This window comes from Trichoplusia ni, chromosome 8 (assembly GCF_003590095.1).
Source record: "Trichoplusia ni isolate ovarian cell line Hi5 chromosome 8, tn1, whole genome shotgun sequence".
Lineage (NCBI taxonomy): Eukaryota > Metazoa > Arthropoda > Insecta > Lepidoptera > Noctuidae > Trichoplusia > Trichoplusia ni.
Genome location: NC_039485.1, coordinates 12,938,773 through 13,060,668, shown reverse-complemented (window position 1 = coordinate 13,060,668; position 121,896 = coordinate 12,938,773). Strand labels below are relative to the sequence as shown.

The 121,896-nt window shown below is 35.9% G+C and overlaps 12 protein-coding genes across 18 annotated transcripts; 8 read left to right on the top strand and 4 right to left on the bottom strand.

The window, feature by feature from the left end:
• Positions 1-3,705: 3,705 nt before the first annotated feature.
• Positions 3,706-7,029, top strand: LOC113496612 (rab11 family-interacting protein 2-like). Its single transcript, XM_026875888.1, has one exon. It carries the CDS (start codon positions 3,840-3,842, stop codon positions 5,265-5,267), a length of 1,428 nt encoding a protein of 475 aa, XP_026731689.1. The 5' UTR covers positions 3,706-3,839; the 3' UTR covers positions 5,268-7,029.
• Positions 7,030-7,082: 53 nt separating this feature from the next.
• On the bottom strand, positions 7,083-9,118 carry LOC113496615 (protein KRTCAP2 homolog). Its single transcript, XM_026875891.1, has 4 exons — positions 8,953-9,118; positions 8,715-8,869; positions 7,913-8,040; positions 7,083-7,255 (listed from the first exon to the last, which is right to left on the bottom strand). The coding sequence occupies exons 1-4, from the start codon at positions 9,077-9,079 to the stop codon at positions 7,147-7,149; spliced, it is 519 nt and encodes a 172-aa protein (XP_026731692.1). The 5' UTR covers positions 9,080-9,118; the 3' UTR covers positions 7,083-7,146.
• A 189-nt stretch (positions 9,119-9,307) lies between these two features.
• On the top strand, positions 9,308-14,569 carry LOC113496614 (hydroxymethylglutaryl-CoA lyase, mitochondrial-like). The gene is made up of 6 exons (XM_026875890.1): positions 9,308-9,504; positions 10,039-10,184; positions 11,338-11,461; positions 11,989-12,201; positions 12,987-13,175; positions 14,141-14,569. The coding sequence occupies exons 1-6, from the start codon at positions 9,442-9,444 to the stop codon at positions 14,411-14,413; spliced, it is 1,008 nt and encodes a 335-aa protein (XP_026731691.1). The 5' UTR covers positions 9,308-9,441; the 3' UTR covers positions 14,414-14,569.
• A 111-nt stretch (positions 14,570-14,680) lies between these two features.
• LOC113496613 (sialic acid synthase-like) lies at positions 14,681-19,784 on the top strand. The gene is made up of 5 exons (XM_026875889.1): positions 14,681-15,015; positions 15,580-15,795; positions 16,272-16,619; positions 17,671-17,821; positions 19,164-19,784. Exons 1-5 carry the CDS (start codon positions 14,887-14,889, stop codon positions 19,367-19,369), a joined length of 1,050 nt encoding a protein of 349 aa, XP_026731690.1. The 5' UTR covers positions 14,681-14,886; the 3' UTR covers positions 19,370-19,784.
• A 78-nt stretch (positions 19,785-19,862) lies between these two features.
• LOC113496610 (myosin-2 heavy chain) lies at positions 19,863-43,211 on the top strand. 3 transcript variants are annotated; one of them, XM_026875886.1, is made up of 41 exons: positions 19,863-21,006; positions 24,583-24,692; positions 27,075-27,230; positions 27,494-27,600; positions 28,439-28,627; positions 28,973-29,125; positions 29,617-29,871; positions 30,045-30,208; positions 31,021-31,174; positions 31,740-31,922; positions 32,327-32,455; positions 33,864-33,954; positions 34,414-34,535; positions 34,623-34,799; positions 34,868-34,992; positions 35,073-35,214; positions 35,294-35,536; positions 35,641-35,794; positions 35,872-36,195; positions 36,418-36,578; positions 36,663-36,788; positions 36,868-37,092; positions 37,373-37,690; positions 37,772-37,943; positions 38,050-38,176; positions 38,253-38,367; positions 38,447-38,605; positions 38,719-38,940; positions 39,031-39,162; positions 39,397-39,561; positions 39,789-39,944; positions 40,058-40,156; positions 40,275-40,427; positions 40,502-40,639; positions 41,129-41,280; positions 41,607-41,724; positions 41,808-41,917; positions 42,029-42,197; positions 42,281-42,381; positions 42,542-42,662; positions 42,748-43,211. In XM_026875886.1, the coding sequence occupies exons 1-41, from the start codon at positions 20,816-20,818 to the stop codon at positions 42,802-42,804; spliced, it is 6,465 nt and encodes a 2,154-aa protein (XP_026731687.1). In that variant the 5' UTR covers positions 19,863-20,815; the 3' UTR covers positions 42,805-43,211. The 3 variants fall into 3 exon arrangements, with proteins under 3 accessions (XP_026731687.1, XP_026731684.1, XP_026731685.1); XM_026875883.1 differs by lacking the exon at positions 33,864-33,954 and adding an exon at positions 32,977-33,724; XM_026875884.1 differs by lacking the exons at positions 33,864-33,954; positions 36,868-37,092 and adding an exon at positions 32,977-33,724.
• LOC113496611 (cullin-associated NEDD8-dissociated protein 1) lies at positions 42,820-51,811 on the bottom strand. Its single transcript, XM_026875887.1, has 24 exons — positions 51,570-51,811; positions 51,319-51,488; positions 51,011-51,224; positions 50,597-50,731; positions 50,143-50,300; positions 49,775-49,937; positions 49,364-49,537; positions 49,137-49,245; positions 48,922-49,055; positions 48,540-48,700; positions 48,053-48,258; positions 47,718-47,908; positions 47,508-47,636; positions 47,306-47,437; positions 46,887-47,058; positions 46,485-46,633; positions 45,966-46,126; positions 45,455-45,653; positions 45,219-45,338; positions 44,975-45,112; positions 44,501-44,689; positions 44,119-44,362; positions 43,673-43,819; positions 42,820-43,566 (listed from the first exon to the last, which is right to left on the bottom strand). The coding sequence occupies exons 1-24, from the start codon at positions 51,609-51,611 to the stop codon at positions 43,433-43,435; spliced, it is 3,771 nt and encodes a 1,256-aa protein (XP_026731688.1). The 5' UTR covers positions 51,612-51,811; the 3' UTR covers positions 42,820-43,432.
• Positions 51,812-52,302: 491 nt separating this feature from the next.
• On the top strand, positions 52,303-54,859 carry LOC113496661 (probable ATP-dependent RNA helicase Dbp73D). Its single transcript, XM_026875948.1, has 7 exons — positions 52,303-52,454; positions 52,532-52,850; positions 52,923-53,204; positions 53,349-53,526; positions 53,608-54,262; positions 54,358-54,538; positions 54,624-54,859. Exons 1-7 carry the CDS (start codon positions 52,432-52,434, stop codon positions 54,828-54,830), a joined length of 1,845 nt encoding a protein of 614 aa, XP_026731749.1. The 5' UTR covers positions 52,303-52,431; the 3' UTR covers positions 54,831-54,859.
• A 415-nt stretch (positions 54,860-55,274) lies between these two features.
• LOC113496305 lies at positions 55,275-61,859 on the top strand. Its single transcript, XM_026875457.1, has 2 exons — positions 55,275-56,329; positions 56,743-61,859. The coding sequence occupies exons 1-2, from the start codon at positions 55,424-55,426 to the stop codon at positions 61,447-61,449; spliced, it is 5,613 nt and encodes a 1,870-aa protein (XP_026731258.1). The 5' UTR covers positions 55,275-55,423; the 3' UTR covers positions 61,450-61,859.
• A 191-nt stretch (positions 61,860-62,050) lies between these two features.
• LOC113496304 (ankyrin repeat domain-containing protein 49) lies at positions 62,051-63,772 on the bottom strand. Of its 3 annotated transcripts, none has more exons than XM_026875455.1 (4): positions 63,662-63,772; positions 63,284-63,442; positions 62,678-62,983; positions 62,051-62,328 (listed from the first exon to the last, which is right to left on the bottom strand). In XM_026875455.1, exons 2-4 carry the CDS (start codon positions 63,438-63,440, stop codon positions 62,069-62,071), a joined length of 723 nt encoding a protein of 240 aa, XP_026731256.1. In that variant the 5' UTR covers positions 63,441-63,442; positions 63,662-63,772; the 3' UTR covers positions 62,051-62,068. The 3 variants fall into 3 exon arrangements, with proteins under 3 accessions (XP_026731256.1, XP_026731255.1, XP_026731257.1); XM_026875454.1 differs by lacking the exon at positions 63,662-63,772 and adding an exon at positions 63,563-63,653; XM_026875456.1 differs by lacking the exon at positions 63,662-63,772 and adding an exon at positions 63,631-63,649.
• Positions 63,773-64,313: 541 nt separating this feature from the next.
• On the top strand, positions 64,314-81,711 carry LOC113496303 (histone-lysine N-methyltransferase, H3 lysine-79 specific). Of its 3 annotated transcripts, XM_026875453.1 has the most exons (15): positions 64,315-64,526; positions 65,936-65,976; positions 67,933-68,071; positions 74,750-74,890; positions 75,261-75,446; positions 75,532-75,960; positions 76,889-77,052; positions 77,433-77,602; positions 77,753-77,910; positions 78,226-78,456; positions 78,590-78,796; positions 79,351-80,349; positions 80,426-80,624; positions 81,136-81,300; positions 81,373-81,711. In XM_026875453.1, exons 1-15 carry the CDS (start codon positions 64,443-64,445, stop codon positions 81,678-81,680), a joined length of 3,621 nt encoding a protein of 1,206 aa, XP_026731254.1. In that variant the 5' UTR covers positions 64,315-64,442; the 3' UTR covers positions 81,681-81,711. The 3 variants fall into 3 exon arrangements, with proteins under 3 accessions (XP_026731253.1, XP_026731252.1, XP_026731254.1); XM_026875452.1 differs by having other exon boundaries at positions 64,314-64,526; positions 75,532-75,948; positions 81,136-81,711; XM_026875451.1 differs by having other exon boundaries at positions 64,314-64,526; positions 81,136-81,711.
• Positions 81,712-86,337: 4,626 nt separating this feature from the next.
• LOC113497023 (sesquipedalian-1-like) lies at positions 86,338-90,143 on the top strand. The gene is made up of 4 exons (XM_026876455.1): positions 86,338-86,764; positions 87,181-87,352; positions 87,599-87,746; positions 88,532-90,143. The coding sequence occupies exons 1-4, from the start codon at positions 86,656-86,658 to the stop codon at positions 89,135-89,137; spliced, it is 1,035 nt and encodes a 344-aa protein (XP_026732256.1). The 5' UTR covers positions 86,338-86,655; the 3' UTR covers positions 89,138-90,143.
• Positions 90,144-90,295: 152 nt separating this feature from the next.
• Positions 90,296-107,067, bottom strand: LOC113497024 (carbonic anhydrase 1). Its single transcript, XM_026876456.1, has 5 exons — positions 106,781-107,067; positions 96,539-96,730; positions 94,633-94,850; positions 92,308-92,529; positions 90,296-91,813 (listed from the first exon to the last, which is right to left on the bottom strand). The coding sequence occupies exons 1-5, from the start codon at positions 106,815-106,817 to the stop codon at positions 91,682-91,684; spliced, it is 801 nt and encodes a 266-aa protein (XP_026732257.1). The 5' UTR covers positions 106,818-107,067; the 3' UTR covers positions 90,296-91,681.
• Between the last annotated feature and the right edge of the window lie 14,829 nt (positions 107,068-121,896).

Below are 121,896 nucleotides of genomic sequence, written 5' to 3'. Positions count from 1 at the left end.
GAAGTTACGTAACACGGAATTTAAACTTACTTTATAACCTATTGTTTACGCGACAAAAAAAAAGGTTTTAATCCCTCTTTTTTGGAAATCTTTCTGATGGACAAATTAATATTCATCAGGGTGAAATACCCAATTCTTAACGGCCTATCACTTACTGCCTAATTGTAGACGTTCGCGCTTTCCAGCCCTTAGTTTAAATGGCCTTAGTCTTTATTTCTATAGTCTACTAAAACTACTAGGATTAAATTTGTTTACGTATACCTACAGATACTCAATGGGCACTAAGAATACTATTTAAAGTCTATTCTATCAGGTCTTTGAAAAAGATTAACAATCTTGTAAGTGTTTTGTGTTTGTGTAACAGTTGAAAAAGAAAACGCGGCTGTGTTTTGTTTTTCAACAGTTTTTTTTTCTGACAAAAAACCACTAAAAAAGTAAATATATATTATTTCTTCTTTATTTGATTTTATCGACTGACTTTCTTATTAGTTCCACATCTAGATACTTCTGCTTCTCTGCACCATCTCTTGGTTGGCTGGTAGAAAATGCTTCTGGCATAAAGACGGCCATTAAACATTTTTCAAGTACTAAACTAACCCAAGCTAATGTATAGTATATCTAACTACTAGTTTTATTCAACCTTACCTACTAAATATGTTATTTAAATTTGATAAGTCTATTTTAGGTTAACTTTTGTTGCGAAAGGAAATAATTTGTAGAGTGACTTTATTTCCAACTTGCGAGGGACACGGGCTTATCACTCAAAGGATTATAATATGAATACTAAAACAGGATTAAAACTCAAATAGAGACTTCATCCTGTGTTTTCATTGTTATTTTACGATACATTTTGCTACGACCGTTTTTGTAAATAGGTAATATATTCTGCATATTGAATAGATTTCTCGAAGCTTTATTGTGACATATACAAGAAGTAAACTTTATCAAGAATTAGCGTAAATAGTTACAGATATAATAAATAGTCGTTACTTAGCGATATGGTTGATGTTCTTTAATGTTCAACAATGAGCTGGTGAATTGATGATGAAACGGACATAAGTAACTGTCCTTCTTTCTTCTTCCAAAAATTAATCCTGTTCCTTTTTTTTTTTTGTAAAATTTAAAGATTTTTAATTTTCCTAAAGGTTTGTAGCTGTTAACAAACTTAGCCAATATTGCAGATTGCAGAAGCACTGTACGTACTATAAACGTTTTATGAAGAACTGCAAATAATAATTTATATATTTTTTATATTGATTGAACACTCCTAGAATGTTATAGGAAGAGTTGTCCTATTGTAAAATAGGGCAATAAGGACTTCACAATAACATTCAAATACCGATTAAATTCAAGATTCCCAAAGGTTTTGTTATAGAAGAACACCACAAAATATTAAAAAAAGGGTAAATAATGCGAAAGCAAACAATTCATCCGACCATGTTACGAGCTAATAAAACAAGAAGTTACTATCATAAATATAAGAACGCTGACTAAACTTAACACAACTTACTTAAAAGTTCTGCCGTTTTTCTGCGAACCGCAATTTAAACTCAGCTTTGTTAGTTAAGTATGAAATTAATTGCTACCAACTATGAAATGGACCTTAAAGTTGGTTGTAGCTCAAAATTCCATGTAATGATTAATTTTAATGTTCGTTTAAATCCATAAAATGCAGGTAGATGGAACAGACCCTTCTTTCCCAAGCCACGGTATTTTTAACAATCACCAAATAAAATATTATCTTTTCTGACAAGGAAAATTGTTGCTGAAAAATGAGTTATTGCGGTGTCTTAACACATTGGGCTCGTAATCCTTCACATAAACATAATAATAACATTGTTGAAACCTCCTTGCTATTTTCCTCCATATTAGGTTCGTATAATATACGTACATACATACTTAATTACATTTGCGACCATATCCTTCTCACAATAGCCATTAAGTAGTTATTTCGTTACTTGCTAAAAGGAAACTTAATGGTACCAATCTCCAAAATAGTATCTAGGTAGGTAACTATGCATACCGTGCACTAAAACAGTGAAAGTTTAGGTACCTTATCTACACTTTCCTTTTAGGTAACCACTTTAATAAAAACTGTGAATAGATTATTTGAACGTGACCAGAGTTTAAAGAGCTATTTCTGGACGTAGATCAGCTACAGTAGTGACATAGACAAGAGGCACAAATAATTAGATCGAGAGTAGTATAATAAATCGGAAGAGAATTTTATTTGCTTAACTCAAGTATTCCCGCTAATGTTGTGCCGGGATAACCGCTAGATAGCCAAGAACGGTTTAAAGTATCTACGGAGCGTAACACCTAGTAGGTAATAAGTGCAGCTAGTAAAGTCTGAAACGTCTATCTAATTTTAACCAAAAAAGGATCAAAACATTCTTTCGCTAAACCTAAATAAATTCAAACAACATTATTTTTCGTCAAACGAAACGTTTTGTATTCCACCAAAAATACAGCAAACTCAGGTTTAACTACCTTTCAAAAATTTAATTGGAAAAGGGTAAATAAGCGTAATGGGACCCCTTACATAACAAATTGTTAATTGTTAATTTGTAGCATAGCCCTTTATCCAGTTCCATGGATATATAATTACAACATAGATACGAATATACCAAATCTGTTGAAAACTCTTGTTCAGTACTTAGGTCTAGATGCCTACATGTGCATACGGTCTATGAAGAGAGAATTAATGATATAATAAATATATGTTCAATTGTACCTACCATATCCGTACCGGGAAACTCGATATTTAAAAAACAGCTAACACTCAACTGAAGATGCAAAAATAAAAATAAAACTCAAGTGTCTACTTTCATTTTAGTATGTAGGTAAATTTTAGTTACAATTTAAATAACTATTTAGCCGCTGAATCCTTGAAGGTTCTTGTAGGACTCGGAAGAATAATTTAGTAAAGAAATCTTCCGTGCTCACCTATTATTCTTTTCCAACGGATGCATTGTTGATGAAATGTAAAATAGGAAGTTCCGCTTTTGTCTGAAACCTTGAAACGTCTTCCTATTAGGCTAAGTTAGTACTTGTTTAACTTTACTGTTAGAAAAAAAACATAAACAGGGTATTTTACAATATTATATTATTTACAAAGTGGTTACAATCGATGAAACTAAAACCCATCAGAGAACAACTTTCGTCATTTTTATAAGTAACAGATTATTTAAATAAAATTAAATAATTGTGCTACTATACCTTCTGTTTTTAAGCATTTTTTTTATTGTTTCTATCATAATAAATAATATTACTACTGAAAATCAAAAGTTTTAAACCTACTACGTAATTGGTAACATGCGATATAGATGGCGCTTGTGTATGGCAAAACACGGAAGTCTAAAATTTGTTAGGGTACTTATTTATATACTAGTGCCAAGTCAGTACCCTGAGTGTACCACTAATTATTTAAAATTTAAATTAATACCTATTCCATAGCTTTTTCTAAAGTTACTTTGTAGCAGCTGTGCTTCCACATCCGATGAAGTTGCCAGATTAAAACAAACATTTAGGAAGTGAAAAATAATGCTTCAAAACTGAATTAATCAAGTCAACAAAAATATTTGCAAAATATATATACTACACATAATATATACTTATTTTTGTCATGTTCCGGAATCTCATTCCAATAAGATCTGTGAGCTGTATAAAATAATACGCTTGCCTCATCACTCAGCACGAACTAAACGTCGCGTAAATTAAAAAGTAACAAGCTAGCTAAAGTGATGGTCGACAGCTCATCGTTACGTTGTTTTCGATGATATTTACATAGTTTATATCTTTAACAATAGTAGTGTAGTGATCTAATTTAACACGCCACGATGTGGGATCCAACTCATGTTCAAGTTACTATTCAAAGAGCTCGAGGTCTTTTGATTAAAGGTAAAAACGGTACGAATAACTGTTTTGTTACGATCGCTCTCGGCAAAGATAAATTCCAAACTTCCGTCAAACACAAAGCGACCCAGAATGTCGAATGGACTGAGGAATGTGAGCTACGAATACCGACACAGGGAAATACAGCTGAGATTGTACTAAAAGTCTACGATGAAGACTTATTAAAGGACCATTTATTAGGTCAAGTATCGATTCCGTTAAAAGACCTCGAAGTTTATAAGGGGCCCAGAAGCCGTTGGTACACCCTACAGGGTAAATCAGGTAAAGAAAATGATAAACCGAGAGGGGAATTGGAGGTCATTATCTCCTTTACTGTAAAAGAAGGAAGTTTGACTGACTTAAGCAAAAAAGATAAACACAGGTCATCTTTGTCCAGTATTGCCCAGAATGTCGGGGGCAGTCTTATGAGCATTGGCAGTATTGAGAAACGTAAAAGTATTAAAAAGTTTGCCAAGAATCTTGGCTCTAAGATGAACTTAAACAAGAAAGATAAGAAAAGTGACTCATCCTCTCTGAGTGGCAGTATTGGTAATCTCAAGACGTCAACATTCTCCACTCCTGAACATTCAACACCCAAAAGATTGGCTGGAGAAGCTGATCCTGGTGTCATTAGTGAAGATGATGATGAGTTTGCATTTGATGATTTATCTCATAAAAGCTCTGGAAGCTCCCTCAATGTTCAAACTCTACCAAGAGGTCACAAATACACTCCCTCTCCAGTTAATGCCTCACTAGAGAACTTAGGAGGTGGGGAGTTTTTGAGGAGATCTACAAGTAGTAACTTAGCCATCCCAGAGAAGTTGGCTCCACAAAAACCAGTGCGCTTGAGTCTTGATACTTTTGTTCCACCTCAACTACCAGAGCAAGTTATTGATAAGAATGATGAGTGGTCCCAAAAACTTTATTCCAAACGAAAGTCTACCAGTCAATTAGCTATTGATAGAGAAAAATCCTCCAGTCTAGAGAGAAACAAGAAACTTGACAGTCCAAGTTCTTTAAAAGAAAAACCAAGTCCAAAATTCTTTAAAAAGTTTGGTAATAACAATAAACAAAAGAAGTTGTTGGAAGAACGCATTATTGTAGGTGAAGAGAATATTGCCGAAGAAGATTCTATTAACCTAGCATTTAATAACATTCCTAAATCAGTTCAAAAAGACTTTGATGGCAAATCTAAAGAGGACCTCATTGTTATGGTCTACAATTTGCAAAAGGATGTTGAGTATGAGAAGAAGAAAAATAAGGACTTGGAGAACTATCTTGATGAACTGCTGCTCAGAGTAATGGAAACCACACCGAGAATCTTACAGAACCCATATGTCCGAAATAACAGCATGCATATCAGGAACAAATAACTTTTATGTGATTGCCTAAATAAGTCCAGTTAATTATCAATTGCATGATTGCATAAGATTAATGTGGCATGCCTCATTATATTCAATGTTTGTGAAATACTGATATAATTATTTGAAAAAAAACTTCACTAATTCTTTATGTTGTGCACTAATATGATTTAGAAAACTTAATTAGTGGAAACATGATATGTAATTGAGATTCTAGCTATGTTGTTAAGTATTATAGATAATCAGTTTTGTACTCAGTGTCACATCTAGATTAGTTGAGAGAGTAGTTTGTATGTATTAAGAAAGTATTTTAAACATGTCAACTTTCACTCATTACATATGTCTATTCACATACAAATATAGTGCCTTATGTATTTTAATAAGTCTGTGATAGATATTTGATTTATTTGGTTTTTTTCATAGAAAAATTGCTTATATAAAATTTATCTTATCAACATAAATATATAATTTGATAAATTAAGATGGTAATCATAAAATTGATTGCAAGTAAGGTACTATCTAGCTACTGTTATTGTAATATTTGTGTAAGGTCAAATTGAAATATTTTTGTTAGTTTCGAATAGTCTACAAGTTTGATGAGTAATGTTAAAAGAATTTGCAACAATCAACCACTGCCACAAGTTTTTGTAGCAATTTTATAAATTTCTGTTTTGTACAAAATTGGGTAAATCTAAAGTTAGTGCCAAACTTTTGAAACAAATATCCTTTCTATAAAAGTTTTTACAATTTAGTGTATAACAATTTTGAACATTTTTTTTAACATTCTATTAAGATGCTAGCTAGTTGCAATACTACATTATTTTAGACTTATAAATGCTTGATTACTAAATGTTAGTGCTTGCTTATTGCTTATCAAACAACAAACGGCTGATCTGTCTTACAATCAACATGACACATTTGGCATGTATGATTCATGTGTGTATAATAATAAGAATGACTAAGGCATTGAATGTCTTCATTGATAAGTCAACAATTCCTATAATGCCTTAACAAGTGACTTTAAACATAAGTACCTAAATAATCCATCCAAATCCAATTAATGAGGTTGATAATTATTTATTTGTTAGAGATAAAATAGCTTTTTCATTTAGTTTTAGTGGCATTAACTCATATATCAAGTATTTTTTTAGTGCAAATCATATAAACTTTCATGTAATTAAATCATACTTATTAAATAAGAAATGCCTTTGTGCAATAAATGAAACTTAGAGGGTAGTTTTGTTTTTGTTGATTGATATCTATACATTTTTGTGTTTAACTATATTATAGATGATTTATTACTTATTAACATAAACATTTATAGATATTTATAACAATAAGTATGTTAAAATTGATATATGGGATCTGAGGATTGCTTAACATAATTATATAATTTTACAGTGTCATAGACTTATCTATGTAAAGTAGGTAGGTTATTTAGAGTAAAGGTGATTAATAATGTTATTATCCTTCCTTGTGATATTTGTTCAAAAGACAAACGGAACAAATTAACAGTAGAATTAAATTGGTTAGTGTGGTTAATAATTAAAACGAAAACGCCTAGTATGAAATTTAATATTTTATCAAACTATGTAACTAGGTGATTATTTATTCAATAATACCAAATAGATTATTTATTTTTCTATTTAGATAAACTGCTCACTCTTAAGGTATTTTATCTAAAGAGTTAAGAGGAAAGTATGTTTATTTCACCACATCAAAGTGTCTACTTTTATCCCAGAAACTATTTTTTTCAATAAACATTTTTCTCCTATTTGTTTTTTCATTTCAAGTTATATAAATTCCTTTGTTAAAATAAAACAAGAATGTTTGTAAAATGATTTAATTGCATATTATAAAAAAATCACAAGTGTTTACTAATATCACCATTTCATTTGTGACGTCTGCTTTTCACTGGAGCTGCAACAGGGGCGGCAGCTACATAAGTCTTCTGGGACAACTTATTCATGTAGTAGATGGTGACTAAGGAGAATATCAAACTGAAATAAAATAAAGAATGTATTAGAAATATGTGTATCTAGCCATAGTTGGGTTAAAATGGAAGGAGGGAATTTGAGAACCTTTAATCTTCTGTGGAGCAATAATATATAATAAAAAAATAATACAAATATGTACCTAAACAAATGGAGTTTACACAAAAATATAATATGAGATTCATATTTTTGCAGTCGTGAAAGAGACTACGCCGCGTAGTGCGCTGTCTCGCTTCCAAATATATATATATTGATGCCTATTGCCTGTTGCTACAAATAGGATCTTAATTGAACCAAAATTATTAACCTTCTCAGAAAAATAACGCATAATAATTATAATATTTCTGCTGCTATTGTACTTATCATAATAGGCAAATATGAACCTCTCTCCTAACATTATTATCAGAGGCAGATTTCCCTATAATCCAAGTAGGATTGAGCTTAGGGCAGTATGATTTAGGGGGCAGTAATATGTGACGATACATCTAAAAAATATAATTTATGATGATTACTAGAAGTTTGGCTATGTTCTCTATGCCATTTAATTTTATATGCTGTGCTGAGCATTGAGGGGTGACGATCTTCCATAAGCTGTGGGCAGCTGCGGTAGTCAATCTGGTTATTCTTCATGCATATTTAGACTTTAAATTATGGACAGCTTACCATGTAGTAAAGCAGATCCTGTGCACCATACCGGCAGCGATCAATGATATAGCCATGGACAGGACTATTTCTGGTAACTTCAATTGGAAGTTTTTACCAAACAATGTTGATTCCAAATTACCGATAGCCTGTCATCATGTTAAGGAAAATAAAAGTTATATATTATTAGTAAGAATCAAAAAATTTATACCTTATTTTAAATTAATTTATGTACTGAACTCTTTGTTATCTATTTATTGTTGTATATTATGTATGAATTCTACAGACAATATATTGAGTATGGCAATGTTTCATAATTGTACACTTAAGCATGTTTTAAATAAAAACATTTTGTTTTTATTATCAAACAATTATGTTTTTGTTATTATAGTTTTGTAAACTTATAAGTAAATCTATTTGTAATGCTAGTTATCTTACATAAGTTAAGCTTCAGATTTGAGATTAACTTAATTCCAATATTCTCACCAAGAAGGATAGTTTTCAGGTTTCATCTCTATAATCAAATTAACTCAAGGCCTGACTGAATGTACTAGGTATTATTACACTGTAATTATCATCTTATAACATCGCCTTAGTGTATTAAACTCCAATTAGAATTTGTTTGTGGTCATGAATGAGTAGTTTATGTTTAATACAACTTTCTACTTGAAAGCATATTTATGACAGTTAACATAAATCGTCAACCATCATAGGTTTTGTAGTAATGCCTATTATAAAATACTTTCAAGTAATAAGAAGACAAACATAGTTACAATTATGTATGTGGAGGTTACCGACAACGATAGAAGTGTCAAAAGGATACAGTAACGAAGAACATGAACATCAGAGATCCAAGGTAGCCCCCAAATATAATAGTTATAGGTGACTTTATCAGAAGCGGTTTGTACATCTGCATTCCCGAAAATATCAACAGGGACAGGATCGATGATAACACGAAAGACGTGGCACTGTTAACCGCTGAAATAAGGAATTGTTAAATTAAAACACACGATAATTTTGCTGTATACTAATTTTATAGTTTTGCTTCAAATATACTCAACCCATTATGAAATTATTATATAAATTAGCGTTTTCCAAATGGATTTTGTCTACAACAAAGTGCCGCAAACAACGTTGAATTGTTTGACAGTTAATAGACAGCAAGTTATTTGACTGCCAAGTTTTCATCTTTGATAAATTGGTGTCTAGTCTTTTGAGACATCCATTGTGACCGACCTAGTTTTCATGGGCTATAGTTTCAGTAGTGATTTTCGTCCATGTTCACTGGTTGATGCTTGCTAAAAGTAATATGAAATATTTTAGAACTTAAATTGCTTTTATTACTAAGTCAAATCTTATCACCGGTTTGTCAATGTGACATTTCTTCGTTTTGATAACAGAAACCAAAACAAATTAATACCCTTGTATCATGACGTTCCAGCTTAATGATAATGGAAATTAGATAAAGCAAAAATTTTGATGACAATCTGTAATTGGACTCCGCTCGTTTCTAATATAAAATTAGCGAATGTTACGTAAAAGTTACAATAATGAGCCACTTAACTAAGCCAATTAAGTTTAGAGTAGCAAAGAGTTTGTATCAACGGTGTCTTGTAAGTAAATTAAAAATATTATGACTGGCACAAAAATACAGCTCTCACGAGTTTCCTTAAAAAAATATATAAAAAGTTTTGAATGGACTTCAATATTTTAGTATATTTTCTAAGTGATGAAAAAATTAATAAGAAAGTTTAAAAATAGTGCATGTTTATTAATATCAATTATTTTTGTTTTATTATTAACTAGGTGTTGCCCGCGACTTCGTCCCCGTAGGTAGAAGATATAAGTTATGATTTATACCTGCCCTGTTTTTTTCACATTTTCCATTGTATCTTCGCTCCTATTAGTCGCAGCGTGATGGCTTATAGCCTAAAACCTTCCTCGATGAAAGGTCTATTCAACACAAAAAGAATTTTTCTATTTGGACCAGTAGTTCCTGAGATTAGCGCATTCAAACAAACAAACAAACTCTTCAGCTTTATATATTAGTATAGATTACAGACAAGTGCATTCAAAGCGGTTCCTTTACCTGAATGCTATGATTTAAAATGAAATCTTTAAATATTAAAACATAATCTTGCTTTTAGAGTACAGCGGCACCTCAAGTTCGGATTTATGAAGTTGGACCTAGAGATGGCCTCCAAAATGAAGCTAAATTTGTACCAACTGAAGTTAAAATAGAACTCATAAATAAAATAGCTGCAGCTGGAATTAAAAATATTGAGTCGGCTAGGTATGTATCATACTATCTCAGCACTTTATAGTTTTTGTAAATTTTATGATTAAGCCATTATGAAGCAATTCATAAATTTTGTTTATGGCACTGGTTCTCTTGGTACTAGACATGAAAGCAGTGCCATAGTCTCACACAGTTTGTGGTAAACTAACAGCATTCAAACTAGTTGGAGCTTGTTGAAACAAACGAGCAAACAATTATTTAAAACCTCATGAGCATTTCAAGCAAATAATATTCAAATCTGTCTTTAATGAATAGGATATTTTAACTTGATCTTATATTTTTAGATATTGCATAATCATGGAATGGGCTAAAGAATTCTTTGTTATTTCTATAAGTATGTTTAATTAATATGCCTATACCTATAATAGTACCTAACTGTATTTTTATTTTACTTTAGCACTTATCTATCTTGACCAACTGTATAAAATGTAGCAATAGTGTAGTACACTAGCACCCTTATTATAATGATGGGCTCTTTAATGGGCTACCTATCAATGCATACTTTATTCAATTCTTGTAGAACTGTTTACAAATGGCGTAAATTATAATTACTAATGTTATTGCGCATAAAGTTAGAATAAATGTAAATCGATGGTAGTTGGTACTCTATCAAACCACTACTATATTAATTATGTATTCAATACAATAGGTATAATCCAATCCGATTCGTTTTAAACTTCCAGTACTTTTGTCGGGGTAGATCGCATGCACTACGGTTGAGTGCTTTGTTTTAACCGCCTTAAAAAAAGATGATGTTCTCAATGCGGGTGGCATTTATTTATTTACGCAGATTATTCCAAGATTTCTGGTCCGATTTACGTGATTATTTTTTGATTAATATAGAATAGCAGCTATTTGGTGAAATAAATATTACATAGTGTTTCAAGCAGTCGATTTGTTTTGTTCTGAACTACCAGTGTCGCGGGTTCGACTCGCACTACACAGGTTAATAGTCATAATTTAGATACATAAATCAAATATATTATTTAAGTCGTGTTTCTATGTAATTAAGAATTATACTAAGGCTTTTATCCTACGGAAAACAAAGTAACTATTTTTAGCCCGACCCGGGATTTGAAACCAGACTCGCGGCTTGCATGTGAAAAAGCGAAATTACTCATGACTACAATCATTTTATTTGTATCAGCTTTGTTAGTCCAAAATGGGTGAAACAAATGAGCGATGGAGTGGAAGTAATGAAAAATCTACCGAGAGCTCCTGGAGTTAACTACCCCGTGCTTATACCGAACCTAAAGGGGTATGATACCGCTGTACGTATTCGTTTTTGATTATAGAGCCAGTTTTATCCTCCTAGACTCAGTATCTATATTGATGGTCCCTTTTTTTTCCATTAGTAACGCTTAAGGCCTACCAACACCTGTTAAGGTAAAACTTGCAGTTTAAGAAGCATGACAGCGCATTCAAGGTGGAGAACGCGATCCCAGATGGCCGATAAAAAATAAATTCTAAATGGCTAATGTGTTTTCAATTCGTATTTTTTTACTTTCCTCTTTGCCACTTTAGAATAGAATAGAATGGAATAGAATATTCTTTATCGAGGAACACATATTGACAGAATCTGACAAAAAATATAGTCTTAGTTCTCTTTAAACTTATCAATCCTCGCCAATATTCGTGGACGGTCGTACGCAGGTTTACCTCGGAAAAAAGAGCAAGAAAAATCCCGGCCTAAGTAAAACTTCGACATGGACTCTGTGTATCCAAACAAATTATAAGCATATCAGTGCGGCCCTATATTACACAGAAATAAATAACAAAATGAACATTTCTTTAACAGAAACAATGTAATATCGAAGAAGTGGCCATCTTTCCCGCTGGGTCCGAAGGTTTCTCTCAAAAGAACCTCAACTGTTCTGTAGAGGAAGGTCTGAGGAGGTTTAAACTGGTGGCTGATCAGGCAATCAAGGATGGACTTCGTGTTAGAGGCTATGTGTCCTGCGTAGTAGGTTGTCCATATGATGGACCTATACGACCAAAAGGAATCGCTAAGGTAAATCTCCAGAGAGACTCGATAGTTACTAACTCGTAAAATAGCGTATCTACATGATAGACTAAGTTCTTTTTTCCTACTTAATTACAACTGTCCTCCCGCCATTCATTCTAAAAATTACCTAATTGTAAATTGTAACTATGACATAATATTTACTTTTCCGTTATCATGCACATGACGATTCTACAGATCTATCTGCCGAGATTTTTTATGTGAGGTAAATAAATAAATCATAATATGTATATTATAAATTCAATAAGTTTTTATTTTGCCGCACGTTTCTTTCCGATGTTGGTCTGATTTTAGATCGAAAGTTAATCATAAATTGACGGGCTCCGATTATGAAGCATATTTCAGTAACCTTAATTGGGTACCTACATAGAAATCCAACAGTGGATCGATTGGAACTGGGACCAGTTTCGTTAAAGTATTTTTTATTTATCGAAATAAACACAATTTCCAGTCACATGACAATAATTTACACAAAGCAATTTGCTGCAGTGCGCTTAACTAGTAAAATGCACTTGCTAACTAGTTTATTACCTAATATAAAGTTTATCGCAATCTATTCAGCACTCATAGAGCTACTTCTTGTTTTGGATTATTGCTTTGGATTTTTGCGGACTTAGGACTTAAGAAGCGGTGAACGAAAGTCAATAAGAGACTTTCTAAGTAAAAAGTGAATTTCCTCTCCTCCTCAAAGTTATTGCAGAAACATTCACAATAATATAGATATCCATAGCACTAAATAATCTTGTTGCTATAACCTATTTCTTTAACAACAGATAACAGAGCAACTACTAGAGATGGGATGCTATGAGATCTCTCTGGGGGACACAATTGGCGTAGGAACCGCGGGCTCCGTCCGCCGGTTGATGCGAGAAGTACTAACTGTTGCTAAGCCGGATCAACTGGCACTTCACTTCCACGACACATACGGGCAAGCGCTGTCAAACTTACTGGCTGGTTTAGAGGTAAGATACAATGAAGGGTTTTTGGGTAATTTTCTGCGGTGCGGAATGCTTTACCATAAACTGCAAGCCTACCACCTCCTCTAAGTAAAACTGTTGCAGATATTAATGTGATTAGTGCACTGATTAGCTTTCACAACACGAAACTTTTTTTCACATCAGTTTTCACCCTTTATTTCTGTTTCTTTAAGTAAAATATTAATTTATATACTTCTTATTAAAGGTCATTACTGTTTCAATAGTATCATTGTCTACATGTCTACATCACTAGAGATAGTTCACATTTCTAACATATTATTGAAAATAAGTAGGTAGTAGAGCTAAAAAATGAGGTTCAGGCGACAATAAAAAAGTTTTGGTCGCGACAGAAAATTTTATCAGCGCTCCAAAAATGTATGACGAAATTAGGACAAGTCGCTATGATTGCTACGATCTACATATTGAGTGGTAATTGCCCCACATACTATGCTCTGATGACAACCTACTATAGTGTAAAATTATTACTCTTTCGATTACGTTATTTAGGGTCCAGTAACAGCCGGTCTTTTCTAGTATCATATTGTTTATTTAACCCAAGAGATCAAATTGTTTACTTCCTTGAATACTTGTTTTCTGATACACACCGCTCTCTGCATAGATTAGCGACGTACCCACCTACTGAGTTTATGCAGAATAAATTATATTATGCATTAAGTAGATTGTCGAGGTCTCAATGCGTCTTGCATAAATAATAAGAATTCTAGAATCTTTTTATATGACTTGCCACCACTGGGCTTGTTGTCATAACTCACAAGATACCATTGCCGCTGATAACTTGTATCAGTTGTTATCTCAAACAGCTGGATATGTTGTAAAAGTAAATAAAAAGAATACAAGAGTTTATTATGCCATCTGTTTCTCTACACCACACATTCGCAATCTAGTTACGTCATCGGACAAGCTTCTTTACACAACTTGTTTTTTTGCAGTTCGGAATAAAAACTGTGGACTCGTCTATCTCGGGACTGGGCGGGTGTCCGTACGCGCACGGGGCGAGCGGTAACCTCGCCACAGAGGACCTAGTCTACTTCCTATACGGCCTCGGAGCCAACACAGATGTCGACCTAGTCAAACTCATAGAGGCGGGCCGATACATCTCGAACTATCTCGGCAAACCCACTGACTCCAAAGTCAACCGAGCAATAGGTGATAGGTTCAAAACCCACAATGATATCGCTAAAATTGCCTCATGCGATATTTGACCATGAATAATTACAATCAGTGAATGTAAACACTCGCCGATAGAAAACAAAGACTCGACAGCTCATGTACATAATAATTTATATTTTGTTTATATGCTTGTATTCCCAGAAATGTTCGTCATTCTTACACGATAAATAAATGTTATTTTTGAGAGATTGTTTGTTGCATTCTTTCCTCACCACTGTGTCCTGATGGTCTTGATCGTTGTATATACCTACAGGTTTTTATCAATTATCATGCGAAGTGGGTGCGGGTCGCGGCGCGCCGGCCGGGCCAGCGAGTCACTCGTGCGACCGCCGCGCAACGAGCTGCTCGCTTTATATTGAATTGACCTTATTCATCCGATTTGATCTTGAGCGGGAGGTCGATAAACCTTCGCTGCTGTGTCAGTGTATACCCTACGCAACGCGCACTCGGAACCGAGAGCCGGTTTCGCTTTGTTTGTTTTTATGGAACGAGCGTGACAGTCAACATGGTAGAAGTTAAGATAAACGACGACGTCAAAGTTGGCGGCACCAACCAGTGCTTCATCATTGCGGAAGTCGGACAGAACCACCAAGGCGACATCGAAATAGCAAAAAAGTTAATAAAAGCCGCTAAGGTAAGATGCCTTTCAGTCTGCGCAAACTGATTTGCCAGGAAAACATTTGTTCACTTTGTTTACGATTCGAAACAAAACAAAGAAAACGGATGTTCTCGGCGATAGACTTTATACTTGTACAGCTGTGCAACATCTCATAATAACAATCAAGACCAAACCTTGATCGTTATTTATCCACTAATTTCATTGTTTGTAATCATATTAAAGTTGGTGTTAACTTGTTAAGTAACTTCCATTAGTATCTGTCCGGGTGGTTTGATAACCAATGATTTCTTAATTAGAATCTATTACATATTGCGCAGCTAACCTTAACTGATTTATGTTTACGAGTGAGTTAATATACTATTATAAAATTTTCCTCTAATCCTAGAAACATAGATGCCAAAGATGATGTCATCAAAACAACGCTATAAGCTGGATTTAACGCCATTTAGTATACTATTAGCACAACAAACATGAAATTATATTATTTATCTACATTAAACTTTGTAGCAGGCATAACGTAATGTTAATGTAGTAGGTACAGTACACACAATTACACACAATTTATATTTAACGTTACAGGATGCAGGTGCCAACTGTGTCAAGTTTCAAAAGACATGTCTCAAAGAGAAATTCACAAAGAAATACTTAGAACGACCGTATGACAATCCCAATTCTTGGGGTAAAACGTATGGCGATCATAAGAGACATTTGGAGTTCTCTGAGAGTCAATATAGGGAGTTGTTCAAATATGCGCACGAGGTCGGAATCCTGTGCACGGCTTCGGCTATGGACATGGTAAGTTATGTTTATGTACCTACGTTTCATCAGTCATGCGCTGGCTTATTAAGGCAATATCCTATAGTTCATTGACCACTAATAAACGCCTTAAGTTACAAAGAGACACTTCTTCATAGATAGTGACAACATTATTTATGACACCTCCGATATTGAATGAAATGTGGAATCGGATTTGAGCAGTTTATATTATAATTTTATGGACTTTTCCAAACTGTGCTGGCATAACATGCGCTGCTCGAAACATTTTCACGCTTCATGGTCCCTAATCCATTATTTAGCAGTAGATTACATTTCCACAAGGTTTGAAATGTAAACGTCAAAGGTGGGATTCCCTTATTCGGATACTAAAAGTGATGATTTGATACATTGCTGCGAATTAACAGTAAATTAACAGATATTCATTTTCTCTCATTAATACTGCAAATAAATAATTTCATGATTTTTTTATCCTCAATTTCTTCTAATCTTTCCAGGTTTCTTTCGACTTCTTAGTAAACATGAAAGCACCATTCATCAAAATTGGATCAGGAGACTCCAATAACTTGCTCTTCTTGAAATACGCTGCATCGAAGAAGGTTCCTCTCATCATCTCTACAGGGATGGTCGACAAGACAGCTGTTAAAACAATTTACGATATAATATCAGCTCAGCATAAGAACTTCTGTTTATTGCACTGCATATCAGCTTACCCTGTGCCTTACGAGGACTGCAATCTGACTGTGATCCAGGACTATATGAACACGTTCGACATCCCTATTGGATACTCCGGGCAGGAGCAGGGCACTGCCGTTGCGTTAGGTGCCGTCGCTTTGGGAGCTAAGGTATTTTTTTTCTATTAAATTTATGATCATTCTTATTATGTTTAAGTGGGACTGGCAGCTACTAGTATAAACACACTTTTAAATAAGTATTTGACGTAACAATTGCTTAGATTATGTTCTATCTAGCCTGGTGTGTACACCCCAGCAGGTCCACTCAGGTTTTTGAGCCATTTGTTGTTCATGTTCGACATATAAGTAATAGCAATACCCTTTTACAATGGGTGTAGGTATCTACACCTAACAAGCACATGACTGAAAACAAAACACAGACTAATCTACACAAAGAGTATAAAGCCATATGTTCTAGTTGTTTATTGTTATAATGTAGATAGTATATAACTGTACAGATAATGGTCCGGTTTATCAAAAAGACGAATATATACACCGGTAGATAGTATATTTTGATACTTAAGATAAAGCAAAAGCGATATATTGATTTTGTTACTGAGTGGATACGATCGCTGCTCTAGGTGTTGGAAATACCGGTGAGCGCGCATGTGACGAATGTGTGTCGCTACACTCGCTACATTAGTAAATGATTTGACGGGCTCGAGTTGCAGCCGCTCCGATAACACGTTGATACCTAAGTACCTTGACTACCGTGCATTGTACCCGAGACGGAACATATTAAATCTTCTATCTTTCAGACTACTATACTTGGAATACCTAGGTTACCCAAAATGGGAAGGAAAGAGGAAGGATTTAAATTTTACAAAAAGGCTAGGCAGATTTTGATCTAATCTTACGATAAACATCGATTTCATCAAAATTATGACAGGTTAAGATTTCATATGAATCGTTTGGATGGATTTCCATCTCGAATATAATTGCCTTCAAAGGCATAAAATAACTGCAAGTGATTAATATAACCAGGTTCCACTAAAATATCCTTTTAAAAAACCCTTCCCATGAGCTCTTCACAAGAGGTCTTTTCCTTGATCAATGATGCGCAACAGATCAATCTCTATCTATAGACGAAACTGATCAATGCTCGTTACATAACTGCATTGTGTAACAGTATTTGTAAATTTTCTTTATTATTTTCATCCAGGTGTTAGAAAAGCACATAACTTTGGAGAAGACGATGAAAGGTACAGACCACGTGTGCTCGCTCACCCCGACAGAGTTCCAGCAGTTAGTGCGTGATGTACGCGTCATAGAGAACGCGCTCGGCACGCCCATCAAGAAGGTCGTCACTTCAGGTGTGTACTCTATGATTTAAGTGGATAATTGTACAAGTACCACTTGGAAAAAGTCACTTATGTCATTCAATGGCCTAGCTTTTCACAACTACGTTGGGGTCGGCTTCTAGTCTAACAAGGAGCGACTGCCTCTCTGACCTCCTCATCCCAGTTACAAAACTCACTTATGTATCGTTTGAAAATGGTTGATAGAAATTGTCATAAAAGTCCAGAGCAGAATTAAAAACGATACTATGGATATTCTCTAGATTTCAACAATGTCGTCTTAGTCTAAAATGAGAATTTAAAGAGCAAGTTTATGTGAAGATTAGGTGATATAGATATACATATCTTCCGTTAGTTAAGCTTGTTTTTACATCGATTTGATTTTAATAAGTAGGTTAGGTTTGTATTGTTTAATTATTTAAAAGAAATAAGAGGAGTATCGTAATATTTAAGAACTAACTACAAAACACGGTTAATACCCGAAGTGTACAAGTAGGTAAGGCATTGCTCGAAAGTAGGCATATTATTTTAAATGTTAGTTCCTGCAAAACACGCTCGCTCGCTGCTGTTATGAAACGCATTAGGCAATTATGTTACCTACTATTAGTAAATACGTTACCTTTACCAAGGCTTACCTTTCGCCATACAGCGCTTAGCAACAAATGTACGAGTATAAATGTTTATATGGTCTCGGTAAATAAGTGGGAATTGTATGAAGACTGTCGATAACGAAATAAGTACAAAGTACTTAACTACCTAATGTGATCAACAGCTGATATGACAGAATACATGTTTGTTTTGTGAAATCTTGTTTGTCAGTCGTATTTTATTTGATAAAATTTTAATGTTAAATAACACAATACAAACTACAAAACCATTCATATTGTTATGATGACCAAAGAAAAAATACGGTATTAACGTTTAGTATTTGTAAGTGTGTCTACTGGTCTCAAAAATAATTATCCCGTTCGGAAAACTAATCGGAAACCCATCGTGCACTGTATCGCGAGCCAAGTAGGTCTTCAATATGTCAACAACACAGATAAATAAGAACATAATAGATATACTATGATGTCTTTGTTGTTATTTATATATAACGTACTTTTTGCTCGTGGAAAGGTTTATCTATACCCTGGATCATTTGATGTTTTGGGTAGGTCAACATTTGACATTACGTCAATTAACAACCTGAATAATCGTAGTTACCGAATAAATAACGAGTTGTGTTGGTAGATACTTTATATGTCTTAAACTATATTATAGACGTAGGTTGAAGTATGTAGTTTGTAGTATGTTTGATAATCACCGTTAACTGTCATTTTTCTATGGACCTAAAACATCAAATTTAAAATTTCAGAGATCCCTTGCATCGACAAGCTCCAAAAATCCCTTGTGATGGGCTGCACTAAGAACAAGGGTGAGATCCTGTACCCCGGCGACGTGAAGATTAAAGTAGCTGAGCCCAAGGGATTGAACGCGCTTCACTTCGAGGAGGTCATCTACAAGACGCTAGTGTACGACAAGAAGGAGGACGAACCACTTAACAGCGGAGACTTCTGCTAACAGATGCTCAAAGTACATTACAACACAAATATGACCAACAAATCTAACATAACATATCACTATATTTTAGATAAGTACTTATATTTCTGTACTACTTTGATCACATCTAAGCAACAAATGTATCTATAAGCATAATGTATCTATTACTTTTAAGAAAAACACAAATATACCAGAAATCCATCATGTCACCGCTGTGTTCAGTTATTTTTGTATTGTTTAAAAAACGATAGTTTTGCAAGCACAATGACAGCATAATGATTCGAATTATTGTTACGTCTCAAATTGTAAAAATGTGAATACAAAATAGAGTTAAGTCTAGCTAAAGATATTTGTAAAAATGAAGGCCCTAAACAGTTTAGACATTCAACAATTACTTTTCTTTACATATAAAAATTGTATTAAAAGTTTACTATGATTTACTTCGTTTCATTTACGTGAACAGATTTAGAGATGCATGGATAAGTATAAACCTACCTACGCATTGAAAAAATACTCGAATGACGTCAACGCCCATTCATAAAGTTATTATTGAATCGCAGAGCGATATGTAACGCATATTATATCTGCTTAAAACTCATAGTTTTGCGCACTGAGTTGTCATTGAATAGATCCAAGACAGTGTCCGACATGCGCCAGTTGAAATAGCCGCCACTTGTTGAAGACGTGCACTGAGCGGGGCTGCTGCGCCGGCGCACGCCGTGCAGCGCGGGCCGGCAGCGCGCGGGTCCGGCTGCGGGGCGACGAGATACTCCCCGACGCGTTTTATTAGCAAGCCGTGTTTTATTTTTATAGACGGTCAGAAGGCGAACAGTGGTTCAGCGGTGTGTGGTGTAATAGAGCATAAGTGGCGCAGCGGGCGCGCTAAGCGTTGGCGTCGTGCCCGAGCGCGCGCCAGTCCCCGGAGCGCCGGCTCCACCGCCGCCTGCCCGCCGCCGCCCGCCGCACCCGCCCTAGTGCGTGCTACCCGCCCGGAGCTGCGCGACCTACTGCAGCCGCGATCCTCCACAGACCAGCCTGCATTCAGAGCTTTCGACGCGACACAGAATATACTAATACTGATAAAAGCGAGTTAGTGTTTACGCGCCTAGAAAGTCTGAGAATTAGTAGCGAGTTCAGAGGAGCCGATTTAGGTCGCCCGGTTCAGTGCTAGCAGCGAGATATTTTTATTGCCACTGTTGGGTGCAGACGTACGAGCGCCTGAACACGTTGCTGGTTAAATAATTTATTATTTATAGAGTAAAATCGTAAAGTTCATTCCATAAACATTTGCGTGTGTATGTGGTTATTCCTAGTTCCCTTTATTTCGGGTGCAATCTTGTGTTCCGAGACGTGGCATTGACTGCGTATGAGAGGAGGAATGTGACGAACTGTTTAGCTGATAAAACGGCATTTAGGTGAAATCTTTGACATTTGTTAAGTGCATTTGAGTGTGGTGTTAGTGTGAGAATGCATCACTTGTATCCTCTGGCGAAGGGCGACCCGCTGTGCCCGCTCGGCTTCCACCCGCAAGTGCGGTGGCCGACGCGCTGCAAGCGCTGCTTCCGCGACTACAAGGAGCACGGCGGGGTGCGCAAGAAGGAAGATGACTTCACAGTATCTACACCAGCCCTCTCCACTTGGAACACACCGTCGTCACGGTCAGTAGCATTTACTTTCCCCGTCGATCTTCCCCTAGATACTCAAGGTTCTACCTTACATTATATAAGGATAAACTGAGATGAGATATCCAGGGGCCAAAGCTAGCCAGAGGTTTTTATACATCTCTATGGTTTGTACAAATGTCTTCTTCTCATTTCCCAAAGGAATTAATAGATAAACTGGGGTAGTGGGACTATCGCTCTTAATTATTGGTAACAGGCCCATTTTCACATTATTGTCATGGTGTAGGTAATTACAAGGGCCTGTTGGTCTTGCGGTTAGTGACCCTGACTGCTATACCGGAGGTCGTGGGTTCGATTCCCGCCCAGGACAAATGTTGTGTGATGAGCATGATCATTTGTTCTGGTGTCTGGGTGTAATTTATCTATAATATATATAAGTAAGCTTATTTGATCCCAAGCTAAGTGTGTGAGTTGTCCCAGGATATATATATATATATAGGCTAGTAGGTAATTATGTAAATAGCGTTAGTTCTGTTATTCTAGTCTGATTCAGAGACAAACAGCCCTATACGAATGTAAGTCCAGTTTCGGTTAAAATAAATATTTGCTCCTTAAAATAATAACTAATAAATATCTACTTTTTGGACTTGGAAACAACCTGGCAAACTATCATAGGTGTCTATATCTACTAAATAATACAATAGTTTCACGGCTTTTAAGTCTTAATACTGTTACCCAATGATACTAAAACTTACCATTTACTTGTCAAACATTACCGTTCAGTAGGAGATTATGTTATTTAAAAAATGATGTTACCATTTTATTGTCAGCAGTTCGATTTCTGTTTTGCAAGGTTACTGGAATACAATGCAAATTGTAGGTCATTAAGCCAATGTCAGATCTACATCCTGTCTCTGCTATAGGTTGTACCGAGTCTATTAGTTTCGCTTGCTACGTACATATGATGGCTGGAAAAACAAATTAGGTCTATGTTTCTTAGAATAGACCTATCATATCCTGATAAATTGAGGAGCATCCCTTCAATAAATGCTAAAACATTTTCGTATATGAGCTTTAATAACTACCTTCCGATAATTATATTGATGTTTCATTAGGTTCTCGTTACTCAGTTTATAATAAAGCCTTGATGTGGTAAGTAAACAAAAAACAATGGCTATTATTTTCTCAACATGCTTAGAGTTAAGTAGAATTGCATTAGTTACCAACTGTTAGATTTATGACGTTGACATTTTATCTCTGTGTTGATGGTAGTTATGAAGTACATAGTAGTAAGGCTATTTAACTATCCTATGTTTATTCCTCTCTATACCACTTAATAATAATAGTTGCTTTTATTAATAGTTGTCCAGTTCTCAAGACAAAATTCTTTTCCTAGGAGGTAATCACAGATTAAAAGGTTACATTTTTCCAACCCAAAATCAGCTAAATTTGTAGAGCCATAAACTTTACATTTATTTCCTATGACTTATGGGCCATATTGAACAAATTGCTGTAACGCAATCAACCAGGAGCCATAAAATTAGTATGTTAGTATGCTATAAAATAACACAGCGGAGATTATGAGTGTGCATTCATCCGTGCTTACATAACCTCTAAATAATCCGATCCATAAATGTATCACGTAGGGTAATTATGGACTATATAAGCACAGCACTATTACAAAGTAACCATGACCTATAAGTATTTTCAGTTTTGACCGTTCTAATTTACTACCTGTCCCTAATTATTTGAAATTTTTAAACAAAAAATCATGGCACATTTCCAAATTCCAGAGCCATTTTGTGGATTGTTTGTTCTGCGCCCGGTTGGTGTAGTTTGACGCAAGCCGCCTCCGTGTGTACGTGCACCCGGTCATTATAGATAGTACGTGCACAGTTTATGAACAAATCAGAGTAATGCGTGGTAACATATTCACAAATCATTTGGAATTAATCGTACCTTCGGTTGCAAAGTGCAACGGAAAACATGATATGACTCAACCGTCTGTGAATTGGATACTACCCATAAAGCTTTTATTTTAAACTTAAATAGGTGCTATCTCTCACTGTTACTCCATGACTATCATGATACAAGTTTTAAGAATTTACAAATTATTTCACGAAAATAAACATTGTGCAGATTATACAGGCAAAATGCCTGCCTACTATCTCAGTGTCTGCGCGCATGCTTACGTTTGCTCTAAATTCAGTGCTCACTTTGTCAACATTTACAAACAAAATACGATTTGTTTATTAAATAAACATCTCTTTAATAACCCTGTATAAGATAATTATGATTTGGCTCGACTTTATGTGATCAAACACATGTAACACCATCTTTCATAAACGTTACATTTGCATCATGTAAGCAGCGGAAATTTGACAAATAAATGAATGCACTTTACGTCAGCGCAGATACACAGCCAGAATATTAAATTTGAAGATGTTATAATAAAATTAATGATATTTTAAATACGAATCCTTTCCTACTTAATCAAACGCTTAAAAAAAAAGAAAAAAGTTGTAACAGTTATGTATAATTCAGTACATTGCATTTGTACTAAAATCAACGTTTGTAAACATTAATCTAATGTCCATTAGACTGAAGTAGCTATAGATTCGACAGCTTGACTTGGGTACTTCGGTTGCATTAAAGGCAGCTGGACATCAAATGCATCACAGTAAATAGGATGTACCTAAAAATAAAACAACCTACTAGCGACTGCGTTCACTGATCCAATTGCCAAGCGTAACATATCATTTGGTTAAATCCACCGCGACCATTTACCATTTATAATTTATTATGGCTTGCACTCTTAGACAGAATACTAGGAAGCGTTATTTTTAAACTTCAGAGAAGTAAGATGTTATGAATGCATTCCTTGATTAGTCGAACCTAGACGAAGTTCGATGTTGGGTGTGGGTACATATTTTTTAAATAGCTGTCTTATTTCCTTGTCAAAATATTTTGGAACTTTAAAATAAAGGTGTAGAGTTAACTGACTCGTAAATCTCGAAATTCTTATAGCTCTCCGTTCCTTAATCGCTTTTAAAACTTTCACTTTTACCAAACTGCCATCAACGCCAAGCAAGTTTTCCCTATTTGTAAAGTTGAGGCTAACTTTTATTTTCTTCTTTAGGAAGACGTTTCTAAAACCAGTGAGTGAACTGGTGCTGACATGTAACAAGTGCCTTTCACACACGTGCAGAGGCTATTATTGCTTTTGTTGGAGAGTAAAGCAATAGCTTTTTAGTTTCAAGTAATAAGAACAGATTACTTTTACCGTGTCGCGAGGGATGACAGAAAGAGTTCATCTATGTGTCTATCAGTGAGTGTCTTGGGGAAATCCTGACTTCCTTCGCTCTAGGGAAGACCGTTATCCGACTAAAATGTTAGTCTGTTCTGTATCATCGAGGACCAGCAGGCGTATTCTTGAAACTGTGGTTTTAAAGAAATTTCCTTAATCATTAAAAAGACGATGTTTGTTCGTACGTAAATAATGTAGATGTCGATAGGTAGGTAGGTATTGACTGGTTTGATATTCTTCAAAAGTAACGATGTTTTATTCAAATGAGACTCAAACACATAATTTTTCCTAAATTTTCTTCACAGGAGTCGTGATGAGGATAATGGCGTGGAAGTGGAGAAGGTGGGGCGAGGCTGGGCGTCCAGTACGAACCTCAGCTCCATTGACCCTCCCAAGAAAGACGCCTTCTCCACGGGTAAGTTATCTTTGATAAATATTTATTCTGTCTGCTTGGAAGGACTAGACAATGTTGCAGTGCAATATGAAGTAATGTTTATCATGTTTCAATTTGTGCTTTGCAAACAACATTAGCCAAAGCAGTAAAATTTACAAAACTGAGCAAAAAATTACAAATACCAGTTTATAAGTATTGATCAACGGTGCACTAGCGCATGTAATAAATAACATGATGTTGCTTTTAAATTCATACTGTAATAGCGTTGTTATTATTGTTTCTGCCAGTCACCTAAGAAGATTGTCCATCAGAGTAAATGGGATTTCACGACACTATATTATTAACTATACTCAATTTCCCCTTAGCTCTGTTTATGCTTCACGTAAGAGTTGTTACGACATAGCTCGTTAGTTATCCATTATAGGGTAAATGCCGGTCTATGGCTAAAAGAAACCAGTTTTATTCGAAAGTATTGACTTCGTCTTGAAATGCCCTGAGCCTGCCAAGAGCTTTCCCTTTGTGGTTATCCACCCGGTTTCGATAGCTCCCCCTTTTTAATCTTTACTTTCGTGTAAATTATCAGATAAAAAGTCAACAATAGGATAGGATTAACACCAATTTAAAAAGCTCACACAACAGCGTTCTCTTGCCAGTCGCCCTCTTTGCTAATAAAACAAGAGACCATTACCCCTCGAATGTATGCCGAATGTGAGCCAAGATCATAATGATACGTTACCTGTATGACTCATATCGCCGATCCTAATTTAAACGTCTTACTCCCACACGCGAGCATTTTAATAGTCTCTATCTAATTTAATCGTTTATCATTTACATTTCTGCCGTAAGTAGTTTTATTTAAAGATCCTAATTGCTTCGCAATGGTAAAATGTTGTGCTGAGTAGGCGACAAGAAAGCTCAAAATAATTGTACTGTTCATTTAAAATACTCACAGGGAACACATACTTTTTTAAGGATACTTATCGACGCCTTTTGTGAAGCCTAAAGGTACAAGTTGGCAGCCGACCGCAGGCGACAACTGCAGACGACATGTCGCAACGACACTACTGGTTTCTATGTATTTAGGTACAAGTTGGCAGCCGACCGCAGGCGACAACTGCAGACGACATGTCGCAACGACACTACTGGTTTCTATGTATTTCTATGAAATTCCCTCCGTAGTTAGCGACATGAAGCTAGCGACGCGTCGCCGAGCGTCAGATGTCAGTGTCGCCCGACCGCAAATCAGTAGTGTCGCTGACGCCGGAGCAACAACACGTCGAGCGTGTTTTTCATTTAAACGACAATACTCTCTGAATTCTTTCATATCGCTTTTCAAATGGTTTTTGATCAGTATTGAATAAGTTCCCTCACTTGCTCTGCGTTTAATCATAGGACATGTGGCTTGTCGTCTATTTCTGTATAATAAAAGCAAGTTTTCATCATCATCTTCCTCTTCTAATAAAAGACGTAAAAAATTGCGATCACTATTCTCAAACACGTCAGACATCTTATTTCACGGACCGCTCGGAATCAACTGGATGCCATCTGCAGTTGTCGTCTGCAGTCGGGATCGAAATCATGACTGCAGCGACAGGACGCAACGACGTGTCGCGACGACATGAAGCGACGACATGTCGTCTGCAGTTGTCGCCTGCGGTCGGCTGCCAACTTGTACCTTTTCTATGAAATTCCCTCCGTAGTTAGCGACATGAAGCTAGCGACGCGTCGCCGAGCGTCAGATGTCAGTGTCGCCCGACCGCAAATCAGTAGTGTCGCTGACGCCGGAGCAACAACACGTCGAGCGTGTTTTTCATTTAAACGACAATACTCTCTGAATTCTTTCATATCGCTTTTCAAATGGTTTTTGATCAGTATTGAATAAGTTCCCTCACTTGCTCTGCGTTTAATCATAGGACATGTGGCTTGTCGTCTATTTCTGTATAATAAAAGCAAGTTTTCATCATCATCTTCCTCTTCTAATAAAAGACGTAAAAAATTGCGATCACTATTCTCAAACACGTCAGACATCTTATTTCACGGACCGCTCGGAATCAACTGGATGCCATCTGCAGTTGTCGTCTGCAGTCGGGATCGAAATCATGACTGCAGCGACAGGACGCAACGACGTGTCGCGACGACATGAAGCGACGACATGTCGTCTGCAGTTGTCGCCTGCGGTCGGCTGCCAACTTGTACCTTAATCCATCATTACGATGTTAATCCCAAAAGTTTGGAAACTTTCAAGCCCTCACGTATCAATTCAATCACGTATTTTTAACATTTTTAAAGTAGCAAACTGAAGAGAATTAAAGCAAATATCGGCTATGGCATAAGGATAAAAATCAAAAACAAAAGCTTTATTTTTCAAGAAGCTTAATTTTATTCACTTTTGCTATTGTCTAGGGTTCAATAGAACCAGTGCATCGTGGACGTCGACGCCGGACCTGGGGACCAACGAGACCGAGAGCACGAACGCGGTCACCGTCAGCCTGAAATTGCCCAAGAGGAAGCTCACAGGACCAATACCTTCCTTGGATACGGGGCAGAATAATACTGCTGGTACAGTATAAGAATTTTGTAATTTAATTGACCTGTTACACTTGGAATAACGGAATTCTTTTACATTCAGTCTTCTCTTTTTTTTACTGGAAATTTAGAATTTTACACAATAGAGCAGATTTTTTTTTTACTATCCAAAATTGCTAACTTTTTGCTATATCATTGTTATAACAGTCAATTGATTGATGTTCCTACCAAATGTCTACTACAAAATGTATAGTGTAACAGATTCATATTTACGACTTGTTGATGTACCTTCTCAGACACGGTGACACTGCGACGACCGTCGCCGTCTCCTCCGCCGTCGACCGCGGCGCAGACACAAATTACTATAAACAAAAACGACTCGCTAGCTGAACGCGTGCGAAAGGTAAACAGCATTGCAAAATATTATATCTGACTCAATCAGCACTTATCATGGTTTCTCACATTTTTTAATCGAAGAGCCTTTTGGGATCTATCACAATGTAGATAACCCAATTTTTTTAATTTACTAAACTTTGTCCTTGTCTAGGATAACTAAAAAAAAGAAATTTATACTACTATTATGTTTAACCTGTGTAAACGATAAAAATGAAGGAATTTTGTCCAAAAAAACCTAGGTCGTGTAGGAAATTTAAATTTTAATAGTCGTTTAGGAGTATGTTGGCGAAAATCCTATAAGAAAATACTGTCGGAATTTGTATATCCTCCATATTCTGATAATTTACCTGGATTTATTACGTAACATACATCACCCGTACCTATTGTCTTCACCTTGGATACATGCATGTAGTGGAAGTGTAAGTGGGTCAAAGCGATAGAACCGTCTGCCGCTGATAGCTCTCAACCTGAACAGTTCGCGATGCGTTGCTCGAAATAGACACAAAAGGTCACCATGAAAGTTAGTACTTGGCAATGCTCAAGCTTTATAATTAATTGAGGAAATGACCTATTATCACTTTTCGTCACTTCAAAATATGGCTTTCTAAATTAAGACTATCACAAATCATTTAGCATGTTTTGTAACAAACCGTACAAATATTTATCCAAATCACCGATTTTAAATCGATTGTACAATCATTTATCGAGACGCGAAGTTTATTTGTTTTATTGAATTGTATACGTAATCTGAAAAACTACTGGACCGTCCGAAAATATATTTCTCCGTAGTATTGATGCTTTAAAAACACAAAACGGTAAAAATATACACTGGCAATTCGTTACAGATGCAGTTAATCAAGTCTCAAAATAGTTTTGAAAAGGAATCAAGTATAGAAAAAGAGAGAGAAAGGAGAAGTTTGTCTAGAAGTAAAGAAGTATATCAGGAAGAAAAGCCTGCGAAGCCAAAAGAGACCAAGAGAGAAGTTAAAGAAGACAAAGTTTCGACGAGGGATGATGTTAATTTTATGATGCAGGTGCGACTACACTTCCTAACTTAACTTAAACCATAATCCAACCCTAATTTTCTACTCTAAACAAAGATTTATTGACGTATTTTCCAAAACAACTACATCATTCTGTGTTCAGATACGTTTACGATCATCCCATAAATCATAAATCTTTAACTTTCGTCAGAATGCGTATACCTATTGTTAGGATATTTAATAATATAGACGTAAAAACCAGTCAGCTAAAAATATCAATTTAGATGTGCAAATGGTACTAGGAAGGCAAAAATCACAGCTTCAGTATATTATGTTGAGAATATTTACTATTAACTGAGTAGATTTTTGAATTTTCAACCAACTACTTGCTTCTAGGTAAAGAGTTCTCGCAACTCATCAACGAGTTCAAAACCTCCTGTGCGAGGCGGGCCCTCGCGAGATAAGGAGGAGTCGGATGACGACACTAGCACGGCTGGTACTGTCACCACCGAGACCACACTTATCGATGTCAACGTTAAGGAATATCAGGTAAGAAAAAAACTCACAATCCCCTTTTCCATAAGCATGGGAAGACGCCCCGTTCCACCAGAGGTACAGTCAATGGCTGGTATTATTCTATAAAAAAGGTAGGACTGCAAAAGAGCTGTCCTTTGGATGAATGTTTCTTCATGACTCAAAGGATTTAAGAGGGCAAATGTTTTCTCGATACTAACATCTGGATTCGTTTTAAATAGTTGCTCAATTTATTGTTGATACATTCACGCAGATGCACTCGACATCACCGCCGCTCTGCTAATACTAAGGAAATATTTTAAGACTATTTACTGAAGAACACCATATTGCTCCACATTGAGTGCTTCGTACAATATACACTAACCTGAAATATTGTTTACATTGTTAAAACAGGTGTAAACATTACAGCCATATGTCTTACATACACTCATAATTACATTAAAATTTCAAGGTCCTATCCCACATTTACTGCCCTTTACAATTTAATAACCAATGACCTATTTTAGGAGCAAATAGAGAGCTTGAAACAAGAAATGGATACTTTAAGGAAGCGATGCGAGAGAGTTGAAAAGGAAAAGAGCGACATTTTGTTGCGTAGACTAGCGAATATAGACTCTGTGAACAAGTACAGTAGTGGCCGGTCATCCGAAGTGCTAAAACTGCAGCAAAAGGTCAATGAGCTCACAGGGCAGAACGAGGACCTGAGAGACGAGAAGAAACACCTCTCGCTTAAGATCAGAGAGATTGAAAGTGAACTTGAGGTAAGCATTATTGTGGGTAATCTATTCTGTAAGGCTAGTGACAAAATTGAAGAAAAAGTTAAGTTGAACGAACGTTTTACGTTCACATTCACGTTTTTCGGCCAGATCCCTCTGCACGTTCATTGCTTTACTTTAAATGGCATAATTTATCATTTTTGTCTTTATGATTTTAGTCTCGACCATCAGTAGAAGCCCAAACCCGTCAGATAGAACAGCTTCGTGCCAAGCTAGTGGCTGCGGAGACCTTGTGCGAGGAGCTGATGGACGAGAACGAGGACATGAAGAAGGAACTGCGAGACCTCGAGGAGGAAATCGAGGAGATGCAGGATAACTTCAGGTATGTGGAGATGACGACGTAGACAGTCGATATAGTGCTCGGTTTACCCGGTTCGGCGACCCCGTAAATCAGTACGAACTACAGCGCCTTTTAAAGTTACCCACTCGTGAAGGTCTCGACGAACCAGCAGGACCATTTGCTTCATCTCGGGTAATAAACAACGATCCTATATTATAGTGCTGGAACTTGATTGGAATGGTTCATACCTATTAAAATTCCAAGCAAATTAATGAGCAGAATAGTAAAAAACAGACGTCAAGTAGCAATAAAGATCAGACGAACAACCAAAATATTAAAATTTAAAATCTGAAATGCATAAATTATAGTAATTGACATGTATTATGGCAGTTAAGTAAGTAAAAATTCGACGGTCTCGTTAGAACTCACTTTTTATATTTAGGTCATGACAGTTAGCATGCTGTTATAAAAAAATTGCTCATTTATTTAATTAGAAATATAATTAACATCCAAAACAACACACTGTCTCTCGGTATCCCTCCTGACCTACTTTTTGCTTCGCACCGCCTTACAAATGTCATGAGACTATGATGGAAATAAAATACGATTTCTGTCTGTTCCATATTTATATTCTACAAACCTACTTAACTATGCGCATTGCTATTACACGTGACGATTACGTTGAAAAACGTGAGTTCATTGGACCATTGTAAATGAGTCGCAGCCAAAAATGTTTGTCGATGCTATGCACATTACTCAGAGATTTAACAATATCTATAACTAGGTACTTGTCGACTATTTTGATCCATTTAGATAGTAGTACCTAACCTATGTAACTGCAATTTTTTTTCCAGGGAAGATCAAGCAGACGAGTACTCGTCACTCAGAAGAGAGTTGGAGCAGACCATAAAGAATTGTAGAGTTTTATCATTTAAGTTAAAAAAGACTGAACGGAAAGCTGAGCAGCTGGAACAGGAGAAAGCTGAACACGAGAAGAAACTTTTAGAGGTATTCAAAATTAATTATAAATTTCAAAAAGATTGCATTTTTTAACTCTAGGAAGTATGACTTTCAACGTAGGGAAATGTTTTTGTTTACGGTCTACAGTAATTAATCATTCGCATAATATTGTCGCCACTCGACTACACATTATATTTTAGAGACGCGTAATTATATAAATATAATTAGGTATGGCAGAGACATAAATCTTTATTAAGACAGCGATAAATTTATCACAGTAAATATGTATTTCAAATAATAAATCTTTTAGCTGAGTTACTCCTCATACCTGGAAACTGTCAGAATAAATGAGAAGTAAATTTCCATTCGTTTTGAAGGCTATGACAATTCTATGTTGGGTTATTGGACTGACTTAAAGAGCAAAGCTTACTAAAGCAAGCGGAGAACTTATCAATTGAAGGAAGGTTCAAGGATAGATGGAGATTTAAAACAATAACTGCGCGGTTATCTATGGAGTCCTTTCACTCAGTCACTAATATTTTTTCAGGACTAAACCTAGTCCCTTAGACTTTCTACTAGGTAACAAAAACACCTTTACATTCTTCTCATTCAGATAGTAGGCGGTCAAGAGGGTTTGAAACGAGAGAATCGTATCAAGGAACTGGAGCAAGACGTAGCGCGGTCTACCGAGGTGGCCTTGAGGCTGCAGCGAGAGCTGGCCGAGGCCAACACCAAGCTAGCGGCCGCGTCCGGCGCGCCACCAGCTAACCTGAAGAAGAGCCAACTTACTGATGGGGTAAATGGAAACCAATGCGTATTTATTTGGAATGATGATTATTTTTCCATTTCTGAGTTTTTAAACAAAGTTAGATAAATGAACATTAATATTTTTAAATAAAATAACTTTCATTTACAACTTTGTTAATTAAATACAAACATAAAAATATCGGTCGTCAATAATCGATCTAATGTGAAGTAATTTTAATATCTTTTTTAATTTATTTTCTTTAAAAAAATGTGGTGTCAATGTGCAGGCAAATCACAACATAAGTCATAGACCCGAAAGAATATTTTTCAAAATTTGTCTCAATAAAAAGAATATAAAAATGTATGTGTTCAAAGTAACTACCATTTTTACCAAACTGTACGATGCTCAACAAAAAGCTATGTTTTTAATTAAGTTAATCTTTGTACGTTTAGAAAGTTTCTCGATCTTCGTTGACCCGCGGTGGAAGCCAGGAGGACCCGGCACAACTACTGCGGGACCTTCAAGACTCCCTGGAGCGCGAGGCTGACCTTCGAGAACAGTTGCGTAACGCTGAGGAAGAGGTATTTACCGAGCATTTTATGACACGTTCAAATACACATGTGCACCATGCTCTTCCAATTCAAACATCAATGAAACATTGGTAGTTCGAGTCAGCCTGTCGAACTGAGTCTGTTTGTTTATGCGATCACATTAGGTACACCGCAAATAACTCGGTAATCTCCACACATGGCAGCCTCACCAATATACCTATGCTTTGCCCGAGTTCACAGCCGAGCTTGGAATGCAGTAAACAAATGCATAAATAGTTACACTTTTGCGATAACTCATCTCTTGTTAACAGTTAAATGCCATTACAACCACTTATTTCTCCGATCATTTAGTTCCACTAGAAAAACAACGCATTCATTAGGGCATTAGCTCTCGATCGACGGATGCCAGCTGGCATGATGCCAACACATGTGTCTGACTCAACACCGCGACACTAATATGTATTATTGTATACCACATTGTTGTCTTTTGTAAGCAAAATGTAGTTTATAACTTAAAACTAAGGAAATCAAGAAATGTTATGTTCAAACAGGCCAGTCGATATCGGCATCGAGAGGCCGGCAGAAGAATCCGTCCACAACTAATCCCGCAGTCTCCTCGATCAGATCCCAGATCGCCTCCCACAGCAGTTCCTGATTGCGAAATATTAGAGCCAAAAACTATTCAAAGAATCCTTGAAATGCAACTAGCTTTAGAGAAAAGTTTATCGTGTCTCGACAGTACTCCATCATCCATTGGTGTCAATCAAAAAACCCAGTCACCACAAGATCTTATCACTAGTTATTCAGAAGGTTGCCAAACCGACACAGTTTTAGTGCACGATGTAATGACTGATACTAGGAAGATAACCCTAGACTCAATCGTACAAAGCACTATTGATATTTTAGAAATGTATACCCAAACCGAAGTTGTATTTATGAAAAATAAGTATATGCAGACCGAATTTATGGGAATAAATAATTTTGTGCAAACTGAAAGACAGAAATTAAGGAATGCTAGTATACAGACAGCAGCGAAGCTTTACAGTGATAAAAGCCTTCAAGCTGTTAATACCAGTAGAGAATTTGTTGACGCTAGTACAGAAACTGATATTGATAACGATGATAACATATCTGAGAAATATCTGCAAATGGATACATTAGAAGTCCATAGAGACTTTGAAAAAGACAAATCTGAAAGCCCTCCCCTCACTCCAGATAAAACTCCTGAATCTCGATCTCCTTTCACTTCACCTTTCATATCATTGTTTAGTCCGTTGGCTGTAAGAATCCCAAACATAGGTACTTATTACCAGTTTGCCCAATTTAAATGTTGTTTTATCCATTCTGTATATTGTCCGTAACAGAATTTTGTTCAGTTTTGGTTTATTAGTAATACTAGTTTAGATATTCAATAATTATAACTAACGACTATTTACAGGCAAATAACTTACGTAAAACTGCGTCACGCGTCGAGGACGACAATGAGTCCTTGCTTCTACAGCTGAAGAAAATGGCTACCAAAGCCAGAAGTACGTCAAACTACTTATATTGTGGAAAATCGTGTTTTCTAACTCAACACCCTTCCCAAGAACCACCGTACAACAGAGCCCGGTTGTGATTCATCAGTTTCATTGTGTACTTGAATACTTACATAACCACATATTAATAACACATAACAATTCGTTCCTTGATGTTTACTAACACGCTTGCTAGTGTATTAAAATTACGGCGTATCAATGGTAGCCATTTTCTCCAGTCAGAATTAGACCTTGTTGAATCTTAAACAATGTTTGGGTTTTTTAAATTTATCCTCTACATTGTTGTACCAACGTCCGCTTCCGGAAATTATGACTCAGTTCCATTAAATTGTACTAATTTTTCATCAAAATTTTCCTTTGCATAATACACTAAAATTGATTTACAAAGCTTTGTAATTTTGACACAAACCACATATTCGTTTTAAATAACATATAAGAAATTATTTGTAGGTCGTAAGCTGTCGCCAACACCTCCATCAAATAAACTTAGTATCGATATTAATGAAAAAGACGGCAAAACTGATGATGAAGATCCAACTGAACTACGACTGTTACTTGAACTTAATGAACAGGTGCTTATACATAAATACTCAGAATACTAATATTAAATAGCCTAAAAACGAATCCTAATAATTTCACACACACTTACCACATTTTAGGAAGCAGCCGTTTTGCGACGTAAAGTTGAAGAAGTCGAACAGGAAAAAGAAACTTTGAAAAAGCAAGTCAAAGAGCTTACGGATAAAATAGCTAGCCAGCCTAAAACTAATTCGACTGTCACACTTCGTCGAGCGACTAACGCGAAGAGTAACAATTTGGCAGAGGAAAAAGTTAAAGTATGTAGAAATAGTTTAAATATTTACAGATAACTTCGGATAAAATTAATAATTACATGGCATTGTAGGTGTTAGAAGATGAGATAGATGAGGTCAGAAAAAAACTGATTGAAAAAGAACGGGACTGCGAAAGGTTACACGCTGAACTCAGTCTAGCACAGAAGAAGCCAAAAGTTTCCCTTATAAAGAGCAAGTAAGATTTTTTCACAATACTGACTTACAATTATATGAAGGGAAAACATACGATGCAATAAAAGCTTTGGTAAATTTCAGATCACTCGACGGTGAGCAACAAAATGTCGACTTGAAAAGACAGCTTCAAGTAATTGAACAAGAAGCCAATGTCCTTCGAACTAAAACGCAAAGTTTGGAAGCTGACAACGAAAAGCTTCAAGCAGAAAACAAGAAATTGCAGGTACGATTATTATAATATTAATAGATGCTGGCATAACCACAGGTATAAATGCAAGTAGTAACAATATTTCTTTTTGCAGTTATTGAAAAATGCCAAGACTTTAAAATCGGACAAGTCCATCGAACAGAGTGCAACCAAAATAACCCAATTAGAAAATGAATTGAAGGAAGCCTTAGCTAAACTAAAAGAATTAGAGAACAATAACAATGATAAGACCGAGAAGAAAGTTCGATTTGGCGGAGAAATCAATAACAAGAAGGATGCCGATGCCTTGAAAACAAAACAGGAAGAACTAGATAAATTAAAATTAAACTTTAATAAGGTAAAGTCTTTATACATTGCTGATACATGTTACATTTAAATAATGACTTCGTCTTAAATAAATAACCATAATATGTATTAAACTTGAAAATCTTATTTTTACAGCTCGAAAAAGAAAAGGTCCAGTTGCAAGTAGCATTGAAATCATTAAAAGAAGATGCTATCAAAACGTTTAAACCAAGAATCCCTAAGAAAATCACAGATTTAACAACGAAACTCCAAATGAAACGAATGGTCGAGGATCTGGAAAACGAAATTGGTAAAGCAATTTAAAATACTCTTTTAACGTAATACAATTAATTGTACATATTAATGTAAATAATAATTCGTTTACAGGTGAAATGTATGTAATCATGAAGAACGCTGGACTGTCAGGAACAGAAATTAACACCAGAACTCAAATGGAAAAAGATATAGAAGACATAAGATCGAAATTATCCAGAACAGACTCTGAGTTCACAAATGAGAAAAACAAATTACAAACTGAAATTGCTAAATTAAAAGACCTTAACAAAAAGTTAGAAACTGATAAAACAGATATAAATAACAAACTAAAAACACTAGAAAAAGACAATAGTAGTATATCTAACCAGTACAAAACACTTCAAGAAGATAAAAAGAATTTGGAAAGTCAAATAAGTAAACTTAATTCTGAAATTAGTAAGTACAATATCAGTATTTTTATAATAACTATCGTGAGACTGAATCATTATTAAATGATGTAACCGGAGTTAAGGACTCCGGTTGGGTCCGAAACTAGTCGGGCACCCCCGATAAATCCGCGTGCGTAAACCATTACATCATTTAATAATATCAGTCTTATATCCATGTATTTTACTGTCCATATTAAAAGTACTAAGCGTTACGTTTTTTTTGTTACAGAAAATTCTTCGACATTACAGACAACTATGTCTGACTGTATGAAGAAAATCGAGGAACTCAAGCAGGAAATGGATGTTAAAGATAAAGAAATAGAAAAATTAAAGAAGCAAGTTGAAATTGTAAATAAACTAGAACAAGACAAACAAAAATTGCTCAAGGAAGTAAGACTTTTTGATAATAATAAAACGTTAGACAGAATGAATAAAATATTTGATGTTCCTAACTTTGTTATACGTAAATTTTAGATTGGAGATAAGGCTAAAAAAATAGGTGAGTTAGAAAAGAAGCTTAAAGAAGCCGATGACAAATGCAGACGGCTCGAAAAGCAGCTCGCCACTCGTAAAGACAAAGTTACTAAATTAGAAAAAGAGGTAAGGCTTACTATTGAACTAGTATAATCTAACCATTAAAATGACTTTCATTACTAATGTTATGTTCAATTCAAAATAGCTTTCACAAGAGAAAGAGCAAGCAGAAGCCTTAGCCAACAACCACCGACGTATATCAATAGATTTCACTAGTGAGAAAGACCAAATGCAATCGCAGCTCATTAAATCTGAAAGCAAACTGATCACATTAGAAACAGACCTCAGAGAAATGAAATCTGATTACGAAAGTAAAATAACAAACTTGGAATCAACGATAGCTGCCAAAGATATTCATATTAAGCAACTGGTATTTACGAAACGTTTTATAGGCAGTGACCAACGCATGTCCCCTGGTTTACCTGGCTGGCTACCCCTTGATTCCGCAGAACATGAAAAGAAAAGCTTCTATAAAGAAATACGTCAACCTGTTTATAATGTAGCCTTTATGCGTGTTTTGCCTTACCCCAATGCCTAGTAGTTTATGTCCTTGATTTCGTATCGATTGTATTCCTTAGTGCACAAACGCTGACCCCTATGCATTCAAAGTAAATATAAATGTACTAACTACATATTGTGTGTGATTGTAGGAAGATGCTCTACGAGATACATCGAACCAGAAATACGATGAAGCCATATCGTCTGTTGAAATGGCACAAATTCAAGATAAGCTAGAAAGAACAACGAAAGAGCTTGAAGAAAAGCAGAAGGAATTAGCTGACGCTAAATCTGAACTGAATAAGACTGAAAATGAGTTATCAACTGTAAATTCAGAAATTACGCAATTGAAATCGAGCATATCAAAGTTGGAAATAGATAAAAAAGAACTGGAGAACAAATTGCAAACAGAAAAGAAAGAATCTAGTTACTGGGAGAGTAAGGCTTCGGAATTGGAAACCGATCTACAGGTAATCACATGTTCCCTCTATTTTTTTCAATCCTAACGATTTGTTAATTTGTTCTTAAACTTAATCGTTCTTAATTTCCAGGCTGAACGCAAGAAACTGGAGCGTATGCGTACAGCTCACGACAGAGACACTAAGAACAAAGAAGCAGAGCTAGCTACTCTGAAGGGTAAACTGAAACTGCTGGAACAATCGTCCGGAGCCGGCATTAAAAAGATTTCAGATCTCAAACAGGAGTACGAAGAAACTATCAAAAGTAAGTTGAAGGTTATTATTCGGGACCATTATCATTTGGGCCTGGGTCCCATATAAATATATTTTTTATTACTTCCATCCTTTGCAAACATGGTTGATATTTTCAGAACTGGAACACTCACTGGCAGTCGAAAAGGCAGAGTATGAGGAGTTGACGGGTAAATACGAAATATTAGAAGAGGAACATGTAGTAACTAAAGCAAGGCTGACAGTGGAAAAGGAGCAAGCGCAGGGGTAATATATTGTTTCTATTAATATTTAAAGTTTTAGCTATTACAACAAATTACATCGTTTATTAAATGTTCTACAGTGAACTAATACACGTGCAGAAGGAATTAAGCGCAGCATTGGGTGAAATAAAAACTATCCAAGATAATTTCGAGACACAATCTTCGGCATGGAACAAGGAAAAGACTGAACTTCAGGTAATATTGCATATAACCATTAGTAATCTTAGTTTAGTTACATGAGTAGCTGAAAAAAAAAGGTTCTTTTCTTGTTTAGAATTCAATATCATCTCTACAAGACCGATTGTGTGGCGGCGGTTGGGAAGTGGAGCGCGCGCGTCTTAACGCTAAACTTGAACAACGGGAGCGTGAACTGCGCACTGCACACGACCAGCGAGACGTTCTACAACATCATCATGACATGACGAAGAAAGAAGTAAGGCAATGCATACATTAAATTGGTAGAATAATGTAGGAAACACAGTTTGGACTCCTGCTTGAAAATAATATAATTAAATATTTAAGTAAAACATCTTTTCTCCCTTTCAGTTGGAGGAAGCTAGAAAGAAATTCGAAGACTACGAGAGGGTATCAAAGGTCCAGAGGACATTGACGACTGAAAATGCAGAATTAGAACGGGAATTGTCTTCTCTGAACACAAGGCTTGAACAGGCTGATGTATCGAGGAAGAATGAATTGGCTGAAATGAAGCTTCGGTACGAAGGACAAATGAGCTCTATGAGAGATGAACTCAAATCATTGCATAACCAGGTAAAGATAAAGGCCGATTTCACTTGTAAGCAAAAGAAGCTCTTATGTCTTATGTAATAATGATAAAATCTAACGAATAAATATTTCTAGGTATCAAGGTTCAGAAGAGAGAGGGATAACTACAAGCAAATGCTAGACGCTGCTCAAAAGACTATGGCTGAAATTAAAAACGGTGACAAGAATACCAGAACACCTAGACACTCCATATCTAGCACCGATGAAGTAAGTTTTACTGTAGCTTACCCATTCTTACTAAGAAAATAATTTCAACGAATTATGTTTTCATTAAGATAAAACAAATTAATAAAGTGTGAGGTTTCGCACCGTTTGTAACGCAACTCAGGTGAAATTTAGTTTAAGGAAATAAAGTCTAGAGTCAAGCTGATAGTGTTTTTTTAACCAAGAAGAAAATGAAGAAGAAAATCATTGAAAGACATTTATTTTATGTATTTACAGGAAGAGTACCGCAATAAAGTGGCGACTCTGGAACAACAGACAGCCTGCCTAGAGGATGAGTTGTGTGAAGCGCGACTCCTAGCCTCCAAGCTTAACACAGAGCTTGTCAGCGAACGATCGGCCGCTGAAGTACGACTTGCCGAAATGCAGTCTAGACTTAACGAGGTATATACAATTATACATTTATACACCAAGATAAGTGTTAGTGTACCGACAATTTATAGCAATTTGGGCCACTGTGCCATACCGCTAAAATTTTTGAATGGTTTCACAGTACCGTTGGGAAATAAGTTTTGTTAGTATTGTTTTATTTTCTTATAAATTACCTTCCTATCATTGGTCGTCGCAGTGATGATGTGTTAGCACAATCATAAAATGTTATTTCACCACAGTATGAGGAAGAACGGTTGCTGACATCAGGTAGAGCTCGTGTAGCTGGGCTGGCCACTCGTATGGAGCTGGCCTGGCACAAGGAGCGCGATGAACAACAACGGTTACTGCAGGAAACATCTACGCTAGCCAGGGACCTCAGACAAACACTCTTCGAGGTAAGCTACTCAGCTTTCTTATTTATAAAGGCCGTTTTGTAAAAATTCGTATGTAAGTGAAAAAAAGTGCTGAATACACCAAGCTACTAATTCTTCTGTATGAACTGTTACAGATTGAACGAGAAAGAGAAAAGGAGAGGTTAGATATGAAGAGAAGAATAGATCAACTAAAAAGAACAACGGAGGAGGAGACTGAAGAAGCTAAGAAAAAGGTAAAAATATGCAGCTTTTAGTTTTTCTACATCTCTAAACCTAGTTTTTTTAATATTACTATTGTATATTTGTAGTAAGCAGTTTTTTCCATTTCTAATGCTTTTAAATTTTTATCAGGTCACGGAACTACAATGCGACCTGTTGGAGTTACGCGATGCACACGCTAAGCTGCGCACGGCGAACGAAAAGTTACGTCGCGATAAAGATAGGCACGACCGAGACCGCGACCAGAACAAACTCCTTGTTGGATCTCTAAAACGTGCACAGCAGGTACCCAAGAAAAAATTACGTATATAGAACAAATATACGTGTAGAAGGGAGTACTAATGATAGTTATGTTTTAGGAGGATGACAGGATAATCACACAGCTGCTGGAAACTATAGACGACTTAATGAAGCAGAGCCCTGACCTATTCCGCAACGAAACACCTGTGAAACCCGAAAAGAATTTGGTGACACCTACGCCACCGCGAAGGAATAGGGTATGAAACATCCATAATAACGTAATCATTAACAATCACAGTCTTTCCATCATTCTGATAATCCGTTTCAAGTTTCCACATATTATGGCTATGCCATAATGTCTGAAGACGGATGGTTAAGTTGACCATTTATAATTTTAAAATCTCTATTAAAACATTAGGCACAACAATTAATCTATTAATAGCCCTAAGAACTCTCCTTATTGGTATTTTCAAATTCAACTTTTCACATGTATTTTTATCGCTATTGGTATGGGTCTCCAGTATGGTTTCCAATGGCTTTGCAAGTTTTTTTTATGACGAATATGTGTACGAAAAATATGTTTTTCATACACATATTAGAAAGCTATGTCTATGTTTCAAAGTCAAATTCTTTATTTCAACTAGACCAGCATATGACACGTTTACAGTACGAATAACGAGATAGTTTGCATGGGGTTCTACAATGTCGATGATGATAAGTGATAGAGTATGTTTGAACACATGTAGTCGTCCAAGTCCCGGTCCCGCTCGGCCACGCCGGAGGGCGGCGGCGGCGCGGAGGCGGCGGGCACGGCGGCGCGCCTGCGACGCCTCACCGACGAGCTGCGCGCCTCGCGCATCGCCGAGCGGCAGCGGCGCCATCAGGCCACGGCCCGCCGGTGAGGGATACACTAACTACCCAAGATATCACGCTAAAAATACTTACTCAAGCTCTTAAAATACTTGCAAGTCTTCTTATGCGTATTTCAGTTTTACTTTCAAGTCTTTCCATGATTATAAACGCGATAGTTTTAAAGTCTTCGTCTAACCAAAGATCTATGTTTAAGTGTAATTCGGCAAAAGGCATTTATTTGAAAATTGCAAGAGAAAAACAAGCAGCTACTGTAAAAGTATTCAATGCTGATGTTGTCGCTTACATTATGAGTTTGCGAATGAAGAAAAATGTAAGGTGTTAAATATGTAAAATTAATGTTTATTTATTCAGAGCGATGTCAACGGAGCCCCGCGACACGCTGTCTGTCTCCCCAGCAACCAGAACGCCTTCTCGTGCACCATCACTCAAAAAACGGTCTATATCACTAGAGCAGACTACTAAAGACCAGGTCAGTTTACAAAAAATAATCCACCAAAAGTATATTTAAAATAAAGGTTCTGGATTTAATGAAATGCTTGTTTTAATTTGCAGAGCTTGATATGGAAGTCTGTAGACGAAAGCAGCGTATCTTCAATGCAGTCATTAGACGGCGACGCAGACAACCGACTATTTACCATGCAACGTGACGCTAGTCTTGACAGGTATTCAATTAATTAACTTTACTTTTAAATAAACTTTTTACAATTACATCTGAACTAAGCCGAGCAGACCATTCTTTGCATAAGTTCATACTAATGGTACAAATCTTGCAGTCGATTGTCCGGTGGATCAGCCCAAAGCGAAGTGCTGCCTACAGAAAAGAAGAAAAAGAAGAGCATCTTCGGCAAATTCAAGAAACTGACCAAATCCCGATCCATCGACGATCAAGTACACGACAGTACAGAACATGTTGAGTTCAGACCTATTGGTACAGTTTCTCAGGTAAGCTGTCTTATTAATAAGCGAACGTTCACTATTGTTTCAAAAAGCTCTTTGATGTTAATTAAACATTAAATTGTTACCAGGGTTCAGATTCAGATATGAGCGCAGCGGGAAGTAAACGGGACTTACGCGGCCGTCTCTCGGACATGTTTAGCCGAAGAGGACAAATGTCTCGAGGCAACAGGTACGATCAAACTAATTTATTTTATTACTTTACAGAGAGAATTGCATCTTTATTGCTACCTAGAATGTCATTTGTAACAGAATATACTATTAACTAAACGAATCGTTTACAACATAATATGTATGTTAAATTAACAACCGCGATTCTATAAACCCTTTAGCAAGGAGTTAAGCCCGGAGCGGCCGGCGAGTGCGATGGGCAACATGGTGAGCGCGTCATCTCGGCCGCCGCTACGAAACGCAAGCAGTTCTACTCTGACTCGGGCATCGCCAGCTAAACCGGTACGACTCAACATTTCTGTATACGTATTTCACTCACATGTTCCAGTTAATATTTTTTATCTTATTTTACGGTATATTTTCACAGAACGAAATACCAAGGCCGGCGAGTGCAACGCCTGCGGCAAAGAGGAAAGGGAAATAACTGATACTATAAAGATTTCGCTTCATTATAGTGTATTTATCCATTTTCCTATGATTTTTCCACATAGCTTGTAATATCACAATACATATCAATAAAATAAATTATGCTGTATAACTATCGATATGAGACACCGACCAGTCGGCGAGGGTAGCTGTATATTTAAGTACTTCCAGAAGCATTGGAGAACTCAGCCTGGCTATCGATAGTTATGCAAGTCAAGATTTCCGCCGTCACAGTATAGTAATGCGAACCGTGACGTAACCCTTATTCCTTACGTCCTTAGTTCCCTGGTAAGCATCACGTTAGTCGCTTCCTGACGCGTGCTACTTGACGTCAAGAAAACGATTAGCATTGCTAATGTTTTAGTTATGTACTTTGTAACTTTATAATAAAGCTGTTGAATCAAACATACTCGTTTGTAATTTCGACCTCAATAAAAAGCGAAATTAAAATATCGTATTTAACTAAACTTCTATTCAATTTCAATCATTTTTACATTTGACATGAATCAAAATAATATGCATTCTTACAAAAACGAAACAACAAAATAGACCAAAATAAAATAGAACCTCGAGGTGTTGGTCGCAATGTGGGAGAATAAATGCGAAGAACAGGAGTCTTAGGGCGGCTAGCTTTGGTCCATGAGGTTGGAGTCCACGCCGCTGCCGCCTGTCGAGTCCTTTAAGATCGACTCGAAGATGGGCTGCAAGTCGGGGAACGACTTGATTTGAGTCACGAAGTCCATTAAATGTGGATTCTTTTCTATAAGCAACAATAAACAATATTAATGTTTAAAACATTCTTATCCAACAATTCTACCTGTCTAACAGTAATGGTGTAGTATGATCACAGTCACATATCAATTTACCTGCTTCCGGAATCTGTAAGAGCGCGGCGGCGGCTCTGAGCGCGGACCTCTTTAGTTCGTCTTGCTTCTCGTACTCTTGCTTCACTGAGTTCGCCTTTACCTTCATCGTGCACGTAGCTCTGAGTGGCTCAACTAGACTTTCTAACCCTGAAAAAGGCGAAACAATGTTGGTTTAGTAACAATTAATGTACAGCACAAAAGTAAGCATTATAAAGATTTGGTAGATAATAAATAGGTGTTTATATTCAGCAGGAAGGGTATATGTTCGACCTTTATGACAGTGTCGCTTAGTCTAAGGAACTGGTGAATGATAGGGTGGGAAGAATATATGGACAGAAAAATTCTATAATTTTCGGAATGGTCTTCTCATAAGTAAAATTTGATTAATTCCCAGTAACCTATGCACTTAGTAGTTAAAATATTGGACAGAGAGCAGTGCGACTTACTCTGCAACACCACAGTAGGGCAGAGCTGCGCGAGTCGCGCACACATGAGGTAGGTGAGCATCTTGATGTCGTAGTGGTCGCGCAGCCCGTCCTCCACGTGGCGCAGGAACTCGAACACGTCCAGCCGGTCCAGGCACGTGCCCAGCAGCGTGTACATGCACTCGAACGCCGCCTTCCGTAGGTCCAGCCCGTCGTCCACTGAGTGCTTGAATGGACCCATCTCCACTTCACGAATTAGTTCTTTCTGTGAACATAAAGAACAATAGCTAAAATCTAAGAATATATCCTTCAACTCAATTGGCAACAGCAGCCAAGAAGCTGCCCAAAGTGCTGTTAGTTCCATTCTATGGCTTCCGGTGGGCATGATGTTACGAGTGTGTACCTTGACTTTGGTCTCGCTGTAGATGGTGGGCAGTACTTGCGGCAGCAGGTCCCTGACGAGCGAGGGCTTGTTGTGCGCGGCGGAGTTGAAGGCGACGAGCGCCACGCGCCGCACGCCCAGCTCGGGGTCGCGCAGCGGCACCAGCAGCTCCGACATGCAGCCGCGCAGCAGCGGGTCGATGGCTTGCGGCTGCATACACACACACCAATTAAATAACCCTACTACGTTCATTTTATATCCTAAGTATCGTGTAATGCCATGTCATTGTAAGTAGAATTACAACTGCAGTTTACTTGCAATTGCTATAAAACAATATGCTATTACAAAATCGCTGTTAAAATGATTAAGTTTTAGGTTCGCACATTAGGTTCGTCAAAATTTTGGAAGGTGTACTTTATCGTTAACATGGCAGCTAAAACTTTAGAAAACCTTTAAAATGTAAAGTTATTAAATTTATTTATATCTATAGCTTACCTGATCTGATATAGTGAATTTAACAGCAGTGACAGCAGTTGTCCTTGTGAGTGGCTCTGGAGATTTGAGGAATTCTTTGAGGTGTGGTAACAAGTCTTGTGGCTCCAATAAGCATAGTTTTCCTAAGCATTCTGCAACCTGAAAACAAAACATTCTAAAATATCTACAAGAAGTTCTTTTTATATGTGAAAATATTACTTTCAATTAGATGAATTAACACGTAGATACATTGCTGTATACTTACAACATTACGGGAACCTTCCTCCGCACACTGGCAGTGTTTTGACAGCTGAACCCAGATTTCTGGTATGAATGGCCTAAGAGCTTCTATTCCTTCTGGAGTGCAAGATTCACATGAGATTATCTGCAAACAAAGGAAAGGTAATTATATCAAAATATATAGTATTGTTTAAAGAATTTTTGCCAAAGAATTTTTGCCAACGTCTATATTAAAAGGCTTTAATTAACACATCGCCTTACCTCTCGTAGCGAGTGCAGCAACAAATACTGTCGCTTAGGCTGTGCCTCGATCTCACCCAGGATGAAGGGCAGGAACTCGGGCAGGTTGCCCACCGCCACCGAGCCCAGCGCGTAGCTTGCGGCTGACTTCACTTCCTCAGATGACGGTGCGAAAGAACTTAGAAGTACTTCCTTCAAGTTCGGAATGGAGCTTAAATCTCTGAAAATAAGGTTTTGAATTACTCATCAATAAACTGATCAAATTACTATTTTTTTTACTTTTTTTATTACTCGTATCATTAAGACGTTGTGGTAGTGTAATTATATTACAGGTACAGAGAATACAGGTGGTCTTTTGTTTACTTTTTTCATTAACATCATTAATTAAATGTTAGAATGTTGTAATGTCAAACACATTAATAGGGGTTATCATTGTTGGCGTTCATTCTCACGTAAAATCATAACTTTGCGCACGCTGAACCCAGAATGATGTGGTATATTGATCGGTCCCAGCAGAAGTGTGTATACTAACAGGTGTCGTCCGATCTCCGCGAGCGCGAGCAGCGCGAACATGTGATGCGCGTCGGTGGCGGGCTGCGCCGCGTCCCGCAGGAAGCCGCGCGTCACGTCCAGCGCGTCCGACCCGCCCGACACCACCACCGCCGCCACGCACTTCGCCAGCGAGTGGAATGCCTGCACACCACGATATGTGTGTATTATATACAGAAATATAAGTATCGATCACCTTGATGCTATAAAACTCAAAGTGTAAGGATCAAATCACACAGTTGTCCATTTTTCAAAAAAAACAATATACCGTATCAAGGAATTTAATCATTCTTGTGTCGCGAGGGGTTTACAAACATGTACGTGACGCACGACACTCGCACAAAAGACACCCAAGCTCAGGACAAAAATTCGTAAAATACACAAATGCTTGTCGTAATTATTTATGTTAAAAGGACCGTTTTTTTATGGATTTGGTGTCTCTTTAAAATAATGTCTGTAAAATCATTGTTTCTAAATATGTTTCTTATATGCAACAATATACCTGTTTGATGTGATGTGCCGAAGCGTTGTGCTCGTGTAGGCGATGAACAGGTGCCACCAGCAGCGCCAACAACTCACGCCGTGAACAACCCGCTACATCAGCGGCTACCAGCGCGCTCAGTACGCCCAGCATTGCTTTTAGGGCGCCACCTGAGATAATGACATGTTTGTGCATGAGAAAAATTAAAGATTCGAAACATGGCCATAATTTCATAGTAAACATGATAATGTCATAATTTAGAGCCTTTTTTTAAATACCAATAATAAAGGTAGTTGTAGAAAATAAGTGCCACAGAGCGTGCGTGAGAGCTCTCGTGATGTTCTAGTCTCAGTTTAGGCAGTGTACGGGGAGTTATTAATCGAAGCGAGTCCGATATCGTTGAGCTGGTTATTGTTAGTGTACCCTGCAGCAGCGGCGACTTGGCGAGCGCGAGTATGTTGGGCGTGAGCGCGTGGCGCGCGTCGGGCGTGAGCGCGGCGGGGCAGCGCAGGCACGCGCCGCGCACCAGCGTCAGCGCCGTCTGCGCGCAGTGCAGGTCCGCCTCGCACACCAGCGCCGGGACCTCCATCAACACCTGCACACCACGCAAACCTTCAACCGACTCGTTCGTGCTCGAACTTCCGCTAACATCCGCGATAGATATTATGCGAGCCGATCGCGTTCGAGCGTTGTAACTAGCTAACACACGACTATAGTTGCGAGCAATGTAATTAACTTCCGAGGAAATATTAAAGTTAACAATTCTTCGAAATAATTTAAGAGATATGTGGTTCTCTTTAGCAAACAAACAGTAGTTAGAGTTAAATATACACTTGACATACCTTGCTTAGCAATTCTATGCTAATAGCATTGCTATAATTCTGTACTAGCGTGTCCAAAAGCACTAATGTGGACAACTTTAACGCTCTTTGATTTTTCCTCAGGAACGATCCAAGTATTGGCACGGCATCCGCCTAAAATGGAAGACGTTGTTAGGACACAACTTAAACTGTATAAAACTAAAATATATAAGTAGATACGTACCAAAATTGGTGTGAGATCGATTCTTAAAGGAGATGATGCCACCTTAGTCAAGGCTTTCACTGTAGTCAAACGTGTTATTTCGTTTCGAAGTCTTTCTAAGAAGATCGGGAGGCAGACGAGGAGTTCATGCTGAAAACAAATACATATTTAACCCAAAATACTAAACTAGAAGTTAAGCGTTCGCTAACCTTCATAAAATGTTACGCATACTTGTAAGTAGTCGCCAAAGTGGCACAGCAGCTGTCCGCAGGCGGCGATGGCCCTTTCCTTGACCTCCTGATCCATATCCGTAGCTCGCAGTCGTACTAACGTGCACTCGTACATCGCGGGGATGAACTGCTGCAGTTCCTCCGGAGGAGGCTCCACATGCACTGTGCCCTCTGGTTCATTGGTCACTTGGTCTGGAAAAATTATTATCATGTATCATATTTGAGAGATTGCGTGCAATAAAAATGTGCATGTGTGTGTGTGTGTGAAGAGAAATACAATATAGATTTCCAATCTAAAGATAAAGTTTTAGGTCTCAAAATAAAGCTAGTGCTTACCCAAAGGTCGCATGACCTTGACGAGGGTCTGCAGCACGCGCAGCGCCTCGGCCGTGACCTTGTAGAAGGGGTCGTGCACGCAGCCCAGCACGGCGGGCAGCAGCGCGGCCACGTGCGCGCGCATGGTGGCCGCCTTGTGGCCGCGCACCAGGCACACCACGAACACCAGCGTCTCGATCTTCATGGACGACGCCGTGCTCTTGTCGCTGGACACCATATAGCAAAACTCTCATTAACAATGCTGTTTAGCGAGCTGCTAATCGGTGATAGTCTAATACATTTTTTTTTGTATTGTAGAAACAGTTTACCCGTCAGTAATGATATCGAAAACGTTTCGCGTTAAGAAATATTTTCCGAAAAACATTCTGAAGAAAGTTCCCATAGGCACAACATAAAAAGCAACAATAGATAAGAATAATCGTAAAGAGTACCTCCTATTTCTTAATCAACAACAAGAAAAGCACAGTAATCAGTAAATGCAACTCACGTGAGCGCGGGTGTGAGCGCGCGGATGACCCTGGCGGCGTGGTCGGCGAGGCAGCCGGGCGCGGCGGCCAGCAGCTCGCGCAGCAGCGCCAGCGCGCAGCCGCGGGCGCGGACACTGCGCCCGCGGATCACGCGCAGCGCGCCGCGGACCACACCCGTCACCTACATACACCACACTCATTTATACACTTTTTGTACAAACATGAAGAGAAACCTATGGAATATAGTTTCTGGCCAATTCTTACCCATAACAATTTGTTTATTTTGAAAAAATGGCGAAATGATGAACAATTTTGATTTGAAAAAAAAAACTGAATTTTGAGACTTCATTAATTCTATAGCGAATAGTTATAGTTTGCTAAAACATGACATAAATATCTTACCCTTTGCAGTAGTAAAGCCTGTGGTGAATTATCAGCAGGTGCCATAGTCAGCTGTAGAGAGGGAGGGGGACGTGTGGCCCTCAACAAGGCGGTATAAGCGCTCAAGATATCGCACTTCACATTCTCCTCGCGTTCTAAACAGAAGAAATAAAAGGTAAAAATCACAACACAACACAACTTAGTACTAGGTTAACTTTAGACGATGATTATAATACCTTTAAATCGCGCAATTAAAGCTGGCGATACAGTTTGGTACATCTCAGCCAGCAGTTCGTGACGAGTCGCGATAACTGACTCCAAGCACTTAGCTGCTGCACGCCTTACCTACAAATATTTCAAATCTCTTACAGTGTGTGGCAGGTCACACAAGTATTACAAAATTCAATTCTTCAAGACCTATATACTAAACTATGTATATACAAATCTTTCATTTTGTTCATACCTTCCAAGACATGTCATCGTCGTCAGAGTACTCCTCGGAGTCGGACTCCGGATCCGCGTCGGGCGTGAATGACTCGTCCTCCATCTCTTCGTCCTCGCCGCCGCCATCTTCCTCTTCATCTTCGTAATTGTAGTTGGGATCGTATGTTATCATTTTCAGGCAGAGGTCGATTATCTGTTGTTGATCAATAGCTCAGTTATTTATAGTATGAAAATAGGTCCAACAGACAACCAACAGATAGTTACATTCTTTCTAATTCTTTATTTTATTCAACAAAATATTTGTCTTCAACACCAAAATATGACTTGCAAAAATTCAGAATGTTTTTGTGTATGAGTCAACATGTTTTTGTTACAATCACAAATATATGTGCCAAATATTTACATAATAATCATTGTTACGAGAACTTACAGTGGGGATATGGGGTTGCACTTCCTTAGGGCATTTAAGTACGAAAGCTTCCAGAGCCTGAAGACAATGCTCGCGCAGCTCTTCATCAGCGTCGGTAGAGTATTCTAAGACTTGCGGCGCAACTCGCCACAGTTGCTCGCCGAACCTATGTCCTGCCTGGCGGCTAAAAACAAATTTATTTTGATTATAATGCAAAAGAGAATAATTTGGTGCTCATATTGTTAATATATTCACCACTTGCTGCTGCTAACCAGTAACCAAATAAACAAAATGTTCAGCTATACAATATTAGTATAGATATGGTTTAAAAATACTTATTTGTCATTCACAAATTAGGGTTTTAATAAACAAAGGGAACAAAGTCTTACCATATAGAAGCGATACACTGTATATGGGTGCGGCTAACACTTGAAGATGTGGAAGAACTGAGGCCCTCCAGCAGGTGATCAATGAGTTTATTGTAGAGAGACGCATTGCAAGACATGACCAAGTGTGACAGTGCAACTATGGTGCGTTTGCGGACGGCCTGCACAAATGGTTTTGTTATATGAGAACTAAAAGGAGTATGTATGTACATTGGTTAGTCATTGCAGGTTCTGTAACTAACTCTAAAAAGGAAGGGACAAACTTTAGTACAGAATATTATAATTTAAAGTTGTTAAACATATTTAAACTTTACATAATATGTATTTGCATTTCATTGGCATGTTAGCTTATCAGAAATAATGATGAAATACTTACTAAATATAAACTAACAATCAGTCTTTATCTTTACAAATATATTCACATAAATATAGAACATGTTGTTGGCATTGTAAATACCTGGCGTGGAGAGGCTAACTGCGGCAGTAGGGAGTTTAAGAGCATAGGGTGAAAAGATATCAGCAGACCTCCAAATCTGCTTAACAGATCAGCCAGTATGTCAAGAGCCTCAAGCTGTACGGAAACATCTTCTTGCTAAAAGGAAACATAACAATTAAAAAATACTAACATACAGTGTATAGTTTTATCCTATATTCCATCAAATAACATAAAATAAATTATAGATCAAGACAAAGCAATAATAATAAACTTTCTAAGTACAGTATGTAACTTTATTTAACTTAATTATTTTAAAATTGTTAACATAAACGAAATACTAAAGTCCCACATGAACAAAATAGGTAGACACAAAAAAAATTGTGAGTATCAACACTTCCAAAAACAATATAGCTATCTAATATATCACTCAGTTACCTTTTCAATAGCGCTGCTCAGTTTGCCTGTTATTTTCTTACAGACATTAGCAGCCAAAGTATTGGAGCCTAAAGGGAGTTCAGAAATAACTGTCTTCAATCCAATGCTGCTGATATCTCTTAGTTGTTCTGTATCTGAGAGCATGTTTGCACACAGTGTGTCTACAATGCCCTCCACTTGATATTCTTTAACTTTGTTCACGAGTGGACCAAGACTGCAAAATATTTATATATCACTCAGTAGGTATACATCATGATTGTTACACAGATATCATTTACATCATTTGAAATTTTCAGTTAATCACATACCATTTTACTGCTAAATTTTGCACTTCACCGTTCTTGTCTTCCAACAGACGGAGGAGCATCTTCACGACTTTTCTCTCAGAATCATCGTCAAGCTTTATACTGTCTTTTTGTAACTCAGTCATCAAATCATTAGTAGCCATAAATCTGAAGTCTTTATCGTTGGACGTCATCTGAAGACATTTTCAATAACAGAAATAAAGACACAATTACAAAGCAAATCCATTCTTGTTGTTATGCGTACGCCGGCTTACCTTCTCGAGAAGATTTGCAATTTGATAGGATACACTAGCCATTTTGTAATGTGTTCAGTCTCTGCAATCACAATAGAAAACTACAAATGCCAAATAAAGATTCTGTTATCAATTTATCATGTGTAATTGGTGAAGAAAAAACATTTGAATGATTATTCGGGAAATAAAAGCGACGAATCGAAAACTTGCTTCGTGGTGCTTCGCTAAAATTGTACCTATAGACAAAATTGGATATGGGGAGGATTGACTTGTCAAATGGTTATCGATGCCCCATCCTAGAGAGTAGAGATTATAATCGTTTTCACGGTATGATAATGTTGACGGAACAGCACGAGCAGTTATTAAACTTTCAACAGAAATCTGGTAAGATGGTAAGCTTATTAAAAGCATAGGGTTTGTCGATATTCATCAAAGTTATAAAGTGATAATATCCTGATAAGGATTTGTTTTTTAAGACATTTATGAATTATATTAATCATTGATCTAATTAAATGTTAAAAATTAATCTAAAATCTAAAATCTAGGCCTGTGATTAAATGCTTTAATCACAGGCCTAGAATATTGACGAAACCGATTTTTTTTCTTGTACTTCTTAGATAAAGAATTTGTAATCTACTCAGACGGAGCCAACCATAGAGTTAGTCTGTGTCTCGTCAGACGTGCGAGTGGAATAAACTTACTAATTCTATTATCTGTTGAATTTTAGTATTTTTTTTCAGACTCTATATTAGACACTAAGTGACAACTGACAGATTAGATTTGAGGTTATATGAGTGATAAGAAACGAAGTAAAATCTATTATTTTATTAAGTAAATTTCCTCGCCTGTCAGGATTTGTGTATTTTAAATACTAAATTACAAAATGGATCTTTTTGTAATAAACAGGTATGTTAGAATTTCGTTCCATTAAAAGATTTTCCGAATAAATTCCAAGTATTCCACATGTCTTTGCTTATTTACAGATATAGAGATAAAGATGAAGAAATAGATTTAGCTGAGCAAGAAGCTAAACATTTAGAGAGGTTGAAGAAACGTATTGCTGAAAGGAAAACAGCATACTCAGTCAAGAAAACATTGAATGAGATAACTCTTAAACCGCAGAAACCAGCTGAAGAACCCAAATCAGAACCTATTCTAAATCAGGAGGAATCAGTTGAAAGAAAGCAAGAGCCTTTAGTAGACAAAACCGATAATAATATTCAGAAACAAACCAGTAAAAAGGCTAAACCTTCTCATGAATTCAAAGTGCTAGGAGTTAATGACTTTGAGAAAAAAACAAAGGTAATTTTATAATTCATATAAAATTTTACTCATGGAAACAAACATAATCTTACCTTACAATCTCTGTTTTAGGTATCTAGAGTTTTACCTTACTGGCTTTCACATCCAATTAATGTGCCAAAAAGTTTAAAGACTGCATCATGTCCAGTAGAAAAACAAGACTGGTTGCACAGCACTCTAAAAGCAACATTAATGAGTGAAGGAGTCACAAATCTATTTCCAGTACAAGAAAAAGTAGTGCCTTTTATTTTGAATGAACATAAATCAACATACCCATTCTGGCCTCATGATATTTGTGTATCAGCACCTACCGGTAGTGGGAAAACTTTGTCATTTGTTCTGCCGATAGTACAGGTAAATATATTATTGAGTTTAGCTTAAAGTTTTATCTTTATCCTAATAATATTGTGCTTAGTGTATAAAATGAAGGATAAAACTAATAGGAACATTTTATTGTCTGCTTTAAACTTTGATTTAATAAAACATTAAATTTTTCAGATACTTATGAATGATATTGGTTGCCATATCAGAGCTCTAGTTGTTTTACCAGTCCAAGAGCTGGCAGCACAAGTGGCCAAAGTATTTAAAAAGTACTGTATGAAGACAAGATTAAAAGTTGCCTTATTAGGTGGCTCAATACCAATGCAACAAGAACAGCAAAACATTGTTAGATACAGTATGTATGATACATTAAGTTGACATAAAATATTATAAAAAAATGTTTGAAGAAATTTATTAACAATAACTTTGATTTCAGCTGAAACACTAGGATGGGTTAGTGAAGCAGACATAGTTGTATGCACAGCTGGACGGCTAGTGGAACACTTACAAACCACAGAAGGATTTACTTTAAGTCACTTAAAGTTCTTAGTTATTGATGAAGCAGATAGGATCATGGATCACATACAGAATGATTGGCTGTATCATGTAGATAAGCATATAAAGCTGGAGAATGAGTTGATGACTGGAAGACACTCCAATGTAACATGGAATAGTCTTGTAGAACAGAAACCTCCGCCACATAAACTTCTTTTCTCAGCCACATTGTCACAAGACCCTGAAAAGTTAGAGCAGTGGGGATTATTCCAACCAAAGTTGTTCTCTGCATCAAAGTCTAATAACTATGAAGATGAAGAACAAATAAGGTTGTATGCCACACCAGAAGAGCTAACTGAGGAGTATGTTACTTGTGAAGCTGAACACAAACCACTCATCCTGTACAATTTCTTAGTCAATCAGAAATGGGACAAAGTGTTGTGCTTCACGAATGCATCAGAGGCTGCACATAGGTTAGCTGTACTTCTTAACACTTGGGGTAGAGGGCAATTTAAAGTGGCTGAACTATCATCAGCTTTAGACAAAGCAACAAGAGAAAGTGTGCTGAAAAAATTCACACAATCTGAGATTAATGTGTAAGTAAACTTTTATCTTCAAAATCTAATTTATTGTATAGGTGTTATGTTTCTTTTGTAGGATATGTAATAAAATGCCATGTACATTATTTCAGGTTAATTGGAACAGATGCTCTAGCGAGAGGAATTGACATCCCAGACTGTAACTATGTTGTGTCATATGACCCTCCAAGGAATATAAAAACCTATATCCATAGAGTGGGTCGTACTGGGCGTGCGGGACGATTAGGCCATGCTGTTACCATTTTGTTACAAAATCAGGTTAATCAATTCAAGGTAATAGTTGTTATGCTTGCTTAAAATAACAGTTTAGACTTGGTCATTCCCAGTTCAATATTTATTTGGACCTTTTATTTTTCAGGAAATCATTCAGTCTGGTGGAAAAGCTGAAATACCACAGTGTGAAGTAGAAGCTAATGTTTTAGAAAACTTGTCAGAGAGCTACCAACAAGCAATGAGAGAAACTAAGAATCAAATTCACGCCGAGATTGACTCAAAAGTACAAAAATCTCTAGGAATTAAAAGGAGATTAAAGTCAAAACCACAGAAGAGGAAATTTGAGAAATAATTAAAATTAAATGCATATTTTATAACGGAGTCCTTGTTTTTCTTATTTTCCTAAACATTATAGATATTAAAGTTCAAATGGCTTTCGAAGAGATCCTAATTTTTTTATATCAATACTAGCTGACCCAGCAAATTATAGTTTTGCCTAATAAATTATTTCTAGTTGTATGTATTTTTAATGTCACATTATTAAAAAAAAATAAAAATAAAAACTCGTCCAATAAATAAAATATTTTTTTTTAGTGTGACCAATCCTTAACACTTAGGTGTATAAAAAATAGATGTTATATTCTCAGACCTACCCAATATGTATACAAAATTTCATAAAAATCGCTCGAACCGTTTCGGAGGTGTAAAGTAACTAACGTCGTGACACGGGAATTTTATATATTAGATGTAAAAAATACTTTTAAACCAACTATATAAAAACTGTTTAAAACAAAAGATTTTTTTTTTCCGTGGTGTATACATTTTTAAGAATCGTTTTGAAACCAAATTATGTGGAAAAGTCTGAAGAAACTTAAAAAAAGAACACAATTCGAAATGGTTTTAGGCTTTTTAGTCGATTTTGAATAATGTAGCCACTACAAAAATATGGTAAACGTACACAAGCTGTCAAATATCTATCGTTACGAATTTACAAAATACGAAGTTCAAATTTCACATAACGTCGAGGGAAAACTTTTTGTTTTCTCACATGTTTATAATTTCGTAAGTGGTGATAATTTAATCATGACTGTTACACTGTCGCAACTGAAAACAATAAAAACTGTTAATACTGCCTCTAACATCGAGGGGCGAATATTTTATCCAAAGTTAATACTTTTTGAAAATAACACCTGTGTTCGTATCGTGGATCTAATTGCAAACAATGAAGATATTCAAGACGAAAGTAATGCCTATCATTTTAGTCAAGATATTGCAGATAAACTTCTGCTGGAAAACTTTATGTGGATAGTGTTAAAGTCTGGTGATATAATGGCAATAGATGTTTTAAAAGGTCTACAACTTAAAATCACTAACGACACCAATACCTGTCTCAAACTTCGTCAAATTGCAAGATATAAGGATCGTTTGTATTTTACTAGTGAAAGTGGAGACTCCTTTGAGATACCTATTCATACTAATGAATTAAAAGACTTATTGGGTAAGAGTACAGATCAAGTTTCTGTCCCTTTCAAGAAGACACACAAGTCTCAATATATTTTTAAAGAAAAAGATAATATTTCTGCATGTGGAATGAAAATTTACATAGAAGATAGATTTTTAAAGGTGAAATGTCCAGTATCTGGCTTGACTGAAGTCATATCAGCTGAAAGCCATTTTAAAAATATTGAATCATTGAGGGAACTAGTGATTCTTTCTAATGATACTAATATGTGGATTGTTGATTTGAAGGAATCTGAAATAGTTCATGAATTTGAGTCAACAGAAGCAAAATATTATCCAGTTTTGACCTACAATGACTTGTTCTATTACTTACTGTGGAATAAAGAAGAGGTAAGTTAATGGGACTCTAGTAATAATTATTTTGAACATATATAGTTGTTAAACAATGCTGGAATCTTAAGTTCAGCAAAATTTACCTAAAAGAAAATGATGCAGGTAAATAATACTAAATTCTCCCTAATATTTGAAAACAATTTGCTCCTATCTCAAGGATCATAAAAACCACTTTTCGGTTAAAACTTACTGAAGCAAATTCAAAGTAAATAAAACTGGGAGCAGGATCCTGCATGTAATATTTTGGTTTTAGTCTTTCTTAATTATTTAATATAAACTGACACCAAGATAAGTAGAATTTTCTATTTTGTCTCCAGTACACATGTATTGATAATAATTAGTGCTTCCCAAAACTTTGAAAAATATTGCTTTGTTCTTTAAAAAAATGCAAATTACCTATATCATTTCAGGTGCAGATCTTCTGTGCTGGATTTTCACAATCATCAATTAAACAATCAGGTAATGATCATTCTTCAAGTTTTGATCAAACTCTGACACCTCAAGACACCCTTAAAACACAATTGAAGGCTATCATTGATGCAGTATCAGCTACTTCTAAACCTGGGAGTGTTTTACCACAGATACAACCATTGTTTGAATCCATTGATGATTTCAAGTTTCTTATTGAATTTATACAAATACTTTGCCAATATAGCATCAACTATAAAACATTGTTATATCCACTTCAAAAAAGAATATCTTTAACCAATGATAATGACCTTATCAACATGGTCAGTGATTTGTCAATTAAAATAGATTTGATTGAGTATATCCATTTCACTGGTAATAATTCATATGAAAATGTAAATTTATTTGAGCAGAACTTCAAAGACCTATGCATTACATTCATACAAAAGCTTGACTTTGATATAGCATCCATTTGTTGGTTAAAGTATTCTCAACTGAAGCTGGTAGTTAGTTCTGATGATGTAGTGAATATACTGAATGCTATAAGCAGCAGCACAAAATTGGCTTCAATAATAATTTGGCTGAAAAACTTTACACCTTCTCTGTTAGAACAGAATCCATTTTACATTGATTTATTTGTTAGGTGGGCCAGTGAAAGGGTTTTTATGTTAGAGCAGTCTGCTTTTTGGCCAAAAATAGGTTTAAAGTTTGCAGAAGAAATCATAGTAATCTTGGAAACTTCACTGAAGTCAATTTCTTTGAGACCCTTGTCATTAGATGATCTTGATTTGCTTAAAACTAGAATAACATATATAATGGAACTGAAAGACAATTATAAAATTAATATGTTACTAAGTGAATTAAGCTCTCTGGGTTCTAATGAAGTTGCTTTGATTATGTTACGCCGCTGTTACACCGAAGATCTACAAGGATTTTTGCAGAACTACCTGCCATCTTATGCTATGCAGCATATGTTTGATTTGGATGAAATTCTAAGTTCCTACATTGAAAGTGAAGCAGCCAGTAGCGGGGGAGGCATAGATGGGATCCGCTTGGCAATGCTGCTAAAATCTTTTCATTCTTACAACTGTAAGCTTGAATGTTTACTTCAAGTTTTGAAAGTTTTAGATGTTCCTTGGAACCCATCTGTACTTGAATTAGCTATTGCCACTGTCGCGGACACTACGAAAAATTTTACTATTTCTGATTCTGAGAGACTGCTTTCTACTGAAATACAAAAGGAAATCAATTACGCTAATGTTAAAGTAGTACTAAAAAAATACAATTTCCCAATGAACTGTACTGATTACATGTTAGTACTACATAAAATAATCGGCGCACCTGTTATTGAATTGAATGATTTAAAAATAATTACTAGTGTTATGCCTATTTATACAAATTATGGAAATGCCTTATACATAGAAAGATGCCTCAAAGACAGTGAAACAAGAACAGCTTTGAATTATTTCAACAATTTGTCATTTAAGGAAAAATCACTATTGCTGAAGGCAGTAGTAGCAAAGTATGACCAAATAATTTGTGAACCCACAAGTAACTTGGTCATTGAAAGAAATTACATTGATTTCATAAAAGGAACACAGCTTGTCCATGAAATTGAAATGAATAATTTAATAACGAGGTATAATTACAAGAACTCCTACAATTTATTACTAAGCATGAATGATATGTATAATGAAAATGCGTGCGAAAATGCAGTTAACACTTGGATATCAGAAGCTGGTGCTTCTGCGAGTTCTGGACGTGGAGGAAGTGTTATTCAACTCAAGCATGCATGTAAGTCCCAACATTCAGTACTCATGTCTCTATTACGAAGCACATCTACATGTCACCAGGTACGCAAACTTGTTGAATGTCTCATAAGATCCTTCTGTACCAAAGATGTATCAGTTGATGATTTCATTGCAGTTCTATTACAATTTCAATTTGGCGAAAATTGCAGTCTATTATTGAATTCTTATGATGTTCTCATAGAACTAGCCGCTAATTGCAGTGAAGAATATCTTCATAGTTTACTGAAACAACTATCCCTATTGAACAGCCTTATAAACGCCAGTATAATTGTTAAGAATTTGTCAATAGCTTGGAAGTTTCATTACATATTTTTACCGATTGCATCAAGTACTGCTGTTAATGATATCATACAGTTCTACAAAATTCTCGAATATCCAAGAAAAATTGACAGTAATTTGACGAACATTCACAGTAAATGCGATTTTACAGCCCTAAGAATGATCTCGAACTTCTTAGTTGATTCTGAATACAATAAACCGACTTTTCAAGAAGATATGTCTGAGATAGCAAGAAGGCTATTAGCAAAAGTTGTTGCTAATCAAGAACTGGATGAAGTATTGATGACAAATCTACTGCTTATAATGAGAATTTATGAAGAAGATAACATTTGCGTTCTCGAAGCGCTAAGAGGACAAAATGAATGTTTATCTCCTAATATACTCGGCTATCTCTCATTACCGCCAATTCGAAGAACATTTGTTTTCGATAACGACTCTTTAAGTAAAGAAATAGGAAATTCTGTGTCTTATCCTCCCCAGTATATACTCAAATCCAAATTCAACATCAACTTGGCAGATGTTGCATTACCTGAGAATAGTGAAGAAACTTGGGACGTTAAGGTTATTTTGTTCTTTGTGTTGTTACAATATCCAGATACTTGTTTCGAACGGCTTGCAGAACTATGTAGAGTCTTAAATATTTCGACTAACGACGGCTTATCGCTTCAATTAATTGCTTTGCTATCGACGTGGGAATTGAAATATAAAATATATACTGATGAATTGGGTCACCGGCAAATTATTTTTGATAATGACGAAAAATGTCTAAACAAATGTTTTATAATATGGGATAGTATAGAAAACCGAGAGTTTTTAAAAGATATTTTAAACGATTTTTGGAAAAATGGTGAAGTATCCTTACATGGTCGTACAGTGTCCATTAATCCCTATTACTACGAAGTCTTTCTATGTGTATACCGTTTAATTTTTGGTACAACTATTGAAGTCAGAAATACAAAAGAATACTTCTTGTTACATTTTCTTAAAGAATACAAACGTAAAAGCACTCCCAAACAATATGAATACGAACTATTTTCCGTAAAGGGAATGTTTCCTGAAATTGGACATTTCAGATTACCTTTTCATCTGTTTATGAGGGAAGATATGTGGTCAAACTTAAAGTCGGAAATAACTCTAGAGACTTATGAACGTTGGATTCCTGCTGTTGCTTTACTTGCTTTGGATTCAGATTCGCAAACCGCAAGAGATATGATCTGCAGTAACGCAGTAAAACAAACAATGACCTCACGAAAGCGCAATGATGATGCTGATTCGGATACCAAAAATGAGCCATGGCGCCTAACAAGTCAAGAAGAACCTCTCCTTCGCGCTGCACATAGATGTGTCAGACATATTGCTAATATGGAATGGGCTGGAGCGTGTTTATTTTATGTGCTCCAAGGATGCGCCCGTGGTGCAGACCAAGTAGCTGCAGCTCATTTGTGCTACCAATTTGCCCAACGCTGGGCGGCGCTTCAACCAGGTAATCGGGCAGTACGGCAAATGGAACGTCTGCATGCAACATTATCTACACGTCACGCTTTATACAAAATTGATTGGGCTTGCGAAGAACTCGTCCGACTTTCTACAGAGCCAGCTCAACTAATTCGATCAATGTACTTACATCCAGACTTTGTATCTAAAATGAATAGACATGATGTAAATCGCGCTGTGAATGAAATAGCAGATAAGAATGGAATAAATGTCAGTTCAATAAGAATTCAAATATTAGAAAGTATCCTCGATAAATCAAAAGCAGACAACAGAAATATTACTGTTTTGAATATTAAAGAATTAATGACAGCAAAGTATATTTTAAAAGCAACTTGTCCGAAGATGGGAGCCATATATTTATCGCGCATTGCATTTGATGATGAAAGTGACAACAATAAGTCTAAAAAGTTAAGAGCTCTCCAATGTTTGATGAGCATAGTCGACACAGATACCGCAATAAAGGTCGCTAACCGCGAAAGAGATGCTTTGTGGTTATCCCTCTTGGAACTGCTCAGCGTGGTTAACTTGGAGAGTATAGACATGCCATGGATTGCAGCCACATTTATGCATGACAAAATTCGTGGTCTAGAACAGCTTTTGCAAGCGACTGAAGGAAATGCAGATGGTTTGAAGACAGCCACAGAACTTGCATGCAAATTTGGGTCACCGCATATAATCCGCAGTCTTATCCCACTTCTATTACGCGCTGGATTGTATGAAGATATGATTCCATTATTATTGAAACTAACATCACAGCTTGATACCGTGATAATCACTGCATGGCGAGCTGTTATATTATCACCATTCCAACGTGCAGACTATCCAATAACAGAACGCCAGAGAATAAAATGTTTAAATGCTATTAATCTTTTGCCTATTTGTCCTATCATAAAAGATGAAGATTTAGTTGAAATTTGGAAAAACTGCGTAAGATGTAAAGTTCTCGGTCTTGGCTGCTTAGTTCTACCCTACATGACCACTCAAACAAGGCAATCACTTAAAGAATTACAAAAAATTGATAGAAGAAATCTTATAGCTAGTTTGAAAAATTTGCATGCTGACACATACCTCGTATCTGGTGCAATGCATGTTATCGAAAGAATGGCATCAAGAGGATACCGATGAAATTAAGAATAAAATAGTTCCAAGTTACATTTTGGTTGCGAATACATGTCGCCCCTAACAAAATTCACTCTTATTATATTTATTAACGCTTATTTAAACTAAAAGGTTGTGCTGAATAAGACTTGGAAATCATTTTATTGTTCCTTTATTAAAGGCTCATCCAAAGATGTTATACTGATGCATACACATAATGCATCTAACAATAGATATTAACAATATTGCACATCCAACTAGTAAACATACATACACACATCAATTATTTGAAGAAGTAAATGACTTTCTTAAATCTTCAACTAAACCTTTACACTTTTCATGATGTAACCTATATGTAACATTGAGTTTTAAATAAAAATCTATTTAGGTTGTTTTTTGTTTACAGAACCTTATTTTTAGGTATTTTATTTTAATACTTTTTGACAACAGGTGTTTCAAAGTAAAAAATCACAGTTTCCCTTATTTCTAAATAAATAATGTATCAATAATTATTAATTAAAAAGAGCTAAAACAAATAGTAATAAGATAAGATCATGTTAAAACTGTTTACAATTATTTAAGTGTAAATATTTTCAGATAACCTGCTAAACAAACTAATAAAAATGTATACAAATGATTATATTTTTTATTTGTTTTCCAAGCTTACAGGTTTTTGCCTCACATAGGGATTAGTGGTAAATGCTAGGGAACGGATATATGATACTTCTGGACAAACCATCTCAAATAAGGGAGCGTAAATGCCATGACCAAGGGCTAGCTTTTCAGGAGTCTCATCTGAATTATTCTTTTTTGATGCTACTTCTACAATGTCGTCTTTTAGGAATAAAATTAATAATGTGGCCTTACAATGACTTATTGAAGCTGTTATATGCAATGGTGATTGACCTGCAACAAAAAAGTAATGTTTGATTCTGCCTAATTAAAAAAAAAAGTTAATTCTTTGCCTATTGTTATCTTTTATTATTATTCTGTGACAAGGGATAAATTATAGCTTGCTAGCCCATTTTTTAATGACTCCCGCTGTAGGTAGGCAATATAATCCAAGTGGTACGGAGGTTTTACAAGTATACAAATCACTTTTTTAGTTTATAAAATTTTAGCTGTACTGGTTGTTTTTAAAACACATTAACTTGGTTATAAGGTGTAAATATTTATAGAGCAATGTTTATTCTAAATGGTTAGAATTCTATATCTTTAAAGTGTAATTTATGTTATAAGGAGCAAAAATCCATACCTCCATCTGAAAGAACCTTTACGTCAGCACCAGCAGCAAGAAGTCTTGCAGCAGCCATATAGTTATTCCATTTACAAGCAGAGTGTAATGGTGTCCATCCAAGCTGTGTTTTCATGTTGACATTGGCATTCATACTTAACAGGTAAGATATCACATCAATATGGTTACTGTATGCTGCTCGATGGAGGGGTGTATACCCATCGGAGTCTTGTGCATGCACCAGACTAGGCTGCTTAGATAACAGCTCTTTCAAAACATCAATTTCCCCATGTTCCGCTGCCCACAGAACATGGTCCAGGCAATTAGCTGTAATCAAATTTGTAAACATTAGTGAATGACTAGTTTTATACTAGAGTGGGCCTACCTAGGACTGGATTACCTAGTACTTTTTTACCTACTTAAACATGTAATCATTTTATTATTAGCTAAATTAGCCATTCATGCTGCTATGACAATTGAGATCATGTCAAGAAAGGGCAATAAATCTTTTGATACTCTTGTTAACAGTATAAAATTTACTAGAACCTATCAACATCAAGTATTTACTTTATATTAAAGAATTGAAAAGATTCATTGAGTGGCATATTATTTATTATAGATACAAACCTTTGGGATTCTTCACGATATCGACATCTTGATCAGCGTCATCCCAACCAGACACAAACATTCCAGAAGTCTCTGGATTCTTCTTGAATGCTTCAATTTCTTTATGCACTTCGGCAAAGCTTTTGATATGCTTTTCTTCGTCTTCCGAATCAGACATTTCTACAGAAGAAGGATTAATAAAGTACAAAACGTGTATGAATTAAATAATCGATTGGGTATGCACTTGTGTATATTAAGGGGTTTGTGTTTAAAACAGGATCAATTAGTCCTATTATTTACCTCAAGATAAGTTTAAATTAATGTTAACTCTGATAGCAATTCAATTACTCAATAAAAATGCGTTTTACCACTTTCAGACACTTTCACAGTTTCACAGACCTCTAAAAATTACAGATGTTTATCCTTAATCCTCGTACCAAAGACTAGAAAGTAGAAGGGTAGGGAATATCAGTAAGGTAGTTTAACTTTTTTTTAAGTTCTTTCCCTTCTTGATCGTATTCATTATAAATATATCAAAGAACTAGTCCTAGTCTTATTTAAGATACAGAGGTTAAATGTTTTAAAATGAATTCTTAGATTTGAAGTACATAAAAGGAAAAAAGCGTTTCAATGATACGCATCCCTTGTGAATAGTGGAATTGAGTATAATAAGCATGCACGTATTGATACTATCTTTTAAGTCGTTTATCTATCAATATAGTTCACACGTTGATACCTCCCGGTATAACATAATTACTTTATTTTCAAACCAAAGACTTAACTGTATCGCGAAGTAAATTCAGTCATATGGGAATTCTACTTTTAGATCTATCTATCTATTAAATATTATCAAAATAATAAGCTCTGTGCTTAGACTGTGACTTTAGTCAACAATTTTAAAGAATGATAACGTGCTGAAAAAAAACAATTGTTAATTGAATTATAATTTATTATTTTCTTGTGATTTTCTCTATGTAAATACTTTTATTTGATTTTTGAATGAAGCAACACTGTTTGTCCGCCATGATTGGAATTTAGAAATAATTTCAACATGGCGCCCGGTTGTTCAGAGTGTGTGTGTGTGAAAGTGCAGTGAAATTATGTTATTATCTAGAATTTTTAGTGATTATTTTAGTGTTTAAGTGAAAAGTGTGTGCTTTAATGCAGTGGTTTTCTTATCATGGCTTTGGATTTACGCCTGCATTCTCCTGCAGGCGCGGAACCTGTTGTTTATACATGGCCCCTCACTTCAGGTCATGGCTCGGTAAGGAAATCGTATATTTTATTGTCATATAGTTAGTTACTGCGACTCTACTATAAGCTGTAGGATCCTATTTCCTATTTCACTACAGGCTTGCATATAGGCAGTGGTGATGTAACTAAATTGTTTAGGGAGGCTCTATTGTACAACAAGTGACTATCCGTACTAGGTACTTGCTCGTGTTTAGTTAAAATTATGGAATGACCGTTTAAATTATACAACTATATCAATGAAGGTGTCCGAGTGTATCCATATTGATTTGGCCATTATCGTGGTATTTATCAATCATCTAGACATAGGTAAGCTCTTCTTCACGTCACATGGGTATTGCAGTAGAGTGTATTGACCTCGTGTTTTGTCAAGGTGTCGGCTTTTTTTAGATATGTACACACTGTTGCGTAGTTTTCATTCGTCATTTATTTACATTTATCACGATAATAGCTATGCCAGTTTCAGAACTTGTTAACAAAGAATTGAAATGTTGATTGAATAGCTTTTAGTTTAGAAGCCGATTTATTTATGGTTCCCAAGTACTTGAAACTAAATAAGTACCACAGCTATGAAATACTTTGCCTCCCTAATACATGTATTGCTTGGGACCATGCCATTTAAACTATTTTATTGCTTGGTTAATTATGTTTGTAAATTGCTGTAATTTTAAATAATTAAGTCATGAATTATTACATTTTTATGCTTCATTACTATTAATATCAAGTAATAACTCATATTATACCAAAATAACTTCTGACTCTAATATTCAATTTTATGTACCAACAGTTTGTTCTTAATCACAGTTCATAAACAGCTTTATTTTGTGTATCTATTTTTTATAATTTAGCTAGATAAGAAGTACATGCTTAGAGTCTTGTTATTTATTGATAAGATTTGTTATCAAACACTTGATATTTTATTCACAGCCTGACATTATGTACATATAAGATTATATAACATTAAAAGTGAAAAATCATGTTATTTTATTATTGTATCTTGTTACTATGCTGTGCTATGGTTAATGAAAAAAACACTATACTTTAATATCACTTTATTTCTGTACTTTTGCACACATTTAAACAAAAATAGTGGAAAAATACTAAATAAACAAAGGTACAAAATTAAACTTTTTGTTTTTTGTCTCTAAATAGGTAGGCAGATACTACAAAATGTTACATTATAAAACTTTTCTTCTAACTAAACTTAACTTTATGGTATTCTTAAATGTTATCTGTCTCCATTACAACTGTAAATTAAGAGAAATAGCATAAAACCTCAAGCTTAATGTATTTAGGTGTTTAATGAACTTTCATTTTATGACTGATGTTTGATTTTTCTTGTATGTGCCTCATATATTTTTACTTAAACTAAAACATAATATTCTTAGTGATAAATATTAAAATCTTTTTTTGTTGTTGCAGGACAAGCACGATGGGGCCTTGGAGATAGTAGAAACGATAAGGTAATAACATTTTTCATGAAATTAAATTAGTGCATCTAATAATATTATTACATTGATAAACTTAAATTGCAAAAATGAAGACCAGATAGGTCATAATAGTAAAGTTTACACCTTATTTTTTTAGAACTTAAAAAACTTAATGATTGACTTAGTTTTTTTTTTATATAATATAAATGATTGGTTTTGTGCAAGAATTAAAAATATGAATAAATTATTTTGCTGTACCTAATACTTAGCACTGTCGTAGCGCCCACGTGTTATTTATCTGTACATTAGCTATTTTAAACACAATATGGTATACAAAAACTGTTTAAAAAATTAGCTATAATAAAACGCCGAAAGAAAGTATTACGTGAAAGCCGGTAGGATGCACGTGTTGTTTTGATATCGCAGATAGGTATCAACACCTGTCCTCCTGGACGCCACACGACCCACTAACGACGCACGCATACATTGTTGACGATTCAATAATGATTCACTCCATTACGGATTTTACTTACCTCACAAGGAAGTACTAACATTGAAGGCCATTAATGTAACGCGGAAATTATCAGTAGCATATTATTTTTGTATTGACAATAGTTACGATGCGAAACTTGGACCACAAATTTGCGTTCGATCTCTGATCTCCTTAATGTAGAATGCTTTAACTATAACAAATGACTGCGACGGGTTTTCATATAAAACGTGAATTAATATACAATATTAATTACGTAGGGGCTTTTTTTTTGTATTAGACCATATAAAAAGTAAAAATTTAAATTTTTCAAAGTTCGTTATAAATTCACGTCATTTACAGAATTAGCCTACTTGGTTTATCTTAAATTCGGTTTGAAACGAGAACGAGTCTCGCAGGTCGATCCAGGCTCGGTCGGCGGGACCGCGAGAACCTTCACTATGACCTCTTTTTGTCCGGACGCGCTCATTCACCCGTTCGTAACCTTGAAATCGATCCCTATTATTTTTGATGTAAAGGGCGCGCCCTTACTAAAGCTTTTAATATTTCTCGGGTTTTATAACATCTAAATGCAAATTTTATGATAACTTACTTTAGTTATTCGCTTTATTAATACGAAATATATTTTTTAAGTTCGTGTGGTAGCCAAGTCACGATTAGATAAGTGTCAAAATGTTGTGTGTTTTGTATTCGGCATGATTCCATTAAAACACGAGTTTGTTGATAAGAGTGATTAAATCCCTAGATGACCTCATTTTATTAAGGTCATAGGCGTTCGTTAAACCTAGTTGTAATAGATTAGACGCGCAAAATATGAAGCGGCCTGCTAAAACGTGTTTTGTTTTTAAATCATCAGTTTTTTATTTACTGATAAATTACTAAATATTGGGTTCATTGTTGATAAAATGCGATAGAAAATAAGTGTCACCTACATTCTTTTCTCAATTGTTTTTATTACTTGTTTTTATCACAATAGTCACTAGCTTTATTATTGAAAGTAACATTGTTCTTGTTAGCTATTTGCTTTACCCTACATGGCACTAAGCCACTAAGTATGATTGCAAATTTTGTTCTTGTTTGAATGCCAAATTCTTTGCTTTACCTACCAATACTTGACCTAGTTTTATCTAGCTTTGTTAGAAATATTACTGTTAAATTCTGTTGCAATTATCATTTTATTAATGAAATCCATCTGTACCAAAAAAATGAAAAGATTTATCTCTATTATCATAACTAGTTTTAATAGGGAAGTCAAAGCCCTCTTGAATTACTACTTTTATTTTGCTACTTACATTACCCAGTGTTGCCAGTGTGTATTAATTTAATAGCCAAAGTTTAAATTAACTAAATACAATTACTAAATACAAATCTCAGATCACCTAAATAAATTTTAGCTGTTTCCAATTCTAGGCTACAGGCCAGTCAAGCCCATGTAATAAACATTTCAATCGTACATGTATTTACAGTGACACCTTGCTGAACTAGAGGCTTTGTTTTAGGTGGGTGTGCGACGACCTGCCGGAGATGAAGGCGGCACTGGAAAACAACATCTTGTGCGATTACGACACCCACTCGTACGAGAGTATGAGAGCCCTGTGCGACCGTTTCAACCGCGCCATAGACTCCGTCGTCGCTCTGGTGAGATATAATCTTGTGCTATCCAACAGTCATATGCAAGAACGACACATAACAAAGTGACGTAGTAAAATGGCTTATATGTCGTTTGACAGTGTTTTGAAAGCATACACCAGTACCTAAGGGCGTCATTTTGCTGTGCGCTGTTCCTGCAAACGGCTGTCTTAATCTTTACAGATTTAAAGAAACAGACATTGTTATCATACCGATAATAATAAATCTTCTCGATATAATTATACTTCTTAAAATGAGTTATGGCTTTATCTGCGAATAAACCCCGTCCAAACTGAGATGTGTTCTCTTCAACTGTAATTATTTGATTGTGGTGGTTTCGTACTAGAATGGTCTGTTCGATTTGATTCTTTAGAGTAATTTTGAAATAGTAGAAAAATATCCTTAATTCTATAGGCGAGTTATTATCAAGCGTAGCCTGTTTTAATCTCTAAAACATTATAGCAGACGAAGAATAAAGTATTTTTATGCAAAAACAGTTTATCGGTGAATAAAGAGTCATAGAAAAATAATAACTGATACATTATTTTTGATCTTGACCGCCTTCAGAGTGCTACGGTCCTACGCGGTACTATTGAATGAACACTCGTGAGGGCAATGACACAAACATTGCCTCAATCACCAGCAGCACTACGTTTAACATATGGTTTGGTGATTGTAAACAATGTGTAACATTCAGGTTCTTCCTCACACTTACGTTGTACGATTTACTGCGGAAGAAGCGTATATGTATATTAAACAACTTGTTGGTTTGTCAAAGTTCTTGGAAACATATGAGTCGTAAAAGTCCATCCTATTCTATTCGGAACATTGTAAAGGCAACAACCAAGCCCAATAAACGTCATTAATTACAGTTCACATCGTTTACTGTGGGACATAGCATCACGACATCGAATTGCAACTAACAGGCATACGTTATAGCAACGGACGTAACTGGCACAAACGATGTAGGGACTGAACATTGCTATCATGTGCATAATTACAATACTAAACGGCGATATGAACTCGTCCTATCATGTATGCGTTAGATACTAAGGCATACGGCATACACGCATTTACGGACTTGGACTACTAGCCAACAAACGTTAAATAGAGTAAATAAGATCTATTTGTCAATTATTTATTTATCACCAAGAAAATTTCATATTTCATTCAGTTTCTTTTTGATAACTGTCACGATAAAGTACGCAGTGTTACGAAATACGAATAATCAATATCATTCAGGTAGAACAAGTTACCTACAGAGATAAAAATAAACAATCTGTGTCGAATAAATAGCTCCCTTGACATTGAACTTAAACTCGGAGCAATTTTTATAAATTTTGTAAGTCTTTATTTCTTATGCAATACAAGCACAAGGCTACTTTTGTTGTTGTAAAAATAAATTGTGTTCAATGTTTTCTCATAATTGTCAGGACATTGTGTAACGAGGAACTTCAAATTACGGTAGATTGTATGTATAGTAATTGCTGCCTTTTTCCTTAGAAACTGTTAAATTGGTTATAAAAATAGCCCTTGTTTATGGCGACGAATCCTTGGAAAGAGCTTACTATTGTTAACCTTGAATGAGTTTCAAAATGGCTATGAGTTCTCTCGCTCTTTTGTTTCTCGAGGTAGTATAGTAATCAAGATTTAATAAAAATGTAAATGGCAACTTTAAGAACACATCGAACGATATTGCTCTTTCTTGTGCCCTTGAGTTGTCGTACGACTTATATTTGTTTACTTACGTAACTGATACCACACAAAGTTTACTTGCAACAGATATTAAATGAACAATGTGATAGTACAGTAACAGAACTTCAAATTGTATACTTGCCATCAATTTCTATTGCGGAAACATCGTCAATGTCACCTTATCCTATTTTTAGACTAATGGGCTTCGTCTACCGCATTTGTTTTACGTCGTTCTGTCGTTCTGTAAAGTTAATTATTTTCTATATTACAATAGGTTCACATACATTCTATTTTAATTAAATGCTTTAAGATTTAAAAGTACCAATATTTTTTAAATTACTTACGTCGTGTCATTTATTTTAAATTTCTCGTTTTTCACAATGCTAATAAAATATTTTATAGCAAGCATCTATATTAAATTGTGTAATTCTGTTCAAGTAATTAAAGTCTGTATTTATATTAACAGTTATGTTAAGTTCGTTTCTTGACCTTGTTCAATTACTTTACGAAACTAGACGACAGAGAATGTCAAACATCAATAAACTTTTGTTAGCAGGCACGAGCTTATCGGACACCCTAGGTAATGAATGTCGCAGCTGCGACCGCAGAATTAGTGCCAAACCTGTGTTCCCTATGTGCAAAGTCTTCCGGATCCAATTTATTCTGAGAAACAATTACTATACCTGAAAAAAGCACGCACATAAAAAGTCCATCCTTTTAATTATCGATATTTAAGTATAAAATATTTAGTTAAATATAAACTCACATCTTTTAATCAATTTTTAGTTTAGGATATTAGAATAATATCTAATAGTATCTATATTTAGATACTTTCGATATTATTACAAGTGTATTGTCTTATAAAATGTATATTATTTTTACAACGATTTCATTTTCTTAAATAGAAATATCACGGATACACTTTCTAATTTGAATTGAAAAATAAACACGGAAATGTTGATGCTGGAAGGTGTTTATTTTTGTTGAGCTGCAAATTCTCAGCCCAAATGTTGAGTCAGCTAGCTAGAAACAGCGGACATACCGCGTAGTGTAGCATGTGCGAAACGGTGCGGTGAATGTGGGGCAGTGAGGGGCAATACAGGCGAGTGGGGCGCGGGCTGCAGGAGGGAGACACGAGGGCCAAGATGGCGGCGAGGACGCAACGATCGATGTCCGCAGACGCCGCGCGAGGCTAACTCTATTTATACACGTTGCATACCATTTTCTCTATGACACGAAGAATCGCCTTCTTGGATTATCTTTCAAAATAATGTCAGTATGGCGCTACAATATTATTAAAGAAAAATGTGATACTAGCTAAATAAATATTTAATAGGATTATAATAACATGTTATAACGAAAATTAAAATAAACACGATAGTTTGTATAATTGAAAAAAAATGAGGAGTTATTAGGAATATCAAAATGTGATCTTATAAAACTTTCAAATAACTTTAGTAAATTACTAATCATTACAATAACGTTGCTGTTATCAAATCGCCACCTTTCGCTACTTTTAATAATAATATTCCATGTTTTTTAATAAATGAAAATAAACCATTTATCAAAAGACCTTCCGCTCGACTCGCTGCTTCTAGTCGTTCGTTTACGCAACGCTAGTATAATAATATACATAGTTTCTTCTTTTTAACTGAAAATAAAATTTCTAGTACAGCATTCAATATATTTTGACTGGTCTGCAAATTATCTGCTATGTGGTCAAAATGAATATGAAAATATTCTCACTCTAAATATTAACATAATGTAATCAATATCCGAGGAAAACTCTATGGGAATACAAGTATGACGCTTACTACTAATAAATCAAGAGCCTTCGTGCTGTAATAATAAATTTATCCTTTGTGTAATAGCGGTGATGTCATTCGTGTTACTTGGTTAGAGGACCAGCGCGTATTATGTATAGAGAGGTTTCACCTTACAATACAACGATTCCACCATAATGCTTCGGTGAATATAACACTAGCACGAAAATTAAAACTACAGCTATATTGCAGGAATAATTATATTCTTAATACACAATATTAAGTGAATTATGTAAAAAATAACCTTTTAGATTATTTTTTACATTGTTTTAGTACCTAGATATAATAAACATTATTTCTATTAGCCTACCAGTTATTACAAATAACATGCAACAGATATATTTGTATATATCCTACAAACACGTATTCAGTATCGTGACTCTTGACATATTGTGGTGTAGGTCATTTTAAATATGAATGAACTCTAGCAGTGTGCATTGCATAGACACCTTTTAAGTTCAGTGTAGTGACCTTGGATACGTTTATTTTTAACTCCATTATTTTAAAAATAAGCTGTATTATTAGGATTGGAATAAATGCGGTTGTTATCGATTATAAGAAATGAAAATTTATGATCAGATTTTGGGATCTTCTTACTCCAAGAGTGTGTCTAAACGATTTCGGAAATAAAGTGTGGTACATGGTCCAATACTTCCTTAGTCACTTTACATATATTCGGTTAACAATGGACTGCCAATCACATTGTTATGTTATAGTGAGTGGCTCTGTGCGGGCCACTTGCGGGGGCGTTGACCGCAATATTGAGCGAACGCGAATGTCTCGCATAGTGTTAATGACCTTTTTTTTTCGGCTGCGCCAGCGTCTATATTCTGGCTAGGAGTACCATTAGCATGAGATTTAAGAAAGTTTTATTTAAACATTTAACCGGATCGAACAGTTTCTGGAAGTGGGTACATTATTTCATTGATTATTAATCATTAGGTGTCAGTTACATGTAAGAGGATAAAGGGAAAATTAAAACAAATATACATCTATTGTTATATTTTCCCTCATTATATACAATATGATTAGTAAATCGTTGAATCGAATTAGTAAATCGAACGGCAATGAATAACATGTGTCAGAATTGTTGCACATAGTCTTTTCAACAGTTAGAAAGATATTACCTTTTATCATATATCTTTAATTAACTTGAGCAAAATAAGTTTTCTTCTTTACGTGGGTTGAACATATTTTATTTCGCGGTTTTATATTTTATACTATTAAGTTATTAACATTTCTAAGAATTATTTAAAGAACACGACTTCCTAACTGTAGAATGATTGGTCAATTTTGAAGTATTGTTATTGTTCATCGTCAGTATGAATAAACTCTCGCATTAGACCTCAGTCTCAGAATAATAATATATGTAAAATTATTTTAAATGGTTAGTATACGGTATGTTACTGCATGTACAAAGCTGAATTAACGTGAGGCCGCTTTCTAATTTTCACCGAGTAAGTAGATAGTGAGTGACGCAATGCTTTAGCGCCGTATGGAGTGTTTGGGCAGCGGACGCGCTTGTGAGAACTGATTGCATCACCGTAGTTGTAACGTTTTTCTAACATCTTCGAAAGCCATGGTAAATTGTCTTGAATAGAACATTATGTATGTAAGTAGTAAAGTGTCTCGTAAAAATAACAGTGAAAGATGAAAATATTCTGTTCAGTATTATTTATATTTGCTGTACACGGCAACGTAACACGCGTATAACTCAATGTCTTGCCTACGTAATACTACGTAATAAATACTCTGAAGTAACATCAAGTCACCACAAACGGATGTAAAAACATTGTTTACATTTAGAGCTGGTATTGATTTCCCGAACACGCCTGCCTCCCCTGACCCCATTACCTTCTTCAATTTAACGGGAGCAAATTGTATAGGGACGCACGCCATTACTTTCGCTCATTATTTATACCAGCTACATTGAAGTATTTATATGTACAAACTGTTATAATAGTATAAGTACAGCGTTAAATCTATATGCAAAACAGTATTCAGTACATTGTAGCGAGATAACATTGCAACTAAACAAACAACCTACGCAATATGACCCCACTCTGCCTATTTAAGCAACTAGGTAGGTAGGTGCACTGAATAATTACATCGGACCATTTTGCCGCAATACATCACGAGATATGTTTCATAGTTCCTGCAACATTTATGTAATTGTATTAAAGAAAAGCTATTTTAATACATTGATTTTATTTTATGAATGAATGCAACGGAACGTAAACAAATACATTATGAAAGATTCGACAACAAGGTCATGCTCGCACTCAGCATCTCCTTATAAATAAATATGTAAAGCAGCTTCGACTAAAATGGAAAATGCAGCGTAAACAAACCGCAAAGGAGGAAACATAACTTAAGCTCACAAATTTATCTTATGCAACTTAAAAAAAATACTCAGTTCATTGCTGTGATAAAATTAGACATTACTCACTACCTGGTAAGATATTGATTTTTTTGCCCCTCGCCGTTTGTGTGTAGTCAATGCCACATAATTTATTTTAAATACGAAAAGTTATTGACCTCTGCTTTAAGTTCGAATTGGCAGGTACTCTTATGCTGCTACATTTATGAAACCTTGAACCGTAAATCGGACTCAAGGCCATCGACATTGCTCTTAAATGACGCATTTGGTTGTATCGATCGATAATTTTGCCCTGCTTGCAATGTCAAGGCTTGAACAACTTTAATTAAATTTGTGCTACTAATAAGATAATTTTAAAGGGTTACAGTTTCACCGTATAGCCATAAGTCATAACTGTCTGAGTACTTAACTTGGAGTGATCGAATTCAGATCTTCGCCTGGACCTCATTATCCCGATATTATGAGACTAATAAAAAGCCGTAACCCTAATTACCTTTTGATGGTCGCATACCATCATTAAGTGACTATTTTCATTCTTTATCATTTTATTTTATTTTATTGATGATGATTTTATCTTGTACTTTGTTTTGTATCTTCCTTATTAGTAATTTCGTCTCCGTTGCCATTTTTAGGTATATTTTGAATCATTATCTTTTGTGACAACTTACAACTTTCACAGTCGTAACGTTGCTTAAAAGATACGAATAATCATAAATTTGAAATGACCGATAACAATTCGACGTTTATCGATTACATGTAAGTAACGTGTTATTTTTTTATTCATTTCAGGAAAAAGGCACATCGTTACCCACTCAACGGTTAAACAAATATCCGTCGAGAGGTTTGCTAAAACACATATTACAGCAAACATACAACCAAGCAGTGTCTGACCCGGATAAACTCAACCAATATGAACCCTTCTCACCCGAGGTTAGTGCTAACAGTTATATATTGTGTAATCCGTATTGTTCATAGCGACCAGTTATGGTATCGTGCTGAAGATTGACCTCTTTGCTATAATATTGTACCCGATTCATACAAGTACAAATAAGTTGTTAGTAAACAGTTTTTTTCAATGGTTTGCGGTATGCTTTACAAGAAGCTCTACGAAAAATATTGAATAAAAGCGGTTTTTGTTAAATATCAGCCCCTTAGTGTTGTAAGAGTTGAGAAACTATATAATACTATTCTATTATTTACGAAATTAAATTACTTAATTCATGTCTGCTTAATATGCATATTATTTATTTTCTATGGAATTTTATTACATTATGACGTCAATCTGTGTATATGTTGTCAGGTGTACGGCGAAACATCTTACGAGTTGGTGTGTCAGATGATAGATCAAATAGATATAACCGCCGAAGATGTGTTCGTGGACTTGGGATCGGGCGTTGGGCAGGTGGTTTTACAAATGGCGGCCGCCACACCATGCCGCGTCTGCCTCGGAGTCGAAAAGGCGGAAGTTCCTAGCAAATATGCTGAGGTAAATAGTACTATCGGGCAATGTCTAGTTATTTTAAAACTTTTTTAGATAAAACCGTTCTATAAATAATACATTTATGTTTCAGAGTATGGACGTTAACTTTAGAACGTGGATGAGATGGTATGGGAAAAAATACGGAGAGTATAAATTAATAAAAGGCGACTTTTTACTGGATGAGCACAGAGAAAAGATAAATGCAGCTACGATAGTTTTCGTAAACAACTTTGCATTTGGCCCACACGTAGATCATCAGCTAAAAGAAAGATTCGCTGATTTGAAAGATGGTGCTAAGATTGTGTCATCAAAGAGTTTTTGTCCATTGAACTTCAGGATAACGGATAGAAACCTGAGCGACATCGGGACCATCATGCACGTGAGCGAGATGTCTCCGCTAAAAGGATCAGTTTCGTGGACGGGGAAGCCAGTCTCTTACTATTTACACATTATAGATAGGACCAAATTGGAGAGATATTTTCAAAGACTGAAAAATCCGAAACTCAAGGTCAGCAAAAGGGTCTGTTCCAATCACTACAACTTTTTATAAGATTATTTAAGGAAAAAAATAGTTTTATTTAGTACATGATGATTTGACTGTGGAAATAATTGGTAACCTAAATATATTGAAATAAAAAAGAAACTAGATAATAGTTCAATAAGTTCAATAAATTTAAACATAGAAAATGATATACCAACACTGCCAAAGGATTATAGTGTTATTTATTTATACAACCAATTGTCATGTTTGTATTGTATGCCTTTGCTGATAAAATAAGTAAAAAAGAAAGTAGGTTTGCTCAGTAAAAATATATTAGAAAAAAATATGTGACATATCTATTACAGACCAGATTTCGATTATCTGCTCACCGCTTGGAAGCGAATAGATTGTTGATGGGTTTTTACGTTTAAATAGTTAATACAACGGCGTGGTACCAAACTTTTATTCTGATTCTATTCAGATTTTACAGGTATCTTTACTGAAATCGTCGATATTTAAAACGTAAGCCTTATTATTCTCATATATTTCTACGCGAACCACTCAGTGTGCTACAATGCTTTGTCATTGCTTGTAGTTTGCAACTTCATATATTATTTTATTACGTCAACGTCCTTAGTATATTTAAAAGATTTTCTTTATGCATGCATGCATAACCTGATTTCAATAAATGTTATTATGAATATTAGAATAATAATATGGTATATTTTTTTCCATAGTTAATATTATTTATTAGTTGATAATTAAATATTAGTACATTATATTTTATAACTTTATGATAAGTACTTGTTGCAAACATAAAATGCCAACGTTTAACAGGGGACACAGCTTATTGGATAACAGGGTCGACTAGGTTAACAGTTATCTTATATTTCAGTAAATTAGATTTTATACATGTTTGTAAACACGAGTATTTAGACGATTATTTTATTATTATTATCATTGCTAGGGCTCGCATAATGGATGTGATGAGGGTGAGGGGAGTGGTAAGCGGCATCTGAGCGCACCACCCACGCGGCAGCCGACGCCCGACTTGCTGAATGGCAACAGCAACCACAGTACCGCCTCACTACCAGAGCGACGAAGAAAGGTGGCGCGGCCTAGAGCTGTCAGGTAAATGTTGTCTTGATTTAATTTTGTAGTAAGATAGACTACTGATATTCGGTTCAAAGATCATTACGAACTTTTAGTTTAAAAACTTAGTTCAATAATAAAATACTACTAAAAACTTATGTAAAGTAACAAGAAAGATTTCAATCAAATATACCACTTCAATATAACAGTCCTTTGTGTGAAAAGTTACACTTATAGATTATTTACCATTTTAAATAGGTAAACATATGAAGTGGACTTGGTCACACTACTATTAATAAATTGTATTCAAGCTAGACAAAAATGACTTGATGATTTTGATGACATTATATTCAAACTGGTGTTATAGGAGTAGTAAATATGTAGTTAAAAAACAAAAATAACGTTTTTCAAATATGCAGGGGTGAGAACGGGCGGACCCGAGCACGCGCGGCCGTGGCCAAGCGTCGCGTGGTGCGGCGCTCCAGCGACGAGAGCGACGAGGAGTCCAGCGGGACCGACGACGCGCCGCCCGGGCCCGAGCCCGCGCCCAGGGAGTGGGGCGCGCCCTGGGCCTCCTCCTCCGACTCAAGTATGTACCGCGCGGAAAATGACTGAATCATCTTGATGCAATTATGCCCGTCAAATAAACCGTGTTACTTACTGTCGGATCGGATCCTGTCGCTAGCTTAGCTAGATGATTTGTACAAGTAAGTGCATTGTGAATGTTCGTTGCCCGCAGACCGCAGCCGGCGGCCGGCCAGCAAACGCAGCGCGAGTGCGGGCGGGGCCCGGCGGCGGGCCGCTCGCGCCAAGCGCCGGCGCGCCGCCCCCGCCGCCATCGCCGGCCTCGACCTGCTGCACTCCACTACGCTCGCCTCCACGCTGCACAACGGTTCCGTGAGTACACTTACGATAACGGTACCGTATGTGAACAACGCCGATACTTACTCTTATTTATCATTTAATGAAAAACAGATTTGTCTCGAATTACGATATGTCTGTTTTTCGTTTAGTTTATTATTTCGGCACGCGATTATTATTTTACGAAAATCCCAAATTTATTTTAATTTCTTTTTATAATATGTTTTTTGCTTTTGTGGGCTAACTCCACGCACATCCTCATGGACTGAGTAGCAAACTTTGAGTATTGAATGGTGAGCACGTGCGTGGGGTCCCCGGGCGGCTGCTGACGGTGCGCTGTGCGCTGCGCAGGTGACGGCGCCGCCGCCGGGCTGCGTGGAGCAGCGGCTGTCGGCGCTGGGCGTGGCGCTGCAGCCGGCCGAGCGCCTGCACTCCGAGCTGGACATCCCGCGCTCGCCGCACACGCCCTACAGCCTGCAGCTGCTGCTCGACATGTTCCGCGACCAGTACCTCGCCTTCATCACGCGCATGAACACGCCCGACTATGCCGACGAGATACGACACCAAATCGACAAAGAAAAGGTACGCTACCACAAATATTCATGGTTTTTATAATATTTTTCATCAGTCTGTCTGTTCCCAAGTAGAGCTCTAATTTTTATTAAAAAAGTTTGCGACGGAGGGACACCAAATTAAATCCTAGTATTAAATACAGGAGAGAAACCAGAAACTGAAGTCGCGTGCGTCTCAGTTAGATAAACAGATCAACGTGCTCATCAGCGACAGTGTTGCTCTGTTAAAGGCGCGAATGAGTGAGCTGGGTATACACGCAAACAATACGGTGGATCTGTTGGCGAAAGCAAAGGAAATCGTAGGCAGACATAAAGAGTTGCAGAGCAAAGCTAGCAAATTGCAAGCCCAGGTATATTTTATTTTTTTAATTTGTTTTGTGTCATAGTATCGTGCATTGAAAACAAATAGCATGTATTGTACAGTAAAAGATTATAGTGACCGGATACCACCCTGCTTCTGTCCCTAGGTACTTTCGCTCTTATAGCTCTCTATCTCTCGGTCACGCACCAGATAGATAGTATGGTCTTGGTATCGCGAGGACTTAAAACTCATTTTTGAAGAGTACGTACGTCACTACGATTGATAAAACGGTACTCCTCATTTAATTATTATATTCAGTTTTTTGTTTCGTATTATTTGTCCTTTATTTTTATCGGATACCTACTATACGTATTATATCTTACCACTTACCTGGTAATTTAAAATTTTATTATTTAAATTATATATAAATTGATGTTTTTAGCTAATTGTTTTATTGAATGTCATTTTAATTTTCTATGTACGATATTATGTCAATGGTTTTTTATTTTAAAGTATAAGTTATGGTATATAATGTAATATATTAATTAAACAGTAGTTGGTTCGAAAATGGTTGTCTCTTCATTTTAATTTTGTTATTTTTAGGTGAATAATATTGAAGCTGAACAAGCAATGCTCGTTAAGCAAAGAACGTTTGAGATAACGGAAAAGTACCGTCAGCTAGGTCACATACCGCCGGATGCGGAGATCACCCAAAACATTGCTCATGATTGTATATTGAAAGAAATATCAGCCACATTGGCGCACAGGAAGAGGTTACATGCACAGGTAGGCCATCTTCAAAGCGAAATAATTCAAATGGAAAGGGCTAGTGAACAAAAAGTTGTTCCGCCGACAGTACCTGTCGCCACTGTAAAACCCCATACCGTTAACTCAAAACCTAGAAAATCTAGAGAGCATAGATCTCGATCCCAAGAGTGGCCAGACGTCCCTGATGTTGGGAAAATTGAGGAACAGAATCCAGAAATCCTCGCTCAAAAGATTCTAGAAACGGGGCGGCAGATTGAGGCCGGCAAGATTACTAAGCCGAACGTAATAGTTAACGGGTATGTGCGAGATTCCGAAAGGCATGATCATCATCGACACCCCAAAGCTGCCACTCCCATTCACAGAACGCAACCGCAGCGTCCGGGCCAGCCGCCGCCCCCCAATCTCTCGCACAGGCAATCGCCCGTTAAACCACAGAAACCTCTCAACGTAGTTGCCAAGGTGCAAGAATCGCCAAAGGTGATAAATTTTGAGGACAGACTCAAGAGTATAATAACATCGGTGTTGAACGAGGACCAGGAGCAGCGCAAGTCGTCGCGGCCGGTGCAGAGCCACGGCGCGCACGCGGCGCATGCGGGCCACGCCGCGCACGCCGGCCACGCGCCACACGCCGGCCACGCGCCACACGCCGGCCACGCCTACAGCAACGGCTACGTGCGCGCGGGCGCGGCGCACGGGTTCCGCGCCGGCGCGCCCGCCGCCGCCGCCTTCCCGCGCGCCTCGCGCGACCTGCGCCGCGAGCGCTACCCCTACGAGCGCCGCGACGCGCCGCGCCTGCCCGCGCACCTGCAGGCGCCGCAGCCCGACTACACGCAGGTGAGCCGCGCGGCCCCGCGCCCGCCCCGCCCGCCCCGCCCGCCCCCCGCCACTAACCGCCTTGCCGTGCCTGCAGGTGTCGCCGGCCAAGCTGGCGCTGCGCCGACACCTGTCGCAGGAGCGCCTCGCCGCGCCCGGAGCGAGGACCATCGGTGACCTCGTCAACGGGGAGATCGAGCGCACGCTCGAGATCTCCAATCAGAGCATAATCAACGCAGCAGTCAATATGAGTGCACGCTACCAAGAGCCCGCTGCTAACCATCAACCTCTCGAAGGTCAGTTTCTTAACTATCGCTAATATTAATTTATTGAACTAAATACTCCCTACAGATTTCTGAACACATAAGGTATGATGTATTGATTACTTCGGTTATGTTGCCTGCCAATAAGTGTTTAAAAAAGTTATTGTTTTAAATGTCTAGTAGTTATTGTGCATGATAGAATATTTTGATTAATATTTCATTGGGTACGGCACACAAAAAGGTAAACAATCTTAGTGTGTCTTTTTGTCTAAAAACTCAGTTTGAAAACGTAAGAAGACGAGAGAAATTTATGTGAAACAACAATCAAGGTTATGTACTGAAATATACCAATCATAAAATTTAATAAGTGATTAATAAGTTTTATAAATGACACACCCAGATTGCTTCCCTGTTTTATGTACTTACCTAAACCAATTGTGTGTTGTATGGAGTAAGTAAAATTTAAGTAATTGTAGAAATACTAAATTTTGTGAAAACTATTAATATTTTTTTCAACTATTGTAACATTTGAAATGGTAAACAGGTCTAGCAGCATGCCTACAAGCGCGCGTGCTGGCGTCCGAGTACTGGCGCGGACGGAACGGCGCCGGAGCGGGCACCGCGGCGGGCGAGGCAGACGCTGCAGACCCGCACTCCAACACCTCCACGCCGCTGGTGGACGAACTGCCGGACGGCGCGCGCCTGCCAGGTAATGGCCGCGCCCAGCCCGAGCCCGGCGCGCCCGCGCGGCCCGACGCACTCACCGCCCGCTCCGTTACAGAGGGCGAGGGCGGCGAGGAGGTCGACGAGAGCAAGTGGCAGGACCGGATAGCCTTCCGCTTCGACCAGATCATATCGTTCGCGTCTACGGCCATGGAGGACAAGCGGAGGCGCTCTGACGAGGCGTGCAACACGTCGCCCGACTCGGGCATCGGGCACGGCGAGGCGGGCGCGGCGGCGGCAGCGGGAGCAGCGCGCGCGGGCTCTCCGCCCGCCGCGCACTTCAAGAAGCGCTTCTTCCGGCGCGAGCGCTGGGGCGCGTGGGGCGGCGCCGCGCCCGCCGTGGACTGGGAGCGCCCGCCCATGTGACGCCGACGGCCCTAGCGGCCCGCTCCCGCCGCGCGGCCCTGCCCGCCCGCGCGGCCCTGCCCGCCCGCGCGGCCCGGGCCCGCCGCGAGGCCCGCGCGGCCCGCGCCCGTCGCGAGGCCCCCGCCCGTAGCTCGGCCAGCACGCACTGCGCGACACCCACGCCGCGCGCGCACTGCCCGATACTGACTGTCGATTTTTGTTATTTTTTTCGAATATATAATGTAATTATGTATATTATTGAGTTTATTTTACGTTTAAGATGTGTAATTATTTAATGGTAGTTTTATGTCGCCGTTCCGTTCGGTGTTGTCGAGACGTTTGCGCCGTGGCGGATTGTATTTCATGTGTTCATTTAGGTCTTAGTCTGAAATACATGATTCGGTGACGATGCAGCGGATCATTCTTACGCCGGTCGTTTGATGGATGTTTGTTGTTTTATGTGTTTTGTTTGTCGATGTTACGAAAGCTCTTGTCTGAATAATGTTAATCATTTCTTTGGGAAATCTTAAATTTTAATAGTGTACTTACTTATGTGTCGAGTTTGTATAGAATAGATCACTGAATTTTCTTACGTATCGATCGGAAAAGTATTGCATTAGAAACTTATTGTAAATTATAGCGCAATTATCATTATAATAATGTAATGAGGAATATCTCAAAGCGACATTTTCGAAGCAATGAGGTCGTCGATCGTCCTGTGATACACAAAGCACCATTATTGTTATCTTTTCAGTATCTGTGAGATTACAATAACTTAAATAATTCTTATATTTAGGGACTATACCTACTAAGTTGGCAATGGCCATATTAAGTAGGTAGTTCATTAGGTTGTAAAGAAAAACAATTTTAATGCTAGAAAAGCCAGTTACTGAGATGTTATAGTATACTAAATGCTTAAATTTTTGTAAAATAGGACATAATTCATTTCCCAAAGTTTTCCCAGAGAAACACTGATGGTGCAGGATTACACTAGATATTGCATAGTATAAATAGACACGCTATTTTTATACGGGATTATTTTAGATAAGGTTATGCCCCATTACCAACTCAAGAGTTATTATCGTTATGAAATTTGTGAGTGCGCTTGTGTGTATGTGTGCGTGTGTGTGTGCTTCCATCCATATTTTGAAGCGTGTGGGAGTATACGTGCACAAAATAATTTGAGAAGTCGTGTCTTTTTATAAAATCAATCTCTATAAATTATTATCACTTATTGGATTTAACTACCCCAATTTAAGTCCCCAATTACCAAAATATTGCTTTTTAAGCAATCGTGCTGACTGTCAGAGGTCCCTTCCCAATATTTTTTCTAATTTTATCAGAATTTCGCATTTTTGAAAAATCTGCTCCACAAGTTCTATACTGTTTTCTGCTTTATAACCTGAAAATGAATTATAGATAATTTGTCCTCTTCACAATCACGTGACGTTCTTTTATAACCTTCATTCTCTGTGGAAAAAAATAACACAAACTCGATACTGTAATAAAACTTCACGAAAATATAATTCTGGTTGATCTCTAAAACGACAGTATTCAAAATTGTACCTATTCATTACTAATATTGATATAGAGAGCTCTACAACAACTTTTTTTAATCTTCGACTAAATATGCGCATAAGATGTAGATATATTTCTTTAGACACGTTATAGCTATAATCATAGAACCAAAGAGTTTCTGGCAACGTGCCTAATTGTATACATTTTTTTGACATGACCAATCATCAATATTTTAATTTATTTGTATGTTGACACTGCCATTTTGGCCTGATTTATGACATGGATATTATGTTAATGTTTTCAAAACTGATGTTGACTGATACCTATGGCGGTTGTCGACCCCTTAAAACTCTAGTGACAATAGATAAATGTAGATTAGTAAAATATCATGGATTGATTTTTACTTTAAAGTTAGCCACAGTAAATTATTTTTTTCATGTATTTTCAATCTCGTGAATACTATTTTCCACATTTAATTTAGACGACTGCCACAGGTGTCTATTATAAATATTTGTTTCATGAATATAGAGAACTGCAAAGCGCACGAACATTGATTCATTATAATAATATATTTTATACACTTGTATGTTGTCCATCAACTCAGTCAATTGTGATTTCAAATTCATTGTAATGATGTCAGAAAACACCAATGTTTATTTTTACTTTACAAAAGAAGAGATAGTGGCCACTGTGCTAAGTGTTATGATACAATGAAATATAAGATTTCTGGAATAAAATGAATTTACATTTGTACACATATATTTATTATTTAAAATAGATTTTATTTATCGCTGACCACTCGTCTCTTCTTTGTATTTGCAAGCCTTACATTCACAAACATATCTGCGTTCCTTTGGGGTTTATAAAACAGTTACTTAAAATGCATCGGTTTAAGTGAGGAGCCACAAGTAACTTAGGAATAAACTTTTTTTCGCTCATGACGATTATCCGCCTCTTAGGAATAAGATTTAACAAAAATAAGCAATTTGTTACGTAATGAAGTTTCTGAAGTCATTGTTGATATTCGAAAAATAGTGGTTACGGTTTTTTACTTGCAATCAATAAAGCACTTATTGTAATAATGTGTGTGAAATACGAAACTGTTGAAATGTGATTGTATCATTAAAATATAAGAACCGACTTGTTTCCTAACTGATCTTATGAGCGATGCTATTTAAAATAAACATGAATGCCATAAAACCACTTGCAAGTGTTCCTAGAAAACATTCATTATGATAGGTTAATATACAAGTTTTGTAAATTAGGTGTAAATATAAATATAATGACGCATTTATTGTTTGCGTTAGTTAACGTTGTAATAATATTGTGCATTGGAACGATTGGCATAGTTGCTAAGTATACAGTAAAAGGCAAGATTCTATTTCCACAGTAAAATATTTTGTGTACATAGATTAGTATAAAGTATCGGAAAATATGACGATGGTGAGAAAACTACCAAAAAATGTGAAAGTTTAAAAGACGGTATTTTTTATACACAGAAAAATAGCATCGCTCTATAGGTTAGCTGCATTGCCTTATATTTTTAAAGTTAGATTACGTCTAGAAGTCAGGATGCGTAACGTTAAATAAAGGAAAAATTAGAAATTAATTTCATTTGGGAATTATTATAGGGAACTAGTTCGTATTTTAACGAAATAAGCATAAGACTTTTGTTGATTACTTATGTAGATATGCGTATTGTTACGTGCACTGACGTAAGCTAAAGAAAGCTAGAAAATTGGAACTTCAGTCTAAAATGGACAAAATCATAAACATGAATAAATCAAGAATTTTAAATGATGATTGTTCATAAAACAATCCTCACACTTTTTATATTGTTTGTTTTGTTCAATATTTTGGCCATGACCAACAAGAAAGACGTCAATGAAGGTCGGTTCTATTTTTTTTATTACTTCTGTACAGTATATTTACTTACTGTGCATGGTGTACTGTTTTAATATTAGATAAGATTTTTTCAAAAACGAGAAATAATGTAAAACATGAGCAATTTGAATAATTTGAGATCGATTAATGTGACATTCTGTAAATGCGAATTTCAAGATATGTTTTTAATACATATACGACTCTGAAATTATAAAATCATCTTAAATCATGCCAATATAAAAAAAAATGTAATGTGTTTTAAAGAGTGTCGTTCCATGTATTTTAAACATTGGGGTGCACTGGTTTGATTGTGCCTGAAAAACTCATCAATGCCGCTCCAAACCTCAAAATTATGTATTTGTATATTTAATAAGTAAGCTTAAAAAAATAATCTGGAGTACCTAGGTACCAATAGTAATAGTGTAATGTCGGCAATAAAACATCTATTTTGGTCGGATTAACTCGAAGAGTGATTACATTATTCAGTTATAATTAATTTTTATTTTTTGATGGGGAATAATGAGCTAATATGTGTGACGTTATAGTGTCTAAAATAGTACAAATGAGAAGACTTATCGTCGTAAGCCTCGGACTATTCAACATGCAAATGCTAGGTTTGAGATGTATCCCTGTGTACTAGTTTTATTTTGTACTAAAAGTTAAAAATAAACGAATAATTATATTTCACTTTTTTATTTAATAACATGTCATTTTTCTCTAGTTAATAATACCTACATCCACAGCCTGATTGAGGAACGCCCTCAAGTAGAGGGTTAACATGGTCTAGGGTCATTCAAACAATCAGTTGATTACAATATCTGGGTAAGTTACCAAGTAATGAGCAAAACACTGACATCCTTTTCAGAAATAAGTTAAATGCAAAAAAAATGCAACCGTGACTGAAGAGTTACGATTGGGAAGTGTAAATGCAACCCAAATATAGGCATGTAAACGGAGACGAGCCATGTTAGGAACTTGCTTCGCAAACGCATGCCAGCCTCTAATCTGTAATCGCTTTTATACAACGATCAGTTGGAGTTAAGCACGACGACGCCCCGCGTCACCGTCAATGTTGCATAACAACAGCTCGTGTACACTCTTCCGCCATGCCGCAATAACCATTACGCAATCATATCCCTTTGCTGTGTTAATTCGCGACCTAACTTTTGATTAGCATACTGTTCATGCCATCTTATGAAGATCTAGACTAGGCTAAACACTAAGATCGAACCAAAGACAATATATAGAAAACTAAAACGTAGTGATCATAACTTCTATTTGGGCTGGTCAAAAAATTATATTATCTGTTTAATAATGGTATGACATTGCCTGTCACCCTATCAAGTGACAGAAGGCATTCTAGCAAGATGTCAGTCAATATACGAGTGACAATAATTAATTTCTATTTCTAATTCATTGGCAATTTGACAACAATATCTACGTATTCCTTTTTTGGTTCGAAATTGGTGTTATTATTAATTAGCCCGAAAATATTTGCAAAAATATTGTTCGGTTTCTTAAGTAAAACTACTTTGTGAGTCATTGTGTTATATTTATGTTCCTTCTGTGGTTGTAAACACTTTTATATTTACAAATGAAATGCAATATTCGTGAACTTGCTCAACTGAGCGACCAGCCCTGTGTGATAGAAGGAAGATTAAATTATAAAAAGATTTCGAATGGCAGTTACCGCAATCAGTCAGGTTGGTATACAATACGGTTTGTTGGACATCATATTTTGCCAACTCTAAATAAGATTGTGATAAACAATGTTTCCTTAAAACATTTTGTAACAAATGTCTGAATGAGCACATTTGCATTCACTTATTTACTTCTGGTTTACCATGGGCAGTCAACCATAGCACCTGTCTTGATGATTGGCCAATGCCCAAAGCACAGCTCAGCTTTATGTCACTTTTAGTATTTACGTATTTATATATAATTGGTATGCCAACACACAGATGTGGTTGAGTTAATTTCACTTCTTTCCATCTTACCTTAAGGTTTGAATAGGCTCGCTTATATGTAAAGGAGTATGTTTTGTAATAGTTTTTATTTTATTTTTAGTTAGTTATTTATTTTTTTTAGTTAATTAGAAGTTACAATTGTCTTTTTTCAGTTTTTAAGGAGAGGTGGTTTCGGCTGATAAATAATTATTTATTTTATTTTAAAATAAGTGAGATGGGTAAATTTGACACAAAAAATCCAGCTGGATTATTTGTTTTGGAGAATTCTTCAATACAGATGGAACATGGGCAGAGTATACCATTCTCATTTTCAATATCATTTATGTAAGTATTTAATCTTTATCCAGTATATTATTAGCACTCTATAACATAGTAGGTTGGTTCTTATTAGGCTCTTACTAAGTTGATCGTCTTTTAAAAGACCTGTGTTCATAGCAACAAGCACATTGCTAATCTAATAATAAAATTATCACATAACTCAATTAACCTTGATATAGGCCTTGGACACAAAGTCATGATAAGAAAAAAATGCTAGTTTCAATTGGATTATTATCTTTTGACTGTTTTCAGAGATGAACCCGAAAAACGCCATGTGTTTGCTGCCCGAGCTGAGGATAATGTGGTACAGTGGGTCATGAAGTTGAGGGAGAGCTCATATGAATACTTACGTAATAGACTTCATGCTCTGCAGTCTAGAATTTATGCTATAACAGGAAAGGTAAAACATGATTATTAATATATCAGTTACTATGGCATTGTATGATAAATGCTATCATATTTTATTCACAAATTGATTATTTAATTATTTGAATATCTATAGTAGTTGAAATTGTAAAGACATACTAAAATTATGCATTTGAGAAGAGCCTATATCCAGCTCTAGGAAAATTATATGTGCTATTACTACTACTACTTCATAAATGATTAATCATTCAACCTAGATAATTCATCCATCATAATATGAAAAGCATTAATTGGGTTGCTCCTGCACATACTAATAATAGGCATTTTAACCTTTTCCTGGAGTGTTTGACAACACTATGATGTTGTTTTTCCTTATCGACATAAATTCAGTTGTTTGGCGCTAAATATATATCCATATCCATCATAAATAAATGGTTAGCTGATATGAAATGATAAGATACCTGAATGATAAGATATTTTTGTAATTTGATTCCGTAATAAGGAGTTTACCCCTTGTGCCGTGAGATTTTATAAAAATTCAAGTATCATGCACAAAGACTCTGAATAAGCATTTGTGAATCGGGTCTCCCATAGTATGTTTGGTATACTGAACAATACTACTAGGCTATCTTTTATTTTATTAAACAATAAAACGACTTCTGCAGTAAGGAATTTAGTCGTCGTGTCGCGGGAGGTTTCAGAAACATTTAAGTCACATGCACTCACTACCTAGATAAGCACACAAATATTTGCCCCACGTGGGGATCGAACCCGCAACTATAAGTTGATACATTTTAATATTGTATTTTAAATTTGCAGGATCCTTTGCTGCTGGTACCAAGAAATGAAGGAGCGTGTCTGTGGGCACCGGCAGTACCATTCTCCACAGCCCCAGCATGCACCGTGAACACCAGCTCATTCAGTTGTCATTTACATACAAATGGTGCATTCACACTTGAACGAAGTAAATCAGATGTTCAAGCTCATAGACATTTCCGCGCTGAGTATTCCAAAAAGGCTACATTCTATACAGACGACCACAAATCAAGTTCCGGTAGTAAAGAGGGCTCCTCTAGTGAAGCTTTTTCTCTCGAAAGAAGTAAAACGTCAGCTGTTTTACCTGGCAGTATGAATCCAATAGACACATCTATATTTGACAATCGACCTCCTTATTCTCGGGCAGCGCCAAGTCCTCCAGTACGAACGAAGCTCTCCCCTAGCAGTCGCCGAGTTGAAGTGAATCAAGAAGTTCGATACTTTACCGAACAAGGCCGGCATTTAGGCACGACAGGCATTTTAGATGAAGCCCCAGTACCTCCTAGGAGAAAAGTTTCCCCCAAAAACGTGGACGTACAAAACCCTACTATTGAGATTACTGAAAATCATTTCAGCCGTGAAGAACCTGATGATCTGATAAAATTTTAATAAGTAGATATTTTATAAAGTTTGGAAAAAACGATGTCGAACCCACCTATTATTTAAAATATTTAATTATTTAGGTACTTGCCAATAATTATAGAAATTATATGATTGATAGAAATCTATTAATCATGTATAAAATTTTGTAAAATGTGCTAATAGAGTGTTCAGAACCAATACTGATCAAAACGAACACCTAACCTGCGCGAGGATTAGGTACATTTGTACAAAATATTCAGCGATCATATTTGCTTTACTTTTTCTTTGCAACGTCTCGAGCTATGCTTTAATTTCACTAATTTGATCATATTAGTACCTATATTACTCATTATTATAGTAACTGATAAGAATTCCGATTTCAAATCTTTATTCTGATAGTCAGACGAAGTATAGAGTAACAATAATGTTGTAAGAAAAACATCGAAACATTTGCTTTTAAATAGATGTTATTTTTATTTATTTTAGAAAGTTTTAAGAAAGAAATAATTGTTTCGCGAAACCCAGTTTGTATAAAGAATTGTCGTCAGTACTGTGATCACAACTAGGATTTAATTTGTTTTAAAATGTTTGAAATTTAATAACCGTATTTAAGAACATCCCACAGCAAAATGGCGCCCTTATGTTTTGGCTGTCAAGTGCTGTTCTTGAATACGGCCGTTTATTTCAAAAATCTTGATGATGTGTTGATTTTTTATATTCGATGGTTTGAAATATTGCTTCATTGACGTATTGATTTCAATTTTATTATTTCTGCTGATATTGATATGTATTATAAAATCAATGAAACCAAATATCCTCCTAGTTTTTTAGTCAGTGTAGCATTTTTAGAAGTCATTGTAATTTTAAGGATTTTTTACTTTTTGAATGTCTTGTTTCATATAAAAATGTTTCTATTTTTAGAAGACTATGCAATAGTATGAAATAGAAGTGAACGAAAATAATATTTTAATAAACAAATTTAATGATGTGGTGCTCATTGCTTTTAAGCGTCAATAAAAACAATTTTATAATATAGCACGTTTTATTTGAATGGCTTTTATTCGAAATAGCCCCATAACACTAACACTCTGGGGAAATTCAGAGGAGTGCTAAGTATTTGTCGCATATTTATGTGTATGTAATCAAAAACCACTGTAAGGAATCAAAAAAACAAAACAAAAGAACTTATCTAAAATTATGTTTATTGTGTACATTGCTTTAAGCTTCATCAACCTTACCTTAACATAAATTACATTAAAATTTATCGTATGCCGTCCCAGTTAACATAACTATGACGTGGGCATACATTTGAGGCACTCTTGTTTTAAGGTACATACAATACTTAACTTATTACGTATTATGTAAGTTGTTCAGTCAAGACACTGGTTTGACTTCAGTCGACTATAATAAAACTGAGATGTTTCAAGTGACGTTATCCCAGCACGATCTCACTGAACACCCTGATGCTGCCATAGTCAAAAGATAGAGATCAGTGATCTAACATAAATTGTAATGTTGCTTAGACCGTTAGTACCTACAAGCTATAACAAAAACAATTGGTATTTCTTTACAATCATAGATGTTATTGTACTGGGTTATTTTATGATTTCAGAAAACATAAGTCGGTTATTTTATAATAGTAGCCAAATGTTTTCTCTTAAGAATATTAAGTACAGAACTAATTGTTATTTAGAGTCATCGCCTTCCTCAATCCAAATACAATGTGTTAAATGATTAATGTATCTAATAAATTGTTCATCAAAGGTACAATTGCTTTTGTTTATTCGAGTAACAATAGTCTGTGAGTAGGTATACGATCAGGCATAGCCGCGGGATATTATTGTATGTAAATTATAACCATACAAAACTTATTATGTACATACTTTATAATAATAATGTATAATTATTCGTATGAATTTCATACATAGTAAAATATATTCGTTAGAGGGCTTGCATTATATGGCCCGTGAAAATTAGATTTAAATGTTTCATATCTAATTTAATATAAACTTCAATACAAATAACATTTAATTTGCAGAAGTAGAGGCACTTGATTGTTTTCTCTACATAAGCTACGACCACATAAACATGAACATTCATCTCCAGTCCCATATGTTTATCTACTTACTATACCTTGATTAACATGATAAATGCAAATATGTTTAAATGTTTAACCAAGTATGACGAACGACGCAACAAATCTCTCTGATGATTGAAACACTAGTCTAGCAATTTATGTTTATATTCAAACGAGACTACGAAACCTACGTATTTGGGATATATATATCTTTAGAACTATAACTAGGCACTTCATACTTAAGTATGACGAGATTCGTTTTATACGGAACATAGGTAGGTAGGTACTACAATGTTTAGGCACCATTTATACGGATTACGTAGGCTTGGCCCACGTGCCACCCGTTAGGTTAGCTAGCCGGAATGCGAACAGAACCGCTGGTGCGCTACTTGGAAGAGTGACTGCGCAATCCGCACCTCAGTGTCTGGTTGTGTCTGATACCGCCTGTGGTAGCACATCACTTGTGATGCAGGAGAGGCCGCGTGTCGCCGCTGTTAGTTGCCGTGGCTGTAGTCGCGCAGCTCGCGGTTGCCGAGCGGTAGCGTCGGCCTGTAGTTGTGGAGGACCTCCATGGCCTCCACTCCGCATGACGCCTCACCGCACTTTAGTTTCCGCATCGAAGCCAGCTGAAATCCAATCATTGTTATTATTAGTTTCAGTTTTTATAACAGCCTGAGTATAAAGTGGATCGAATGGCAGTTCATTTTTATAAAGATAATTAAAAGTAACCTAAAGAGTTCGATGTTCTGAATAACTGTCGACGTCTGCTTATAGCAATCGAATGTTGTAAGTCACGTCTTAAAAAAACACTTGACGAGTATTTGGAAAGTGGCAAGTGGTAACTGCTAAAGTAGGTCGCGAACGGACGTCTGCTATTATTTAGTCCGTGGATACTTGAATGTTGAGTGCATCGGAAACCGGTACACATAATTTTGTAGTTAGGAACAGTTGCATCATCATACTATTTGTAATCCTTTTGTAAGATATCAAAACACCGTTATAAATCGAATAATGACATTACGATCTTTAGTATCGTCGTAAACACACTTGACATGAGTATTTAGATTACTTCTAGCTCTAACTGTAATATTTTAATTTGCTTGATTGAACTGGAACTTACTTGATCAGCGGAAACTTGTACAGGTTCCTTGAAGAGGATCCATGTGACGGACTCTGTGCAGGGCGGGGTGGTGAGCGAGCCCGGGTACGTCCAGTACGCGTTGTGTGGCGGCAGCAGCTTCACCGGGTCCAGCGAGTCTGACAACGTCACCTTGTCGTTCTTGTGCTGAATGAACGGTAGCAACCGAATGACTTTATCCAGCTCATCATGTTTCTTACCGCACTGCAACAAAGCAAATAATATTTTAAATCACCTAGTAAGACCGCAAATTCGCCTACGTAGATGTCGATTATAGCTGCAAAAAGTAATCACTGAACGCTGTTTGTTAATCCAGGGTACCAGCTATGAGCTATCTCTGCATCAAATTACATCAAAATCAGTCCAATCGTTTAAACGTGGAGATGTAACAATCAAACACACACTTTCGACTTTGTGATATCATTAATCTTATTAAGTAGCATATTACTAGCTCTACAAATGACTTCATAACCTGATCTATTTATTCAATATATCTGGAATGGGATACAAGACCTATTGTTAGTCTTAATTTGCTACACCTATAGTGGCATTGTCGAAGAACTTGTTTATGAAGTGAAATTCAAATGAGGCGTATTGTATTCAGATCGCGACCTAATACAACGTTCTACAATAAAACAATTTAGATAAAATATAAGGTATAGATATAATATAGACAATATTTGTTATTGGTTTTACTTAACTTTAAAACACTTTTTGAGTTGCACTTAGGTATGTTTTACTGTAAACATGCGTGTAAGACTCTCATTGTCATATGCACAACGCTACGCAGTGCAGTTAAAAGGATTTTGTTGTAAGGCTTCTGTAACATTATCGCCTTTGCACAAAGTGCAAAATTAGCTTAGCAAAGCACTCTTCTGCAAATAGATCCTTATTAGATAAATAAAAATAGACACGCGTGCGTACGCAGATTATACGGTATGCCTAAGTACCTTGTAGTAGACAACTAGATATTTATATATCTATTCATGAAAATACAGATACTCTTAGAGTGAAATGAAGCGAGAATTGCCTTAAATTGCATATGATTAATATATTAGAATAAATCTACACATGTTTCTTACAAATCCATTTTAGGACGCGTTTACAATGCATCCAAGTATTTACAAACAACAAGTTTAATGTAAACAGTTTGTTTAAAATACTTTGTAGGTGTAGTTATTTTAAAATTGTGGTGAAGCGTAATCGTTGAGTCAGTTCGATACGCAGTAAAAAGATTGAATTTTCTCGATTAAATAAGTTACGCCGAAGTTTGTTCTACGTGTGAATCGAATAACGACGTGCGTAACATCATCTATCAACAATCATCTGGATAGTTTCTTAAACTCTACAATAACGTAACTCATTAGTCCACGAAAGAACGAGTTTTAAAAGAAATATTTCATTGTTGTATTGTCATAGTTGTACTGCTGAACGTATTGCTAAGAGAAAGTCACGAAAGAGCTGCTTTTTATCGCGCTCATCTCCGTCTCATCGTTAATAAGATAGTAAATCCATCTGATATGTATCTACCACTTATTAATAACTAATAATTATGTGCTCTTCAAAGGAATTGTATTATAGAAAACGCAAAAGAAAGGTTTTTAATTTATATATTTTGACGCGTCTTAGACTGTTTGAGCGTGTGTTACTTTCGCTGCAGTGAATGTGATTAACATCTTATTCAAACTTCGAAAAAAATGTAGGTGATGTAGACATATTCTTTGCAGCAGTTAGCATCTACCTAATAAGTACTCACGTAAGTACCCAACGGTACTTGGGTGCTTTGATTTTTAAGTTACAAATAATATTCCCGTTAAGTGTGTGTGTGCTACAAATGCACAAAGGTTTTTGTTTCATCCTTTCTTAAATGAATATCCGATCTTAATTTCATGAATATAGTTTATGCTGAATGTAATATGCATAGTGTAAACAACTGTTTACTTGAGTCATCATACTCCGATATACCTAAATACGCTATAATACAGCACGTGATTTAGTCTAATTGCTTTTATGAATGACAGCGTTTTGTCTTTATACTGAGTGAATGCGCAGTACTAAACTAGCGTTAGACTTTTCTAATCAAGAGATGTGTGATTCGATATTCAGCAATACGACTCGTATTGCGGGATTTCACAAACATTCTAGTCACATGAACAAAGACACCCAGACTCAGTACAAGCATACATGGATCACACAGACAAATGCTTGTTGAAGAACTATTCGCGCTTATTGGGTTTGGCGTGGTTTCCTCACCCACTGGGCTAACTATGCGTTTGGAATATTGATTTAAACAAAAAAAAATCTTACCATTAAAAGGACTCCAAGAACAGCCAGGCCATCGGGTTGTCCGGCGGCCTCGGAGAAGCTGTTGTACTTGGTGGTGTTCCAGTGCACCAGGTGTAGTTCTCCGGAGAACGAGCGTCCGTCCACGGTATGCTCTGAGCCCTCGCCGTTGACCGCGCCCCAGTGGCAGTGCCACTGCTGCAGCTTGTACACGTCAGACCCGAGGGGACCGCCTCGCAGCTCTGCAAAGTAATAACGATAGGTAAATGAAAGGTTACATAATACCGTATACTTTATGTCTTATATTGTTGACGAGGTGTCGTCGACTCAAGCCTGAAGCTGCCTGACAAATTGACAGTATAAGGTAAATGGTAGAAAATATCTAATGAACAGGACAGAATTGGTACGGTATAGAGTTGGAACGGTATTAGGTACAGAAGTCTACATTGTTAGGGGTTGAAGGCGAAACCTGACGTCATTTGCTCACTTAATCATCCTAAAATAAGGAAGGGCTCGATAACATCAGGAAGTTTTGTAAGCACTTGCATTAAATTGGGTGTTTATTCGCGTGGGACAGGAACGCGTGATAGTGTGAGTCATCGCGAGGGGTACGCAGTGTCGATGGAAATGCAAATTGACCCTCGCTTTGCACGAGGACTTGCAACTTCCTTTGACACGTTCGTAACAAACGAGTTTCAATTCCAATTGTAGTTTATGCGCCGATGTTTTATTATACGAATAGATGCACGTTGTTAGGCATACGTTGCTGCTCTACCTTGTTTACAAACAAACTTTACGCAAATAAAGAGAACATGTGCTGCGTGTTTAGAATGACTGTCGCCAAGCCTTTTTCCGGACTCTGTAGGTATGTTGATTTCTTTATCAGCAGCATCCAGTTTCATCCGAAACAGAATAACAGTGTTTACAGTGTATTTTTCATGGACGACTGCGTATTTGACCTTCACAACGATAAACGTCGGTAAAACGGTAATTTTTGGTAACATACGATTAAAAGTAATCATGTCTCATTAAGTTAAAAAAAAAAACAGCTAAGCACAAAGACATTTTTTTACGATAACCTTGGACCGAACCGATATCTGTAATTACACACTGACTTTTTTGTAAGAGTCCTTCTGTACTAAATTGATAAGTATACCTACCACATTATTTATCTAGATATGAAACTGTTACTGTTTCCTGCATCATTTAGTTTTGTTGATTTAAAATGCAAATGTCCTATTTATAATTGCTTTAGATTATCGCCTATAGTTCATCAACGTTGAGGAAGTCCGTATTTAGATATTAGATGATATTTACGAAGCGATGGAGTCCCACACAAAATCGATCTCAAGTAATAGGTATCATTACGAGGGTTTTTAAAATAGACGTGACTAACTTCTAAGTCTAGATATGTAGTATTGTTAGCAACATTGTACCTTAACATAATAGCATAAACCACAATGGGAAATTGAGCATCGTCGACTTCCACAAATATCGATGCAGTTATTACATTTAACCATCTGAGGAGTTTGTTCAGCTCACTAAATTAACTTGCAAATAAAAATAAATAGTTTTTATTTCATATAGACCGTTTTCCAGGCACTTTTTAAACATAACAGCAATTATTTTAGGTGCAATGTCATCGTAAGGCTTTTGGCTGAGTAGAACATCGCATTTAAGCCTTTAGCCATGTGGCATTTCTGCAATCGTTAACTTCAATAGAAAACTACATAATGTATAGAGATCACAGTTCTCAGTCACGTGATCCAAAACGTATATAATTGAGCATAAGTTGCGGGTTCGTTGGTCATAGTACGTTTGGACTTAAGTAAGTACTGTCTCGGACAACGCAATTAAAATGTAGAGCTCAAACGCGGCACTTTCTCTGGCGCCACATTTACATTATGCGGTAAGTAGTAAATAAACTTACCGGAGTCATATCCGTTCTCGTCGACGCGCCAGCAGTAGCCGGGGTTGACGACGGAGCGGGGATGGTTGACGGAGTACCGCCACTTGAGAGGCGGCGCGCTGCCCCCGCTGCTGGCGCGCGATGTGTCAATGTCTACCGGACTCTGGCGGGCCCCGCGAGCTTCCGGGAACTTCTCCGTCCAAGTAGCTGGACCTGTAAAGCAAGAAATCAATATAACCTCTTTTCATAACGGATTTATAAGCAAGAAATATCAATATAACCTCCTTTCACTACAAATCAGGGTAATTCCCCCTTTACAGCGGAAGCCGGTTGGGTTATGCGTAATTTTGTCATTGGTGGAAAAATAACACTTCTTGAGCAATTGAGCAATCAATTCCATATTATTTAGTTTATTTTTTGGTTATTGAATATTCTAAAAGCTTTATTTGCACTGAAAGATCATTGGTTTTAAAATTATCAAAGTTGTGATTTACTTATCAATGATTATATCAGTTTAGTAACGTTTAATATCTCCGGTAGCACTGCGCATTGCTCTCGATATGTTTGGATAACTGTTGTTGTTTGTTTGTCGTTCATTGACACGCATAACATCATTAGGTCCATTGTCAGCTGGAGCCCTGGGGAGAGATGCTGACCGTTTGTTTAAACAACTGAAGAATGTTTTCAATATTTTTCGTATGATGCAGTGTGACATGGCCAGTGGGTAAAACTTAAAATTACATGCAACCTTTTTGCTTCGTAAGACTCTTTATCTGAGAGTTATGCGAAACTATTTAAAATTTAACAATATAGTACCGTTACAGATAAGTATTATGTCTTTTTTTGATTATTTAGAACTGCCTTCCCGTAATTCATTAATGTCGATGATTGTTATGTTCAATGCAAATTCACATTTTGTATAGAGTGCTAGTGAGAATGCGAAGCTATTGATTCGATTTTGTTTTTTTCTAGATGATGTGACATTCCAACATGATTTATGTCATAACTCACAACTTGCGTAGTGTTAGAAAAAAGGAAAGTGATTGAATAACAGACATGGATTTATCTGTCTATAGAATTTAAATAATCTGCTACATATGGTAATAGTTCTTCCATTACTTCTGCAAAACGTTAAATAACTTCTGAGATTTAATTCCTGTTATCGTTGACAGTATAATAAACTATTAAGATTATAATTTTGTTCTTTTAATGGATTTACATGTGACATTGAAAAAAATATGATATCTGCATATCTAGGTGTACGTATTTTAATTTTAAACGGTTACACGTGAGTTCTTATGTTTAAAATTGAATATTAAAATTGTCTTTGTTGAGCGTAGACATCGTAGCAACACCCACAAATTAGTATTGAAATTAAAAGTGTGTGGGAACGTCGACCTGGCGTCATTCGAAGCGTCACACTTAACGTTTATCAGACAGACTGCCAAAGGGGCGTGGCTCCATTGATTGAATACTAGTAAAAAACATTAGACACTCAAGTCCGTTGTTACTACTCATTTGCACCTCATGACAACAATCGCCATTTACTACACGCTAAACAAAAAAGTGACTCTAAAAAAACTTGTGTCAAAGCGATTGAAAGTGCAAGTATACTAAGAGAAAACAAATTAATTTATTAGTGTGAATTAAATTTGCATATGTGACATGTGTCACAATGTCAACGTGAGAGATGAGTGAATACTTATCCACACACGAGGAAGGCTCACAAATTGTTTAACACAACACATTATGTGTTATCTTATCACCAGCTCAACTCCCGCCTACCGAGAAATACTTACACAAAACATTTTTATAATGATGAATCCTTGTCTTATTTATGACTGACGGACATTTACGAGGAAAGATTTTTAAATTTATGGAACTTTTTAACAAAAACAACCCGTCTTAATAATGGTCATAGCTCTATGTAAATGCGTAGTATCTATCGTAACCGTTACTAAGTAGATCTACACTCTTTTTTGTTTCTACACGATATAATTATTAGTAATTGAAAATAAACATTGAGTGGTGAATAATGTTCGCTCAAGGATTATCTCCTTTCGGTTTGTTGTAAATGTTTCGTTAGCACTCCGCCGACGATTGATGTCCGTCCCACGCGTAACTTCCGATCGCGGCAAGGCGGCAACGTAATCAAGTGTTTCCTGACGCGTCGAGAGTTCCAACAAGAACATTAACCACCTTTTTACTCCTCACTGTGTTATCAATAAGACATCGCTAAGTATAAGCCGCCAATGATTATGTTTTCTGGCTACTCGTTTCTGTGTGTTTTGCCAAATTGTATTCTTATTTTAAGTTATAATTAGCAGAAAAGAAAATATTTAAAATATTCATGTTTCTCGTTGTTTTACCATAATTTGTTTTAAGGAATATTCGTAGTCTTCAAACATAGAATAGTGTATAAGTAAACCTTTAGGAATTAGAGGTAAAATACAAAAATAATCGGTAAATAAAGCTACGCTTATTCAGGAGGGAATTAATTGAAACGGCGATACAGAAATAATTGCGAAGGTTATGTGCACATATCAATCCATCGGTGATTTGGTCCATATTGACGCCAGAGTTCGTGAAAATAAATAAATATGTCGGCAATTGAGGGCACTCGAGGACCGGATGCGCGCGTGTGTCAATAACAATCGCCAAGAGCAATATTGATCATATTCACCTATACACACCGTATTTATAATGATATCTCTTGATTAAAAGGTGTTTTGAGAATCATCCGTTATAGAAATTGTGTGCCCTGAGCACTGAGGTCATCCGACATGTGCTGGGAAAATAAGGTTATTGCAGCAATCCTGAATCTCCGCGATAACAATCACATTGAACACATCCTTATTTAGAGTGGTGGAGTGGCGGCATTTTTTGTCTGTCTGTCACTTGCAAGGCAAGAGATATTTTTTCTCCACTTGATACATTCTCGATCGAATCAAATAGGCTGCACATTATTTATTTATGGAATTCGAAATATAAAATGACGTCTATTCTAGATAGAGGATACTATAGCTTAGTCTTAAACTATTCGAAGTATTTTGAACAATGTTTTTCTCACGGCACAGCATAGAGCATTCATCGTGAGGTTCGGGGAATTCTCTTGCGAATGCGCAGACCAGCCAGCCAGCTCGCTATTATATAAACACCTGCTACGTTAATTACAATAAATTATCAGTGTTGATTAAATTAATATAAATAAGTTGAAAAAACTCATTGGTTACGCAAAAAGTTGAGTGTGCAGCATAACCAGTGCATCTATTATTTTCTGTTACGTAGCAACGATCAGCACTCTTTATAAATTAATGCATTTAAAATTTTGCTAGTTCGTTTACCTTCAGTTTATTTTAATTATATACAATATTCTGATAGGATATAATCTCATTTTGGTATATGTATAGAAAATATAACCTTGTGCTAATAATGTTAGGTACTAAAACTTGTTGGCATTCTAACTGGCTAGTCAGATATCCCATCTACTGACCTATCGCACAAGTAACAGCTATCAATTAAATCGGTAACTTAGTAACTCGTAAAACATTAGTATTGCACTCTCTGTTTACATTAAACGCGCTGCAGTGTCAGAGGTTAAATGGAATACATCGAAACTAATGATGTGTATGTATTGTTAATAGAAAAACGATGAATCTTCTAAACTTAGTCCTTCAACGTTAATTCGAGCAAAAAAATAACTACGATCATGCTTTTTTAATTTGAATTAAACCAATTTGTGTTATTGAATAAAAACTCTGTTGTAATTATCACGTGCGTATCCGTGCCTAATAGACTAATGCTTGTATTTTTGTAGAGTACATTAATGAGATAAATTGTAGAGTTTCCGTTAACGCGGTTTTTTGACATATGAAATAATACAGGCATTACCGACTCATGTTTTTATTATATTTGCAATTTTCATCAACCTTCTTTATATCTAAAGAGATCTGTGTCCAGCAGAATTACATTCAGAGGCTGATATATAATTACAAATTTTGTTTTTTTTTTGTTCGAAATTTAATTTTGCTTGTCCTTCCATTTTGTTTTATCCATTTATTAATCAAATTGTAGGTTTGACAAAGATATCTATAGCATGGTTAATAAAATAATCACCATTTGTCAGTATAGCGATCAAATTATGTTGTTAGTTGTCTGTCGACGTCACGATGCGTGCAGTCGCCTCCGACCTCGGCCGTACTTATCTCGAACAGATTTATGTATCTTTATAGACTTTTACAAGTGTCCTCGCATTATCGGCACAGGCTCATTGTGCCCTTAACCTTAAAAGGATTGAAAACTTAATTTCGGCGAAAGAGTGTGTTAATGTTATCTAGAGAATTCATTCGAATTGAAAAGATGTAGGGTTAGTCGTATCATTTCATCTATAATACATAAAAAATATTTTTTTTTTAATATCACTGGTTTTTTTTCATTCCTTTCGAAAAGAATTAATTAACCTTTGGAAATCTAATTTCATTATCATTTTTCAATCTCTATGAGAAATACTTGCTCAAGACATACATATAACTTTCGAAATAAATAAGGTAATATGTATGTCTACGAGGTACAGGAATCTGTTGCAGTGCTTGAAATGCCTGCAAGCAACTCGTCTCAACGGTTGAATATAAAGTTATAAACTTCAATCTTTTGCAGAGTCACGGAGACTTTAGTGTGATAACATACTGAGACTACAGCCCATAAAGCCTGTACAATCCTCGTTATCCTATCTCATTAAATATTTATGGACTGAGCAATGAACCTGTGTGAAGTGCATTAATCAATTGATTGACGTTTTATATAAACCGCATGCGTCTGTCAATTCGGTTTAACTCATACATTGCATTAAACATTAGCTTACAATTTGTTTACTTTTGATTATGTATTATTATTTATTGTATTTGTTTGTTTGTATTTCTTGCTCTGAATAGAAAACAATGACTGAAGCAAGTGTCCTTACGAAATTGCGACCCCGAAGCGGGAGCCTCGACATAATTCATTGCAAGTAAATTGCAAGTGCAAGGTTTTGTATTTTGTAGTTATTTAACACGACAGACTGAGATTTTATAATTATTTCCTTATTGAGTTAACAGTTGATAGAAGATATTAACTATTCGTTGAGCGATTAACCTTCATTTCCGTAATAGAGCGACACGGGCGAGGTCGTTAGAGTCCGGCAACTCGGATGGAGGTGCAAAAACGCCCACAGGCTTACTGAAAAGAAACGGTTAACAAAAGAAACTGATTGGTAATTTAACACGCATGTCTTTAGAAAACCTTTAATTATTTGTGTGCGCAACACAAGATGTGGAATCTGAACAGTAACACGTATTTAGTGACAATTGGCTGAGGGTCGACTACGCCTCCGGTCTCATCATTGTTCAATAATGGCTGCACTGAACTCTAATAACCTAACATTAGCTACACGCTATCAAACAGCTACCTATGATACATGCTATTTATTTATTACCACTTACATAAATATCTAGTTACGTAAATACTAATAATGTTAATTTTTTCTTGTAGTATCATTGTGTTAGTTTGTCAGTTTTATAAGGGATGATAAAAACGCCTGAAAGCATTCTAGCAAAAGGGTTGCTGTTAGCATTTCATAATTTAGGGGAGTAAGTATGTTTAATCCTTCCCACGGCTAATGAATTGCTCACCCTGCCTGGAAAACCGCAAACAACATCGGCCAGTATGACTCATAAGAAAGAGTACGAGCACTACTGACGAAAAACAATGCGTACAACTGAAAATAATTAAACACTGTCCATAACAAGATTTTCTGCTAACCCCTCAATTTTTTTCCTTATTCAGTTTTCGTATTAACCATGTATCACAAGACCACCATGAAATCTAAGAGGTCTTACAAGTAATAGACTGGCAGCTAAATCATTATCATTAACTTTTGATTGACCGATACAGCTATTAACACAAGTGACGTAATAAATCTAGACATATTAACAATTATTCGTTGTGATCATGATCTAGTCATGTGGAAATATTTTTTAATATGCGATAAATTCATTTCATATAATATCTATTAGACGATGTATGAGAATATCTGAATAAATAACGCTTATTGACTGGCTTAATAAGTGCTAAAATATTGTGTTTGCATAAGTCATGTTAATCTATTGTGAAGTGCGTACTTTTTAGATCATTGACTGACAGACAGATCACATTACTGTTAAGGGATTTTCATGTTTTTTTTTTCGGGAAAAATATATTTGGATTTCTACGAATTTGTCATGTTATCTATATATATTTTGGGTTGTTCCTTTATCAGTTATCATTTGGCATCACTAGTACAAAAAAACGAATGCAACTTAATAGTCATACGTCCTGCTGTGAGTTAAGAAGCTATTCTATCGCCGTCGTCTGCGCCAAATTGTCACGTCTCTCGTAACAGTAATCGTTTTTATTTGTACATAGCCAATTACTTAGCAGTACACGAGGACCGAACGTTTAGGTAATGGAGGCACATACAGATGAGATGGATAGCATAGATATTAAATGTTTTATTCATCCAGTATTATGATGAACTCTGTCTCTACATTGATTAGAAGAAAAATATTCACCTGTTCCATGAGGATTTTCTAAGTTCTTCCAGACATTTAACGTAGTATTAAAGTTGACACTTGACATTTCCCAAACTATGAATATAACTGATTCTAGTATTTGCAATCCACTAGAATAGATAGTTCAAGGTTTGTTAAAACGGAAGCGATAAACTAATTGGTGCCTAAAGCGCTTTGTGTCATTAAATTGGTCGTATTTTATTTGAGTGTTGAGTGAGAACTTTTATGTTATAAAATAGGAAAATTGTGATTTTAAATCGAAACTAGTCAAGTGCCACAATTGCCTGTAAAGCGTCATCTCAATAGTAGGAATGTTTTCCTTCAAGGCGAAATCAGAACAATCAAATTAATATTTAATTAAGCCTTAGATAAGCCATTGTTTTGGTCTTGATTGTCATAAAGAAATCACAATAATTGTGTTCAGATCCGTTCTTTTTTATAGCTTCTAGTGCAATTTATAAATGGGTGTTTAGCTCACAGGAAATAATTGTTGTTAATAGCATTAATAACTTCGCGCTTTAAGTTTTTACAGGTTTCAGAAGAATAGTGCTTTGAAAAACAATGCCTGCTTTCGTGGTTATGCATAATGCACTATAAGAGTCTACGGCCAGTTTTACATGGATAACAATTTTACGACAGTCTTTCAAACACGTCTTATTGCAGTCATTTGACTATCAATATAGTAAACACGTGGTTTGAGAGGTATTACTTAAAGAAAAATAGTTCAATTTTCTCATACTTTTGAAAGTTATGTTAGACACATTAGAGGCCATTTAAAACATCTATCACCAGCCTCTGTAAGCCAGTCACAATCCTACAGTCGCTAGCGCTTGTAGAAAACGCTTAAATATTTAGAGAAGACTTCGCATCTCTACGTCACGAGACTTAGACCTTTCATTGGCTGAGGGGCTTACATTGACCATACGAAATTAAGCATTGGTAATTTTGTAAGATTCTAAAAATATTAAATTACATGTCTTAAATTTATATTTTTTTAATTAAATAGAATTGTGTGATTAAATTTTCTAATTAAATGTCTTAAATTTACATTTTTGTTATTAATATCTCCTATTGATTTACAAAAAAATATGTTTTGTTTCATCAGAATCCTGCTGTAATTCGAATAGTATTCCAGCCAGCAATATACATTTTACAAAAATGACGCAGAAGGCAGAATTTAAGAATAAGAAGAATGACATAAGCAAAAAAAAAAAGAAAAATTGCATTACACGAGTTATTCTTTATGTGTTCAAGCTAATTATGAGTTTGTAGAAATGTCATTATCAGTATGAAACATGTAAGAAGGCTGTTGTAACGGTTGCTCCATGTTAATATCACATTACAAAATGTTTCGCGTCCGACGCTATTTAAAGTAGGTAGAAAGCAGAAACACCGGTTCATTCGGTTGGTGACTAATGTTATTTATTTACCTTATTAAACTTGTTTTTTATTCAATTGTGACGTTAATTTTCGCGCTACTGTTTAGCATTTTAAATGAGTGATCGATATAAGGTAATAATTAAATTTTTTCGGAGTAATCAGGAGTTTGATACTCTCATTTTTTTTAGGTATTGCCGTCGCTAGTTGAATAATCTCGGCAAGCAGAAGTCCGAAGCAATAACAAGGAATTTAATAAAGATATGAAAAAGTGATTTTTAAAAGTATTGATTTTTAAAGATATTTACGCATAAACGGTAGATAGAATAAGGCTCTCCCATCATAGAATAAACAAAACTCTGAGGAAGAAAAGGTTGAATTTTTTTCTGCGCCAGAACATTACCATTACGCATATTCTTACCTTAATGTCTCAATTTTGTACAATTCGTCCTTATGTATTTCTGGGTCACAAGCACGTAATAAAAGTTATTTTCTTTCTTTCTTTCTTTCTTACCAAGTTATAATTGTCTTTTCTTGGATCTGGAAATATCTATTGACTTCATGATGTGATTTTTTATAGATTCAAAGGTGTTTAAACCGATTAATCATTGATTACATTTTTTACAATTATTGACAGTAAACTTGAACCAAGTCAAATCAAATAGAAACGTTCTACAATAACTTTAAACAGACTTGACGGTCATTTAAAAGTATAACTCAAAGCATGTGACCAAAAACTAATTTGTATTACAAATCACTTTGACAAAGATGTAACACACTGCCAGTTAAAGTATAAAGCTTTAAGTATAATGCTAATTTTTGGAAGAAAAATAGCCAAACATTAGAAACGGTTTTGACGAATGACGAGTGATTGCCGTGAAGTTTACTTAACAATGACAATGTCTAGGTAATCACAGCGCAAAAATCCTTACTTATGTTAACCAACTATAATTAGTAATTGTAAGAAAACCCGCATTGAATAGCATTAAAACAAAGTACTGGCACTATTAATGAGTTACTCGACAGACATCGTTACCCACTTGCTGCCTCAATGGCTTTGATTGCAACTCATTTGAAATATTTCTGTAATCATTGTGTCTCAGTACTCTCAGTCGTAACAATACGGTTTCTAGATATGATTACTGCACACGTGGACTGCACGTTTGAAGTCTTTTTCATATTCTAAATTTTGAAAGTTGAGTTGCTTTTTTTTGTTTTTACAATCACAGGCCTTGATTTAAATGTTGTCGCTGTAATTTTTTTAACGTTTTTCCTCAACTTGACCCGTTCAGTTCTCTGCTGAACAAGCCTTGCCTTTTTGTCCGAATGAATTTTTGCATCTTTTAAACGTGAAACTGGTTTTCCTCCCATCCTTTTACGACAATGTTGTAAATTCGAAGAAGGCGGTGTTCGTACCAATACAGAAGAAGTTTCATTTCTGAACCGGCTACAGATTAAAGTAGGCCAGCTATCGCCTCACGCAACGCGACGCTTACTCTTGGCACTAATATTATTTTTTCTTTGGCTTTACGTAAAAATATTTTTTTTCTATTACAAATATTTACACCGTTTAAATTTTACACTTTACATGCAAAAACGGTACGTACGCAAGTATAATGTATGACTTATCAATGTCAACAAATGCGTAATGAATGATTTGAATTTACCTAATTTGCAATAGATTGACATCTATTATGTAAGGTGGGTGAACTATACATTATCTGTAAGTAAAGTTTTTATACACAATGCGGTTTTCATTCATTACAAGGCATTAATTTATACAAATAAAGTAATCGAAAGTCAAATAATTGTCGTATGAAATCAACAGGTGTTAAAATTATGAATGAAACGAATTTAGATAAACTATGAAAGAAGGCTGAAACCGAGTCATGACGAGGTTGTTTAGTTATTCACTGTCATGTTTTATCTTTTCACTTTAATGTACTGATAAGTGATCCTCACTGCCGCTTTTGCTCTGATTGCACGCAAGTGCATGGCGAAAGTATCGTCTAATGGCAGATTGTCTCTTATCAAAGTAAACAAGCTACCAGAATGGTACCTTCTTCATTTTATGAACACAACCAGCAATTACTTAGATCCTGTTTCATTTCAGAGAACATACACAGCACTCGAAAAAATATTAATTTGAACATAAAAAGTCACTTTTTGTACACTTAATTACAATTGACCGCAAACTGAAAAGTTTTTTTTTTAGTTTTATTTACATGGACAGTCACGTGCCTCGATGTAAACAAACCGGTCCGCGGCGCTCGGTGCACTTTAACATTGAAGGCGGACTCACCGTTCTCACAGCTGTAGCCCCAGTCGTTTTCTGCCATCGCTGCTGAGATGTTATCACTGGTGATGATTACTTCCTTCCTTGAGGCGAGTTGTGGGTAAAGTGTTTCGCGGGCTTGTGTATGTCGCGTGTCAGCGGAGTGCACGAGTGAACGTGGTTGGGTCGTGACTGCGTGCGAGTGTTCGCGGCGAGTTGTCTTTATAGAAAGGCCGTCGGTGCGACGCTGAGCGGCGGCGGGCGCGGGCGCGGGTCTGGCGCGCGATGTCGCGGGACGGGAGGCACTGGCACGCGCGCGCTCCGCCGGCCCACTGCGCGCGCGCCGGCCGCAGCGCCCGCGCCGCTCCGCCCCACCGACACCGGCGCGATGGCTTTCTACTCACCATTCGCAATTACACATTTACTCATCAAATGCCTACAATACTCATGTCAATAATGAGCCGCATTGCCCTGCACAGGCGTTTATTGTTAAAAGGGTTTTGTTTACTTGGAAAAACGTAAGCCGTACTCCGTAGTGTAAGTGTTGCTCTAGCGCCGGAAAACTCGCAGGCTTTGAGGCCGCAAAATTTTAATTAACTACATTGCGTGTCCAATTTAAATGGTAAGATACACGATTTTGTACAACAGTTTTTTTATATTGTTAAAGTCAACTTTTTTGTGTCGAAGAACCACATCAATAGTGTTTACATTTTTCTTGTAGAAAGGTAGAGTCATAATTTTTATGAAGCGAAATCGACTAAGTTTATTTATTTTATTGAAAACCAATTTATATCAACAACTAGTATTAAAGATATGACTGCCGATGTATGCATGTAATTTAACAAGTTGCGAATTTGTGAGTAAGAAAATGTTTTGTTAAGATATTTCCACAGAGATTTTTTGTAAAATAAAGAGCATTTTTTTTACATTGGTTTGTTAATTACGCACAATAATTTTGTATAAAAATACTTTCTAGAGGTTATGTCGGTTATCTGTGTATTTGGAAAATAAAAATATTTTGAAAAAGTAATTTGCTTTTTATTTTTCTAAAACATGTATTTTGGGCTACTTCACTATAAATAATAATTTTGTAAATAATTATAGTAAACTAGTAGCCGCCCTACTTTATTCTAGTTTATAATCAATATTTTTGCCAAGTTTCATCTAAATCCGTTAAATAGTTTTTGCGTGTAAGATTAACCAACAAATATGCATTATTAGTAGCAACCGACTTTTCTCAATTATCTTTATTTGTTAAGTGGACTTTTTATCTTGAAAAAGTTTTAAGACTAATTGTTCATGTACATAATATGTTATGAACTAGATAAGCGTTTAACAGGCAGTAAAATTTTGGTGATTGTTCAGTAAAAAATCTATGCGTTGAATTCTTTTATATTGGAATATTAATTGGTGCGTTAAAACCGGAGGCAAGAAGCTCCTCCATTGTTAATTCCTGATTATTAAGTAACTATATTGATAAGCTTGGTATAACACTATTGCTCATGGTCGTAGCGATGTACTGGCAAGGAGGGATAGCTGTTCTACCCCCTATAAAAGAGATATAACGATTTTGTGAAGAGCTACGCAAAATTACTCGTCAAGAAATATAGTTGTTTTTGGTTGTTATATTTTTTTTTCACTTTCGCCCCACGTCCTCTAATGTGAGATAATCACATACAAAAAAACGATTTAAGCAGTATGGTCTAGGATTTTCCGTATTTGCCCCCTCAATATTGAATTACAAGTATGTTCAGGAAATTGCATATGCTTCAAGCATGTTGGTCACACATAAGATATTTTTAAACATAAATAACTATCTCTAGATTTAATTTGTATATAAAAGACAAGGTAAATGTATAAAAGTAAAATCCAATTATCTGACCGCCAGTGTCAACATATGCAACGGATAACTTACAAAGGTCATAACATTATATGCAAGGTCTTCACTCTTAAGTTTCAGAACGTCATTTGTTTCTCGTAAAATACTCCTTGCTTGTGGTTAACCAAATGACGTAGCAACTTCGTATTTATTTACGAAGTTCATTGAATGCATTATGTTTCCATTGAAATACAATCGCACTGATATTCTTTGGACATTGATTTACATTTGCAATTATTTGACCTTTTGATAACCTGTGTTCTATTTCGCGGCTCCCGTCGCTGTAAGTACCTACATATAGGTGTTGTTGACCGATGTGTCGCACGTATACTTACAGACACAATGAAATAATAAGTTGTGTTTTATTGAGGGTGCTGGATGTTTTTCAGCGGGAAATAAACGAAATCTACCTCTACCTCATAAAGTAAGACTATATAATGCGAAGTCTCGTTTAAAGCAAATCAAATAAAAGAGGTTTATTTTAGATATGTTAACAGACCCCCTTATATCCTGTATTTTCAACATAGGTCGCTATCATCGCTATGATCGCTACACGATAGCGAGTTGTCGCTACACTCTAATTATCTGCGTGTTACTATGTATATTTATAACTTTCTGCTATCAAATTTATCGATTATTACCGTAACCTATCTCATTAAATTTTATCACAAACTAGCTGTTTCCCGCGGTTTCACCCGCAAAGTATTTTATTCTTTGCCACAATTTTACAATATTTTCTCACCGTTTAAACCTTCCCTGGACTGGTACGAATATTTCAAGACTAAAATTAGCCAATTCGGTTCAGCCGTTCATTTTTATATATAAAAGTAGAAGATTTAAGACAGCAACCAATCCTTTATTTTGCTATCGCCCAGAGAGGAAGCTTGTTATATGCATTTTTTCCTCCATATCAATCAGTTTTGCTTGTGGGAATTCTGCAGACTGGTTTTATTTGCATAAAAATGTATTAAATGTATTATCTTGTTTTCTTCTGTTCTTGGAATTGTCTCAACTGTGTTGGCCAAATCTGTATAGGTATCTGTCTGTGTAATATCTGTTTAACTTAATCAAAATTCTCGAAAAGAATGAATAAAACGCTCGCCGCTTATCCCGTGGGACTTACACCGTCTGGCGAGATATAGGTGCGAAGACACACCTCAACCTGCCCCTCCGAGAATAACATGCGTAGGAATAAGCATAAAGGACGAATTTGGACACTTAATAAAGTAAGTAGTAAGTAGAGCTTGTTTAGATGCCAAGATACCTGTGAAAGTGTATGTCTGATTCAGGAGTTAGTAACCCTAGAGAATTTAAGAAGAGGTTTCCCTGTAAATTGATATAAGGCCACGTGCGGTAACATTTCAAATCGTGGTATTATGACCTATTTAATTTTTTAGATATAGTTTTCAGCCGGACAAGATTTATACTCATTGAAGCGATCACGATGCTTCTAATACAAATAAAAAGAAAAATATGTTAAAACTCTTCGCAGTGTTAATGCCCTAAGGATATAAGAAACAATAAGATGGTGCTTAAACATGTATAAAGGTATCGTAGGGACACGCAAATGTCATTAAAACCTTATAATTAATTTAAGTATTTAAAAATGAATTGCCTTGCAGATGAACTGTGTTGAACTCAAGTACAGTTAACAATTGTAAATAAATCAACAACAATTTACGCGTTCGCAACATGTCCCAGAAGTATGAATGCTTAAAATTTCGAACCAGGTCGGCGTGAATAAATATAATGAACATTTCACTGTTGATCGAAGAATTTGGAACATTATGATGGACCAGGGGGCCTACAGACAAGCTTACAGACTCCAAATGATTTTATAGATTAATTATTCCACAACCATATCAAAATTACCTTAAGATGTAGTAGTTAGAACCTAGAACCTAGTATGGAAAACAAATTATACTGCTTAATATTCGACCCCTAGACAAGTGACATTTATACACCGATTGATAACGCTCATCAAATCCTCGAATTGTACGCAAGTATCATATTTGCGTCGCGCAATTTAATTTCATTTATATCACACTTACCACTTAATATAGGGTTGTTTCAATACCTTTTACACCATTATAGTGAAATACTCATTTTATAAACCAAAAAATGTATGGATGGGCATCAAAAGTCGCTTGATATTCGCCACGGTATTGTATTCATTCCGTTCCATTGTCATTTCGCCGGAGTGACGCCGTTTCATGGTGATTGCAGACACATAATGACGTGCCCAATTTTATTGCCGCACTACACTTGAATGTATGAGTTTAATGTAAATAACACGAATATTGAAACCAGGGAATCCTGAAATAAGCTACTGTGTATATTCGCCAGTAGCTGACTCACCGAGTCCTTTTCTTTGTGTCTAAAAATAACTCTTGAAAACGTAGTCTGTTTTTTAAGTTTGAGAATAACATCCTGACATAATTACGGTAACAGCTTTATTATGTATTGATTGATCGGCACCCTGAGCGGTCTCCAAGAATCATTAGTAAAATAGAGGCTTTTAAAACAAAATAGTATTTAAGCTTATTCGGCTATTCAGCGCTGATCGGAATCACTACAACGACAAAGAATAAAAGTTTAAATTTCATTGTCTAAACATTTTTGGAATGCGCTTTTAAAAATGTAAAACTTATTTCGTGCATAGTCCAATCTGTTGCCAGTCCATGACTAAACCAGAGATAACTTGAGTGCCATTAAGAGCATTAGTCCGTATTATAGATCACAATATTATCTTGTCTCCACCTGTGTTGCTTGGTGCAGGGTACAACCATCTCCCAGGACTTTTGTACAAAAGCCATTAACATGGGTCACGGGACACAACAGCCTCTATTCAGCATTACAAATCGTCTGAGCACGAGCACGGAACTTTGTATTTACTGTACTATTTATCATCAGGTTGAAATTGCTAGTACTAGTACAGAGTGAGTAAAACGCTCAACTCATAAAGCTATATTATTAGTTGTGGAAGAGAGATGACGCTCTACGCTGCCTAGTGCGCTATCACAGTTCCATATCGGAAATAAATTTCAAAAAGGAGGTTGATGTTCGAATTATTAAACTTAAAAATGATGACTAACATTTTTAAGTTTAATAATTCGATGTATGTTTGGATGTATTATGTAAACATAATTCATTGATTCACTGGGATTCAAGGGAAGAGAATCAGTCCCTTTGACTGGTGGACTGGTGTCTCGTGGCACCCCTTTAGGTGCTAGGAGATACCAGTCCGATATGCAGATACCTTATTGAGAACTTTAATCTGAGATCTACCGGGGAATATCTAACATGCTCTATCAAAAAACTGATACATGGAAGTTCAAGATAGGTACAAAACTATTTTCACCATCATCACCTTTTCCAAAAAATGGATAACACCGGTAAGAGAGGCTAGGGGTGTAAGGTGTGACAAAAATTTCACTAAATCGAATGACAGACTTGGAGCGGGTTTCCCTGTTTAATATTAGAAGAAAACTCGACGGTTTCAAATTATTTGCTGAAAGGAAAAAATCAAGCGTCACAATACATCAATTAATTTTGAATGAGTAATGCATAATTAGCTGAAAATTTTTGGTGACGTGATGACACCTCATGCGGTGACAGACGTAATTCTGTCAGGTCCTGTGGTGGTCGGTAAAGAGTATTGTTCGTCACCGCCTGCAGCACCGAAGTAAGAGTAGATTATAGATTGTTATTCTAACAATATTTTTCAAGAACGATGCGCAGAAAAATGTTATGTGTCGTGCTACATTAATCGTTGTGGAGTGGAATGTAGAGTCTGGTATTTTTCAATCTACTGGGAAGATTACAGCAGTTTTAAACTCTGCTGCCAGGTTGTACACACCAAAGCACAACTTTTTAAGTGGGCTAAGGATTTTTACAACACTCGCACATTATTTACCCCTATTATATATATAGAAATGCTTCAATCCGTTTGGGAGCTACGATACTACAGATAAAAACGTCAAGCTTAAGACACCTTTTTTTTCCGTCGGGGATTAAAGGAAGAAGAAGAAGTGAGTTTTATCAATCATTATAAAATAATAATAAAAATAGTAAGTCTTTTGTTCCCTCTGTTCCTATGTGTTAACTAAATCTATAAACGTATCATATCAACGTCCTTGGTAAAATTTAGTTACGTATGTAGCAAGTCATTGTTAAACATATCCACTCATCCATAAAGTAACAAACCATGAATAGACTTTCTTAATGTCGTAAAGGCTTTATTCGTAAGGGTTAGGTAAATGTCAGAATGTTATTTACCCTATACGCACTATGCTCGTCACAAAGTATTCACGTAGGTAAAGAACGCAACACAATCAATACTTATTGTTTTCGGTGCATTCAATGTATGCTACATATAACAGACATTCAAACTATGAAATAAGGTTATTGTGTAAGTAAAACAATTGTTTCCTTAAAAGTGACGTTCTTTTAAAGCCGCTTTCGTTACGATCATATGACTAGATGTTACGTTTACATGTCGTAAAGTTTAATCTTGATCTTGAGTCTAGAAGAGCACATAAACCTTGTTTGTGGATGTGCTTAGTGAACAGATGGAAGCATTAGCTGATTGACATAATTTTCAACTTGTTATTTTAGACTGTTATTCAGAAATTGCTGAAGAGACACATACGGAGTTTTGCTGTTACAAAATTTATTTACAACTGGTTTAGACAAATTCTGATAGATTGACAGAGCGATTAAATTCTAATATAAGAAAAAATAATTAAAAAAATCAAAGGACAGAATGAAACATCTATTATAATAACTTACACAGGAAAATACTACCTGGAACATTTCACAACGTGTCATGCGGATTTTGTCGAGGTCGGGTTTTCCACTTATTCGTAATTTGACCAGTCGTCCCGCGATTCAAAGAGGCAGATTGTTATTTTCCTTTTTTTTAAGCAATTTTTTGTAGGTGTTTGATGAAAGCCGGTCAAAAATAAAAGATTTGATCACTTTTATCTATGACACGTTACATATCAAAAATGTCCGGAGCTTACTAAATGTTTATTTGGTATTGTTGTTGGCCACATTACATCTTTTTTACTACGACTACGATAAAACTGCTTTCAGTTCATTTATAATCTCATCGCTGGAATAATAAAAATGATGGTCTAGTTCTGCATGTAAAATGTTTTTTTTTTATACCTGTTACCACGTTCAACTTGATGAATTTCAACTCATTCGATTTACGCAAACAGAGATTATCATAACAAGGGATAATCGAGCAATTGCTTACTCGACCACGAGAATTATAAACCGCATATTTAAGGGAAATATTTTTATTTTCCTCACTTAGTTACCTGTTCCATAGTAATTGAATGTGAGCAGTTTAAATAACTATTTTTTAATTATTTGATGACGTTATAGTTTAATGCCAATGAGAGTACAGTCGGCTAAAAAATCGATGATTGTACGCTATTAAAAACTGTCAAAATACTTAAAAAATCCTACTACTATTATAAAGGCGAAAGTTTGTAAGTATGGATGTATGGATGTTTGTTACTCTTTCACGTCAAAACTACTGAATGGATTTGAATGAAACTTTACCACAATATAGCTTATACATCAGAATAACACATAGGCTACAATTTTTGAGGTTTCTAATGTGAGGTCGTAAAAAAACACATTTTTTGCGCTTACATTGCAAACGCTGACTGAATCCTACAAGATAGATAGAAGGCAGATAGATAGATAGAAGGCAGGTATAAATTATAACTTATAACTTCTAACCACGCGGACGAAGTCGCGGGCAACAGCAGGTGTATCCTTCATTTTTAGTGAGGATTCTGATGTTGAAGTTACCTAGTTTTACTAAATTTGATTAAAGTTGGAGTATTAGTTATTAAATTCTTGTTCTTTGTACATATAACAGTGTTTATGTACTTTTATTACTGACTGTCCAGTGTACAATTAAACTGAGATTCTAGCACTTTTTTAATTATCAATGAAACTTTTTGTTCCATCGGAGCCGGATGAAGCAACTATCTTGTTAAAGTTAATAGATAAATCTTTTAACTGTGTCTTACGTCCATTTGATGATTCGATAATATGCTACACGTTGAAATACATTGCTGGCAATAAAACATCAGTTTTGATACCAGAGCTGAAACCTTGGCAATGTATGGCAACCTGCACGATTTAATGGACTTTTTTTGCTAGGTAATATTGAGTACTAATAGTTGGCTTTATAATTCAGGTTCAATAAATGCGTGTAATGCTTTAGGTTTCTTCCAGGAGTTAAGCGAAAGACTTTCACTCGATTAAGCAGCTTAGCATGACACAGCCATCGTACTGACATTTAATATGCTTACATTAATGCTCATACAAAAACCTGAATGGAAATAGAAAACAGATTTCGCTCTTGTTTAATTTGCTTGTCATGGAAATTTCTCAAACTATAGTGTAAAATGTAATTGGCTAATTACTTAAGTGTGTTATAATACATTTTAAGTGTTAACTCTTAGTTATTATACATTGAAACTAATAACAGTTTAAGCTAAGTTAGAGTTAAGTCGACTGTAAAGTGAGGCAAAATAAAATAGTTTAGAATCTATGCTACTAATTGCCGTTAATAAAGTGAGATGGCGTACTACATATCGAAGAGTGCTATCTCGCTTCCTCCACTGTATTTGGTACTATACCTAGCTACCAAAGCTTTCTTTAAGAGGTGGATTTAGCTCCTGGAGTCTTTACCTGATTGGCTGAATTCAAATGTTACCTATTTCGAAATAAAGCATCTAATAGATTCTTAATACCTCTTTTTCGTCGCATTCGACAAGCGTTCAAGATCACCGAACGCAAAGCAAATATTGCTTTTAAAGACATTTATTAGCGGCCATTATTTTTTGTATTGTTTGCTTACTTCTCTTAATTTACCGCGCTAAATTTTATTGATTGCCGAGGTTGCGGCACAAAAAACTAATTTTAGCTTTATCTATTGGGAGTGATATATACCTAGTGATACTTCTTTCAGTTATCTTTTGCTCATACATACAGCTCATACTTTGATTCAAAACGAGAAAAACTGTTTAATACACTGCATAGTAACATAGCAATTTTAAACCAAAATGAGAGAAAATGAATTTCACTGTTTTTCTGTTGAAGACAATAAACCTTCACGGCTATTAAAGCATGAAGGTTTTTAAATTATACTTATGAGACAGTATTCTATCCATTGTCTTTTGTTCTTAATTTTAATTTGACAGCTGATCACATGTTTCAGTTTTCGCTAGCAGATTAGGTATGTCTTAGGTTTTCGGTGTATAGAGCACATAAATGTCAAAAGTTTAGGCAAAGGAAAATCGAATGCAGCCCTTTAATTTTTTTTTAATTGTACTTTTTTTTCTGTCCGTTCACGGTGAGGTAGTGTTGGCCAGTGGAAATTTTTAATTTGAATTTGACACCTGATAACATGTTTTCGGTGCATAGAGCACTTAAACGTTAAAAGTTTAGGCAAAGGAAAATCGAATGCAGCCATTTAAAGTTTAGCGAAGGAAGTGGCGTGAACAGGGTAATCCGAGTTGCAAGAACAATTATCTTGGTTAGCGTATAATGAGTTCCATTACCTGGTTTACTTGCTTTCTAACGAAAGGCTCTAACAATTGATCGATCGACTCTATCTGATTGGCTATTGGGATTTGTGACGTATTGGCTTTGTGTCTTGTTATTTTATTTGCTGTTCTTTTGTAGTTATTTAAAAGAAAGTTGTTGCGACTTGTTTTTGCTAAGTGTAGCTTCAGTAGGCATTAAAGCTTAAAGCAAGAACTAAAACGGTTCATCTATAAATTAAAAAGAACGAGTAAATAATTGAGGCTATGTAGAAAGTACGAAATCTTAATTTTAAAACAAGGCGTCTTTCACAAATCGTATTTTTTCAGGAAGAACGGGGTTAAGACTTTTGATTCGTTTTTATTTTTTAGAGAATATTTATTAGTTATCTAATTAAAAAGCTGAGTACACATATCAGACACGACGATATGACAATATCAACAAAATTAATCAGTCCATCCGGCTCTTAATATCAGTAAGAATAACTTCCTTTAGAATGGTTTGTAATAAACAATACCCAGCTTTGATAGGTTAAATATATAAATTCTTTTATCTTAGTGCAATAAGAATAAAACAAATTCATTCACGACGAGTAAATGAAACCGTTTTATTATGAACAAAAGGCAGCTTTATTTAAATACTGCTTTGACGTGTGAACTATTCTGATATTATTATATTTAATCCACAGGTTTATCTGCCTCTCTAAACAAGTCTCATTTCAATATACATATAACTATACCTAGGCCCCGATTCTGCTATTTACAATGGCCGATGAATGAATGGCAATTGCATTAAATTTGAATATTTTCTTTAGCATTTTGCAAACATAATAATTGGAAATTAATGGTATTGACCGTGAGTGTTCCACCCCGTATTGATTCCAATAATTGTGTTGGGAAAATGCTTACGATGATACGAATAGTGTCAATTTAATACAATTTCCAGTCATTCATCGACCATTGTAAATAGCAGAATGGGGGCCCTACAATTTTGATTAGATATGTAACGTGACTTTGATATGTAATCCTCATACACTCGAGATTTTTCTATTGTCATTAATAATTGTAGAAATGTGTATGGTTAAGTGTATCAGGCGTAATCTGTGATCAGAAAATTATGTAGCTGTAGCTTAGCCATGAGCTCCTTTATTGCTAATTGAGGAAAGTTGTCAATTACCTCTCTATTTCTCTTAAATTTCATAGTTGATGGATATTGCAAAATCATAACTAGTTGGGTCCACAATCCGACTTCTGTGCTATTCTGTACGTAGATACGCAGTCAAATTGTGATAAATCCAACTAGGTATTTCTGGTAAAATGTATTTTCGAACCGGATCTTTCTAACTTTTGAATGTCAATCAGCATCTGCTCTTAACATTTTATTAGTATCTGCATGAAATGGGTTGAAATATTACAATGTCGATGAAATGAAGAATTAGATGTTGAAAGTCCTTTAACCAAGATATATTATGAAGGATGAAGAACAAACGGTCGCAGAGACTAATAAATTACTTGTTCATTTTTAAATTAAGGTTTATAGAAATCTTTTTTCTTGCCATTTTCTTGACGAATCAAACTCCCACTCTCTTACTCCTAATACTCTCATTTCGTCCAAGACATATTTTTTTTGTATTGATGTATATTAAACCATTCGTTACAAAACAATACCCGATAATTGTTAGTTCTTCTTATCGCTATTATCAATGTTCATATTTGTTTTAACCTTTCATAATTTTAACAAGATTTTACCTGTTTCCGACAGCTTTAAGCCTATCAGGTATTTATCTTCATAAATTCTTCCAGGAAAAATATTTTATGAATATAAAACAGGTAAGCTGTAAGTGCCTAGGTATAGTTGTCAGACGAAAAATAAATAATAACTTCGTGCGGAAGATTTTTAAATATATTTGATTCGTAGTTTTTTTTTTAATAAATCCTTAAAAAATATGAAGATGAAACGCATCATAGACAGTGAAAAAGATAAAATATCTATCAAACTCTATCGAACGGAAGAAGGAAAAAATCTTTTACCTACAATTAGCTTTTTGCCAGTTGAAAACGCATAAGGTACTCCAGTTGTGTCGGCTTTGAAGAGTTCCACCTCACTTGTGGTAAACAAAATCTAAGCGGAGTTCAAAGGGTTAAAGTAAGGTAATATCCTATTTTACTATAATTTAATCCACTTTAGCCAAAAGGATAATTGTAAGAGAAAACCAACTGAAAAATTCTGCAGTTTCCTAGAAATACTAGTCATCTTGGTTTTACCATGATTTACCAGATTTTCCTAAGTTATCATACTTTTCATAATTTGTTTTTGCAACTTCCCGATTGCCATTCTACTTTCGACTAGCTATTTTATATCTCCAAGCACCTACTTAATATTTTTATTACGTAATCAAATCTTAATATGGCGGTTAAAATCTACTAAATATGCTGTCCGTATCCAACTAAATTTATAATCGTGCTGGTTGAATACCTAAGTGAAGTTGATATTTGAAGAACAAAGATTTATGCACGATCGCAATGTCACGGACGAAGCGCAAATCAATCCGGGAATAATAAATGTACATATTACCAAAGTAAATAAATTTATTCTATGTACACGTGATTTTGAGTCGGTAGGTACATTTAGGTGGCTGAGGCTAGCATAACAGCGAGGCCAGTGCAAAAGCAAGCAGTTGTTTCTGTCAATATTGATTTAATCAAGTGGTCAAGTTACTTAAAGCGAAAAAGAAATCATATTCAAATTTATAGACCACACACATTTTTCTATATGTTCGTCTTCTGGACTAGTTTGTTATCAACCAACAATTTCTACAGATAATACTTCAAAAGATTCTCTTTTTTTCAGTGTGACTATGAGATAATGTCTTCCAATATAAAAAACGCCTCACATAAAGACGTTTGCTCCTGTTGTCCGTCACTCTCTTGATTCAGCTGCAAATATACAGGATCTGAATTTATGTGCTTGTATACCAAAAAAGATTTGGATGTATTTAAATATGAAACGTAGGTGTTTAAGCAAGAAACACATAAAACATAAGTAACAATACGCAATAATTTATAGAATCTGTCGCTGAAAGAATGCGCAATTTATAATTAAGACACAATTTTGATTATATACGATCTCAGACATGTAAAAGAAAAATGTGCTCAATATTTTCCCACAAATAAATGTATAGCAGTGTTTATAATAAACATATATTAGGCAACTGTGGGCCTACCACCATATCTTATTGTGATTATGTAAAAGCATGACAGCGTACTACACGGTGCAGAGCGACGTCACTTTCACAACTGCAATCATATTATTTGAAGATTTCGATGTAAGTAAGCCCTCGCTTCAAACTGTTTCAAGCTTTGAAATTTTAATATATGAACCAAAACCTTGATATGCGAACAGTAATATTGATATTGTTGATAAAGTCGGGATGGTTGGCGCTCTTTGGGGGAGGCCTACGTTAAGCAGTGGACGGCGATAGGCTGAGATGATGATGATGATAAAGTTTGATACCTATCAGGTCAGTAAATGCATGTAAAATTTGCATTCTTCGTTCTCAAATTTTAATGATTTATTCGTTTAATGTCAAGGACCGAATTAATTTTTTGATTGTAATTACGTTTAAGACAAAGAACTGTTATGCTTTACGTAAAATCTTTCAATCATTTGTAAACGAGTTTTATTAACGGGCAGGAAATAAAACTACGTGAATATAATGTAATGAAGCTTAATAAAGCAAGTCTTAAACTGCCCTTTCTCACATTTAGAAACGTCTTTATAATGGCAGTAGTATTTATTGAAAAATGATAATAGCATGTACTTATAATAAGAATGAGGATTTAAAGTGAATAAAGTAAATGATTTCTGACACAAAAATAAACTTTTGTAAATAATCAAATGATGAAAAAATAAGCAAAATACAAAATAAACATACAATTCCATTATCAATATTTTATGCATAAATATAGGTTAATGAGCGCAACATAATGCAGTAAGTATTAATAATTTATAATTATGATATGAAGTAATTATAAACGGCTGTTAACATGAATTAAAATACTTCACGACTATTGTTGATTATCAACATAAGTAGCGATCCCAATTCCGAATGTTATAACTGCTACCTTGCTGCTTTTTTTTCAGCACAGAAGGCCATTTCGGGGTTCCTTACTCAAAGGGTAAAATCGGAACCCTATATAACCCTACTGAGACAATGCAGTCTACCCATCCGTCACCTGGCTGCACCTCAGGAACCGTAGCTAGACAATTGAAATTTTCAGAGATTATGTATTTCTGTTGCCTGTATTACAAATACTAATAATATGAATGGTTGAACAACGGGTGTTACGGCAAATTTATTTGTTGTCAAACCGATTTATTTTTCTTCAGCTTATTTGTACGGAAACCTCAGTATTAAGAGTCCTGTCCGCGTTCGTCCAGTTTTTATAAAAAAATATCCATCGATGGGTTTAGGAACTAGAAATAAAATTATGACATATTTTACCGCTACTCAATCGATATCTAGTAATTTATCTTGCAAGAGAGTAAAATCTTAAATAGTAACATTAAATAATTTTATACCCAATCGAACACTTCCTAACACTTTTAACTGTTTTGCAAAAGCGTGAGCCACCTAAATACCAATAAATTATTGTAATTAAAACCTCTGTAGGTGCTATTGACCTATTGGTCACAATAGCACTTTACCACGATAAGCAGAAATACATTAAGGAAATATTCCAGCCAATCTCGTCGGAAGCTGTCTGTCATTTAACAATAAATAAACTGCTTGTATCTAAACGAGGAATGTTTACTTTTTATAATTGGTGCAGTCAACTGTCTAGCTATCACAGTTTGTGATAGACTGCATACACACAGACTGAAGGACAGACAGCTGAGCTTCAGATATAGACTGTTTTCAAGAAAAAACTTTGGAGAAACCTAACCTAACGTTGCAGAAACCTACGTTTCCCGTTGGAGAAACCTAAAACTTGCTTTCTTTTGTTTTCGAATTGAATGTTCCATGCCGCTATTGATGAACAAGATTGGTTTTCCAAATTCAAATTCTGTATACACCTATTCGTAATGACCATGCGTTCTCGTTTTGATAGTTTTCGAGCGTCTGTTTTTGGGAACGAGATAATCATGCCTAAGGATAACTTATTATTTATTAAATTGTTACCCTTTAGAAGAAGAGGCAGGCCTTTGCCGTCCTGTGGGACCTTAGACAAGCTAGCTAAAAAAATGCCACCCTATAAAATAATTTCTACATTAGGGAAAGACCTCAAATATAAAGAAGGATTTAAGTAGATACAGTTTATTTTTTAAGATAAAGAAACTTATAATGTTTCTTACGTTTAACATAAACTGCGTTCCAAAAAACGGACCTATTGTTGTTTAAAATTATAATAATTAAGTAATTATGGTTGAATATAAAAACTCACCGCCTTGGTTTTGTCACAAGAGCGGTAAATGGCGTGATACATGACGTGTCACGTGAAACTAGTAACTTAATAACAAATGAAAATATTCGTAGTAATCGACAAAAAAAGAGATACGCATTGCCGTATAGATGTGTATTTACATAAACTATTAAATAAATAAATGTAGAGTAACAAGTACCATTTATTGGTGAAAAAGAGTTTACAAGATAAAATTAGAGAAAACCCATGACGAGAACCGCATCCAA

Bases quoted from the DNA above. Each gene is read 5' to 3' on its own strand.
- LOC113496610 (XM_026875883.1), top strand. From the start codon at position 20,816: ATGCATCACTTGTATCCTCTGGCGAAGGGCGACCCGCTGTGCCCGCTC. The intron at 29,126-29,616 runs GTAAGAAAAAAA...GACCTATTTTAG, and splicing joins TCAACGTTAAGGAATATCAG to GAGCAAATAGAGAGCTTGAA. The intron at 36,789-36,867 runs GTAAGGCTTACT...AATTCAAAATAG, and splicing joins TTACTAAATTAGAAAAAGAG to CTTTCACAAGAGAAAGAGCA.
- LOC113496614 (XM_026875890.1), top strand. From the start codon at position 9,442: ATGAGCCACTTAACTAAGCCAATTAAGTTTAGAGTAGCAAAGAGTTTG. The intron at 9,505-10,038 runs GTAAGTAAATTA...TCTTGCTTTTAG, and splicing joins GTTTGTATCAACGGTGTCTT to AGTACAGCGGCACCTCAAGT. The intron at 11,462-11,988 runs GTACGTATTCGT...TTTCTTTAACAG, and splicing joins TAAAGGGGTATGATACCGCT to AAACAATGTAATATCGAAGA.
- LOC113496615 (XM_026875891.1), bottom strand. From the start codon at position 9,079: ATGAAAACTTGGCAGTCAAATAACTTGCTGTCTATTAACTGTCAAACA. The intron at 8,870-8,952 runs GTTGAGTATATT...TCCTTATTTCAG, and splicing joins ATATAATAATTTCATAATGG to CGGTTAACAGTGCCACGTCT. The intron at 7,256-7,912 runs GTAAGCTGTCCA...ATTTTATTTCAG, and splicing joins AGGATCTGCTTTACTACATG to TTTGATATTCTCCTTAGTCA.
- LOC113496303 (XM_026875451.1), top strand. From the start codon at position 64,443: ATGGCTTTGGATTTACGCCTGCATTCTCCTGCAGGCGCGGAACCTGTT. The intron at 75,447-75,531 runs GTAAATAGTACT...TTTATGTTTCAG, and splicing joins TTCCTAGCAAATATGCTGAG to AGTATGGACGTTAACTTTAG. The intron at 78,457-78,589 runs GTACGCTACCAC...TATTAAATACAG, and splicing joins ACCAAATCGACAAAGAAAAG to GAGAGAAACCAGAAACTGAA.
- LOC113496661 (XM_026875948.1), top strand. From the start codon at position 52,432: ATGGATCTTTTTGTAATAAACAG. The intron at 53,205-53,348 runs GTAAATATATTA...TAAATTTTTCAG, and splicing joins TTGTTCTGCCGATAGTACAG to ATACTTATGAATGATATTGG. The intron at 54,539-54,623 runs GTAATAGTTGTT...TTTATTTTTCAG, and splicing joins ATCAGGTTAATCAATTCAAG to GAAATCATTCAGTCTGGTGG.
- LOC113496613 (XM_026875889.1), top strand. From the start codon at position 14,887: ATGGTAGAAGTTAAGATAAACGACGACGTCAAAGTTGGCGGCACCAAC. The intron at 15,016-15,579 runs GTAAGATGCCTT...TTAACGTTACAG, and splicing joins AGTTAATAAAAGCCGCTAAG to GATGCAGGTGCCAACTGTGT. The intron at 15,796-16,271 runs GTAAGTTATGTT...TAATCTTTCCAG, and splicing joins CGGCTTCGGCTATGGACATG to GTTTCTTTCGACTTCTTAGT.
- LOC113496304 (XM_026875455.1), bottom strand. From the start codon at position 63,440: ATGTCTGATTCGGAAGACGAAGAAAAGCATATCAAAAGCTTTGCCGAA. The intron at 62,984-63,283 runs GTTTGTATCTAT...ATTTGATTACAG, and splicing joins TATCGTGAAGAATCCCAAAG to CTAATTGCCTGGACCATGTT. The intron at 62,329-62,677 runs GTATGGATTTTT...TTTTTGTTGCAG, and splicing joins AAAGGTTCTTTCAGATGGAG to GTCAATCACCATTGCATATA.
- LOC113496305 (XM_026875457.1), top strand. From the start codon at position 55,424: ATGGTAAACGTACACAAGCTGTCAAATATCTATCGTTACGAATTTACA. The intron at 56,330-56,742 runs GTAAGTTAATGG...ATATCATTTCAG, and splicing joins TACTGTGGAATAAAGAAGAG to GTGCAGATCTTCTGTGCTGG.
- LOC113497024 (XM_026876456.1), bottom strand. From the start codon at position 106,817: ATGGCAGAAAACGACTGGGGCTACAGCTGTGAGAACG. The intron at 92,530-94,632 runs GTAAGATTTTTT...GCTTTGTTGCAG, and splicing joins TTCTTGGAGTCCTTTTAATG to TGCGGTAAGAAACATGATGA. The intron at 91,814-92,307 runs GTAAGTTCCAGT...ATTGGATTTCAG, and splicing joins TACAAGTTTCCGCTGATCAA to CTGGCTTCGATGCGGAAACT.
- LOC113496611 (XM_026875887.1), bottom strand. From the start codon at position 51,611: ATGGCTAGTGTATCCTATCAAATTGCAAATCTTCTCGAGAAG. The intron at 49,538-49,774 runs GTAAGTTCTCGT...GATCAACAACAG, and splicing joins TGCAACCCCATATCCCCACT to ATAATCGACCTCTGCCTGAA. The intron at 48,701-48,921 runs GTAAGATATTTA...TGGTGTATGTAG, and splicing joins AGGCTTTACTACTGCAAAGG to GTGACGGGTGTGGTCCGCGG.
- LOC113497023 (XM_026876455.1), top strand. From the start codon at position 86,656: ATGAAATGCAATATTCGTGAACTTGCTCAACTGAGCGACCAGCCCTGT. The intron at 86,765-87,180 runs GTTGGTATACAA...GTCTTTTTTCAG, and splicing joins CAGTTACCGCAATCAGTCAG to TTTTTAAGGAGAGGTGGTTT. The intron at 87,747-88,531 runs GTAAAACATGAT...TTAAATTTGCAG, and splicing joins TTTATGCTATAACAGGAAAG to GATCCTTTGCTGCTGGTACC.
- LOC113496612 (XM_026875888.1), top strand. From the start codon at position 3,840: ATGTGGGATCCAACTCATGTTCAAGTTACTATTCAAAGAGCTCGAGGT.